The following is a 103374-nucleotide window of genomic DNA, read 5'->3' as shown; positions in this document are numbered from 1 at the left end:
AACCCTTACTTACTCCTTTGATTATAATCATTGACAGCTCCCAGTTTAATCCCAGGGTTGACACTGGACATGCCTGATCTCATTTACTTCTTCCTGCAAACGTATGAAAAAAGCTACTATATTGTACCCATTTTACAAATGAGGAAACTGAGGCTCAGGTAGCTAGGGTCACTTTCTCAAGGTCATGCTGCACATAAATAGCAGAGCTGGGGTTAGAACCCAGGCGTGGAAGACTCTAAAATCTAGGCTCTCCCTACCCTCTGGTGCCTAGAAGGGGGTCTGTCCCTGGCAGGAGCTCTGACCCTCTGTGTGCCCTGCTGCACCTGCCGAGAGAGGCCTCTTGCAGTGCCCTAGCCTTCCCTCCGGGCAGCCACAAAACAAACAAGGTGGAGACCAATCTTTATTTGTTTTTCTGCTAATGTGTGGGGATGGAGAGATATAGAAAAGAGGGCTTTCCAGACGTTTTCCTGCAGCCCGGGTGGGATGGTAGGAGTTCCAGGAAACTTGCCCTTGGTGTCTAGCCCTCCCAGTGGCGTGCTGCAGAGGGCAGGGGGCTGACAGCCAGCAGGGCCTTGTCCCTCCCTTGCCCTTCTCCTGGCTAAAAGTTGGGCCTGGGAGCCAGAGAGAACTGGGTTGAAGTCCAACTCTTCTTACAAGCTATGTGACTTCCCCTCTTTTTATTTATTTATTTATTTTTTGCTATACGCGGGCCTCTCACTGCTGTGGCCTCTCCCGTTGCGGAGCACAGGCTCCGGACGCGCAGGCCCAGCGGCCATGGCTCACGGGCCCAGCCGCTCCGCGGCATGTGGGATCCTCCCGGACCAGGGCACGAACCCACGTCCCCTGCATCGGCAGGCGGACTCCCAACCACTGTGCCACCAGGGAAGCCCATGACTTCCCCCTCTTAAAGCTCCATTTTCCTCATCTGACAAATGGGAACAAATAATACCTTTGTCATCAGGTCGTTTGTCCATGTGGCACCCTTCTAGGTGTCAGGGACACAGGAGTGAACGAAACAGAGGCATTCCCTATCTTCTGGTGCTCACAGCTCAGGAATTAACGAATCTCATGAACAAATGGTCAGGGAGGGCTTCCCAGAGGAATGGACATGAGCTGGGATCGCAGGTGGGCAGGAGTTAACCAGGCAAAGAGGGGAGGGAAGGGGTCAGCGCTTGGCACCGGGGAGCAGCGTTTGTGCACTGTGGGCAGTTAACTAAATTCTCGGAACCTGGGTTTCCTGTTCTGTGAAATGGGGTCATAATGACGGTGCTGGGAAATTGAGGGCCACTGACTCCCACAGTGGGTTCGTGAGTGTTTCTGAGCACCTAGTGTCCCTGAAGCATAGATGTGGTGGTTGTTTTAGTAGGTGCTTACGGTGTGGCAGGCGCGGCACTGGCCGCTGGAACACGTGCTCTCTGCTTCAGCATCCCCATTTCACAGGCGAGGAAACCGAGGCTGTGAACCATCCGCTTTCGTGTCACGCGGTTGCTAAATGTGGAGCTTGGAACTTGAACCCTGCTCTGGGGGCCCCGAAGCTGGCTTGGTTGGCCAGGAGTAGGCCCCAGGCTCCAGATCTGGGGACCCAGTGTGACTCTGATGCCCTTTCTCCTCCAGCTAACATCCAGGGTAGCTGGACCTGAGGCAGACTCATGTTTCCAGGTCCCTGAAAGAGGCTCTGTTGCAGCTCTTGCCGGGGGCTGGCGGCCAACCACATCTGGGAGTGGCCACCCTGAACCCCTGTCATTACAACGGTGGCTTTGAAGAAGCTGGCAGCAGTGCTGTTTGCCCACGTGGGAGGGGGCTTCCTGGAGCCGGCCTGACTCCCCTCCTGTTCCCTTACAGGCAGAGCAGTGCAGACAGGTCCAGGGGCAGCATGGCGGATCCCAGCGAAGGCCCCCGCGCGGGGCCTGGGGAGGTAGCTGAGCCCCCCGGGGATGAGAGTGGCATCCCCGGTGGGGAGGCCTTCCCCCTCTCTTCGCTGGCCAACCTGTTCGAGGGGGAGGACGGCTCCCCGTCGCCCTCTCCGGCTGACAGTGGTCGCCCCGCCGGCCCAGGCGATGGGCGACCAAACCTGCGCATGAAGTTCCAGGGCGCCTTCCGCAAGGGGGTGCCCAACCCCATCGACCTGCTGGAGTCCACCTTGTATGAGTCCTCAGTGGTGCCTGGGCCCAAGAAGGCGCCCATGGACTCGCTCTTTGACTATGGCACCTATCGCCAGCACCCCAGTGACAAGCGGTGGAGGAGGAAGGTCATAGAGTGAGTATTGCTGGCTGCCTGGCCGAGGGTCTCCGCCTCTGTATTGAATCCATCCATCCATCCATCCATCCATCCATCCATCCATCCATTCACCCATCCATCCATCCTTCTATCCATTCATTCATTTGTCTACCTATTCACTCATCCATCCATCCACCTATCTGTCCACCTTTCTGTATACTTGTCTATTCATTCATCTGTCTGTCCACTTATCCATCCATCTGTATATCCATCCATCTGTGTATCCATCCATTATCTACTCATTCATTCATCCAGCTACCTATCTTTCCACCTAGCCATCCACTTGTCCAGTCCGTCCATCCATCCATCATCTACTCATTCGAATATCTATCTACCCATCTATCCATCTGTCCCATCTTATCTGGCCAGTCATCCACTCATACAACAAACCTTCCATTTATCCACCATATACTTAGCCAAAATCCATCCATTCTCCCACCTACTCACTGTTTCTGTTCATCCAGCCAGTCAGCTATCAAACTATTCATCATTCATTCATTCATTTCATTTCCATGTCTTTCTTTTGTTCTCTCTTTCTCTGTCATCAGCTACCCACCCTTCCATCTGCCCATCCACTTGTCCAGTCCGTCCATCCATCCATCATCACTCATTCAAATATCTATCGACCCATCTATTCATCTGCTGTCTCTCTGCCCAGCCATCCGCCCATGAAAACCTCTCTCAGGCCTGTGTGTGTGTCTGGAGGAGAGTCTTGAAGTCTGCAGATGCTCTGTTGTCACCTGGTCCTCCTCTGTTCCCCCTTGATGATCACAGACTCATTTATGCCCTTGGATGAAGCCCACTCACCTCCTCAGCCCTTGCTTTGTTTCCTTTATTTATTCACTGAGCCACCAATTTGTTCGGTGACCGTTTCTGGAGCACCCGCCACATGCCAGGTAGGGCGGTTGGCCCCGGGGCTCCAGGGGTGAGTCAGAACAGACGTTACTCCTATCAGCTCAGACACTGAGTAGCTGTCACTGGTACCTTCAGTTTGGAGGACAAGACAGGTAATAAGCAAGTGATTAGACAATTCACTTTTGGGGAGGTGCTGAGGTGGGAGAGGGGAGCTGATACAGAAAAGGTAGTCCAGGAGGGCTTCCTGGAGCAGCTGACATTTAAGCCCAACGCTAAGGGGTGAAAAAGGGCAGCCACACAGCGGGGGTGGTGGGAGGAAGGTGTTCCAGGTGGAGGGAAGTGCATGTACAGGGGCCCAAGGCTAGAGGGGCTCAATGTGTCCAAGAAATGGGGCCTCGCAGTCCACATGCTGTACTGGACAAATTGCATAACCTCCACTCAGAGGTGGACACAGGCCCAGGGCAGCAAAGTGCCCTGGTGTCCCATCCCTCCAAGGTCCCATTGGAAGCTGGTGGACTCCCTGTCTCCCTTTCCCCTCCCTCAGATCCCCTCCTTCAAGCCCTCATCCCCACCATTACCCCAGACAGCCAGGACTAACGGCTTTGCGGGGGCCGCAGAGGAGTTGGGACGTGGCTAAGCGGCTGAGGTCTTCAGAGACCCCGAAGGCTGCCTCGGTGAAGACTGAGGGCGAGGGTGTTACTTCATCTCATTTTTTGGCTCAAAGGTCACAGTTCAGGAGCAGATAAAATGGGGGCTGCCCTAGCCTGTGTGCCCCCGTCGTCAGGAAGCACCTCTTTCCCCTTCCCTGGCCCCCCATCACTGGAGGCCCTGCCCTGGGGTGTAAGATCTGGGGCCCGGGCAGAGGAAGGAGGGAGAGCGGCTGTCCACTCCCCCTGGTGAGCCGCTGGCCTTCTCTGCCCTGAAGCCCCTGCCTCAGTGTCCCTTCCCCCTCTGGCCCTGCCACCTCTGTCGTGGTTCACTCTCTGCTCCCCTACACCCCCTCTTCTCCCTCCCCATCTCCACCTCTTTCTCTTCTCCATCCTGTCTTCATTTCACAGATTGTTCTTCGCCCTTGTATGTTCCGGGCACTGGGTGCGTGAGGACATGACACAGGGCTTCCCTGCCCTCATGGTGCCCCTGGGCTGCTGCTGCTCCAGCTCTTTGGCTCTCAAAACCTAGCACACAGTAGGTGCCCAATGAGTGTTTATTGAATGACTGAATGAATGTGTTTTTTCCCCTTTTTTCTTTCTCCATCGCTTCCTCTCCCCCAGCCCTCTCCATCTTGTTCTGTCTCCACCTGCCTCTGTAGCTCGGCATTTCTCCCACACATACAGACTCTGGACACACAGTAGGCGCTAAATAATAACAGGAATATCAGCTAACATTTATTGGGTGTTTACTTTGGTGGGGCCTGGACTAAGCACCTATGTGCGTGGCCTCAGTTGTCTCAAATGTTTGTTGAATGAATAAATCAAGGAGCGAATGATTGAATAAAAGATAGAGTTGCTTTATCTTTTAGTCTGGTGTTCCTCCTTTATTTTCTTACTATCTTTGTCTCTTCCAATCTCTGGATTCTTAAGTACTTAGTAAATGACAAATGGATGGATGGTGGGTGGGTGGATGGGTGGGTGTGTGGATGGGTGGATGGATGGATGGAAGAGTGGATGGGTGGATGGGTGTGTGTGTGCGTGGATGGATGGATAGATAGATGGATGGATGGATGGATGGATGGATAGGTAGACGGATGGATGAGTGGATTGATGGGTGAATGGATGGGTGGGTGGATGGATGGATGGATGGATGGATGGATGGGTGGGTGGGTGGGTGGATGGATGGATGGATGGATGGATGGGTGGGTGGGTGGATGGGTGGGCTGTGTGTTCTTTGTCTGTCTCCAGCCAACACACAGGTACCAGGTAGAGTCTATTGGGATAAAACATTCCTTTGTGTCTCCCGATGTCTTTCTCCTCTCAGTCTGGTCCCTCCCTAGGGCTCCAGCTGCCCCTACCCCCCAATCCCTGGGCCCCTAAGGCTAGAGACTGTGGGATGGGCAGAGGATGAGCCCTCCTATCACCCGGCTTCCTCCCCCTTCAGGAAGCAGCCACAGAGCTCCAAAGCTCCCCCGCCCCAGCCGCCTCCCATACTCAAAGTCTTCAACCGGCCTATCCTCTTTGACATCGTGTCTCGGGGCTCCACCGCTGACCTGGACGGGTTGCTCCCCTTCTTGCTGACCCACAAGAAGCGGCTGACTGACGAGGAGTTCCGGGGTAAGCCACCCAGGAATAGCAGGTGGGCCAGCTGGGGGTTGGGGGAGGCCTGGCATTGGGGGCCCCCTTTCCCCTCAGCATTTTCCCTTGGGTTAGTGGGCTGCGCTAGCCGGGAAGAGCACTGGACAGGGAGTCTGGTCCTGTGTGTCCTTTACCATATTACTTAACCTCTCTGGGCCTTTGCTGCCTTTCTTTGTTCATTCATTCAGCCTTCATTTATGAAAAGATTAGTGTCATAGGTGAGCAGAGTTTACCCACCTGGATTCAAATCCCACCATTACCACTTAAGGGACGTGTGGCCTCTCTGGGTCTCAGTTTCCTCGTCTGTACCCTGGGGAATAATAATAGCGTAGTCCTGGCCTCTGAGGACAGAGAATTCCACAGTGCCAAGCACAAGGCAGCTGGGGTCCCAGGAGCTCCTGCCCCCTCTGAGGGGAGCTCTGGAGTGGGGAGCAGGGCATTCCTGCTTCTGCTTCTGAGGCTCTGGCCCCCTCCCCGCCCAGCTTTCTGGCTCCCCGCTATAGGCTGGAGCCCATGGAGTCATGTCACCATTGCCCTGGGACTTACTCAGCCCAGACAGCTCACTCTCCAGCCTCGTCCAGGCTCAGAACACCCACCTCGGGGCACTAGCTCCCTCCGCTACCCCAGGGCTTCCCTGCAAATTGGGGAAGGTGGCCTGTGAGCCTCTCCACCCAAGTCAGCCACCTGCTAAGTGCCGGGTGCCAGGTGAGCTGTAATTAACTGGCCGAGTGACCCCACAAATCCATATAAAATGTCGAGAATTGTGGCAGCTCGGGTCTGACGAAGCTTCAGGGAGATCAGGGGCCATTTTTGGAGACTTTAGGTACTTCAAGTAAATTAGGTGTGAAAGTAGGCTGACCGGGTCTGCAGTATATTTTTCACATATACCTTTATCAACCAGATTCTTTGAACACCAAAACGTTACGATGCTGTATTATTGTGTCCATCAGAAGAGAATTACCGGACTTATAAAAAATATTCATTCATGGTACCCAGCCAGGTGCTGTGGCCTCGTTTGGGGCACGAGCTTAGAGTTGTGGAGAGGGTCTCCGTGATGGTGTGAATCTCATTTGGCGATAACCCACATTTAAGCCCCGACCAAATGGCCCCACCTGGCCCCCCAAGTTCACCAGGCAAAAGTGGGGAGCTTTGGTGTGGAGTGAACCCCCGTGAGATGGGGATCATGGTGCCTGTGCTTCGGCGGTCAGAGCAGTGTCAGGCTGGGCTTGCCAAGCCTTCTGGCTTCTGAGTTCAGGACTGAGCTGAAAGGGGGCGCTAAGCCTAGGCTGGGAACCCCCAGACCAGTGTGTCTGCATGAGGGTGGGTGGGGGACCCTAAGATAGGCTGGGAGAGGGCCCTGAAATTGTACAGAGTAATGCCCCTCTACAGGCCCATTAATTAGGCTTCAGGCCCCTTGCTTGCTCTGGCCCCTTGTAGCCCTGGACCTAATCTGGAACTTGTAATTGTGTGTTCGCTTTCATTAACAGGATCCCCAAATTGTGTAAGTCTCAGGCTCCCCAAAACCTGGATTTGCCCCTGCGTGTTTTTCTAGCCAGAGGCTCGTGAGCCAGAGGCTCATTGATTCTTAGGGGAGTCAGTGACCGGCCCGCCCCTCCGCCCACACACAACCTCCAACTTGGCAGTTAACTTAGGGCCCTTAGCTCCAGCCTCCCCTCATCCCCTCATGGGCAGAGCTACTTCGCCACCTGCTGGTGGAGTCCGTAACTGCAACCCCTCCCCATTTCTGGGTAGCCGCCGTTCTTCGTGTCTTACACCAGGACCCAGGCTGGCAGCCCCGGACCCTGCTACAGCCTGGGCCTGGGAGTGTGGAAGTCCAAATCCAGGGTCTAGTTCCACATCCCACACAAACCACTTGAGCTCCTGTGGTTTGGAATTCCCTGCAGTGCCCAGCTTGCCCCTTCGCTGAATGTGTATTAATTCAACAAGTGGTTATTGGGCACCTACCAAGTGTCAGGCTCTGTGCTGGTGTGGGGCGGAAGTGGTGAGTGAAGCAGACATGACCCTGTCCTCAAGTTGCTTTCAGTCTCGAGGGTGAGACCAACTTGATCAAGCAATCACAGAAATAAATACACAATTACAAACTGTAATTTGTGTCCACAAGAGGCTGTATTGGACAATTTGACCTAATCAGGAAGATCTGGGAGAATTTCTGGGAGGAGGTGACACTTGAGCTAAGTCTGAATGAATTGCAGTTAGCCAGGTAAAAAGAGGTGGAGGAAGGATTAGAGAGGAGGTGAAAGAACAGCATGTGCAAAGGCCCTGTGGCTAAACATGACCAGAGTTGGACTCAGTTGCTATGTGGAAAGTGGATTAAAGGACGTCCAGAGAGGCTGGTGGAAACCAGGCATGTGAGAGAGATGGTGGCTGGGCCAGGTTGGTGGCAGTGGAGATGGAGCGTGGTGGAGGGGTTGGAGAAATAGGTAAAATCTGTGGGACTTGCTGGATGTGGGGAGAAGGGAGGACAAAGATAAGAGTGACACACAAGTTTTGGCTGGCTGGGGACACCATCATCTACGGAGGGGACACATGCAGACCGGGTTGGGCTTTGGGGAGGGAAAGATGATGAGGTCAGCGTGGAGAATCATGAGTTGCCTGACAATTAGAAAACGGACTGATTGAGGTTCCCCTGAGTGCGGGTGTGTCTGGACAGAATCCCCAGGGGCCTCGGCCAGCATTTGGGGTCCCCTCCACCTTATGAAGATGGGGAACTGGAGTCCATTATCATTCGGTACATAGTTACCTGGTGTTGACTCTGGGCTGGGCGCCAGGGGTGTAGCAAAAAGTAAACAGAACAAGGCTTGTCCGAGCAACCTCACTCCTAGGAGCGTGGGACAGAAATTCAGGTCTCTGCGTTTTCACCACTTCCCAGCACCTAAGGAGAGGCTCTAAAGCATTTCTCGTGGCGTAATAAAGGCAGCAGTATTACTTATTGAAGACTCCTATCTGCCTGGCTCTGGGCTCATCAACAAATACCTATTAGCTCATGATTTCCCTTTTATATATATATGTTTATTTATTTATGGCTGCGTTGGGTCTTTGTTGCCGTGCGCGGGCTTTCTCTAGTTGCGGCGAGCAGGGGCTATTCTTTGTTGTGGTGCGCAGGCTTCTCATTGCGGTGGCTTCTCTTGTTGCAGAGCACGGGCTCTAGGCGCGTGGACTTAAGTAGTTGTGGCTCGTGGGCTCAACAGTTGTGGCTCACCTGCTCTAGAGCGCAGGATCAGTAGTTGTGGCGCACGGGCTTAGTTGCTCCGTGACATGTGGGATCTTCCTGGACCAGGAATCGAACCCATGTCCCCAGCATTGGCAAGCAGATTCTTAACCACTGTGCCACCAGGGAAGTCCCACAATTTCCCTTTGTAGCCTCAATTTAGCTAGACAAGAAACTGAAGCAGAAAAGGTCACACAGAAATCAGGAGCAAAGCCCAATTTGAGCCCCCAAAGACCTGGCTCCAGAGCGGGCCCCTCAGCCCACACCTGCCTTTCGCATTCCTCATCCCTTTCCTGATCCCCTTCCTGCATCTGGCCATTTTGCCCTCTGCCTGATTCACAGGTAAGTTCTCTTTTCATTGACTCGCTCTTTTAAAGATATAAATCAACTCCTGTCACCATAAAAATTAATACAAGGGAAAGAAAATTGCAAAGGGACAGTAAGCGTTAGTGGGAGATGTTAAGGACCCATTAGGACAAAACAAAGACTGACTTCACAGGAGGGATTTGTCAAGCGGATGAAACCTTGCACACTCGGGTTTTTAATGTTATTATTGCTGCATCTGCAGAAGCCCCCAAATCCTCGAAGGTAATTTCACGTTCGCTATGGCTCACAGCCTCCACTTTGGGGAATGCTGCACTCCCTCTGCTCCCCTCTAGGGGCACTAGTGTAATCGCTTCATGGGAAAAGGATCTATGTGCAAATAGGCAGGCAAAGACTGCCTCCTGGGTCTGCTTTTAGAGGTTCACAGTCCTCATTAACAGATTAAAGGTTCTGAGAAGTCCTGTAGTGAAGAAATACGGTTGGCTTTGTTTAACCCAGCGTTCCCCCTTTTTATTTGATTTTTTAAAATTCTCTCCAGATATGCTTTGGTAAACACCAACCTCTCTACAGGCTGCAGCTTCCCACATTTTAAGAAACTTCTGCTCCTGGGCTTCCCTGGTGGCGCAGTGGTTGAGAGTCCGCCTGCCGATGCAGGGGACATGGGTTCGTGCCCCGGTCCGGGAAGATCCCACATGCCGCGGAGCGGCTGGGCCCGTGAGCCATGGCCGCTGAGCCTGCGCGTCCGGAGCCTGTGCTCCGCAACGGGAGAGGCCACAACAGTGAGAGGCCTGCGTACGCAAAACAAACAAACAAAACTTCTGCTCCTCTGAGTTTATTTGACCTTCTCAGTACCATGGGGCGCAGATAGGGAACAGGCTCGGAGAGGAGGACCGACACGGCCAGGACCTCTGGCTCCCTGCCCAGTGCCCTGTCCACAGCTGCCCAGCAGTTTGGGCCACGGGCCGAGCGCCCCTTCTCCCGCACGTCTCTACTCACAGAGCCATCCACGGGGAAGACCTGCCTGCCCAAAGCCCTGCTGAATCTGAGCAACGGCCGCAACGACACAATCCCTGTGCTTCTGGACATCGCTGAGCGCACGGGCAACATGCGCGAATTCATCAACTCGCCCTTCCGGGACATCTACTACCGAGGTGAGGCCCTGGGCTGGGCGGGAGGGGGGCACCGTCTTCACTTGTCCAACCATCCCCCCAGCTGAGAGCTTCAGTCTGGGCCCCAAGTGCCAGCACGTCCCCAGGAACCAGTTGTTGAATGAATGAATGAACGGACGAAAGGACAATAACTACCCCTTCCAACTTGGATATTCTGAGTTTCACAATCAAAGGTTCCAAGGTTCCCAGATGCAGTGAGGCAAAGGGGCCGTGAACCTGGAAATCTGGACCCAAGATGCTCTGGTTCTGGATACTCTGAGGCTTTGTTGCAATAGTTCTATGAGCCACCAGCTCAGAGAGGCACAGGTGTCACCGGGGCCAGCTCCCTGGGTCTAAATTCTGAGATCTGTGAATCCAACTTGACCTTCCAGATTCCTGGATATGCAGATTCAAAGGCTGTGAATTTTATATCCCAAATTCTGTGAGACCATGATGCCGTTGTTTCCTGTAGGATGAAAGCCTCTTATGAGTCTGAAAAGTTCCCACATTTGGGACCCTCCAAGTTGGATATCCCTTGAGCCTAGGATTCTGCTTGCGTGACGCAGCAGATCTGGGACCTCGGGTGTCAGAGACTCCGCGTCTGGGAATGTCTGAAGGTCTATTTGCTGCCCTCGGGTGGATTTCTCCCTTTTGCACCCCAGCGCCTCCCACGACTGGTCGGGTCTCTGCCCCCGGTGACTGTCCCCCACCCCATCCCAGGCCAGACCGCCCTGCACATCGCCATCGAGCGCCGCTGCAAACACTACGTGGAGCTTCTGGTGGCCCAAGGTGCCGATGTTCACGCCCAGGCCCGGGGCCGCTTCTTCCAGCCCAAGGATGAGGGAGGCTACTTCTACTTTGGTGAGGAGGGGCCCGGTGGGGCCTGGGGCCCACGGGGGAGAGGCTGGGGGCTGGGGGCCTATGGTGGTGCTGGCAGCCCTGACCCCTCCCCAAACAGCCAGGGCTGCGCTGGCCACGGGCCCAGACAGCACCCGGTACACGGGCCACCTTACTGGTCTTGGTCACTGAGGTCTTGTCTTTGAGGAGTAGAGCATCACCACACTGCCCTGAGCCTCAGTTTCCCCGTCTCTACGGTGGGGATCGTGATGGGATCAGAGGGTTGTGATGGGGTGTCCCTGCCCCTTAACACTCGCATCCTCCAGTCTGACTTAAGCTGGGACTGATGGTCGGGTTGCAGGGCCCAAATTCCATCACCGCCATGTCCCAGTTGGACCCATGAAAGATTTTAAATTTCACCCCTGCTCAAAGTCACATGTTATTTGGGGTTCAGGCACAAAGTCCCTTAAAGAATCCCTCACAGCCTCCAAGTCACATGACGCTCCCCCCACCCCCCGGCCCCTGTCTACCCGGGGGCATCGCCTCCAGACACGTGCAGTCAGCCGGGGCTCGTCCACGTTGACCGTGGGCACTGCGTCCATTGTCACGGTGTCTGCCCCTGAGTGTCCGCCCCCGGGGCCCCGTCACTGACCACCCCCTCACCTACAGGTGAGCTGCCCCTGTCGCTGGCGGCCTGCACCAACCAGCCCCACATCGTCAACTACCTGACAGAGAACCCGCACAAGAAGGCGGACATGCGGCGCCAGGACTCCCGTGGCAACACAGTGCTGCACGCACTGGTGGCCATCGCTGACAACACTCGCGAGAACACCAAGTTCGTCACCAAGATGTACGACCTGCTGCTGCTCAAGTGTGCCCGCCTCTTCCCCGACAGCAACCTGGAGGCCGTGCTCAACAACGACGGCCTCTCGCCCCTCATGATGGCCGCCAAGACGGGCAAGATTGGGGTGAGTGCAGGGCCGGGGGCACACACCCATTCTTGCCCCTCCATACACACGCACACACACACACACACAGGGGAGGGACTGCTGCTGGCATGCATTATTATTAATGTGCACACCCACCTCCCATCCTGCCAACCCCAGTGTGCAGATGTCCCAGCTCAAGAACCTGCTGTGGCTCCCTATTGTCCAGCCAAGCTATTCAACCTCATCCCAGAGCCTCTCTGCTCTTCCCACCCCATTGGATGCTCACTGCCCCATTCCCACCAGCCAGGGCAAGCCACTGATAGAGAACTGAGTCCCAGAGCTGCAGCCCTGCAGTACTCCCCTCTACTCCATGGCAGGGGTCCTGGCTCAGCCTCTAACCTGCTGAGTGGCTGTGTGCCAGTTGCTTCCCTCTCTGGCCTCACAGCACAGGGCCTAGAGCAGGATTTCTCAGCTTGGGCACTAGTGCCATTTGGGTCTGGATGTTCTGGGGTGTGGGGCTGCTCTGTGTCATTGTGGGATGTTTAGCTGCATCCCTGGCCTCGACCCACTAGGTGCCAGTAGTACCCCCCACCGATTGTGACAACCCCAAATGTCTCCAGACATTGCCAAATTGTCCCCTGGGTGGGGCACCCATCGACCTGATTGAGAACCAAATCTGGGGTTCTCTAGAGTCAGGAGCACCTGGGTCCAAGGCCAGGCTCTGCCACTTCCCAGCATGTCACCTCAGGCATCTCACCGCTCTGTGCCTCAGTTTCCTCATCTGTAAAATGGGGATAACAATAGTGCCCTGTGGTATGGTGTTCTGACAACTCAATGAGGTGATCCACTTAAAGCTCTTAATAAAGATCCTGGGATGGGTAATAAGTGCTCAATAATCGGTAAGAGTTATTATTCCTCTATTAAAAACATAGCAAAAAATTACTAAGATCACAATTATGCCAGAGTCCTGAGACGGTAGAAAAGGCCTGGGTTTAAAATCTGGCTTTGCCTATTGAACTCTGTGGCCTGGGGGGACTCCCACCTGGATCTGTTGCCCAGTTCCCCTGTGTGTAAGCCAGAGATAGTGGTAGTAGCAATAAGAAGGACCGAATAGGATAATTGTTACTAGATTTAACTGATCAGTAAGATTGATTAATTGCTGTTTTAATTATGTAAGGAAGATACTCATGACAACTCAGATTTTTAAGGCTGACCTGGGTTCAGTCTGGATTCAGTGGGCTGTGTGGCCTCAGGGAACATCCTTCTTTTCTCTGAGCCTCTGTTTGCTCATCTGTCAACCAGGATGGTAAGGGTAGGAAATAAACAAGATGATGTGAGGAAAGGGTCCGGCATACAGCAGGTGCTCAGTAAATATTTTACCCTTCCCTCCATCCTGCTCTCTGGGAAGGTGCTATCTGATGGGCTGACCAAGCTCCCAGGGTCCCTCCAATGTGTGTGGCCCAGCAGCAATGCTCCCCGCCCCCCAGAGGACCCCCTGACCCTCCCTCCTCCCATGCAGATCTTTCAGCACATCATCCGTCGGGAGGTGACAGACGAGGACACCAGGCATCTGTCCCGCAAGTTCAAGGACTGGGCCTATGGGCCAGTGTATTCCTCACTCTATGACCTCTCCTCCCTGGACACGTGTGGGGAAGAGGCCTCTGTGCTGGAGATCCTGGTGTACAACAGCAAGATCGAGGTAGGCATCAGGGCAGGAGATGGGGCCCAGTGAAGGAGGGGCCCAAAGTGGTGGGTCTGTGAACTGGATGCAGAAGAAGAGGCCAACTAAGTGCCCAGAACAGCATCTGGCACTGGGGGGAAATGAGAGGTTGTAAGGGTCGGCCTTCAGGGGCAAGCAGGACTGGTTCAGAATCCTGGCTCTGTAACTTACGTGCTGTATGACTCAGGACAAACTACCCAACCTCTCTGAGTTGCAGCTTCCTCTTTTGTACCATGTGGATAAAGATAGAGCATTTCTCATTGGGTTGCTGGGAGGACCAAATGAACAGCCTGGCGCAGGGTAAACATTATGTGTCAGCTATTATCATTAGCATTTGTTATATGAAGTTTTTAAAAGCTCTTTTTTTTTTAACTTAGGAGTATTTTATGAACATCGTTCTGCACCATTAAATATTCTTCTGCAATATCATTGCTGTGTGGAAATGTACCACATTCTAATGAACCATTCCTCTATTCTTGGTCATTTGGGTTTGTTTCTGCACTTAACTATCAGGAATAACACTGCAGTGGCATCTTCGTGACTACATAATTGCACAAATCCTTGATGATAAAGAAACTCAAGTCGTTAAAGGGACAGGATGCTGTACAAATGGGGCAGAAAGTGCTGGGTCCTGGGTGCAGAAGGTCTCCCTTCTAGCCCTGGCTCTGTGAGCTTGGACAGATGCCTTTCCCCTACCAGAGCTCACTTCCCTCATCTTTGAAATTAGTGACCAACTTGATTTAGATTGGGGATGGTGGGAAGTTTAGCATCTCTGCTGCAAACTCTGATTGATTGGTAGTGTCTGCCCAGGGAACTGTGTAGAGAACTATTTTGTGGAACTCAATTATTGATGTCTGTCCTGGGTTCAGAGTTGGAAAATTGTGGTGAGTCAAGTATTTATTACCCTTGGGCTAAATTTCCAAGTCCCACTTCCTATCAGAATTTGTGAGGTTGAAACCCAGGGATTTATATTTTTAACAAGCTCCATAGGTGATTTTGCTGCCAGTGGCTTGGCACCATTCACAGATTGGAGTTTGGGGACCACAAGAATAGATATTCTTTAGGATCTTTCTAGCTCTGGGTTCTATGAGTCTAGAACAGGCTGGAAAGGTAAGTTGGGGCAGAATTGGGCAGAGCCTCGAATGCTGAGCCCAGAAGTTTGGGTGTCGTTGAAGAATAAATTAGGAGGAAAAAGTGCTCCCAGGGCAGAGGGTGGGGGAAGGTGTACTGGAGTCAGCCTGTCTAGCCCCCTGACCACCCCGCCTTCCACAGAATCGCCACGAGATGCTGGCCGTGGAACCCATCAATGAACTACTTCGGGACAAGTGGCGAAAGTTTGGGGCCGTTTCCTTCTACATCAACGTGGCCTCCTATCTGTGCGCCATGGTCATCTTTACCCTCACCGCCTACTACCAGCCGCTGGAGGGCACTGTGAGTGACCGCGAACCAGGCAGAAGCTGGGGCACAGCGGGTTCCCCCGTGGGAGGGACTGGAGAAGGCTTAGGGATGGATAGGGAGAATTCCCTGGTGGTCCCGTGGTTAAGACTCCGTGCTCTCACTGCTGAGGGCCTGGGTTCAGTAAATCCCTGGTCGGGGGAACTAAGATCCCACAAGCTGTGTGGTGCAGCCAAAAAAAAAAAAAAAAAAAGAAATGGATGGGGAGGTGCCTACCCCACACACAGAGGGAAGAGGGTGAGGGAGGAGGCTCCACAGGACATAGATGTTCGGGGCATTGGGGAACATATGGATCTGGGACCCAATGTTGGTGGGGCTGGAGGAGGACTTGCATGCCCCTTGCCCCCCAGCCGCCATACCCTTACCTCACCACGGTGGACTACCTGAGGCTGGCCGGCGAGATCATCACGCTCTTCACCGGGGTCCTGTTCTTTTTCACCAACGTGAGTGCTTGGCCTCCCCCCTCATCCCCCCGCCCACCCTGCCCGTCCCCCTCCTCTCCCTCCACCTCTTTTAGCTCCGTTCTCCTCCCCTCCACACTTCTGTTGGCTCCACCTCTCTCACACGTCCCCTCCCGTCCTCCAGATCAAAGACTTGTTCATGAAGAAATGCCCTGGAGTGAATTCTCTCTTCATCGATGGCTCCTTCCAACTACTCTAGTGAGTAGAGGTCCCTGGGGTGGCAGCTTCTGGGTGAGGAAGGTGGGGTTGGGAGGGACATCATCCAGGTTTGGTGGTGGGATAGGGGCTGACTCTGTTAGGAGTGAATTCACCCAGCCTGATCAGGACAAGGCCAGTGTCAAGCAAAAGGGTCTTCTGGTTAAAGCAAGATTCTGGTTGCTAAAGAGTTATCACCATATACACCATGGATAGAAATAATTTAACCTCTTATGCTTGTGATTAATTGCTAAAGTCTGCCAGGAGTGCCCATGTTAAGAATCTTGAGGCTGTGTCTGTGTTTAGTGGGAAAGAGAGCTGGGATTGATTAATGATGTCTGCCTAGGGCACAGGATGTGTTGTTACGTGTGTGTTACTGCTTTTCCCTTTTCCTTAGAGTTAGAGAACAATGAATATTCACTTAGCCACAAAATCGCCACTGAACACCACTGAATCTTTCTCTACCAGTTCCAAAGGACATCACTTTGGGTTCTGGTAGGGCCTCAGGGCCATTACACACACGTATCAGTTGCCAATTAATTGAGCGTTCTGGTTAACAGGATGCTGGGGAACCCAGTGAATCCACATGGTTTCTCTTCTGGGTGTCATTGGACTGACCTACTACCTAGAGGGCTTGAGGGCATGCCTCCCCCTCCAGGGCCTCATTCTCCCCTCTCCCCTCTGGCCCCTCTTGTGATCTCTGCTGCCCTGTAGCTTCATCTACTCTGTGCTGGTGATTGTCTCGGCGGCCCTCTACCTGGCAGGGATTGAGGCCTACCTGGCCGTCATGGTCTTTGCCTTGGTCCTGGGCTGGATGAACGCCCTTTACTTCACCCGTGGGCTGAAGCTGACGGGGACCTATAGCATCATGATCCAGAAGGTATGGGGTCGGGGGGTTCCCTCTGGACTTGTGTGTCCTTGGAGGAAGCCACACACACCACATATGTACAGACAGTGCTGGCGGCCTTGAGGCTGTGGGGTGCTGTGGGGGCAGTGGGCAGGGTCTGGACATCGGAGAGGGACAGGGTGGAGCTGGAGAGAAGATTCGGGATGAGGTGTTGGGAAAGCGAGAAACCACGTGTCTCATCTTTGCCTCCATATTCCCGCCGGGGTCTTTAGATCCTCTTCAAAGATCTTTTCCGCTTCCTGCTGGTCTACTTGCTCTTCATGATTGGCTACGCTTCAGGTGAGCTCCGGGTGCCCAGGTGGGCCTGGCGGGGGTGGTACTGGGACTGGAACGGCCACCACAATGTGTGGAGGAAAATAACCAGCGTTTGTAGAGTTCTCATTGTGTGCCTGGCACTGGGCTAAGTCCTTTCCCATTCCTGCCTCATTTAATCCTCCCAACAAGTCTGTAAGGGAAGTGCCTTTCTTATCACCTTTTACAGATAAGGAAACCGAGGCTTAGAAAGGTTAAATAATGTGCCCAAGTTCAAAAGCTAGGGAATGGTAAGACTGGTGTCTTAGCTATTGTTGCAAAAGAAGCCACCCAAAACTTAGTGGCTTAAAACAACCACCACTGATGATTACATTCAAGTCTGTGGCCCAGCTGGGTGGTTGTGCCGACCTGGGCCAGGTTTGGCTAATCTTGATGGGCTCCTGTGTCTGTGCTCAGCTGGTGGGTTGGCTGCCAGCTGACTGGTGTAGCTAGGGGGTGGCCTCAGTTGGGGGTGACTTCGCTGTCTTCCCTGGGGTCACTCATCTCCAGCCGGCTAGCTTGGACTTGGTCACATGGTGGTCTGAGGGTTCCCAGAATGTGAGCGGAAGTGTTCAAGGTCACTGCCTGGCACAGCATCACTTCTGCTTCACCCTATTGACCAAAGCAAGTCTTAAAGCCAGCCTTGATTCAAGGAGTGGGAAATAGACTCTACCCTCTTGGGTAGAGTCTCTACCCCACATTGAAGGGGTTTGGTTACAGGGGAGGGTGCATTTTAATCATTCGTCTACCAGCCCAGGTCTTTCTTTTTTTTATATATAAATTTATTTATTTTATTTTTTGGCTGCGTTGGGTCTTCGTTGCTGCATGTGGGCTTTCTCTAGTTGCAGCGAGCGCGGGCCGCTCTTCGCTGTGGTGCGCGGGCTTCTCATTGTGGTGGCCTCTCTTGTTGCGGAGCATGGTCTCTAGGTGTGCAGGCTTCAGTAGTTGTGGCGTGTGGGCTTAGTTGCTCCGCGGCATGTGGGATCCTCCCAGACCAGGGCTCGAACCCGTGTCCCCTGCATTGGCAGGCAGATTCTTAACCACTGCGCCACCAGGGAAGCCCCAGCCCAGGTCTTTCTTAAGGCTCAGCACTGGCTCCCTCTAATAGGCTTTCTCCTTGATGACCTGATGCTGTGGGACTTCAGTGGCACAGACCATGGGGGAAGGACCAGGGATGGGGAAACTAATCAAGCTGTTGGGCTGGTTCCCAAGGGGTGGGTGATCTGCCATCCAATGCCCAGTATCCAAACGGGAGTGGCCAACTCAGGCTTCACCAGGCCACATTCACATCTGAGGAGGTTGGTCTAGGAACCAGCACTGGCAGCAGGAAATCTGATGATGGTGATATTTTAACCCAGATGGTGCCAAGGCTCTGTGTGGATTATTTTGGAGAAGGAGAACTGTGGCCTTAGCTTAGCTGGGGAGAGAGGGACAGGGGCCAACTGCCCCTACCAGGAGTAGGACTGGAAAGAACTAGACAGATTGTCAAGGGTTCTCCAATGGTTTGAAAGTCATATCAAGAGTCCAGCCGTACCACAGTCCTAAATATAGAAACTGAGGCAGAAACCTAGGGGTTAAAGTAGCAACTTAGTGGTCAGCTTGGTCCCAGGGCTTCTCCTGCTAGGGAACACTAGATCTTCATTCTGAGGCTAACATATCCCAAACATGGTACATGTGCTGCTGTTTTCCACTATTGTGCCCATGACAGACATTGCTAATGGATCACAGAATCCTTCTCAACATGTATTTCAGCAGTCGCTACAGAATTGAATAGCATTAGTATATGAGTTGGAACCTGCTTACTGTAATCCCAGGTTGAAGGCATGGTGACAGTCTATGCCCCACTGACTGAAGGGGCTCAGCCCCCTCACGCTCCCTGCTGTGAATGGTGTAGGAGCAGATGCACGTTGGTGCTAAACTGTGTTGAGAAGGACTCTGAAGCTTATTCTGGGTTTAGTGGGAAGGGATGAGCACCACGATCAGTTTGAGATGTCTGGAGGGGGTGAGGGTCTTAGTGAGAACAGCTTCTTCCACCCTTCCTCTCTGGGCTGCTGTGAGCTGGGAAACAGGAGCATGCGAGAGAGTCTGCCCCCAGAATGCTGGCATTTCAGGCTCCCAAGATGTCTAAGAACAATAGGCACGATGAGGTTTTTCTTAGCCTTGGCACTGCTGACATTTGGGATCAGATAATTCTCTGTGGTGGGAACTGCCCAGTGCATGGTGGGACGTTGAGCAGCATTGCCGGTCTTTTTTTTTTTTTAATTTTTTTGGCCATGCCGCATGGCATGCGGGATCTTAGTTCCCTGACCAGGGATTGAACCCACGCCCCCTGCAGTGGATGTGCGGAGTCTTAACCACTGGACCACCAGGGAAGTCCCAGCATCCCTAATCTTTACCCACTAGGTGCCAGTAGTGCTCCCTCCTCCAGTTGTGACAACCAAAAATGTCTCTAGACCTACCAGAGGTGCCCTGGGGGAAAAATTACTCCTGGTTGAGAACCACTGGACTAGGTCCTGGGAACCTCTTCCTTGTTAACAAGAGTTTGTGGACAGAGCAAAGGCTTTGCATGCAGGAGGGCCCAGATGTGACTGCTGGCGTGGCTTCCTCGCTTAGTAACCTTGGGCCAGCGCTATCCCCTAACCGGGCCTCAGCGTTCCCCTCCATCAAATGGGAAGGGTCCTCCCCACTCCTCAGCCGGCGTCCTCACCCTCGGTGAACATCACCGCCGTCCCTCCCACAGCCCTGGTCTCCCTCCTGAACCCGTGTGCCAATGTGAAGATGTGCAGCGAGGACCACACCAACTGCACCGTGCCCACGTACCCCTCGTGCCGTGACAGCGAGACCTTCAGCACCTTCCTCCTGGACCTCTTCAAGCTGACCATCGGCATGGGCGACCTGGAGATGCTGAGCAGCACCAAATACCCTGCGGTCTTCATCACCCTGCTCGTCACCTACATCATCCTCACGTTTGTGCTGCTCCTCAACATGCTCATTGCCCTCATGGGGGAGACGGTGGGCCAGGTGTCCAAGGAGAGCAAGCACATCTGGAAGCTGCAGGTGAGGCCCCAGGACTCCCAGCCCCACCCTGCCGGCCACTCTTCTCCTTCTAAGATGGGCCCACCTGACCCGCCTCAAGCCCTCGGCCTCATGCTCTGGGCGAGCCGCACCATCTCATTCTGCCTCCACTGCCCTGTCTGTAAAGTGGGCACCGAGGACTGCCGTCTGTTTCCCAGAGCCGCCTAACACACTTCCAGGTGGCTTCTTGCCTGACCACCAACAGTGGGCTCAGATTCCCTTGTGGTCCAGTGTGTGGTATACAGTCAGCTTCGCCCGGCTCCACTGGGCGAGCTCTGTCGGCGAGCGAGCTCGGTCGGCACAGGCAATGCTCAAAGAGCATCACATTTCAGTGAGGGTTCTGCAGTGAGCACGGCGGAGGGGGGCAGCTTCCGTGCCCCACCCTGGCCCAAGAGACAAGGCTGGCATGCGTACAGGCCACCCCAGAACCAGGAAGTGTCGGCATTCTCATCAGAGGGGCTTCTCCCAGCCCAGGGGTAGCTTCCAGGTTCCCCACCTGCCCCCCGCCAAGCAGATGTGGTTGGATGTAGATGCAGGCCTCGTGGGTGCTGGGGAGCTGCTGCCTTTGCTTCCCACAGGTTGCTGTGCAGTCCTAGACAGCAGAGGCCCTGGGGGTGGGGGTCACAGCCCGCCTGGGTGCATGCAGTTCAATAACTGGGGTTCCCAATAAATTCACTGTCGCTGTAAGGCCCGGGAACCAGCATCCACATTTACCATCGCTTGGTGCATTTCCAGGAAAAGGCGCAGTGAGAAAAAACTTCAAGGTCCTCCTCGCAGGTCTGGGTCTCAGGGAACCATCTGGACTTGCTCTTAACCTTTATCCATACCGCTTACTTCCCTGGGCCTCAGTTTCCCCACTGGGTATAACTCATAAGATGCCACTGGCAGCCTATGGACTGGATTTGACCAGCCCAGATTTATTTTTTTCCTGCATCACCATATTTTCTTTAAATTAATGCAAAACTTTTAAATTAAGAGATTTCGTAGAAAAATCCAGATTTCTGGCCTTTCTTGAAAGGTTGGAAGGCTGGCAAGGTGAGCTCACATTCCTGCCTGGTGGCGCTCAGATAGATGAGAGGTGGCTGCCCCCTTTACGTGGGGTGGGGGACCTGCACCCCCTGGTCTGCCCCAGTCCCCACCCCTCCCTGGGGATGCCCAGCACCGAGGGGACACAGGGTGTCCTGGGGCACAGGCTGCTGATCCTTCTTCATTCATTTTCTTCTGCCAGGCCCCTGTGGGTGTTTGAGTTTTTAATCCAGAGGCAGTGGGAGCAGGGAAGCCTAGTTCTTTGCCCAGACTGGCCCACTGAATCATTCCTGCCTTGAGAGCAGTTAGGCGAGGCTGGGGGCGGCACACCCACGCCTGCCCGCCCTCCCTCCCTCCCCGCAGTGGGCCACCACCATTCTGGACATTGAGCGCTCCTTCCCTGTGTTCCTGAGGAAGGCCTTCCGCTCCGGCGAGATGGTGACCGTGGGCAAGAGCTCAGACGGCACTCCAGACCGCAGGTGGTGCTTCAGGTGAGGCCGGGTTAGTGGGCAGGACAGGACCGTCGGGCCTCCTTACATTTTCTACCTATTGCCACTTCCCGAGCCACTGAGGCCCCCGTGGGCCCAACCAGAACTCAGTTCCACCGGCTGATCTTGGGCCAGTTGGTTTAGTTCTCAGCCTTGGTTTCTTCATCTGTGAAGTGGGGACAATGATAGCATCACTCCCTCGGCCATCTGTGTGGATTAGACGGGTTGGCACGTGAGATGTGCATGGCCAGCACCTGATGCACGTTGGGACAGACCCCCCCCCCCCGCCCCCATGGCAACAGGTGTTACTGCTCTGTCCTTTGGTGGAGGAAGCGGACTCAGAGGCGGCTTCTCATCACAGGGCACTGCCCTCTGTGGGCGAACCAATGGGGTGGGTTTCAGGTCTCCGGCTGAAAGGGGGAATCTGAGCTATCTGCAGCTTCCAGGGCTTGGGACGTTACCCAGATGCACAGGGACTGCCAGCTTCTTAGGGGAACCCCTGGGTGAGTCTTTTCTTTTACGGGGACTCAGTCTTTGTAATGTGGTTGCCGGCACAGAGCAAAAACATCATGTTTGGAGTCAGGCAAAGTCAGTTTCTGCTACGGTAGCCCCCACCTCACAGGCCAGCGAGTCAGTCCTGTTCAATGTGAATTTGAAGTTCAAGCCCCGACTGTGATTTATCAGCTCTGTAACCTTGGATGAATAGTTCAAGCCTCAGTTTCCTCATCTGTAAAATGGCAACAGAGAACGTATCTTCCTTGCTGGGTCCTGACCCACAGGAAAAAATGCTCAAAAAATGGAAACTGAATGAAAATAACTTAAAAATAATTTTAGAAAGGAAAAATGATCTTGAGCCCATTTGGGCCCCAAAGGGTATAACCTGACTTTAGGAGGGCGTCTCAATAATAAGAGTGAGAATATCAAGAAGGAGGGTGGGGTGGGATAGGGAGGGTGGGAGGGAGGGAGACGCAACAGGGAAGACATATGGGAACATATGTTTATGTATGACTGATTCGCTTTGTTATAAAGCAGAAGCTAACACACCATTGTAAAGCAATTATACCCCAATAAAGATGTTAAAAAAAAAAAAAAAAAGAAGGAGGGTGTCCATCTACAGGTGAATGGATATATAGCCGTACAAATAAGGTCTTTCCACACAATGGAATATTATTCAGCCATGAAAAGGAATGCAGTACGGATCCAGGCTACATTGTGGATAAAACTTGAAAACATGATGCTAAGTGAAAGCAGCCAGACACAAAGGCCACGTGCTGAATGATTCTACTTCCATGAAATGTCCGGAATAGTTAAATTCATAGAGAAAGAAAGTAGAACAGAGGTTGCCAGGGGCTGGTGGGAAGGGGAATGGGGAGTTATTGCTTAATGGGGACAGAATTTCTGTTTGGGGTGATGAAAATGTTTTGGAAATAGATAGGGGTGATGGTTGCACAATCTTAGGAATGTATTTAATGCCATTGAATTGTACACTCAAAAGTGGTTGAGGGGGAGTTCCCCGGCGGCCCAGTGGATAAGACTCCATGCTTTTACCGCCAGGACAGACACCTGGCAGGGAAACTAAAATTCTGCAAGCTGCGTGGTGCAGCCAAAAAAAAAAAGTGGTTAAAATGGCAAATTTTATGTTATATATATTTTATCAGAATAAAAAAAAGTAGGAGGGTATGCTGGGAGGCTGGAACAGGGATGCTGCCTGGGGGTGGGGAAGGGGTGCTATCTCTGGGGAGCTCCCCTTGACCCTCCCTCTGCTGTGGCCCCACCAGGGTGGATGAGGTAAACTGGTCTCACTGGAACCAGAACTTGGGCATCATTAACGAGGACCCCGGCAAGAACGAGAACTACCAGTATTACGGCTTCTCGCACACCGTGGGCCGCCTCCGAAGGGGTGAGTAGAGGGTGGAGTGGAGGGGTGGGGGACATTCAGGGGTGCAGAGGGGGAGCCCTGGTCCTGCTCCTCACTGATTTGTTTTGAGCAGTCCTGTCCCTTTTCTGGGACTCAGTGTTCTCATCTGTAGAATGGAAGGGTCTGATGGGCTGGCCACTGAGCTTCCTCCGCTGCTTGTGAAGGCCTGGGGCCCCTCCGTTCCACTCAGCTGAGTGCATGACATGCAGTGGAGAGGTCCTGGGCACTCAGGCGTCCTGACCCAGGCTTGAATTCTTATTCTTTCATTTACTCCTGTGTGTTCCTGGGCGGACTCTGTGACCTCTCTGAGCCCCACTTTCCACCTCTATAAAACAGGGATAATATACCTCCCCCTTTAGAGCACTGTGGAGTGCCAGGTACACAGAAGGTGCTCAATATATGCATGTGCACTCTCCGCCAACCCTCACCCTTCCCTCCGCCACGCTCACTACAGATCGCTGGTCCTCGGTGGTGCCCCGCGTGGTGGAGCTGAACAAGAACTCGAACCCGGACGAGGTGGTGGTGCCTCTGGACAACGTGGGTAACCCCAGCTGTGACGGCCACCAGCAGAGTTATCCCCCCAGGTGGAGGACTGACGACGCCCCCCTCTAGGGGCTGCAGGCAGGAGTAGGGTCCCTTCCACCGCCCATTTCTAGTCCACCCGCATTTCAGCGGCGCCTCCTGGGGTGTCCCCCGCACCCTTGTTCGACCCCCAGAGGTGAGGGCCAGGTGGAGATGCCGGGGAGGTCCCAGGACCCTCTGGTCCCCAGGCTCCTGCCTCCAGCCCCACCTCCCCACCCGGGCACGAGGCTCCTGGCCGCCTGTCTCACTCCCATGGAGTCACATAAGCAACACCAGTTTCTCCGCCCACCAGGGCTCAGACCCTGGCCTCTCCATTATTTATTTGCTCTGTTCTCAGGAAAGTGGCACAACCTCCACCCCCAACCGGAGCCTGGCAGAGGCCTCAGGCCGCCGTCCCAGGTGCACTGCCGCCGGCTAAGCCCCCGGCCCCGCCCCACGCTGTGGCCCCACAGGCCACCCTGGGCTGAAGTAGGTGGCTTTGCTGAACGGCCGGGCACTCGGGGTGGGGCTGCGCCTTCTGTGTGTTCTGTAGGGGATTGTTGGTGCTCAATAAATGTTCACTGATGGTGGAGACGGTGGGGAAGATGGTAATAGGCACGGGGGTGACAGCACAGAGATGGACGAGCTAAGAGATGCCTGTGTCGGGGGATGGGGCGGTGGGGATGAGAACAGAACGAGGGTTAGTAGTAACGACCAAGGTGACGTTTAGGGTGATGGTTGGTGGGGGCTGGATGAGGGGTGGTGGCCTGAGAGATGGAGGTGAGAGTGGAGTGTGATGGGAAGGTAGAGACAAAGGGAGTGAGGAGAGGAGGAGTGCTGGCGGAGGGCTAGTGATGCTGGGGGGAGATAGTAAATCTGTCGAAATGCTGGGAGCGCGTAATGACACTGGTGGGGGAGAGTAATGCCAGTGGGGAGATCGTAAAGCCCATCGTGGGATAGTGATGCTGGTGGGGGGACAGTGATGTGCTGGTGGGTAGGAAGGCTGCTGGGAGAGGGCAGAGCAGAGGCGGAGTTGACAGGCACAGAGATGGGTGAGCCATCCGGTGTCAGCAGCGGGGTGATGTTGAGGATGATGGCCTTAGTAAGGACAGCGGTGGTGACTGGAGCCGTGAGAGTGCTTGTGGACGGGACCGCCTGCCGTCGGGGCTGTGAATGTGAGCTGGAGTTGAAGGCCGACCTGCTTCCCTGCTGAGGGCAGCCATTCTTCCCAGGGTCCCACCCCGCTGCTGATCAAGCCTCTGGGCATGAGGAGAGGCCCCCAAAATACCCCATCCTGCTGCACCACCTTGAAGTGGAGGAATCTGCAGCCAGCTGGTTTCCCTCCGACCTCCCAGGTTCCTGGTCCCGGCTTGGACTAGGCCTTACTTCCTCTCTGAAGCTTCAGTTGAGAAGAGCTTGGGTCTCTGAGGACCTGGCCAAGGGCAGCTGCAGTGGGAGACGCACAGGGCGTGGGGTCTGAGACCCGAGTTCACACCCTCTGCCCAAACTGTGGCAATGGGTCCCTTTACTCTGGGCCTCCATGTCCCCGTCGGTCAGAAGGATGGCGTATAGTCTGTTCAGCTATATGAGAATGAAGGGGAGACTCATTGTATTACCGCTGAGGGTGGCTGAGGGGCGCCAACCTTCCCACAGACGCATTCTTTCCATCTCCCTCTATGTTGCTGATGGGCAGGGGCTGACGGGCTGTCCTCGTGATCCAGGGATGACCCCGCTTCTCCCAGGGCTACTTGCTTCCTCATTCCACCATTCTCAATGGAGGTCCGAAGAGCCATTCTGATTGGGCGGACTCGGGTCACATGTCATGCCTGAGCCAATCCTGTGCTGGGGGCTGGGATGCCCTCCCTGGCTGAGCCAAGCCTTCTGGGTAACCGTGGGTGGGGCCTAAACTCTGATTCTCAGTGTCCTCAACTGTAAAATGGGGCACAGCTTTTGTGAAGGTCAGATGATTCCCTGGGCCTGTCAAAGAAGAGAGGATTGTGGTTGTGGTGTTCCAACAGTTATGTGTTTGGGGCAGCAAGTCAGAAAACTTACACTGGCTTGAAGAAAAGAATATTTATTGTCTCGGCAGGAAGTCCCAAGTTAGGAAGGGCAGTAAGGCTGGTTCATTCAGTCTCTGTGATTCATTAAGGGTTCTGCCAGCTCGTTTATCCCTTCAAACATTTATCAGGCACTGTGCTAGGCACTGCCCAGCAGATGTGCTGGCTTTTTCCTCACACAGGCCTCCATCAAAGAAACAAGACGGCGCCACTGTTTCAGGAATCACATCCAGGTTCGGCAGCATCCAGAAGAAGGAGGAGAAATAGTTCTTCCTGTGTCTCTTTTTATGAGGGAGGAAACCTTTCCCTGAAGTCCCCCAGCCAACCTCTCCTCTTGTATTATTGGCCAGAATTGTGTCATGTGTCCCATGCTTCAGCCAATCAGCAGGCTGGAAGCAGCAGTTGTCTCAAAGCAGCAGAAGGCAATATGGAGAAAGGTAGTTTCCCCAGCCAGGTCTCGGTTCTGTGGGAAAGGAGGATGGGGAAACCAATGTTGCCTAGGCAGCCAGTAACATCTGCGACCAGCCTTCTCCCAGATGCCCACCCTCTACCCAATCTGGGCAACATTGTCATGGAAAACGGCTATGACTTATTCTGGGGCTATAAAGAGGTCATTTCTCTAGGGGGTTTTATGATGGGCTGGCCCACAAAATCAAAACACCCTCTCAGCTCAAAGAGACTCCATAAATTAGTGAGGTGAATGTTTAATTCATTCATTTTTAAAAAAATAACGAAAGAATTGTAGGCTATGAATTTTCCTCTGAGAACATTTTCAGCTAAATACATAGTAACTTTTTCAACTGTGATTTTCTAAATATTTGGTGGTTTGGGTGTTGATATTCTATAACTCAAAAGCTGTTTAGGGGGAACTTAAAATATTTTCAGGCCATTGAGATTTTGTTTGTTCCTGTAAGATCTGAAAGATGACCTTTCCCAATGTCCTTCAAAATATAGGGCAGGTACTGGCGGTATGTCAAAATATTTTCAGGGGACACATTAGACATAGAATCACTTAGAGGAAAACGTCCCTCCTGATTAGGACATGGTCTCAGTTTGATGTTTCTGGGCTTTTGATGACCTCCCTGACACTCACTAATCTCTCTTTAATGGAGAAAAACCTGAGGATCAGGATCTCTGAAAGGTAGAGCTAGCACCAGGGGTGATGTTAACTTCTCCCGGACTACAGGGACTGAGCGTGGGGAGGGGAAGTTCCCGAGGAAAGGTGGAGTGTTGATACCTGTGCTAGACTGCTTCAGTGGCCCTGACTCTTCCCTTTAGCCATTCCTTTGCAGTACAACTTTGTCTTTCGACTGTGGGCAAAGCATAAGTTTGCATCCCTGGGTTTAACCATGTGACTTGTTTTAACCAGTGGGATGTTAGCAGACATGCTGGCGCCAGCACCCGGGAGGAGGGTGAGAGAACGTGGAATAGAGCTATGTCATCCCAGGCAAGCCTCGCAGAGATCAGAGGGACCCCACAGATGCAGGACCAAAAACATTTTTTTTTGTATGTCATTGAGTTTTGTGATTTTTTTCAAGTGCAGGCATCAATTTTGTGGCAATAGCTAATGAATACGGACAATAGAAGAAAGAGTAACTAGAATCTGGTGAGGCCAAAAAGAAACAAAAAACAAAACCCAAAAAACTGAATGTCCACTGCACTCCATGTTATAAATGGGGAAACGGAGGATCAGAGAGGGGAAGACACTTGCCCAGGGCAGCTGGCTGGTAAGTGGTGGAGGTGGGATTTGAACCCAGGCATTCTGCCCTCAGACCCCATCTTGGAGAGAAAACACTCTGACCCCTGAGGGGTGAGAGGTGGTGAGGCCAGATCGCTTCTGCAGTGGGGTAAGACCCTGGCTGTTGCCTGCCACTTCCGCTGAACCCTGGAGACTGTCAGTTTGAACATACGCTTAACTTTATTCCAACAAGGATTTCTTATTATGTGCGTGTATGTGTATTTAATAATGTTAAAGCACTTGTATGTCATGTGTGACAGCAGGGTTTTTTTCATCCCAACTTTAAAGCGCTACTGGGAAATAATTAGTGCTACCAGAGTCAAAAACAACGGGACCCCATCAGAAAAGACAGTCTCGGAAACTCTTGGATCTTAATTGAACAATTACCTCTTATGCCTGTGAATAGTTCATTATTACATGCACTGTTATTATTGGCTGTTATTATTGTTTTAGATGAATGCTGGGGATTTTTTTTTTTTAATCAAAAGTCATTTTCAACCATACTGTTCATCTCCTCCCGGCGTTCGCACGCTTCTGACATTTCCGAATGTAATAATGTAGTTGGCAGTCAGTCTCCACACCTTGCCCGGATAACGGTGTATTCTGATCACTCTGGTTGCTTGGACGGGGTGGTTAAATACTCCAGCCCTCTGTTTATACTGTTATTAATTTTTGACTCCCTGGCAAAAGCATTTGCATGAGAATCGAGCACGTCCCGACTTTTATTTTTTAGGAATCTGAAGTCATGGGGGACAATGGGGAGATCCTTGTTCATCCCAAGCTTTTGAGACAGAAACAAAAGGAGGTGGTGGTGATGGAACCAGAGGACAGGGTAGAAGGGGCATTGGGCAGTGGAGACCCCAGCCCGAGGGATGGAGGGCGGGAGACTGGGTCAGGAGAGGCCAGGCTGGGAGTCTTGTGTTTTTGGAGGGAAGCCCAAAAAGGAGAGAACAAATGAACACACATAAGGCACCTGCCATGTGTTAGGCGCTGTGCTCAGTGCTTGGCATTCATATTTCAGGAACCATGTGTGGGACCTCATGGACTGGTGTGGATGCCTCTCCAAAAGTCATGACTCTCTTCCTTATTCACAGCACCTCATTTTGTTCAGAGTTCTCCACTCTGCTCTACAGTCATGGGCTTTCGCCGAGCCAACCACTGTGACTCTATCTTCCTTACTAGGTATTGGTATAGGAATAGCCATGTGAACCGGTTCTGGACCATGAGACAGAAGGGAAAGTCTGCCAAAGGAGGAAGAATTCTGGGGGGAAAAAGAGAAATGTAAAAAACACTGTCTTCTCTTTTGCTGGGCACTGTCAGGTCTGGATGTGATGCCCAGAACTGCAGCAGCCATTTTGTGACCATGAAAGGGCTTGGTGGGACAGACAGATGAAAAGGACATGGGTCCTTGATGACACCATTGTGCTATTGAATTAACGAACCCTGGAGCTACCCTACCATAGGGTTTCTTATGATTGTTTGAGATAATCAGTTTTTTTCCCTCATTTATACCAATGAGTCAGGATTTCCTATTACCCTGCCAAAATCATGAAGATATAAGAACAAACTTTTCTGCCTGTTTTGCAGATGAAGAAAGTGAGACCCACAGGCTGTGTGTGCTTAAGTAAAGGCATTTGCTTAAGCACACACAGCCTGGATGTGGTGGACTCAGGATTTGAATCCTCTGGCTTAGAAGGAGACCCCTGCTGGGGGGTGGCAGGATTTTTTTTCCTTCTTTCTTTCTTTCTTTCTTTTTTTTTTTTTTTTAGCGATTTGGCATTTCCACAGCACGGGGGCATTCTGCTTTTCTATAGCAACAGGCTGTGATGGCTTCTAACAGGTGAAGATGGGACAGGTTGGGTGGAGATGGGACTCAAACCCAGATCCCCATATCCCAGCTCAGAGTCTTCTCAGCGTCATCAGAGACTCCCCCCTCAGTTTGGGATATACCCACTGGATCCCACAGATCTGCCTTTGGCCACTACAGGGTGGGGTGGCTGGTCGTGGAGACTGGCCACCAGGGGCTGCTGTAATCACACCCGGGAGTCTCCTCGGAGGAGGCCTTAGGGAAACTTGGAACCTGGGGACGTGGTCGGGAGCCCCTAGAGTGAGCTCCCCATTAAGTGAGGCTGACGTTACAAGACTGGGGAAACCCTGCCACTGCCACTCCCACAAGGAGAAAAAGGAGTCTATATCTGCCTCTGGAAAGTCTAGGACCTAGTTGCTGTGTGCTCTCAGGCAAGTTGCCTCCCTTCTCTGAACCTTTTTTCATTTTCAAAATGGAGGATCATCCCCAGTTCTCAAGTGAGGGCTTCCTTTCTCTCCCTGGTGGTCTTTCCCTTCTTTGGGGCCTAGCTCTACACAGTGGACAAAGGCCAATTAGGATGTGAGGCCCAACAACTCAGGTCAGGGTTGGATTCCAGTTCTGGCTCTGCAGCAAACTCATTAGGAGTCTTTGTGTTGCAATTGGGGAAACTGAGGCCCAGTGAGGAGAAAGGACTTAGTTTCCCCAATTGCAACACAAGAGTAAGGACTCAGTATTTCCTTAAGTCCCGTTTGTTCCTTGGGATGCTAACAGATAGGAACAAAAACTTAGGTGATCGGAAAAAGTTAGGGAAATGCTGGGTTAAAGCTGGAAGGGTATCTTGCCTGCAGGACTTTTCAGAGCCTTTAATATGCTAATGTGATTTGTGCATCTCCAAGGTGGTGGGGGGAGGGGGACATAGGCATCTATTTCTCAAACTCTTTTAACCTAGAAACCCACTTTCCAAGGTGAAAATCAGCCAGACTAGGTGAAGACAGAAATAATACATCTACAGAACAGGATCTGTGCTGCCTCGTGGATCTGACTACCTGTCTCCTCTGTTCAACACCACATGGTACGTGCATTGTAATATTAGTTTCACTTTACATTTGAGACATAGGTGGCTCAAAGAGGGGCAGTCACTTGCCAAAGGCCACATGCTGGTGGGCGGTAGCCTCAGGACTGGAACCTTTGGGCCCCACTGCTCTGGGGGTGGGTCCCACTCACAGGACTAATTTGCCCTGTCATCCTGATCACACATCACCTGATGCCATCCCAGTCCTTCAAATGCCTCCACTCCCTTTGACAGAGGCTCAGAGAACTGGAACCAAGGCTCAGAGAGGCCATACAAGTCACCCAGGGTCACACATGGAGTCTATGAGGACACTGAGGCCAGTTTTTCCTGACTTCTCCCCTCCTCCTGCCACTCTTTAGTGAGCTGGTGATGGTGATGATTTAAACACAAAACCTTTTGTCCACCGGGTTTGCCCGCCCCCCTGGCTGGGCCCCCTTCCAATGGCCAGCGAAGGGGGCCCTGTGGCGGCCGTGTGGGCCCTTTAAGAGCACCCGGGACGCGCAGGCGCAATACAGCGCAGGGGGAATCCCAGGCGCACGTGGAGTCTCAGATGCAGCTCAGAGCTGAGCGGTGCGGGTTCGAATTCGCTGCTTGGAGGCAAGGCAGGGCTCGAAATGGGAGCGGGATCTAAAGGATGGGATGAGTCAGGAAAACACGGAGCCACCCTGAAAAGGTGAGTGTTCCCCACGTGGATTCCCTCCACTCAAATGTTTGTCGAAGCCCTCCCTCCAGTCTGATGCCTCTGGAAGATGGGGTGATGTTCTAATTGCTGTTATGACCTGAAGTGGTAGTAATAGACGCGGTTCTGGGCCAGCCACACGCGGTTACCGTATTGGACAGCTCAGCTCTAACTGGGGGTGAACCCAAGACAGCTACACGGAGAAGAGGCTCCTAGCGTCCTTGTGAAGAGACAGGCTTGCACCTCGGGTGGGGGGAGGGGCTGGATCGGCTGGCCGCGGCTCCCCTCTCCCTCGTTCACCCAACATGAAGTCCCAGCGGCGCGGGGTGTGGCAACTGAGGCCGGACCTGCGTTCTGGAGCCAAGCAGGCCATATTTGGGGGTCGGTGGTAGTTTTAGTCACCGCATAGCACAACAGTTAAGAGCTTAGACTGAATCAGAGGGCTGGTGTTCTACCCGAGCTGCTTCGCTGATCTCCATCCTCAGCTGTGTGACTTTAGGCAAAGTGATTGCTCTTCTCTGGGCCCATATCACGCGCACCTGAACAGTTGTGAGGACTAAATACCATCTAGTGCTGAGCCTGGTAGCCAGTCTGCCTACAGTAACTGGGCTGTCTGTAATTGTAGTAACGATAACATCGTTATCACCTGCGCTGCTCCTCCAATGTGGTATAAAGGGCAGGGGTGCCTCGTGCCAGAATGACGAGGCTGGAGGGCCCTTTGAGATCAGCTAGCTCAGCTCCCAGGGAGAAGAAAACTGGCCAAGGCACCCAGGAAGCCAGTGCTAGGCCAGAGCTAGAACCCCAGCTGGGTCCTGGGGCCATGCCCCGACTGGCTGTGCTCCGTGCCTGCACCTGCCCTGCTTGCAGACCTGCCCTGCAGAGGGTAAGATTCTTCCCAGGATAGGGGGTGGGTCCTCACCCCCGGTGTGAGGGACCTGACCTGGAGGGTGGCTCCCATCTCTGTGCTCTCTCCTGATGCCCCAGTGTGGTCGGGCCTGGTGGTGGGCCCAGGACGTGGGGGCCTGGGCTACCTGGAATTGGTGCTGGTAGCCCCTTAGGACAGCTGAGCCACAGGCTGCCGAGCAGCCGTAAACCTGGCTGTAGACCCTGCTGCTCTGTCCCTCTCCCAAGTACCCGCCCTGTGCTGTGGTCTCCTTGAATCCCATCTCTGGTTCTGGTGCTGCCCCCTTTGGGGATGGACCTGTTCCGGGTCACTCAAAGTACCATTGGTAGGATTTGCACCCCGGGCTAGCTCACTCCAGGGGCTGGGTTGCCCTGGGAGTTGCGATGCCCCCAGGCGTACTTCACTGATGGATGAGGGTGGAGCGTCGAGGCAGCCTGGCCCAGGGTGTGGGGCTTGATGCCGGAACCTGGCTCCCTCTTACCATCCTTGTGGCCGTTTCTCAGATTCTCTGCGTCCTCATCTGTAAAGTGGGGATGCTTTTATTACATACCTGAGAAGGCTGTCATGAGACTCAATTATGTGTGGTCAGAAAAGCACTGTGTCAGCTGCCGTTTACATCCTATTTGTGATAACTCCCAGGGGCCTTTCACGCAGCGCTGACTTCCCTAGCTTGTCACCCAGCAGGACCCCTGCTCCTGCTCTCCAGGGCCTGGGTGGTGTGTTTGGTTCATTGACCCAGCTCAGAAGGGCCCGGGTCCCGCCCTGGACACAGCCTCTTCCTCTCGGAGCCTCCGTGTGCTGCCAGGCTCAGGGGTCTGGCCTTAGGGAGGTGGGTGTCTGCACTGCAAGGTCACATCCACGGTGTCCCCTCTGTCCCTCTTCTGCCCTGAACCTACCATGCCAGGCATCCAGACAGGGCTCCATGCATGAGAGGGGAGGCCTGAATCAGACTGGGGACTCCCCCTGTTCAGACATTGGGCCAACAAGCCAGGGGAGAAGGTGGGGACAGGACGTGAGGAAGAGTCTGTGCTTTGCTGCTTGAACTACAACTTTCCACAGACTTGCTGTGTGACCTCAGGCAGGTCGCTTCACATCTCTGAGCCGCTTCTTCCTCTAGAACACCCCGTACCTTGCAAGCAGTGGTGAGGCTCCAAAGAGCTTCCGTGTATAGGAAAATGGGCAGCACACAGTAAGTGCCTGATAAATGCTGAGCATCCTGGAGCAGGGATGGTCTCCTGGACATCCCCAGGCACCAGGGCACGGGGTGGGTGTGTGCTGGGGCTGGCCAGGGAGATGGCCACTGCTCAGCCACTTTGGCCTGTCCCCAGCCACTCTGCCTCCAGGGAAGCAGGGATGGTGCCAGGCACAGAGGAAGAGCTGGGAAGGAATTTAGTGATGCAGGGGAACACCAGCCCCAGACCACCTCTGTACCCCTCAGGGAATGAGCCAGAGCGGCCCGGGCTCAGTTCTGTCTCGGCTGCTCTAGGACCGATCACTGACCCAACTGAGTGGCTGACACGTAAACAGGGTAAATGACAGTGTCCACTTCGAAAGAGCTGGAGAAGTAAATGAAACATTGCATACGAAGTGGCCCAGCAGAGGAGGGGCCAGGAGGCTCCTGGCCTGCTTCCGAGGGCTCCAAGCCCAGTCAGCAGGGGAGGAGACAGCCCCTTTTACTCCTAAGGGGAGGAAGGAAGAACGAACAAAAACAAGAGCTGCAAAACATCCCACAGCTGAGACACCATCTGTGTTTTCCTTTTTTTTTTTCTTTCTCTTCGTTTTTAAAACAATATAGTGCAGACCGCACTTCTCACAGTAGAATATAATGGTCAATTTTAGTATAAAAAAAAAACATTCTCAGAGATTTGTAAATGCACTTAGTGCTTGAACAGGCCTTGGAGAGAGATACAGTACCGCTTCTGGAGTGCCAGAGGGGCCGGGACTTGGGGAAATCGGGCCTTGGAGACTTAATGGGGGGACCCCCTGCCTGCCTTATCCCCCGGAATGGTGTGGGGCAGGCCTTGGAGGGTGGCTTGCAGGAAAAGAGTTGGATTGGATCTCCCAATTAAAACCAGCAGGTTGCCCCCAGAACTGGCTCCTAGGAGAACCCCTGAAGGAGGCGGGGTCTGGTCCCTCTGACATTGTTAGCCCCTATGGCGCCTTTGTGCACATGGGTGAATGGTGCCCCTTCCTCAAGATTCAGGAAATTGCCGTAATAAATATACAAGTCTAGGATGCAAATGGTGTCTCCTCAGATGAGTTGCCTTGTGCAGTACACAGCCTGCACAACTGTGCCCAGAAGCCCTGTAAGATGTACTGAAGGGAAGGGAGAAGGTGGTAGTCCAGGGTTTGGAGAATGGAGATGGGATTCTGTGTTGGGAAGGAATGGTGAGGAGGGGAAGAGAGTCTAGAAGAGGAGGAGCAGGGGGACCTGTAGTCCCCGGAGCCTGTATTCGAGTGGTCTTCGCCTGGAGAGGGCAGTGAGGGCGCTGTGGGCTCGATGACTTCCTCTAGGCCCCCTCTGCTCTTTTTCCAGGAGACTGGGGAGCTTGTGGAGGGAAGAACTGTCTAAGCCCCGGGGGCCGCTCTGATCCCACCCCGACTCTAGACCCTAACATTTCCTTCTGCATCCCACTGTGGTCTGACCCCCTCCCCCGGAGAGCCGGAAAGAACCGCTTCTGTTTTAAGTGGTTTCTCTCTCCCTGCCTCTGCCAGCTTGGATGGAGGAAGGTATGGATGTCGGCAGCTGCCCCCCCCCAACCCCCGGCCGTCCGCGTGTCCTGGGGCAGCTGATGGTGGGGAGGGGCCTTGGCGAGTGAGGTCACCTTGCCACTCCATGTCAGCAGCAGCCGGCAGCAGCCGGCCTGGCTTCCCTGTGGGTATAAATGGGCACTCGGACACAGGGTGGGGCTGGCGCCCCCGCTCCGCGTGCTGCCCACCCTGTTCTGCGGCCTGCCTCCCCCCTGGGCGCCCTGTCCGTCTGTGCATCTGCCAGGCAGGCCTTATCTGTAGACGGGCAAGCGGATGTGGGCGTGCTGGTGGTCGAGCAGCCGGGGCACAGCCACCGTCTCGTAGCCCTTGCCCAGCATCTGCTCCTTGATGCACGGGGGCCGGATGTCGTTGATGAGATACTCCAGTGACTGCAGGCTGCTGCTCAGCACGGCCGTGTTGCACACGCTCTTGCTGGGCAGGCCTGAGAGGGTCTCCGCCGGGGGCCCCGCCAGCTCCCGGGCCGCCCCCGGCCCCAGCTCGGTCACGGCCACTGCCGCGGCTGCCGGATTGTAGCAGTCGCTGGTGGGGGTCACCAGCACGCTGTTCCAGGGGGCGGCGAAGTACTGGCCCACGGTGAAGCTGGTGGGCAGCCCCACGCCGCAGTTGACGGGCGACCCGCCGGCCCGCTCGTATACCCGCCCCCCACAGGCCTCGGGGGACTTGCTGGCCACCGTGCCGCCGCTGTAGGCCCGCAGCGGCTGGGGCGGGGGTGGCGGCGGCGGCTTCTGCGGCCACAGCAGGTAATCCAGGCCTCCGTCTGCGTACCCTGTGGGCTTGGTGGCCCCAGCCAACGTCAAGGCCGGCGTGCTTCCCTGGCCCAGCTCGGCGCCCTTCCGGCAGTCGGGTGGGCCGGCAGTGGCCGGGTAGGCCAGGCTGGGGAAGCTGGGCACCGGGCCGTGCTTGGCTGGGCTGGGGTGGGGAACGGCCACGGCCTGGCAGGCGGCGGGCGCAGTGCCTGGGGCCTGGCACTGCTGGTTGAGCTGGTAGAGGATGCTGTGGATGGAGGGCAGGTTGGAAGGCGGCAGGGGCAGGCCGCGGCCGGGCAGGGGGATGACGGAGGCGGCGGTGGCCGCGGCCGCGGGCAGGCCAGGTGGCGGGGCGGGAGCCTCGGGCGGCTTGGGGTAGGCCAGGGACCCCAGAGTGCTGGGCGCCGGGTAGGGCGCGATGCCCACCTGCACGGCGGCCGGCGACAGCTTGGTCCGCTTGCCCTCGGCGCTCTTGAGCACGCTTTTGGTGAGCCCGGGGGGCGCAGCCACGCCGGAGGAGGTGACGGCGGCCTTGACGACGGCGAGCAGGCCCTGGTAGCCGGCCGTATGCGGCGGGTAGGGGCTGTAGCGCTGGCCACTGGTGTCGTAGCCGTTGACGGTGCGGCTGAGGTGCTTGTGCTGGGGCACGCGGATGTTGCTGGGGAAGATCTTGATGGAGAGCGGGCTGTTGGCCACCTTCTCGGCGTAGGCGTCCAGCTCGGCCGGGCTCGGGTAGCGGGAGGAATGCATGGAGCTGGCCACCGTCTCGCCTGTGGGGACACAGGAGGGGAGGAAGCACAGGTGAGAGCCGACCCTGCGACCCGGCGAGGCCCGGAGGCCGCACCCCGCCACTGTCCGCGGAAGGACTCGCCAGCCACCCCTCCCTCGCTTTTTCCGTCCAGTCACTTGCTCCTTCATTCCTTCTTTCTAAATCGTTAAGCTTCGGATCAAAGTGTAAAGTGCGTTAAAGGAAACTGCATACATCACAAGCTGGCTGCACTTTCACAAACAGCACACACTCGTGTGACACCTAGGTCAAGGGAGAGGCCTGTGCCAGTCCCCAGAGGGCCCCTGCGCCCCCTCCTAGTCAGTACCCACACCAAGGGAACGGCTCTCCTGGCTCCTGACGGCGCGGACTCACGGTGCCTGGGCCTGGCACAGGTGAGCTGGGATCCTGCAGTGCATGCTCGTTTGCACTGTCGGGTCTCCGCCACTTAAGGTTATGTTTCGAGGTTCATCCGGGTGGCCGTGGGCGTGGCGGTCTGTTCATTCTCATGGTCGTGTGATGTTTGAGTGTGACTACCTCACAGTTTACTCATCCTTCCCACTGCTGATGGCATTTGGGTCATTTCTGGTTTGGAGCTGATACAAATAGTGTGACAGCCCCTGGGGCACGTATTCAGTGAGTCCTGCTGGGAATAGGCCCAGGAGCAGAACTGCTGGGACAAAGGAGAGACGAGAATGTCCAGCTTCAGGAAAGAATGCCCAACAGCTTGCCGAAGAGACTGTGCCGGCTACGCTCCCCGCACACCGCCGCCCCAGCACGGGAGTTACGGGGGCTCTAAACCCTCCACTCCACCTGTCTGGTACCGTCGTCCATTGTATTAGGTTGGCCAAAAAGTTCGTTCAGGTTTCCCGTGCCATCTTATGGAAAACCGGAACGAACTTTTTGGCCAACGCCAACACCACCACTCTGGTGGGTGTTCATTCCGCCCCTTTACTTGTCCTCTCGGCGCCTCATCTGTAGAATGGGGTGATGATGGCCCATGGATGGCTCAGTGAGTTGCTACATGGCCTGGCGTGGGGCAAGTTGCTGCAGGTGGCTTTCATCCTGGTGCTCACCGACCCTCGTTCAACCAACAGGCAGCCGGGAAGGAGGGGTTTTGCCCCCGCTGGCTGCCCCTCCCCTCCCCTCCCCAGGTCTGCCTGTCACCTGCAAGACCTGTGTGGTGGCCACTGCCTTTTTTGTGAGCTGTCAGCACGTCAGCTGAAGGGTGTACTTTATTTATTTATTTTTTGGGCCACGCCGCACAGCTTGTGACATCTTAGTTCCCTGACCAGGGATTGAACCTGGGCCCTCGGCAGTGAAAGCGTGGAGTCCTAACCACTGGACCGCCGAGAAACTCCCTGAAGGGTGTACTCTGTGTGACAGGCTGACTGTCCCCACCATCTGTGGGCACAACTGGGCCCTGCTGTGGGGGAGGCGGGTTGCCGGTGGGTAGACCCCCTTCTCCCATCCAAAGCCCCTCCCTGGTCCTAAGACATTCCTCAGTGCCGCCCAGGACCCCCTCTGGGGTGGGGAGTGGAGCAGGAGGCCTGCGTGAGGCAGATGGAGAGACCCTGGGCTTTGGAGCTGGCTGTCTAGGTGGAGTCCTGTCTGGTTGCAGGGCTGTGTGGCCCTGGGCAAGTTGTTGGCGGGGCCGAGCCTCAGTTTTCCCACCTATGGAATGGGGATAAGGACTGTGGCAGATCTGCAGGGCGGCCTCAAGGAATGTCTGTGCCAAGGGGCCGAGCAGGGGGTGAGACAAACAGTAGGTGATGGGAGATCGTGACCTGCCTGGGCCCTTGGGTGAGGAGGACCCTACAAGGTCTCACAGTGCACTGGCCTCCTCTCGGCCCTGTGGGCACCCCTGGGACCCAACAGTGACTCCTGCAGGGGTGTGGGGGGTGTTCACCACTCCGAGCCTCAGTTTCCTCATCTAAAATGGGGTTACACCGCTGCTAACACTGCCTCCCAGGAGGGCTGTGAGGCTTTCATGAGTCGTGCGGGGGAGCGTTAGCAGAAGTGGGTCTCTCTAAGTGTGCTAAGTGTGCTAAGTGGGTCTCTTAGTGTGCTAAGTGGGTCTCTCTGCTAACACTGCCTCCCACCTGCCTGGCACAGGGGTCTTCCTGGGAGAGGAAGGGGTAGGGCTTGTGCATGGCTGGGCCTGGCACTGTGGCTAGGACATAGTGCAGACCCCACCGCCTTCCTTAGGCCTTCCCACCACATCCCCTCCTTCCCAAGCCTCACCCGACTCCCTTGTGGACTTAGAGCCAGTCTGAGCAAAATGCATGCCGTGATGGGGGAGCCTCACCCCCAGGGCTTCAGAGGTAGCTTTCTGGAAGAAAGGGCATCCCTGCTAAAGGCAATGGCAAAAAGAGCGAGGAGGGAGGAGAGAAACATATTCCAGCAGAAGAAACTGCACAGGCAAAGGTCCAGAGGTGAGGAAGCCTGTCCCAGTGGGAACTATAAACCAGAATAAAAGCAGAAGCCCAGAGCAGGCATGCAGGGGAGGAAAGACCACGACAGGCAGCTCAGGAGGGTGTCGGGCCAGAGCAGGGCCTCTTCGCTGTGGGGCAGTGTTCTCAATGGTTCTGTCCCCAGGGCACACTGTTGACATCCGCAGACGAGTTCGGTTGTCATAGCTTGCAGAGAGGGTTCTATGGCAGCTAGCGGGTACGGGTCAGGGATGCTGCTAAACGCCCTGCGATGCGCAGGACAAAGACCTGTCAGGCCCCTGGTGTCTGCACTGCTGTGCTGGGAGCCCTCGCCCAAGGCATCGGCAGCTGTGGAAGGTTCTAAGCAGGTGAGGGGCAGGGCAGGCCTGCGTTAGGAAGACCGTTCTTCTCTGCCCTGAGGCGCAGGGATGTGGTCTGACCTGGGCAGGACAGTGGGGAGGGAAGAGGGTGGCGGCACCGAGTACCCCAAGGAGACTGGGGCAGTGCCCCTCCATCCGTGTGGCCTAACCTGGGCCAGGTGGGTGGAGCTGACCCCAGGCCCCCCATCCTGACCCTGCCTGGGGCAGCCCCCACTCCTAAGTGGCCTAAAATAAACTCGGTGTGGAGAATGGAAATGTCACTTTGGCCAACGGGGGAATCTTTCTCCGAGATTGGATTTAAACTACATTATACAAGCAATTTCATGGGCACTTAGCGCCGCTCGGAGAGTCCCGCAAAAAAGGGACCAGCTCTTCATTTACCAGCCATAAATCAGCAGTTGCTATAATGAGCACAAAAATGTCACTTTTATGCAATTTTACAGATGAACAAAACTGGTGAAATTAACTGTGGTAACCTACTATAGTCAGCAAAAGCGGCTGCCGGGGGAAAAAAATTATATCTGTATGTATTTTTGTTCCTCTTAAACTCTCTTCCCAAGCAAGTTTCTGCCATTGTGGTGTGAAAACTCATTTGTCCTCGCCCGTATACTTTCATTTGGAGTTTATCTTGAGTAGCCAATGAGCCACCAACTGTGAAAATGATTAAATCTACAAAATCCATCTAATGGATGGAATAAATTAGGTGCTTAAAACCTTAAGAAGAAGAAGAAGAAAAAAGAGCAATGCCTGTTACTAGTTTCCATTCATTGAAAGAAGGGGCCCATCTGGCCCCTCTGCTGGTCACCAGGGCTCGGCCAGGGTGGGTTGGTCCCTCCACTTTGTTGGAGCCGACCGTGGTGCCGTGACACAGAGGCCGTCCTTTGGTGAGCGCTTAGCATATGTGAGGCCCCCTGCCTACAGCTTTTCTCCATGCCTCTTGTTTGGAGCACCTGACAGCTCCGAGAGGTGGGAGGTGGTCCCATTTTACAGATAAGGAAGCAGACAAGTTGTGGCACTTGGCAGGCAGCCTCCAAGATCTGTCCCCGACCCCAGTGTTTCTCACCTCCTGGTATTCACGCCCTTCCACTCCACATGGGGCTGACCTGTGTGACCTGTAAGATACCCTGGAAGTGAAGGAGTGTGACTTCCAGGGCAGGGTCGCGGAAGGCTCTGTGGCCTCCTCCCCTCGTGGATCACCTGCTCTGGGGAAGCGGCCGCCTGTGAGGATGCCGGAGCAGCCGAGGGGGAGGCCCCCATAGAGGGCCACGTGCGCCTTCTCGGGGGCAGGTCTTCCAGCCCTGGCCAAGCCTCCAGAGGACTGCAGCCTCACGAGAGACACGGAGCGGAGCCACTGGCTAGGTGGCCCCTGACCTCCTGACCCACGGAAACCGTGAGAGATGGTACGTGATCACTGATGCTCTAAGCCACTGAGTTCGGGAGCAACTTGCTACCCAGCAGTAGCTAACTAATCCAGGCCCCCATCTTACAGAGGAGGAGACGGAAGCTTCCCGAGAACACAGCCGGGGAGGGGCTGAGCTGCGATTTGCCTTCCATGTCATCATCCCCTCACCTGCACCCCAAGGCAGGCCCCAGCTGAAGCCAGGAGACTCAGGAGGCTCCCCCTCTTCCTCCTTAGAATTAGGAGGCGGACAGTCCTGAGGAGGGACTATAGAGTCAGCCCGGAGGCTCAGAGAGGCAGGAAGTGACCCATCAGAGGGCACACGGCCGGGCAGCTCTCATGGCTGCGCTCGGCTCCCGGAGACTGCCGGCCGGCGGCCCTCGGCAGGCCTCCCCTGGACGTGCTTGTCTCTGGGTGGGCGTGTACCAGGGTCGCCCTGTTCCAAACCTGGCTCGATCGCTGCACCCCTGTGAGTCTTTGCATCTGCGGCCTCTACTGTCTCCCTTGTTCCTGAAGGGCTTTCTGCTGAGCCACCCAGGGGGCCTCAACCCCAGCCTTGTCCACCAGCATACAGTAGCCCTGGCTTGGGCGGGGGGGGTCCTCTGGCCACCCGGGCCAGGCTGGGCCCCCGAGTCCCGCTGGGCGAAGGCTCCTGACCCTCCCCCGGAGGTGGGCGCCACCACCAGTGTTCAGTGCAATTGCACAGCCCCATTTTGGCAAACGTCATGACACAAAAAAGGCCTCACGTGAAGGAAGCAGCCAGCCAGCTGTCTGTGGCAGGCTTCTATGCAGTGGCAAGGGTGGGGGGCAGCGCTCACGGGGTTAATGGGCAAAGGAGGGGACCCATGGCCCTGTGGGCCCCCTGGGGAGCCCCAGGGCCCACCTTGCCTGGTTCCCCGAGTTGGCCAGGGCGCCCCAGCGAAGGTTCCATCGGCGCCTGGTGCATCGCCACAGGCACCACGGCAGATTCTGACTGCCCTGGGCTTGTCCTGCTGCCCCAGCAGACTGGGCTCCCTGAGCTGGCTTGTTCAGTGCTGTCCCCACTGCCCACAGGACATGGAGTAGGAACTCAGGAATGTTGCGTTGAAGGAATGACGAGGCTGTGGCTAAAAGGACCCGTGCAGTCTGGGAGCCCCTGTTCACCGCCAGTCACGACACTTGGGAGAGTTGGTCCTGGGAGGAACTAAACCAGAGACAGCCCCATGGAGAGACGCCTCCCCCCAAGCCCACATCCCCTGGGTGTCTCCTGAGCCCTCCCATGTGCAGGCACTGTCCTGGGCTTGGAGACGAGCAGCGGTCAAAGCAAACCAAAGTCCCCGCCCTCTCCGAGTTGACATCTAGTCGGGGGAGACAGACAATAACGTGTAATGCGTCCGGCAGCGATAGGCCCCGCGAACAAGGAGAGAGCAGGTGTCGTAGTTTATGTCCACAATTCTTTGGCGTTCCTCCCACAAACAGCGGAGGCTAATTTTCCTTTAAACATGAACTAACTAAGCGACTCGATTCTACTGAATAGAACGCGTGGTGACTGGTGACTATCGTGGCTCAGTGGCGCTGAGTGACTATCATGGTTATCACTAAGTGGCACTGGTGACTGTCGTGGCTCAGTCCTGAGGGCGTATGGCTGCCTCCCGGAGCTCCAGGTGGATCTGTCTCTCAGGAGATCCATCCCTGGAGTCATGTCCATCCCCACCATCATGTTCTGGGAAGCCCAGGCCACGTGGAGAGGCCATGTGTGGGTGTTTCAGCCGACGGCCGGCACCCACCACCCGATGTGTGAGGGAGCAGGCCTTCGGAAGATTCCAGCCCCAGCCCGGGTCTTCCCGCAAGGCCCCCTACCCCAGCCCCGTTCCCAGCGACATCACGGAGCAGAGACACCAACCCCATGGTGCCCTGTCCATAGTCCTGAGCTTACGACAGAGCTGTGTGAGGCCGCTGAGCTTTGGGGTGATTTGTTACGCAGCCGTAGTCATCGGGACAGCAGGGCGTGGGGGACGGAGAGGGATGGGATGGAAGGGCGCCTCGTTCGGACACGGCAGTCAGCGCAGAGGCTTCTCTGATAAAGCAGCTCTTCAGGACCGCGGAAGGAGGTTGCGGTGTGGGAGTGAGCCGCGTGGACGTCTGATGGGAGAGTGATCCTGGCAGCAGAGGCTGAGGGGAGTGGATGGGTGCGCCGGGCACAGCGGGGCCGGTGGGGGAAGGTCACAGGAGATGGACCGGAGAGGCAGGGGGCGCACAGAGCAAACAGGCTGGGCCTTGGGGCCATTGAGAGGACCTGGGCTTTGCTCCACAGGGGAGGGTTGGGAGCAGAGGAGGGACATGACCTGATGTGGGTTTTAATGGGACCCCTAAGGCTACTGGGTGGGAAACAGGAAGAAATCATCCCGGGAGCAGCCTGACTGTCCCTATGAGACAGAGCACCCAGGAGGCCCCTGGCAGAAACACACCTCGCTGGGCACTAACGCTTAGGGTGTTGGAAGGCTCTGATGATGCCGGGAAGCGGATACAGTACAGGGATGCGGGAAGAGGTCACAAAGGGGGCTGTGTCTTCCTCCTTCCCTCTCGAACTAACACTTGAAGGAAAAAAGCTCTGGATGCCAACAGGGGCTGGCCTGGGAAGGAGGCATATTTTCTTTCTTCTCTGTGCTTTTCTGTAATTGCCGGTGGCCAGCTACACCTGAGTATTGCTTTAGGGTGGGGGACAGGCACAGGCTCCCATTCCTCCCAGGGTGCTGCCTTTGATGTCTGCTTCAAAGCATCCTCCACTGCCCTTGGCCTTGAGCAGCCTGAGGCTCCCCGGCTCCCCATGTCATAGGGCAGCGTCTGCTCCTGGGCAGAGCACAGAGGGTGGTCGGCAGCCTTTTGAGAAGGAATCACGGTCAAATCCCAGCTCTGCCACACACTGGCTGTGTGGCCCTAGGCAGGCTGCTGCCCTCTCTGAGCCTCGGTTTTCTCTTGTGTAAAATGGGGATGATACTGCTGTTGCTGACGTTCGAGAGTTTTTGTGAGCACTGGAGAGGGTGCCTGCCTTCAGTGGGTGCCAAGGTTGTTGGTGATGAATTCACTGAAGCCCCTTCACTGCCTCCAGGCCCCCAGCTGCCTTGCTTTTCTCTGTAAAACCCTCCCGTGAGCCCCCCATTTGCATGAAGTCTTAGCTGCTCAGGGTGGCATTCAGGCCACCTGGCCTTGACCTCCCTCTGCAGCGCCCCCCCACAGGCCCCTGGATGCCTGCACGGTGTCCCCGGGCCTCCTGTACACGCTGACCGCCCCCCTCTGTTGAGTGCCACCTCTGGGTCCGGCATCGCCCCAAACACCCGGGCCTCGCCCCTCTGCCAGCCCCGTGGAGGCCCTGGGAGGTGGGCCCTGGGTTCCAGAAGAGAAGGATAGGCATTCAAGGGACAGGACATCGGTGAGGGTTGCAGACGCAAATCCCTGCGTGGTCTGCTGACTGCTGGCAGACAGATGGGTTGCCAAGGAGCCAGAGCCCAGGTGGGGCAAGGACGGAGGTGGGCGGGGAAGGCGTGCCCTGCCCTGAGGTGTTCTCTTTTGGTTTTTTGTTTTATATTTTTTGGCTGCGCGGCATGTGGGATCTTACTTCCCTGACCAGGGACTGAACCGGCGCCCCCTCTGCATTAGAAGCACAAAGTCTTAACCACTGGACCCCCAGGGAAGTCCCCAGAGGTGTTCTCTTTTGAAACAGTGTTCAGACACCAGCAGGACACACCACACACCTGGTGGGCAGGCTGTGGCTCGTGGGCTGCCAGTTTGGGACCTCTGGTGGCAGAGAAACAATCTGTGAGCCAGGATGTGAGCCCCGGGCATCTGTGCCCCGGGACCCTGCTCTCAATCACTGGGCACCGTGGACACCATGGCTGGACCGGTTCTCTCAGGTTGATGCCGATGGCCTGGACACCCTGCTCGTCTAGTCTGTGTCCGTCTGTCTCCCCCGCCCCACACCCCGAGGAGAACTGCCCCATCTCTGGGTCCCCTCCAGTACCTGATCTGGAAGGGTGAACCTGGGGAGGGGTGGAATTGTCCATGCAGTGCCCAGCACGCAGTAGGTGCCTGAATTATGTGCCGAGAGGATGAAGAAGAGGTGTTGCCTACACCCCCTGGTCTCAGCTGAGACATGGCCCCGGCCCCCATCCAGGCAGCCTTCCCTGCCTGCCCCCCAGCACTCCCCTGCTGTAGCTGTTGGCTTGTCTCCTGGGCTGGATTTGGAATTGTCTGAGGGCAGGCCTTGCTCCTTCTCAGCACCCTGATGCCTAAGAGAATGTGTGGAACCGTGGCAGGTGCCCGGGAGCGTTGCGTGAATGATGGTGCGGGGTCTAGCGAATCTCCCCCCATGAACTGGGCTGCCCCTGCCTCCCCCCCCCCCCCCCCCCGCCATGGCCCCTGTGAAAGCCTTGTCGGGAAATGCGAAAGACTGCCTGGCTGGCTGGCGGTGCAGGCGAGCCATCGCTGTCGTTAAGTTAATGTTATGGGCCTTTTACAGGTGTGTTAAATAGACGCAGTTATTAACAAGTACATTAAGCCAATTAAAAGCAGCCCTTTGAGTGGGATTTAATGTTGCTACAGGGAGACAGAAGAGTGGGCCTCAGTGGCACCCTGCCTTCCGGAAGCTGGAGGGGTGAGACTGGGGAGAGGTGAGCAGCTCGGATTCCGACTGGAGGCAGGCCATGGCCTTTTGACGCCCAGCTCAGCCACTTGCTGGGGGTGACCTGGGGCAGCCGCTGGACGTGAGCCTCAGTTTCTCGTCTGTAAGGGGCTGAAGGGGCGGGCGCATCAGGGGTTGCCGAAGTCAGCGTGATACTCTGTACGGGCAGGCACGTGGTACCTGCCCATCAGGGGGCAGGTGGAGGTGGGAGGGGTGGCCAGGGCAGGACCCCAGCCCAGGATTCCTGCTCCCACGCTCCGGGCTTCTCTGTGCTGCCCCGGTGGCAGCCCCAGGTGCCCCCAGGCACCTACCAGCCAGACGCCAGTCCCTGTGCGGCTGAGTGCGGCTTCCTGCTGAGCCACTGCACATCCCCACCACCCTGCCCCCGGCGAAGTTGTTCCCTTGGTGGACCTCAGACCTTCTGACTGTAAAATGGGGCCATTGATAACTGTAGCTTTCCTAGAGGAGGGGTGGGAGAATGAAAGGTGTGCCAGGCACCGGAGCACAGCAGGCGTTTGGTGAGGTTTTTTTCCTTGTTATGTTGCCACAGATTTTGCCTATCACCTCCTCCCTAAGGCTCAGGAACTGGACATGATCTGTGTTGAAACGGGGCTGGGGTGGGGTGTCCAGGACAGGAGGGGTCCCTGGGCCTGGGGCCTGGCCCCAGCCCCCCGGGAGGAGCAGCCCGTATCCGCATTCCCCTTTGCTGCCGACATTGCCCTTGGAGGTGGCAGCCTTCTGAATGCTCAATTAACGTGACACTAATCAGCTGGCGGCACCAGCAGACTCCCTAATGAGGCTGTCCCGGAGGGGGGCAGGGGAAGGCGCTGGGCCGGGCAGACGCAGCTGTTCTCTGGCCTCTGCTGGGAGGGAGGCAGGGAGGGGAAGGGCGGCGGCCAGCCACCCTGACCTGCCTCCAGCCCGCTGCCCCGGTGGCAGCCCCAGGGCCTTGGAGGTCAGGCCCGGGTGTCACTCCAGGTGCCCCAGCTACCAGCTGGGGGTAGGGGAGTGGCCCCAGCTCCCTGGCCGCCACTTCTCCTAAGGGGACGGAGTGAGGATTAAACGAGGACGCGTGTCAGAAGGCCTGGTACCTAGTGGTGCTCAGAGAAGGCTGGCTGCCTGCCTTCTAGCTCTTTCTGTGCCACAGCAGGCAGTACAAGGTAGTGGTGGTCATTGGGCGCCGCACAAAGGGTCCTCTCATTCTCTAGGCATGTGTGTGTACACATGTCCAAGCTCACACACATGCTCAGATGCCTAGGGTCACACGTGTGAGCCACGTGTGCCCAGATATTCAGGGACATCCTGTACATGCAGAGACCGGCAGGTGTTCGCAGGCACACGTACCCGTGTCTACATCCTCCTTCCCCACTGGAGCCCCAGCTAGAGCCCTGCGGCGGCCAAGGTGTCCCTCCCCGTCGGCAGGTCTGGGAGTACTTCAGTCCCTCCCCAGTCTGACTTTCCTGCACCTCGGTTTCCCTGGCCTTCTCCCTGACTGGGCTCCGTCTCTGGGAGCCCACCCCTCACTCTCTCCCAGGACCCAGCAATGTCCATCCCTCGCCCTGGGCTTTGCCTGTGTTCCCATCTCACCCTGCTGCATTGGCCATGATGCATGTGGGATCTTAGTTCCCCGACCAGGGATTGAACCTGCGCCCCCTGCTGTGGAAGCTCGGAGTCTTAACCACCGGACCACCAGGGAAGTCCCTGTCCCTCTGTCTTCGTGGCAGCTGTCTTTGCCCTTTGGAACTGCTGCCTCATCTCTCCCTCCTTTTGGCCATTTTCCTACTCCTGTCTGTCTCCGTCCACATCCATGCTGGTCTGACCCCCCCATCCCTTCCCTCCCCCCTCCAGTCTCTGTCTCCAGTCCTTAGTCTCACCCCCTCCCACCCACCACTGGCTCCCTGCCCCTCCCCGTTGCTGTCTTTGTGCCACCACATCGTGGCTCTCTATTTAGGATACTGGTCTGTTTTAAGTGCTGAAGACATCCTCTCTCAGTTTGGGGGCTCATCTTGACTTTTTCCTAGAATTCCTGTTGATGTATGGTGTTGGGTAAGGCTCCAATGTCATTTACTCCATATGTATAACCAGTTGTCCCAGCACTGCATATTCATCCCCAGTGATCTGCAAGACCCAATTCATCCTAGATGGAGCTGGTAGTGTGTGGATCTATTTCTAGATGCTCTGCTCCATCCCCTGGTCCCCTCTTTCCCTTTGTTAGTCCCATGGTTTCAGCCTTAAGCCATGGCAGTACTGGCCCTTATACTTCTTTTTTTTTTTTAAATTATTATTTATTTGGCTGAGTTGGGTCTTAGTTGCGGCACATGGGATCTTTCGTTGCAGCACGTGGGCTCAGTGGTTGTGGTGTGTGGGCTTAGCCGTCCGGCGGCACGTGGGATCTTAGTTGCCCGACCAGGGATCGTCCCCTGCATTGGAAGGCAGATTCTTAGCCACTGGACCACCAGAGAAGTCCCTGGTCCTTATACTTTTTCGTCAAAAGCACCTTGGCCATTCTTGGCCCTTTGTTCTTCCCTTATCAACTTCCACACCAGGTTTTCAAGTTATACACAGGATGGCCAGGATGTAGGGATTGGATTGATTTTTTTCCATATTGAATCTCTGTCCATGCACAGGACATATGTCTAAGTTTGTTCTGGTCTTTAAAAACTGTCATTATATAAACTTAAATTTTTCTCCATAGAGGTCATTTACCTCTTTTATCAATTTATTTTAGGTCCCTTAATAAATTGTAATAGTATCATAACTTAGATAAAATGGACAATTCCTACATAGACACAAACTACCAAAACTGACTTAAGAAGAAATAGAAAATCTGAATAGACCTATAACAAATAAAGATATTAAATTAGTGATCAAAACATTTACCCACAAAGAAAAGCCCAGGCCTAGAAGCCTTCACTGTTGAATTCTATAGAACATTTAAAGAAGAATTAATGCCAATTATTCCACAAACTCTTCTAAAAAAGAGACTAGGAGGGAACACTTGCAAACTAATTCTGTGAGACCAGTATTACCCTAATGTCAAAACCAGACAAAGACACCACAAAATAACTATAGACTAATATCACTTATGAATATGTACTTGGTCCTCCGTATCCACAGGTTCTGCATCCATGGATTCAACCGAGGACCAAAAATTCCAAAAAGCAAAACTTGAATTTGCTGTGCACCAGCAACTATTTTCACAGCATTTACATCATATTTACAACTATCTACATATCATTTACATTATATTTACAAGTATTTACATAGTATTTACATTGTACTAGGTAAGTAATCTAGAGATGATCTAAAGTATATTCAGGGGAATTCCCTGGTGGTCCAGTGGTTAGAACCCCACGCTTTCACTGCTGAGGGCCGGGGTTCAGTCCCTGGTCGGGGAGCTAAGATCCCACAGGCTACGCGGTGTGGCCAAAATAAGAAAAAACGATATGCATAGATTATACACAAATACTATGCCATTTTATGTATCAATATAAGAGATTTGAATATCTGTGGATTTTTGTATCCATCGCCGGGGGGCAGGGGGGAGTCTTGGAGCCAATCTCCCATGGATACCATGACTGTACATGCAAAAATCAACAAAATACTAGCAAACTTAATCCAGTAATATATAAAAAGCATTATACACCATGACCAAGTGGGACTTATCCCAGGAATATAAAGTTGACTTAACATCCAAAACTCAATGAAATACACCATATAGATAGAATAAAGGACAACTACCACATGGTCATCTCAGTGGATGCAAAAAAGCATCTGATGTAACCTAAGGTACCTTCATGATAAAACATTCAACAAACTAGGATAGAAGGGACCTTCCTCAACTTGAGAAAGAGTATTTAGGAAAAATCCACAGATTATGTCACATTTAATGGTAAAAGACCAAATGCTTTCCCTCAAAAATTAGGAATAAGATTGCCACTTCTATTCAACATTGTACTAGAGATTCTAGCCAGGGTGATTAGACAAGAAAAAGTCATTCACATTAAAAAGCAAGAAATAAAACTGTCTCTTTTCATAGATGACATAATCTTGCACATAGAAAATCATATGAGGGCTTCCCTGATGGCTCAGTGGTTAAGAATCCGCCTGCCAATGCAGGGGAAACGGGTTCAAGCCCTGGTCCAGGAAGATCCCACATGCTGCGGAGCAACTAAGCCTGTGTGCCACAACTACTGAGCCTGCGCACTAGAGCCTGCAAGCCACAACTACGGAGCCCACGTGCCAACTACTGAGCCCATGTGGCACAACTACTGAAGCCCGCGTGCCTACAGTCTGTGCTCCTCAGCAAGAGAAGTCACTGCAACGAGAAGCCCGTGCACCGCAATGAAGACCCAATGCAGCCAAAAGTAAATAAATAAATTAGCTTACAAAAAAAAAAGAAAATCCTATGAAATTCAGTAAAAAAACTATTAGAATAAACAAGTTCAGCAAGTTTGCAGGATCAGTGTAAGAAATCAACTGTATTTCTATACATGCACAATGAACGGTCCAAAACAAAATTAAGAAAATGATTGCATATACAAGAGCATCAAAAAGTAAAACTTAGAAGTAAATTTAACAAAAGAGCAAAAGTTACAATCTGAAAAAAATTTTTTTCAAAGAAATTAAAGAAGATTTAAATAAATGGAAAGACATCAGACATTCATGGATTAGAAGACTTAATATCAAGATGATAATATTCCCTACACTGCTGTACAGATCCAACACAGTCCCTATCAAAATCCCAGATGGCTTCTTTGCAGAAATTCACAAGCTGATCCTAAAATTCACGGGACCCAGAAGACCCAATACAATCTCGAAAAACAACAAAGTTGGAGGATTCACAATTTCTGATTTCCTGACTTACTACAAAGCTACAGTAATCATGACAGTGTGGCACTGGGATAAGGAAAAACATGTAGATCCAAAGAATTGAGAATCCAGAAATAAGCCCTCACGTTTATGGTAAACTGATTTTTGCCGAGGGAGCCAAACAATTCAATAGGGAAAGATTGGTTTCTTCAACAAATGGTGCTGGAATAAGCCACACGCGAAAGAATGAAGCTGGACCTTTCTTCACACCATACACAAAAGTTAACTCAAAATGGATCACAGACCTAAAAGTAAGAGCTAAAATTAGAAAACTCTTAGGCAAAAACAGGAGTAAATTTTCTTCCTTAATGTAGGGTTAGCAAAGCCTTTTTAGATACAACACCGAAAGCACAAGTGAAAAAAAATTTTTTTTTTTTTGGAAAAAGAAATTTTTACTTCATCAAAGTTAAAACCTTTTGTACTTCAAAGGACACCATGAAGAAAGTGATAAAGGCAACCCTAGAATGGGAGAAAATATTTGTGAATCATGAATCTGATAAGGAACTTGTATCTAGAATATATAAAGAACATTTACAACTTAGTAAAAAGACAGCCCAATTTAAAAATGGGCAAAAGAGCAGAATAGACATTTCTTCAAAGAAGATATACAAAGGCCTATGTGCACATAAAAAAATGCTCAACATCCTTAGCCATTAGGGAAATGCAAATCAAAACTACAGTGGTACCACTTCATCTGCACTAGGATGGCTGGAATCAAAAAGATGACAAGTTTTGGTAAGATGTGGAGACACTGGAACCCTCATACACTGCTGGTGGGAATGTCAAATGGCGCAGCTGCTTTGGAAACCAATTTGGCAGGTCCTCAAAAACGTAAGCAAACAATTACCATGTGACCCAGCAATTCCACTCCTAGGTGCATATGCAAGAGAAATGCAAACATACGCCCACACTGAAAATTATATACAAATGTTCATAGCATTATTCATAATTGCCAAAAATGTGGAGATGACCCAAATGTCCATCAGTTGATACGTAGGTAAACAAAACGTGGCATGTCCATACAATGGGATATTATTCGGCACTAATAAGGATGAAGTACTGATGCATGCTACAACACGAACCTTGAAAACATTAAGTTAAAAAAGCCATACATAAAAGCCCACGTATGACATGATTTCATTTATATGAAATATCCAAAGTCGGTAAATCTAGAGAGACAAAGTAGTTTAGTGGTTGCCTAGGGCTGTGAGGGGGCTGAGGGGTAGCTGGGCAGTGACTGCTATTGGCTATGGGGTTTCTTTTGGGGGTGAGGAGAACATGGTCTGGAAGTTCATAATTGGTGATGGTTAGACAACTGTGAATTTATGCTAAAAAGAATTCACTAGTATACTTTTAATGGGTGAGTTGTATAGTCCCTGTTACCATACATGTAAAACTGTCCCCACCCCCAAGTGAAATAGTATCTTTTTGTAATACACATTTTCCAACTCTTTGTTATAGATACAGAGCTGGCAGACTACCATCTGCAGGCCAAATGTGGTGTGCAACCTGCTTTTGTAAATAAAATTTTATTGGAACCCAGCCATGCACACTCATTTCTGTGCGTCTGTGGCAGTTTTCGCACCATGATGCCGCAGAGCTGAGTAGTTACAATAGACACTGTGTGGCCTGCGAGGCCGAATATCGGCTCTTTACAGAAGTTTGCCCACTTCTGCTGTAGAGGAAGGAAACTGCACTTGTATGTTGATATTCTTTTTTTTTAAATTTTTTTCTATTATTCCACTTTTATTTTTTAAAAACTTTGTTGAAATGTAGTTGATTTACAATGTTGGGTTAGTTTCAGGTGTACAGCAAAGTGATTCAGTTATGCGTGTGTGTACATATATACATATATATTCTCTTTTAGATTCTTTTCTATCATAGGTTATTACAAGATATTGAGTATAGTTCCCTGTGCTGTACAGTAGCTCCTTGTTGGTTATCTACTTCATGTATTGTGTGTTGATGTTCTGTCTGCAAATCTTGCTGAATTCTTGTTCTCTTGAGGTTTCTATGCAGACAGTCTGACTTCTTTCTAATCCTTAAAACTTGTTATTTATTATCCCCTGTCTTACTGAGATGGCCAGGACCTCTGTACAGTGTGGGAAGGCAGTGATTTGGGTCTCTGTCCTCCTCTGATTTTATCAACCCTTGGGTTGGATTGTGGTGGACTGTGGTTGTATCCTCCGTAATAGAAGAAGGAAGTTGCCTGTCGTCCTAGTTTGCTAAGAGCTTATTTTTATTCATTCAATCGTAAAAGGAGGCTAACTCCATCCGGGCCTGTCCTGGCTGTCACCTCTGAGCGTCTCTCCTCTCCTGGGCTCGGTTCCGAGGCGGGGGTGGCCCTGGACCATCCCTCCATCCCCGGGGCTGTGCTCAGCAACAGCTCTGTAATTGAATCTGCGGTGCGGCCAGCAGTGGGTTTTTAATTTTATTGGAATTTTAAATTGCTTTGTTTCTTCCTTATTTTATTAGTGTTAGTGGAAGCAGCTGCACCTGCAGGAATGCTTGTGGGGCTACGGCCCACAGGGGCAATGGCGCCAGCCTTTGGGGTTGGGGGCGTTGCGCAGGAGTCAGGTGAGGAGGGGTGGGCGTTGGGGAGAAGCTTCATCTGTGAAGATGCGAGGGATGGGCTGGGGAACCTCTTATCCCTTTGTGGGTATGGGTGTGGGGAAAGGGGTCCTGCCCTCTGGGGGAGATGGGGGCAGGTAAAGGGTTTGAGTCTGCTGCCAGGCCCTGGGGATTCTCTCCTTTTCTTCTTATTCCCACATCACAGCGGAGGAAACTAAGGCCTAGAGAGGGCCAGTTCGTCATTTGCCCAAGACCACACATACATCCCATTCAGGGCACAGCCAGGATTTGACCCCCAGGCCATCTGGTCTCAAAGCCTGTGTCCTGGGGGCTCCTGGGGAAGAGAGCAGGACAGTCACTCAATCCTCATCTTCAGAGGACCAGCCTGAGGCACAGAGAGGCTGCGTCCCTCACCCAGGGTCCGGCAGAGCGAGGCTGGACGCTCACACCAGTCTCCTAGGGTAGCTGCCACGTCCCCTCCCTCCCTGGATGACAGGTCCCTGAGTCTACCCCTGCACCAGCCAAGCCCCCATGGTGCCTCTCTGCCTGGCCCATACTTTTAGCGGCGTGTGACTCAAAGTTTGTGTATCAAAACCATGATGAGAAAGTCAAATATTTATTAGGGGCATGGTCCTGAGCAGCTGAGAACAGGCTTCTGTCCCAGGGATGGGTGGGTCCTGTTTGGGACCCAGGGACTCTACCCAGCTGGGAGTAGCCCAAGATCTTAGGCCTGAGGTAGGGAAGGGGGATGGACTTTGCCTCCCGCCATCTTTTTCCCTTTCTTTTTCTCCAGGTCACTTTCTCCGGTTAGCTGGAACAGGCTACAACAGCCAGCCACCTGGGCTCCTGGACACGTGGCTGCCCGTGCCCCCGGCTCGGCCACCTGCCTGACCTCAGGTCCTAGAGAGGTAAACAGCCATTTCTGGTTCACTGACTATGTTCTGGGCGCTTGTGGAGGTCAGTCCTCGTGCAGCCCAGTGTAGTCAGGCAGCTCTGATCCCATTTCACAGGAAGAAGAGGGAGGGGGGGCTCAGACCAGGCCACGTCTTCTCCCCACCGGTTTTTTGACATTATTATCACAGATGGTCAGAGCTGGATGGCTTCTTAAGTCCATCTGATCTGACCCCTTGCTTTACAGAAGGGAGAATGCAGGCCCCAGGAGGCCAACTGACTCATCCAAGGTCACGCTACATGTGGCCCAGTCGAGACCTTTCTCCCTTAGTGAGAAACAGCATAGCCCCAGGTCTGGTCACAAAGCTCAGGGCCAGCCCTTCCTGTCTCGGTTCTGCCTGGGGGCCACAGGGACAAGAGGGTCAGCCTAGGCCTGAATGCCCGGGAGTCTTTCCAGGCCTTGACCAGGCAGCAGGGCACCCAATTCAATTTGCTTATCTCCCTTCTTGCCGCCCTCTCTCCTGTGCTCTTCAGTTACAGGCAGAGTCAGTGTCTTTTCCAATAAGTGCAAAGATGTCAAAGGGTCTGAGTGGGCAGGGGAAGCAGGACATCCTTGGTGGCCCTCCACATTCTCTAGTTCCGGCCTTGAGGCAGGAAGGAAGGACTGGCCCAGGTCATTGTGCCCAGCCCTTATCTCCAGCCAGTTGGCAGCAGAGGGCAAGGCAGGAAACACTGGCACCTGGACAGTGGCAATCAGAGGTTAAAATGCACAGATCCTTTAAGCCAGCAAGCCCATCCTGGAAGAATTTTTTGCACAGATATACGTACGTGTACGAAGTTGATGTTCATTACAGCACCATTCAGAATAGCAGGAGACTAGAAACAACCTAAATGTCCATCAACAGGGAGATGGTTAAAATGTTATATTCATCTGTACAGTGGAATACGAGGGTACTCTGTCAGGTGAGGAATAATCTCCAAGACACATCGGTAAGAAAAAAGGCAAGGATCTGAGAAGTATGTCGGGGTGCAAATGTTTACATGAAAGGTATTCACTGCCCCTCCTACGTGCATGCATTTTTCAGGAGGGTATTTAAGAAACTGCTAATGCTGGTTTCCTCTGGGAAGGAGAGTTATTTTTCACTGTAAATTCTCATGCCTTCTGAATTATGTGCCACGGACAATCTATTCAGTGAAGTATCTAATTTTATAAAAGAGAACGTGTTCTCCCTGGAGGCCATGTAAAGGAGGGAAGGGGGCTGTGCATGAAAAACATTTTTCCTTGGAACCGAAGGCCCTTCCAGATTATCTGTCATTGTTCTATTTTTGATGAGGCAGACATGTATTCTGTAAACCCCTATCTCTGAAAGAACACCCTCAGAGGACCTTCAGTTCTGAGGATGTTGATATAACATCTTAGGTCCCCCTTGTCTTTCTGGAAATACCCTCCAGAGGCAAGTAATCAAAATTGAACCAGCACAGGACCTAATCGAAATATATAAGAAAAGGGAAGGAAAGGCAATTATAAGTAATGGTTGGCAAATAAACACTTCCCATCAGAAAAATGTGGCCACAGACGAGATGAAGATTATGGCCAAATATTTCATTGTGAAGGAAACAATGTAGTAAAAGCAACTGTTTCCATAACGCAGAAATGCAAAGAGTAGGAGGAAAAAACTTACTATAAAAGGAGAAATGGAATGAGCACAGGGAGAAAAAAAGTCATAGAAAACAGGATGAAAAGTGATCAAAATGAAAGGGAAATAGGGAGTCAGAGAGGCGTAATTAGAAGAGGGTACATAGGGAAGATGGGCAAAAGACAGCCAATCTGTGCTTAACTAGAGTCCCCAAAAGAAGGAAAGTGAAATAATACAAGCCTTGGAACTGCCTGTCGAAAGGCACAGACTGTTCCAGGAGAAACAGACTCTGAAGGGTCAATCTCAAGACACAGGCTAGTAAAGCAATGGCATGAAAGATGTGGAAAGATCAAAATGAAATATAAAGGAGGAGGGCTCAGGCTTCAACTTCTCCGTGGCAACATTCAACATAAGAAAAGAACAGAACAAGGTCTACAAAAATCCTCAAGGAAACAAAGTGACCCAGGAATTATTTTTTTGCTCATTCAAGTAGAAAGTCGACAGACCATTCTGAATGTGCGGGAATTCCAGGAGTGTTGTTCACAGGAGGCCTTAAGCCATAGATTAAAGGGCAACTTCAGATGGTGGAAAAATAAGGCAAAAGAACTGGTGATGAGCATGGACCCTGTTTATCTAGGAGACTGAGATGGATAGAACTGTGGGAGTGTGGTGATGTAACCAGATGTTAACATCACAAGCCCTAGGAGTAAAGTAATGGTATCACTAAGAAGAGAGGGCATGGGGAAAGAGGGGAACAGTAGTATAAGTACACAGGTGTCCTCATTTTTAATAGCTGGGATCAAAAGATATTTAAAGCTGATGTCAGTTAATAGAGGTTTAAAAGGGTGAAGTGAATGCCGAGAAAGTGCTGTAGGGAGAAAAAGGAAATACACTAATTTCATCATTTTGTTCATTTTAGGGTAGATGGAATAGATGCTGTTACAAAGAGATAAAAAAATTAGGGGATTATTTAATGCTACACCACTAGAACAAGAACACCAGCCTTCCCTATGAGTAGTAGGTACACAAAGCAGAGAACTTAGATCACACAGGGAAAGACTTTTCAAAGCAATTAAAACAAAGCACAGCATGACTGAACTAATACCAGACATCTGTTATATCAATAAATGTAAATGGCCTAAACGCTATTAAAAATTTTTTAAAAGGCATTCAGATTGGATCACAAAGCTTAATTCAACTCTATATTATATGAGTCACATCTAAACAAAGTAATTCAGAAAGGTTGAAATAAAAGGACTGGCAAAGGTTTCAAGAAAAATGTGAATTAGAAAAGCATCTTAATAGGCAGTTACCATCTTAATAGATAAGATTGAATCCAGGCCAAAAAGTATTAAATACAGCCAAGAAGGATGCAGTTCACTATGGAGATTTAAGGTACTAATACCTGTGCATTAAATTCCATTGCATCTTGGATACACAAGACCTAACTAATGTAATTAACAGGGTAGATATAACTGGTTAACACCAAACTCTGAATCCCGGAAACAAAGCCACATCTTTTCAAATTCCCATAAAAAGTCACAAAAATCACCGGAGATTATATCACAAAGAAAACTTCACTAAAGTCCAAAAAAGTATAAATCATTCTCTGATTATAATGCAACAGAACGGGAAATAACAAAATACAAAGGCACCTACTACCTGGGTGGACAGATGGAACTCAAATGAGCCTGAAGCCAAAGAAGAAGAAATCAAAGCCAAAGTTGTAAAGTTATCTAGAAAATACTGATAATAAAAATACATGCTAGAACCTACAGGATACAGCTAAAGCAGTGCTGAGAGAATTCACAGCCTTTATTTTCCTTTTTTTCTTGTTTAGCAGTATAAAGACTTAAGCCTCTCAAGACATTTTTTAAAAAGGAAAGCAGGAAGAAGATTTTAATAAAGATAAATGCATAAATTAATGCATTAGGAACCAGAAAAGGGTAATTACTAATAAATGGATCCTAAAGATGGTTCTTTGGGAAAGGGGGGTAGATAACCTCATTAGCTAACTAACCTAATCAAGAAAATGCGGAGGGGAGCACACACAAAATATACAATATAAGAAAGAAGGGTGAAGTAATCACTTAAAAGAATTTATTTTGTGCAACCTCATGCAAATAAATTCAAAATGGGTACTTTTCTAGAGAAACATCATTTATCAAACTCATTCAAGAACAATTAGATCGATCATTACAGAAGAAATAGAGAACATTATCTCAGAGTTACCCAGCCCTCCATCTCCCAAATAAATACACTAACCCAGACTGCTTCATGAAGGATCAAACAATCTTTAAAGAACAGATAATCCATTTCTACTTAAGCTGTTATAAAGCACAGAGGAAGAAGGAAAGCTTCCATCGTCTTTATGAAGCAAATGTAACACTGATAGCAAAACCCAACAAAAACTGTTCCAAAAAAAGAAAACTAAAGACTATTCTCACTGATGAAATTGAGGCAAAACTCCTAAACAAAATATAAAATCCAATTCTATGGTATGTTATAATGTAATATTTATCGTGACCACGTGGGAACCAACCAGGAATGCAAGGATGGTTCAATATAAAGAAATCTGTATCATTATTCATATTAACAGAACAAAGAAAAAACCCATATGATCAGTTTCACAGACATTGAAAAGTCATTTGGTAAAGTTCAGACTCCATTCTTGATTTTTAAAGTTCTCAATAAAATAGGAATAGATGGACACTTACTTAACCTGATAAAATATCTGCCCCTAAACCAGCATTCTGTGTAATGAGGAAATCCTAGAAGCTTCTCAAGGGCAAAGACAAAGCAAGAATGTCTACTGTCACCACTATTATTTTTCACTGTGCCAGGGATAGTAGACAACACTAATAAATAAGACAAAGAAATCAAGGTATAAAACTTGCAAGGGGGGCTTCCCTGGTGGCGCAGTGGTTGAGAGTCCGCTTGCCAATGCAGGGGACACGGGTTTGTGCCCCGGTCCGGGAGGATCCCACATGCCGCGGAGCGGCTGGGCCCGTGAGCCATGGCCGCTGAGCCTGCGCATCCGGAGCCTGTGCTCCGCAATGGGAGAGGCCACAACAGTGAGAGGCCCGCGTACCGCAAAAAAAAAAAAAAAAAAAAAAAAAACTTGCAAGGGGCTTCCCTCGTGGTGCAGTGGTTAAGAATCTGCCTGCCAATGTAGGGGACACAGGTTCGAGCCCTGGTCCAGGAAGATCCCACATGCCGCGGAGCAACTAAGCCCGTGCGCCACAACTACTGAGCCTGCACTCTAGAGCCCGTGAGCCACAACTGCTGAGCCCGTGTGCCACAACTACTGAAGCTCGTGCGCCTAGAGCCCGTGCTCCACAATGGGAGAAGCCATCGCAATGGGAAGCCCGCGTACCGTAATGAAGAGTAGCCCCTGCTCGCCGCAACTAGAGAGAGCCCACGTGCAGCAACGAAGACCCAAGGCAGCCAAAAATAAAAATAAATAAATTTATCAACAACAAAAAAAATTAACTTTCCAGAGGAAGGAAACTTTAAAAATGTGTAAGATCTAAATGAAGAAAATACTAAAACATTCCTGAGGGACATAAAAGAAAGTCTGAACAAACAGAAAGGTATAGATCATGTTATTGGAGGGAAAGACATCATAAAAATGTCATTTCTTCCTAATTTATAAATTGCATGCAATCCCAGTAAAAACCCAAACAGGATTTTGTTCTTACCTAGATAAGTTGATTCTACAGTCCAGACAGAAAACTAATGGAACAGCCAAGGAATTTCTGCATAAGAGGATGGTGAATAAGAAGCACCAGCAAATATTAAAATGTTTTATACACATGCTTACAGCATGGATGAACCTTGGAACACTATGCAGAGAGAAAGAAGCCAGTCACAAAAGGCCACATACTGTATGAGTCCCTTCCTAGCAAAGTCCGAAACAGGGGAATCTATAGAGAAGGGAGGAGCCAGGGGGATGAGGGAGTGGGTAAGGGATTTCTTCTGAGGTGATTAAAATGCTCTAAAATGAACTGTGGTGATGGATGCAAAGTTCTGTAAATACACTAAAACCACTGAACGGTACACTTCAAATGGGTGGATTGTATGGTACGTGAATAATATCTCAATAAAGCCATTAAAAATGTTTAAATGTGTTATAATGCTACAACAATGAAAACAGTATTGCACTGATATTTGAATACACTTGCATCCATACCCCACACTTTGCACCAGATAAATTATCAAATAATCAAAGATCGTATATTTTAAAAATTAAACCAGAGAAGAACTAGAAGAATCCCTGGGGACACCTTTTTTTTTATTTTTAAAAATAATCTCAGCATGAGAAAGGACATTCTAAGTATGACACAAAATCCAAAGGCCATACTTCAAAAAACTCGTCCATGGCAGAATCAAAGACAAATGACAATTTGGGGGAAACATCTGCAATTCATATGGCAGACAGAAGTCTAATTCCATCATATACAAAGAGCTCCTATAAATTAATAAGGACAAAACCCAATGAGAAAAATAGATCAAGAAGATGAAGAGATAAGTCAGTCAAACCACATCCATCAAAATTACAAAAGCACATACCTTCGACCCAGTATTTCTTCTTGTAGAAATTTATGCTGTAGTTTTATTCACACCTTTGTGACATACCCAGTGACAGAGTTTGTTGCTGCATTGCTTGTAATGGCAACAGGTTGGGTATGTTCTTCTTAGGGGACTGGTCAAATAAATTATGGATCATCCGTGCTATGAAAAACTATATGGCAAAAGAATGAGGAAGCTCTTTAGAGGCTGACATATAGGATATACTGCTAAGTGAAAAAGTGAGGGGTAGGACAGTGGATAAAATATGTATATACACACATTTGCTCGGATGTGCATAAAACGTCTTCTGAGAGGACACACAACAGCGGGGAGAGGAGGAGTTTTATCTCTACACCCCTTTATTCCTTTTGAATACTGGACCACGTGAGTATATTACCATGTCTGAAGATAAAATACATATTAAAAAAGCAAAAAGCAACAACGTAAACACTGTAAATGGCAACCACTCCTGCACTATAGGACAGAGGCAATAGGAAAGGGTGGGGACTGTGGTGAACTGGAGATGGGTGTCCCCTTTAAAGAGGCAATAGTTACATTCTAACCAATAGCTACAGGACAGGAACACAGGCTTATGTTACCAGATCCTCTGATTTGTGTTCGAGACACACTACATCCAGATTTTTATACAAACCTCTCCGTTTTTAAATGTGTCTAAATACTTGGGGAAAAAAAACAAACAAACAACCTATGGTGGTTAAAAATAATCAGATCAGAGGGTTTGGGAGCCCTGTCCTGGATGGTAAAGGAGGACAGACCCTTGGAGGTTACCAAGTCCAGCTCCCTAATGGCCCAGAGAGGGAAAAGACATGCCCAAGATCACCCAGCAATTCAGGCCGCAAGCTGGGATCCCATTCAGGACTACAGTGAACTTTTGAACAACGTGGTGGTTAATTCAGGCATAACTTACAGTTGGCCCCCGCATATCCTCGATTCCTCCATATCTGCGGATTCAACCAACCACGGACCCTGTAGTACTGTACTATTTACTACTGAAAGAGATCCACCTGTAAGTGGACCTGCACAGTTCAAACCTACATTGTTCGAGGGCTGGCTGTGTTTGCTTCCCCGTCATCCTCTCTGCTGATGCAGAGGGAGACAGGACACACAGTCAGGTCGCAGAAGAAGTGCTGGGGTCGGGGCCATGGTGCTGGTAGTGGTCAGAGAAGGCTCCTGGGGAGGAGGTCACACCCAGTGGGAGTCAGCCAGACCAAGGGAGTGGGGAGGGGCCCCAGGGAGGCAGCACAGCCTGGGCAAAGGCCTGGGAGAACACGGACGGTCCAAAGCAGGGTGGTGGCGGGCAGATGTGCCGGAGCGTGGACGGCTTTCCCCGCCTGGGAGCTGCCCTGCGAGGGCCCGAGGTGGGGAAAGCTTGGTGTGTCCAGGAGAGAGGCAGCCCCGTGGACTGCGGGGTGGGCAGAGGAAGGGGTGGGGCTAGGGCCATAAGGAGGGCGTGTCACTCACACTTGCGCAGCTCCAGGCTCTTTGTCGGGCAGGCCAGGTGTTGGCCGGGGGCGTTCTGGGTCCTCTGCAGGCAGGCCAGCATGGCTGAGCTGGGGGCCCGCGGCGGGGGGGACGCGCTCTGCGGCAGGGGCCCTGTGAGGAGGGAGAGGAGGCGCTGGTCACCGGGGCTGCTCTGTGCCCACCTCCCCACTCCCCGCCCAGCCCTGCTCACTGTGTGGGCCACCTCCTCCAGGGGGCTTCCCGACGCCCCCAGGCCTGCTCAGACCCTCTCCCCCTTCGTGTTCCCCCAGCAGGCCATCCTTCCAAGAGTGGTGGCCTCCAGCTCTCTTGTAACCGCCTGCCAGCAAATCCGTACCAACCTCCCCGCCCCCAACCTTCAGCCTTGAGCTCATCAAGGGCAAAGACCCCATCTGGTCATTTTGGGAACCAACATGGAAGGGTGCCCGGGAATGGCCAGTGGGCGAATGGGTGTCCCCACTTATTCAGGTGATGGTCTGCCCTCATCCCCGGCCTGGAGACTTCTCACAGCGCCCCTGGAGGGGAGATGCCCGGGATGGTGTCCCCGGGAGAACCAGAGGTGACCTGTGCTGAGCCCTGAGCCCAGGCCCCGAGGGCCATCAGGGCCCCCTGACCGAGTGCCCTACTCCGAACGGAAAGGGCAGGGCCACCCAGGGCAGCTCTGCCAGGCTGGGGCGAGGTCCCCCATGGGCAGCAGCTCAGATGTGGCTCCACACAGGTCCACCTGTGCTCATTCACCCAGATTCACACAGAAACGAGCATCTTTATCTTCACAGAACCCACTTTTCCGAGAACCCAGAGCCCCCGAGGGGCAGGGTGACACAGCCTGCCCTGGATGGATGGGGAGAGGGTGGGAGGTCTCCTGCCAGGGTCAGGGTAAGGAGAAGGCGGGCTCAACCCTGGACACTACTGATGTCCACCCAGCCTGGGCGCCCCATGCCCACCCTGTCCTGCTCCCACACCACCACCACTGCCAAGGCCTGAGCCACCAAGCTGGGCTGGGTTGAAAAAAGAAGAAAGCGGAGGGGAGGGTGTGTTGAAGGGGAAGAAAGAGAAGTTATTTAATACTAAACAGGTGTCTGGAGCCCTAAATTCTGCCGCTTTCTTCTAATAATGAAGTATTCATGAGGAAAAGCCCTTTTTCACTACTTTCTTAAGATACTAATTTCACAACAAGCTCCTTGTTACGGCGCAATTATTCCAATCTTGTATTTCCCCGAGACGGGTGCAGCCTCCTGTCTGTCCTGGACTCCCGGTAAATGAAAGACAATCACGTACCCACCTTTCATTATGCTCTATTTTACTTTCAGCAAAGGTAGCCTGAAAGAAATGATTTACTCTGAAAGGGACTTTTATTCAGTTTCAAAACCAATTTTCTCCTATTACTGTCTCAGAAAAAAAAAAAAAAGAGAGAGAAAGTGGGGGTGGATGGGGGAGGGTCGGTGGTTCTCACGCGCCACGCGCCCAGTCGCCAGCCTTAATGCAGCGATGCAATGAAAGATCTGGTATCCACTTCCTGGCTTTGATTTCTGGTAATTTTAAAATATGCCATTACAATCAGGCAGAAATTATACAGTTTAAAAAGGGAATGAAGTAGGGCTATTGCAGGGATGAAAGCCCTTGACTGCGGGAACGAGGCGCCGCTCCCTGGGGACGCGGACAGCGGGAGCGGGCCATGCTGGGGCCCTTTGGGACACACCCGTACACGTGGGGGCAGCTGGCCCCCCTGGACACCTGGGGACACGTGGACATGCATCCCGGACATGCTCGCTGCGTGCGTTTTCCTGAAGGTGGGCACACCGTCATACCCTCGCCCACCCCGAATGACACGCTCCTCTGGCACCTCTCAGCATACGCGGGAAGCGCACGGACACGCACAATCATGTGCCCACCTGGAAGGTAAGAGGCCTGTGCTGACCCTGGCAGCCCGGCCCCTCCCCCTGCTCCAGCCCAGAGCAGCAGCCACTCTCCCTCCACAGATGGGGAAACCCAGGCCGGAGGGAGGCAGCACCCTCCCCGGGGCCACCCAGCAGACAGTGACAGGGTGAACCTGCCCCCTCTCCACTGGGCTACACTGCTCCCCACAGGCTGGGGCAGCGCTGGGCCAGGAAGGAGGGAGGCCAGCCACCTGGCACACCGAGGAAACCTGGGCTGGAAGCCTGGGACCTCCCCCGCCCCAGTGCCTGCTGTGTGACCCCAGGGGAGCTACTGCCCCTCTCTGGCCTTGTAATGGCGCTTCCATGATCCTTCCCAGGTCATTTTTCTCCAGGGTCCTGGCCAAGCCCAGCCCCACTTTGGGAGGTCCTCCCCACCTCTGGCCTTTCACCAGGTGCTGGGGGCCCAGAAGCCCAGCCCCTCTCCAGCGCCCCCCCTCCCCAGGGGCCACGCACCCCAGCATGCTTTTCAGCTGAAAAGGGCAGGCTGGGACTGCAGTGCTAATCGGGTGAGGGGTAGGCTGCCTGTTCTGGGGCCTCTCTAGACCCCATCAGCTGCCCTCCCAGCAGGGCTCTGGTTTCCGAGTGCTCGGATGGTGGACGACCGGGCAGCTCTGGGAGCTGAGCGGCCACGTGGCCCAGCCCAGGGGACCACAGAGGATCCCCCAGAGGAGACGGTATCCACGTGAAGGCCTCAGCTCAGCTTTTCTGGTGCAGCCACCTGGATCATTTCATCCCTCGCCACTGGAGGATCAGCAGCCTCAGAGGCTGTCTTCACTTGGAGAGGAGCGATTTCTCTCTCTACACCCCCAATCCCCCCAACCCACTGCCCATCCTCCCAGGAGCCCTGCGCCTGCTGCTGGGGCAGGTGGGCGGCTCCAGCGTGGGACGTGGGCAGGGGCCAGTTCGGTATCATCCACATCATCTACAAACGAGACAAACAAAACAGAGCCCTGTTTTTGGCCATAAAAATTCTCTCTGGTCCCAGAGTAGAGCCTAACCTCCTTTACCTGGCCCTCAAGGCCGCTATGACCTGTCCTCCCCGCCTCCCACCCCCATCTCTCCTAGCTCCCTCCTAGCGCTCCCTCCAGCCTGGCAGCCTCCCACCTCCAAACCTTTGCCTGTGCTGGTCACTCTGCCTACAGCACCGCCACATGATCCATTTTAACTCAGACTCTGGCTCCCCTCCTCTGGGCATCCCCCCTCACAGCCCTAATCACACAGAGTTGTAATTGCCAATTTTCATGTCTGTCTTTCTCCACTGGACTGTGAGTTTCTCAGGGGCAAGGACCATGTCTTATTTGTCTCTTTCTCCCCAGTGCCTGGCAAAGAGTAATCACTTTATAAATAGGTGTTGAATGAATGGCTAAATTAATGAATCAGTTATTGTCAGATGAAGTGATGGAGGCCCAGAGAAGCCAAGCGTCCTGCACAAGGTCACACAGCAAGCTTGGAGACAGGACTGGAGCAGGTGCCTAAAACACTCATGATCTTCCCATGACCCACCCCCCGCCCCCCGCTTGGCATCATCCCATCTGCAGAAAGCCGGCCCCTCAGAGCCCCCGCCCCAGCTCATTACTCCCCCAGCCAGGGACCATCCTGGGAGCGCTGCTCATTCTGAAACCCTATCAGTAAATCGGGCTGTTTATAAGCCCAAGGTCTTTTGTGACTTTAATAATAAAAAAGGGGGGAGGGGGGAAATGTCGCAAGCCTCAATGATTAGAATGCTTCGGCACCGTCCCTGACGTGGGGGCTGATAAGACGCCTTATCTCGGAAGCACCCCTAGGAAAAGGTCCCCTCCACCAGATAACGCCCCCAGCTGTCGATATGCCCTTTCATAGCTGAGGCTTTAGATAAAGAAAATGTGACAGGGGAGGGGAAAGAAAGGAAGGAACTTTCCAAGTCCGAGGAGGAACTGAGTCTGTGCTGCTCGCCTTGGCAGAACAATGCATAGCAGAAGGATGTCTAAAGGCTGTCTTTATTTTTATTAAGAGAACAGGGAATTGGGGCCTTTGGCCCTGCCCGCCTTTTGTCGTCTCTCCCAGCCTGTCCGGCTGCAGAGGGTGTTGGGGAGCCACCCCCCACGCTGCCAGTGGGAACAGGGAGCTTGAAAATTACAATACGCATGTTACTGCTAATAGTAGCAGTGCACATTGATTGAATGCTTCCTCTGTGCCACGCCCCGTGTGCATCCTGTCTGTTGTATCTCACAGCATCCTCCTAGCAGCTGCTGTGGTGGGTTCTGTTTTTAGCCCCATTTCACAGATTAGGAAATGGTCACAGAGAGCAGAAGTAATCTGCCCAAGGTCACACAGCTTTTGGCTGGCAGAGCCCGGGGGTGTCAACACGGCTCCACACTGTACGGCCTCCAGCCCTGGCTCCAGAAGCAAAGTCCTGCTTCTCCCCGGTGCGCAAGTCTTTGGTTCTACTCCAGGAGGGGCTGGGGTCACAGAGAGGGAGAAGAGAGCGGGGAGAGGAGGAAGAGGGACTCTCAGGAATCCACCTACTCATCCCATAAACACTCATGGAGGACAACGCGAGAGGCTTGCGTGAGCAGAACAGTACAGAGGTGGCGAAAGCAAGGCCCTGCCTCCAGGAGGGAACTGTTTCAAGGCAGCTGTCATTTACCCAGCCATTCATTCACTCATTCATTCATTCAGGCAGCAAACACTCCCTGAGCATCTTTTGGGGGCCAGCCCCATGCCATACGCTGGGAGTATGGAAATCGGTGAGAACATCCTGCCAAAACAGAATATCCAACCGGAAGTGACTGCCTACTCCCAAGGCCAGCCTGTTCAAAGTGGACTTCCCTGGCCTCTCCCTCCGGCCTCCAATATTGCTCTGAAGTGGCAGGTGGGCAGGACTTTCCCCCATGTATCCTGCAGGTCAGCAGTCTGCCCCTCACCAGAGTGGGCTGGCCCTGGAGCACGTGGAATGCAGGGACGTACTTGGGCTGCACAGCAGGAGGAGGCTGTGACCCTGTGAAGGCCATGAGCGGTGCCGCTGCCAGCCCCCGTCCTTCCCTCCTCCCTGGAGCTCCCTACTCTGGCCTCTGTGGCTCCACTCAAGGCCAAAGACCCGCTGTGGCTTGGAGGAGAAGGTCATGTGAGGCCTTCCCTGCATCCAACGGGACTAGAAGTTCACAGTAGAGGGCCAGCCCCGGAGGCCTTAGGGTCGCACCTGCCGGGCAGGGGACAAGCACCGGGGTTCTGATTGGCTGAGTGACCTTTAGGAAGCGACAGCCCTTCTCTGAGTCTCAGTTTCCCTTGCTGAAACCTGACGGGCAGTGGCCCAGCCGATCGTAGGAGGGCCTTTGAGGGGATGTTACCATGTGGTTTTCAAACACAATCCAGTGCACTACCTGTATGCAAGACACAGGGCTGAGTCCACATAGGGTGGGTTCTAGATGTAGTCTGCTCTTGAGGGATTTGGAATGTTGAGTCAGGAAGCTGGTTAAGTGCTGAGTGGACAGTCGGGACTCTGAGTTCCCTAAAAACAGGCGAAGGAGAAGCGTGCTATTCCCAGGGCCTCACAACCTTCACGGGGAGGGGGCAGGAGTTCCCCCCCCCCGCCCCCCAGTTCTCACCTCCATCCCCAGGGCTGCACTTGAAGCCTTGCTCTCCTTCACCCTGTCCTGGCCCCAGAGCCTGCCCCCAAATGCAGGGAAGAATTTGAAGTAGAGGCAGAAGGCCGAGGGCCTGGGGAGGGGAATGAGCATTGGATTGAGAGCCTGGAAGAGCTGGGTCGGATCCTGGCTGTGTGGCCCTGAGTACCAGCATCCTTCTCTGGATGGGTCCCCACCACCATGAGCCAGGCCAGCACAAATACTCAGAAAGCTCAGGGCCCCCTAAACCACAAGGGGCAGGGTTTGCCTGCCCTTGGCCAGGAGAGGAGGGTGGAGGGGCCCTTGCCCGAGAGTGCCATAGGGAACCTGGGTGCCCAACCCTTCCCCCACGATGGGTGGATCCACTGTCTGTCCTTCACTCCTGTCTCTGTGGCTGTCGCTCACTCCATCTGCCTTCCTATCCTGACGCTTCCCTTCTTCCTCCCTGCTGTCTCCTTTCTCACTCCCTTCCTGACCCCACTCTCCCCTACCCCTTCCCCCTCCAACCCGCCCCAACTCTCTCCGCAAGGCAGCCAGAGTAGAAGCCCTCCCCCACCCCCTCCTGCTGCTCCCTCCCCCATTCCTGTTCCAAGCCCGAGCCCCAGGCCTTCCAGGGGACCCTGTTAATAATTAAATGTTAATCTAAAAAGCAATTTGAGCTGCGGCTAGGCAGATCCGGTTAGAGATTGCATTAGCATGGAGGAGGCAGGGTAATTTTCTTTAACCCCTCTCCTGATCTCTCTAGCCCGGGAACCTCCAGGTCACACTGGCACTGCTGATTAAACTGGCTTGGCTGTGGATAAAGGGGCCTGTGAAAAGTGATTATTTCCCACTGCCATGTGGGCTGCAGCACCAGAAAGGGGAGTTTCACTTTCTTTTTTTTAAGGTTGGGGGAGGGGGAGGGCACTGGCCCCTTCCAGAGGAGGCCTCATCTACTGCCAAGTATTACCACTGCATCGATCCCCACCCCCAGAGGCCCGAGGTCTCTCTAAAATGCGAATCTGGCCACTGAGCAAAACCTGGCTCCCTCTGTTCCTAGGACAGAGATGCCAGCCTCCTGCCTGGGGGACAGCACCCCTCCATTTAATCCTCACTCATAGTTTCTAGCACCTTGTCTGGGCCCTACCCTGGGCAGACCACTGGAGCCACAGATGCTGGTGGCTCTGGGCTGCAGGGGAGGCCAAAGAGTGAACCACCAGCCATGAGTTCTGGATGGCGGGCAGCAGAGTCCAGAGGCAGGCATCCCTCAAGACATGCCTCTCACCTGCACACTTGCAGGCCTTTGCCCATGCAGCCCCTTCTGCGTGAAGCCCTTGAAATTCTACTCAGCGTTCACGTGAAGCCCAGGTTCCTCAAAGGCTTCTTGGAGACACACGAGATGCCCGATAAATGTTTGATGAATAACTGGAGTGCCCCGAGCGGCTCTCCCCGATCCCTTCTCCATGGGTTCACGGTGCCATGACCAGTGCTTGTGAACAGTAGGCCCTCAGGAAACCCTCTCATGAAGGGAGGATGAGCGAGAGGCTGGCCCAGGGAGCTAGGGCAAGGCGGGGCTCAGGACGTATCCGACTGGGACACAGGGCTGCGGGCTGGGGTGGGAGGCGGTCCCCAGGCCGTTCAGCACCATGGCCAGCTCCCAGCTCAGGCACCCTGGAAAAAGGGGCGGGGCGGAGCCTGGGAGCCTAGCTGTCGGTCGCCATGGGAACTACCTTGACGTGATCTGCCCCGGGCAGCACTCCAACCTACAGAGATGACCACGGGACAAATTAAGCACCTACTATGTGCCAGGTCCTGTGCTAGATGCTGAGGCAGATGCCAGGAGAGGGGTGTGCGCGTCAGAGGGGCGATTACAAGGCAGGGTGACAAGTGTACCCTTGATGGAGCCGTCCTACCTAGCTTGGGGGCTGTCAAGACAAAGGGGCAGCCCCACTGCCTCATAAGGAGGGTGACAGTATTGTGTCCCAGGCTTCAGAGCCAGATGCCTGAGCTTTGTCTCTTAACTAAATCCCAGCTTTATCCATTAAGTCTGGCCTTGGGCAAATGCCTCCATCTCTCTGAGCCTCAGTTTCCTCGTCTGAAAAAGGAGTTAATTCCTTACCACAGCTTAGTACGAAGAAAGTGCCAGGGTCACAGCAGTAACTCCCTAAGTGGTAGCCATTACTAGTATCATTTATGATGATTATCAACAGGTAAGTAGGAAACAGCCAAGTGAACAAGGCAAGGGGGAGGGGGTCCCAAGCAGAGAGCTACACAGACAAGCTTTTGGAGACCTGAAAGAAATCAGTGAGTATGGAGAACCTGAAGCAGCTCTGGGTTGCTGGAGAAGACCAAGAGCATCCTGTCCTGGCCTGGCAGGGTCACCAGGACAGAGGGGACAGCGGCAGGGTCCCCCAAACCTCGAGGTGGGGAGAGCCGCTTTCCGTGGACACGTGCTGGGTCAGGGCAAGGAGAGGCTAAGAGCAGGTGCTGGGTGCATGGGTAGGTGGGGGGCTCACAAAGGCTCAAAAGCCGCCCCATCAGTGATGGGGTGAGATGGGCAGTCACTGCCACCAGCAGCAGGCCTGGCTGGCTCTATCCCAGAGGCCCCCACCACAGTACCTAGGGAGTGAATGTGGGGCTCGTTCGCATGAAAATGAACCTTCGGGAAGCCCTGGCTGGAGAGCAAAGCCCCCAAGTCTCAGAACCCCCGGCCAGTTTCCCTGAGAGCCTTCTTCTCTGAGAGCCAGCTCCCAAGGGGGGAAGTCTGGGGCGGGGTCCCATCCTACAAGTCATGTGTTCCTCTCCTGGTTCTGGCCTTGGCTCTTCAATGACAAAGTGGCAGTCACCTTCCAGCAAAGGGGTGGGGCGGGGGTGGGGGCGGGGCGTGCGGTGAAGCCGTAATCAATACCAGACGTCATCAGCGCTGTGATGCTGCTACAATGGGGGCCGGGGGGGGGGGGGGAACCCAGCAGAAAGGCCCAACCCAGTATTTTTGGAGGAGGGCATGGACCCTTCCAAGAGGAGCAACACGTTACCCGATGACTCTAGGGATAAGGGGTCTGGAAGAAGAAACATTGTGTGCAAAGGGCACAGGTAAGGTCCACTGTAGAGCCAGGAAGGGCTGGATGCGCCCAGCCATCCTCCCACCTATCCAGGTCCCTACATCCACAGTTCAGGGTTAACCCAGCAACGGAGAAGGAGAAAATCTAATACTCAGAGCAATAATGGGAGCTCGTTTTTATTTTTAGTGTTCCCCATGGGCTCAGCACTTTACAGACATCACCTCATTTAACCCACCCCAGGCCTGGGAGAAGGAGAGAGATGATTACCATGGTGTGTGTACCCGTGAGGAAACAGAGGCCTCAGGAGGGGGAGGGGCTGGTAGAGGTGGGCCTGGGCCAGACGGGCATGAGGTTTAGACCCTGGGGGGAGGGGAAGAACGATGGAAGATTGGGCCCTGGCAGGAACGGCCAGGAGTGCTTAGGAGAGAAAAGCCTAGGTGGGGGCGGCCGATGAGGGCTAGTTTTTAAATCAAGGATCAACAGATGCTTCTGGGGGTCAGGCTGGGGCAGAAATCAGTAGAGCCTTCCAGGCAGGGGTGGGGGAACAGGGCAGGGCACTTGGGACCAATAAGAGCACGAACATAAAAGTATTAACCCCTGAGAGGCAAACCCCACTTCTGTGTGGGCCAGGTCTCCCCATTCTGCCCTTGCTATGAGCGAGGCTGGGGATGCAGTGTCCCTAAGCCCTTCTCTGGTAGGGGAGCTCCCTCCGTGTCATCTGGCCACAGGGCGCCATGATTTTAGTGCTGGGGTGCAGGGGCCAGACCACCTGGGTTCAAACCCCAGCTGGGCCAGAGCCTCCCCTGCCTCTGGGGAGGTTGATTTTTCCTCTTTGTGCTTCTCTGCATTTATAATTTTTCTATGGTAAATGTCATCATTTCTGTTTTCTTAAAAATAACTTTTCGGAAGGGATTTCAACCACTGACCCCCTGGACACAAAGCTGGGGTGCTGTAAATTCACTGACTTGACAGGGAGACAGCGGCCAAGGAGGGTAGAGGTGGGTGGGGAGAGAGACAGGAGGAGGGGAAGGCATCGAAATCCAGGAGTGGAGAGACAGACAGATGGAAGCATATCGGGTCTAGCCCAGCTTCCAGCAGGTCCTGTGGACCACTCTTCTACAACAGGCCCCTGGTGCCACCATGCGCCCCATCACCTACAGGCCTCCACTCGGGCCCCTTCACTCCACACTCCACCCTGCAGGGGCCAGGCTGAGCTTTCCTATATGGAACTCACTGCCTTCCCCACTCAAAACTCCCCCGCTGGCCTCCAAGGCATTTCGAGCAATATCCTCTGCGGCCCTGCACGTACCCCTTCCTCACTCCTTGCCCACTCTGTCACTCTCCCCTGGTGCACCTGGTCCTCTCACAGGCCGACCCTGGTCTCACCCCAGGGCTTCTGCAATTACAGTTTTGTCTCTACCTAAATACTCTAGATCCAGTGCTCTCCTATAGAAATATAATGTCATTATAAATTTTCTAGTACCCACAGGGGGAATTATGTTGCATAATATAGTTTATTTAATCCCATATATCCAGAATAGTATTACTTCAACATGGAAGCAGTATTCAAAAATTACTAATGCGGTATTTTATGACCTTCTTTCCATAGTAAGTTTTTGAAATCTGGGGTGGATTTCACACGTAGAAGACATCTCAGTTCAGATGGGGCGGCACTCTCTGTGCCAGCTCCGTCCCCTCGTTCACACCTCAACTCAAACATCACCTCCGCCAAGAGGCCCTCCTTGATCACTCTGTCTAAGCTGGCAACCCTCTGCCCCGGCCACTATCCTGTCACCACTGTAGCTCCTTCACTGTCATTACCACTCTGAAATGATCTTATTGAGGAATGGTTTAGCATCTACCTCCTGTACGGGAGCACAGACTCTGCTGTGTTTGCACACTGGGGCACACAGTAGGTACTCAGGGTGAGCAGGTGGTAGGGGGTGGAGGTGGCAGCCTGGGGCCCTCGTCTGCCTGCCTCATTCCAAATTCTACTCTCAGTGACGAGAGGCAGAGGCCTGTGTGTGTGTGTGCGCGCACATGTGGGGGGGACGTGCACACACACACGCACACATAAAGGCCCCCCCCCCGCTTCTGAAAAGCGGGCCCAGAAGATGGGCCTCCTTTCAAAATCAGCCCGGCGCAGAAAAACGGCTGTGACAGCACAAAGCCGAGATTGAATCAGCGACGGGGCCGATCGCCTGGTGACGGTTACAAATGATCTGATGTGGAAAAGACGGGATCAGATGTGTGCAGAACAACGTCTGCTCCGGCCCCTACACGCCAGACAATGGGCTGCCGGGTGGGCAGGCGAGCGGGCAGGTGGCCCCAGAGCCCAGGCCGGAACGTGCCGATCGGGGCGGGGCCCAGGCGAGCCTTGGCCGTGTCCCTGCACCGACTCACGTGAGGTCTGATTGACCAGGACGGCCGTTCATGCCACGCAAGACCAGACCCTCCCCAGGTACCCTACACCTGGGAAGGATGGCCCCAGCGTGAGACCAAGTCCCCAGCTCTGGGCAGCTGGATAATGGCCAAATTTTTCTTGATCAGACTTGTCATTTCCAAACACTAAAAGAGAAATATTACTTTTGTCATAGGGGAGGAAAAAGAACTTTCTCCCTGCTTCTTGTACCCCACCGGCCCCCAGCTTCTGCTCTCAGAGCCAGGGGCCATGCCCCCTCCACACACAGCCACCGAAGCGGCTCCCACCTACCCCCAAGGGGTGGGGCAGGGCAGGGGTTTGAACCTCTGAGGGTGGAACTCCCTGGCTCTCAACCACCTCGTACTGAATGTCGTCCCACCTTGACCCTCTCCACAGCCCCCTGGCAGGAGGCTGGGTCCAGAGAGACTGCCTGGCTTGCCCAGGGGTGCACAGCCGGGAGGCGGCCGAGCCTGGGGCCTCACAGACCCAGCTCTAGTCTTCCCACTCTGAGGCCAGGCACAAAGCAGATGCTCAATAAATCCGCACTGAACAGAGGATACACTGGGGCCTTTCTTTCCCGAACACTCCCTGCATGCCCGGGGCTCACAGCTCTCCTCTCTGGTCATCTGCCCTGGCCCCTGGGGTCTCTCCCCTCCTTGTTTCACTGCACAGTTTACCATTTCAATCCAACACACCCCTCTGCACGTCTGGAACACCCGGGACCCCAGAGAACCGAGTGAGTGTTTGTCAACGCAGGTGGGTGAGCGGCACGTTGGATGGGAGGCCACGCAAGCCCCATCCCAAGCTGTGTCCTGGAGGCGCAAGGGCTGGGAATCCTCTGGAAGAGGGGTAGGGCTGCTTCCTCACAGGTCTGAGCAAGGGGCTGCTTCAGCCGGCAGCGACCACATGCTGAAGCCACGTCCCAAGCTTGAGCCCATCCTGAGAGGTGCGGGCACAGCCATGCCTCCCACGCCCCCGGGGGACACAGGACAAGGGTTTGTCTGAGGCCAGCTGGTGGGGTGGGGGCATGAAGCTGCGTCTGCTGGACCCTCAGGCCTGTGGCAGGGCCATGCCAAGGGAGGGCTGGGATTCCAAGTGGGCACCCAATGTCCCACCAGCCACCCCTGGGGGGGGGCACTGGGTCACCGCCCTCAGGGGGCCACCACCCTCAGGGGGCCACCATGGCCCTGAGTGGTGGGCGTGACTGTAGGCCGAGGCTGATGCCACATAACCTGAGGCCAATGAAGTTAACCCTCCACCACCACCACCAGGACGGCGGCCTGCTGGTCCTCACTGTCCAGACCTGCCAGACACTGCCCCCTGCACCCCGGACCGGTGGCATCCAGGAAGGGCCAAACAGCACCGCGGCTAAAGCGCAAACCCAGGACTGCTGTGTTTGTACCCCAGCCCTGCCACTTACCAGTGGGACTCTCTTGAGTCTGAGTTCCTTGGGGCCTCAGTTTCTCCATCTGAAAAACGGGGCTAGAAACCTCCCCTCCCTCACCCAGTCGTGGTGAGGACTAAGCCGGGTGATCAAGTACTGTCACTCGATCGGGGGCAGAGGCTACTCTGTTGCCCTCTTAGCAACTTCAAATCCACTGCCCACTAGGTGCCCACCGTGCTGGCGATGTCCACCCTCAGCTTTCACCATCATGGACCAGAGATGAACGGAAGGGGCTTGCGGAGGTGAAGGGATTTGTCTGGGGTCCTGCAGGGCAGGGGGAGGGGGCTGGGGAGGCGTCCGCAGCCCTGGCCTGGGGACCCTTGAGCCCCAAGATCTTAAGCCCCAAGTCCTTCCAGCACAGTTTCTCCTTCAACTCCCAGGGCCAAGCCCCAGAGATGACCAGGTGGGGGTGGGAGCGAGGGGATGGCTCCAGTCACAGAGCCTTGCCTGAGCACCAGCTGTGCGCCAGGCTGCGAGGACCTGAAGAAGAATCAGACACAGCAGGGAGGATCAGGCGCACGCCCTGCAATCCCAACCCTGGGTCAGACGGAGCTTTGAGGGAGCCCGCAGGAGAGGGCTCATTCCCAGGACGAGCAGCTTCCCAGCAGGGAGGGCCCCTGAGCCCCTTGACTGTGTGTTCCGGGGGCAAGGGCAGCGCCTGGCTCGGAGCCCAAAGGCCCCCAACAGGGGCTCCTCTGACAAGCCAGGCCTTGGAGGGCCAACTGAACGGTGTGGGGCTGGGAAGGACCCCACCCCGTGGGCAGGTGCCAGAGGTAGTACTTTGCAGTCATTCACCTACCGAATCTCCTAACCTCCCTGAGGAAGGGACCATTATTATCCCAGTCTTCCAGGAGGGGAAACTGAGGCACAGAGAGGGCCAAGTCACTTGCCCAAAGCCATCCAGTGAGGGACTGACGGATCAGGGATCTGAACTCATCTCCACGTGGCTCTGCGATCCTGACCACCACACCCACACAGCCCTCGGAACGAGACAGCGCGCCGGGCAGGGGTGGGCAAGGACTCCAGGGCTGATCCCTCTAGGTTCAAACCCCAGCTCTTCCTCTCCAGCTGTGCAGCCTTGGGCAGGTCAACTAACCTCCACGTGCTTCAGCTTCCCCATCTGAGGAAAGGGGTTCAGATCAGTGAGGCTGAATTTTGGCATACGATGCATTTCATGCCTTTATTAAATTGGAAAAGAAAACAAAAAAGTGAAGAACGTGAAAGCCAGTGGACTTAAGACAGTGCCCAGCCAGGTGTGGGGACAGTCAGGTCGCTGGGCCTAGGGCACATTTTGGCCCCGGGCCGTGGGCTCAGCCTGGCCCGGCCCAGCCCTGCCAGGTGGGTGCCAGGCCTGGGGAGGGGTGGCAGTGGTGTCTCCCAGCCTCGCCGGGGCATGCGCCAGCACGTGCGTGTGCGTGGCTGTGTGTGTTGCTGCAGCGGTTTCTATGCAAACATGTTAATTTGTTTTCATTTTGTGGTTTTTTTTCTCTCGCAGGATAATTGGGTGAGTTTGAAGTCTTGGCGAGGCGCTGATTATAGCTGTTTGGATGGTGCCCTCGTGGGGCTCGGGCCCTGCCTCCTGCCTCCGGCAGTGAAGGCGGTGGCGGGGGGTGCCTTCAGGGATGCGTGGAGCTGCCACTGGGTTCTGGGGACTCTTGTTGGCCGGGGATGGGGAAGGCAAGACATCCTGGGAGCCCCATCATTCCCGCCACCCAGACAACACCACATCAGTGAAGGGTACAAATCCTGCCCACAAACATCTTTTCTGTGCTCTGTTTGTTGAAGTAAAAAGAAATTGTGACATGGTTGCCAGTATTGAAAAGGAAAGAACTAAAATTCCATCTAAAATTCTCATTGTCTGGTTTCTCTTGAAAACAAACTAGAGCTGGCAGCTCTGGAGCCCACGTCCCCACGAGGCCCAGTGGCAGCTGCTTTGTTCACTGTGTCACCTGGTTGGCCAACGTGGGTACCTGAGTTTTCCACCCGGGAGCAGGGCACGGGCTTTGGGATCGGATGGTCCAAGCCTCCAACAGAGGCTCCGCCCACAGAAGCTGTGTGACCTCAGCCGGCATCTGTCTTCCTGAGCCTCCTGTCTCATCCGTAAACCCCTGCCTCGCCCTGGGAGGATTAAACCGAGATGGCCGAGCTTTCAGGAGCATAGTAAGGGCTTGGAAGTGTTGGCTCCCTTGGGTAGAGGAGGGAGAGCTGGGGTGGGACCTGCCTGCTCCTCGGATGTCCTGCACTTGACCCCATCCCCAGACATGCAGCCTCGTCACTGATCTGTTTGTATCTGTTTCTTCCACTAGGCTAGGCAGGGACCTGGTCCTGATGGCCAGGGCTGCATCTTTGTTTAGACTTCACTGAAGGCCTACTACATGCCACACTGTGGACGAAGAGTTTGGAGAAAGAGGCTTGGGGCTGTGGCATTGGTGAGCAGGGTACAGGCCCAGAGGAGGGACTTGGAGCCCTTTAGGGAAGAGGAGAGTTGGAGTCACCCCTGAAGAGAAGGCAGGAGTGTGCCCGCATGAGCGTGGGGTGGGGAAGGCGCTCCCGGTGGGAGCCCCGGCCTGAGCAAAGGCACAGAGCAGGGAATGACCTGGTGGATGCAAGCTGGTCCCAGGTTGCTGGACTACGCCGTGGGAAGCCAAGTGGCCTTTGGGGGCTTCTTGTGGGTGGTTCTGGGCCTCCCACAGGGCTGGTATCACAGACGGGACTTGGTCAGTGGCTGCAGGCCAGGTGGGGGTCAGAAAAACACTAAGAGCTGGGCTTTCTGGGAAGCTACCTTCCCTGTGTTCCTGGGCTCCTTAGGGCCCTGGGACCCTGGACAAGCCACTTCAGCTATCTGAGCCTCAGTCTGCTTACCTGCAAAATGGGGCTACGGCAGGGACACAGTGAGCCAATCCCTGCCATGTGCTTGTGCTCCTAAGAGTTACCCTCACATCCCTGCCACCCACCCACTGCCTTGTCCTCTCACCTCTCCCAGGAGGTGGTAGGGGTGCCGGGAAACCCCAGGCCACGTTTGTGCAGCCTGAGTACGTGCAGGCACTGAGCTTGGCACATTACCTGCCCCCTGGCCCAGCAACCCTGATGCTCCCAGGGGTGGATTCTATTTCATTCTCATTTTTAAGCCAAGGGGATCAAAGCTCAGAGAAGGTTTAATGGGTAGGGCAGCCCTCAACAGGTCCCGAGCTTGGTCTCCACTAAAGCTGCAGCTGCTAGCCCAGAGCCTGGCCAGGATGGGGATGGAATGGACGCCTGGTACCCTGTTGCCCAGGCAACAGAGACAGCCAGCAGCCTTCCTCAGGCCACCCCGGCAACTGAGGCGGCACCTCAAATTGCAGCTCTGGGTCTAGGCCCAAAAGGCAACTCCATGGGAAGAAAAGGCTTTGAAGTCGGCCAAATCCTGGCCCCAGGACCAGCTGTGTGACTATGACAAGTGGCCTGTCCTGAGCCTCAGTGTCTTCACCTGTAAGTGGGACTATTGCCCTTGACCTGCAGGGATGGTGGAGTGTCTGGCCCAGTGCTGGCGCACAGTAGGCCCACGGCAAACCAGGTTAATGGCTGCCCTTGGCTCCTCTAGCAGCCGGGGCCCCCAGAAAACAAGAGGCAGGCAAATAATGGTGGAAGGAGGTGGCAGGGAGAAGATGACAGGCTCCCTGGCCAGTCCCTTGGGGATGGCGGCAGGCCTCTGTGGAGGATTCAGGCCTCCCCGGTCACACAGGGTGGCAGCTGGCAGCACCCCCTCCCCCACTGAGCACCACACAAAGGAGCCTCTATTCCTGCTCTGAGCATTTGTCCCTGGCCGGCTGGGCTGCACCGCCTCTCCCCACTCCACTGGCTGCCCCGCCTGGCCCAAGCCTACACAAAGGCCGGTGTGTCCCTGCTGAGCCAGCCTGGCCTCAGAAGACCCCATCCACAGAGAGCTAGAGAGCTCAAAAGGGTCCTGGGGAGGGTTCGTAGAGTTGGCCAGGCCTCACATCCAGGCTGGAAAGGCATGAGAAGGGCTTTGGAGTGGCTAAACCTGAATCTGGCTCCAGCTTCCCCACCTCCTAGCTCTGCAGCCCTAGATCAGTTTGGACCTCAGTTTTCTCATCTGTACAATGGAGGCAATGATGACAACCTGCCCAGCTTTCTGGGCAGTGGAGGGTTTGGTTAGGTATACAGGCCTGGCATGCAGTTAGCACCCAGCACCTCCGAGGCAGGTCAGAGGCAACTGCGGGAGGGGGCGGCAGGCAGCATCCCCCTATAGACCACTCCCCTCACTACCTCCATCCAGCAAGGTCTACGTCTTTTGGTGCTGTCCCTCAGGCCTGGGCCTGAGCCCCTTACTACCCCTGGCCCATCTGCAGGCAGTGGGATGACAGCAGCTACTGTTTATGAAAACACCTACTGTGTGCTGGGACTTTTAGCTCCATCATCTCCTTCTGACACTACAGTTACCCTGGGAGGGCACAGCAGGGTGGGCTCTGGAGTCCAGCAATCCTGGCTCCACCACTTCTGGCTGTGAGACTCCGGGCCTCACACTCCCTGTTGCTAAGAAGAGCAGCCCGCCCTCAAAGGGTCCATGTAACAACTAAATGAGAAAAAGCCTATTTCATGCCTGCAGCCCAGAGCTTGGCCCCAGCCAGCCTGAAATCCTGACCTACTGGGCTATGACCCCCAACTCACAGGTGGGGAAACTGAGACCCGGCTGGCAAGTGGCACAGGGCCTGGCATGCAGGGGGAGGGCAATAAACCTGATGGATCATTCTAGGAGATGGGATTCAAAGCCAAAGTCTGGTGAACACCGAGCCCCTCTTTTCTCCTTGAGGATTTTGCAGACTTATTTTAGGCGTTTTTTTTTTTTTTTTTTTTTTTTTCTTGCTTCACAGTCATCCTCAGCCTGTGAAGGGTACGGCTGGAGACCCGGGCCGGGCGCCTGACCCATCTCCCTGGCTGACCCCCAGGAGCCCGCATCCTGCCAACACAAAGTCCCCCTTTCTCCCTTCCATGGGCGCGGGGCGGCCAAGTGAACAGCAGAATCCCAAGTAATTAAGCCGGCGTGCACCATCCGGGCGCCCGGGAACACTGTGGAGTTTCCCTTTTATGTTTATAGCAATTGTATGAAAATGTGCAACACGGAGCGGCACCAGCTGACAAATGAGATGAAACAGACAGGATTCCGGGCCGGCTTTTTTCCGGCCCTGATTGGCATTAATTGTGAGCGTTTACAAAGCACAACTCGGCGCCTGACATTTGCTTCAAGCGAACGTTTCCTTCTAATAGTTCTAATGATTACAACAGGAGCTGGTGATCACTGCCAGGTGGGGAATGGGCTGCCTGGTGTCTGCCCTGGGCTCCTGCCAGGGGCCTGGCTGGCCTGTGCTTGCTCGGGTCCCAGGGGTCCCCTTTTCCCCGCTACCTGTTGCAGGAGGGCTGCCCCAAGTACCGGGCCTCAGGCACCAGGACCCCAGCATGCGGCCTGGAGCTGCCAGTTGGTGAAGTTGATGGGGAAACCCACTGGCACAGGGATCCTGGTGCAGACCTGGGGGAGCTGGAGGGCAGGGGAGGAGGGAGGAGCAGCACACTTGGCTGGCCTGGCTCTGAGGCTGGAGGGGCTGTTTCCTCAGTTTACAAGGGACTAGGAAGGACCCCACAAACGCGGCCTGCTGTTTCCTTGCCGTGTGACCTTGGCTGAATCCCTTCCCCACTCTGGGCCTAACCTTCCTCACCTACAATGTGAGGGCGAGGAACATGGTCAGATCAGAGTTCCGGTCCCAACTCGGGCCTCTTTCCAGCTGCATGACCTTGGGAGAGGCCCTGGCTCTCTCTGGGCCTCAGTTTTCCCCATCAGTAGAATGGAACTCATAATCCCCACAGTTTGCAGAGTGGTTTCTAGACTCCAATAGAAAGGGTGTAAAAACCCTGAGTTTCTGGCTGGCCTGGAGCCTGTGTCTCATTCCCTCCCCAGAGAGTCCTCCGAATACTTCACTCACTCATGCATGCATTCATTCACTCGCTGACTTATTCATTCAATGAACATCGAGTATCCTGATTAGGAACCTGGGAAGACATCAGTGAACAAAGACCTTCACTTGGGGAAGAGATATGACAGACAGATAACAGAAGCTTTTCACATGCAGTATCGCATCTAGTTCTTATCCCCATTTTACAGAGGAAAAAACTGAGGCATGGAGGGGAAAAAAACAACAGTCTGACATCCCCCAGCTGGGATGAGGTGGTGCGGCAAGAGAACCCTAGCAGGCTGCCCCAGAGGTGAGTGCTCTCAGATGACCAGCCCACTCAGCCCTTCCTGAGGTCCCAAGGAGCGCTGACCCCATGGACAGGGCTCATCTGCCCAGCCGGGCTGGGCACCATGCCAGGTGGCCAGGACCAATGGGAAGAGCGGAGTCTGTGAGGCCTGGGCAGCCTGGGGGAAAAGAATTCCTGGGGCTGCATTTCCTGGGCTAGAAACGGAAGAAGAGGCGCCTCGTTCCAGGAGCCCCACTCGTGCCCACATTTGCATCGATACTGCGCAATGCCCATTCCATGCCAAGAAAGAACAGCAGATACTTGGACAGCTCCACGGCATGTGCAAAGGCCCGGAGCCCAGAGAAAACCCAGTGGGTTCAGGAACTTCTGGCAGTTTGCTGAGGCCAAAAAAGCCTCGTCTCAGCAGTCAGGCCCCACGGGGCCTGCTCAACCCCGCCCCGCCTAGCCCCCTGACTTTGCCGGGCCCACACTACAGGAAGCCCCCAGGGTGGATCCCAGCTCCATGCTTGGCTCCAGCCAGAAAAACCCTGGCAAATGTTTCTTTTGGAGTCAGTCTGGGGGGATGGGGCAGGGAGAGACGTTTTTTCTTTTTTATGGGAATTTTTTTTTTCCCTTTTGCATATGGTGGCACAGATGGGCCCATGATCCATAAAAACTGTTTGCAATTAAACTCCCACTTTGCATGGCTGGATTTGTCAGTTGTGTGAGCCACAAGCGCGGGGCTCCACGCTGACGGGGAGACGGGACTTGGGGCAGGGCGGGGCCGCATTCTGCAGGACGGTTGCAGGCCCACGAACCTGCTCTGGGCTTGTGGCCCAAGATGATGGTGTGTTGAGACAGCCATGCCAGCTCCCTCTCTGGGCATCCCCCAGCCCTCGCCAGGAGTCGGAGTATGGCCAGGCAGCTGGGGTGGGGCTTGGCAGGACTCCCCTACCCAGCGGAGACTTGGCCAGTGCTGGGTGCCCCGGCTGTGTGGGTAATGAGGGGGGAGGGAGGGAGGTAATCACCACTCAGCCCCTGCCAGAGACTGGGGCTGGGACCCAGGACAGGCAGGAGTGTGGTCGGGCAGCACGAGCCATAATGGGGGTCCAGCGGGCAGAGTGCAATGCCAGGTTCAAGGCTGAGGAGCCAGAACCTCTGGCCCAGTTGGCAGAAAGGATATCAGGTGGTGCCAGGAAGAGCTGCCGCGGGCCAGAACTGGCTCCTTCCTCATCCCCAGGGGAACTGGCAAAGCCTCTTTGTACCTCTTCGAAGCAGGTAGGGAAATCGAGGCAGTCACTAAGAATATCTCAAGGGCCTGGGCTTCCCCTTGCCACACCAAGGGACCCTCTGCATTTGGAGCCATTTCCAAGGGTTTCCAAAGTGGAGGTGAGGGGCCTGCACCCCTTCCACTAGTCCTGGCCTCAAAATGCCACCCCAGCTGCCACGCTGGCATGCCTGCTTAATTTGGGTTAATAAATGCATCATTTGGCTTTGGGAAATCCCGCGTTCACTAATAATTGTTCCCCGATGAAAAGAAATAAGGCCCCGATACCCCCTTTCCCCTCACCCCCTCCAAGCTGGGAAAGAAAAGTCATAAAAATAGCTTGTTATCTCACCTATTGAGGCCCCGACTGGATGTTACTGCTAATTGGGTATAACATCCTTGTCTTGTTCTCTTAGAAGCTAAATCAAGAAAGCGCCACTGCTGTGAACTAATTATATCTCCGGCCTGCAGCCTGCAGCTTGTCTCTCCCTTTATTGAGTTAAAAAATGGTCACGAACCTTCATCTTTTATCCCCACCAAGCGCTGGGTCCAGGCTGCCTGCCACGCCTGGTGGTGAGGAGGGCGGACAGCCCTGTGGAAAGGTCTAGGAGGGCTTTGGGGACACGCAGCAGGGTTGGGGAAGGCGGGAAGTCCCTGCCCCAGGTACCTGCCTGGTTCCCTCCCCCAGCCCTCACCCCCAGGCCTGGTGTTCAACTTTTCCTGGAGAGAGAGACTGGCCTCTCTCCTCCTTGCAGCTGGGCCCACAGGGACACCAGGAGCGTTTCAACCCGGTAAGCATTTTCATTCATTGATTCATTCAACAAACATTTCTTGGATGCCTACCTACTATGTGCCAGGCAAGGTTCTAGGCTAAAGCCTCCAGTAGACCAGAGGTAGCCCCAAGCACCAGCTGACCTCACCCTGGGTTCATGGAGGCGCTGAATAAATACACTTAGACAAGACTGGATCATTCCTGTGCTCCAAGATCTGCCATAGTTCCCTACTACGGGAGGGCAAAGTCTAAATGCCAAGACCACCACAGTCTCCTCCACAGCCCCGTCCCCCACAACATTCCAGCCACATCCAGCCATACACTAGTCCCTCAACCTAAACACTCTTGCCTGTGGCCTCTGAGCTGCTTCTCATGCTGTTCCCTTCACCTAAAAGGACCCCCTTCCCTTTCCCAGAAGGCCCAGCTCCGCCTGTCAGAAGTCCACCAGCCTTTAAGGCCTTGGCCTTTAATGACACCTCCTCCAGGAAGGCTGCCCGGTCTGTCCCAGGCTGTGGACTTCAAGACCTGGATTTGAATGCCAGCTCAGCCACTGAGTAAGTATGTAACCCTGCTCTGCTTAATGGCTCTTAGCCTCAGTTTCCACATCTCTAAAATGGGTTAAGACTTCTTCCTAGGAGTGCTGAGAGGCACACTGCAGGTGCTCTGGGGAATGATGAATGAGAGGGTGCCCAGGAAGGACCTGGCTCTCAGGAAGAGCTCAGTAAATGCTATTATTATTATCCAGACTGAAAGCATCTGCAATCTGCTTACAGCACTCCATGCTGAGCATCTGATGGGCTGTGCAACTCTGGGAGTTGGAGGAAGGTAACAGACTCTCACACCTCAACAGTCTTCATGGCTGAAGAACAACCCATATCCTCAGAGAAGATTCCCCAGAAATCCCTCGCTCTGGTACCCTGGTCCTCTGAACCGTACAAAGATGGGCTAAAGGGACCCCTGAGCTTATTGAGGCCAGGCAGGCAAGCAGGCTTCAGCACGTAGGCCCCACTGACTGACTGGTGCCACCTGCCCAGAGCCCTCCCTGGCAAGAACCCAAGGTCAGGGGAAGAACTCAGCAGGGGAAGAGGGCAGCAACTGACTGGCAATGTCTGCCAAGGGCACAGCAGTGTAAAGCAAGCCAGACCTGCCACGGATCTGCTATCCTTGACATCTTACAAAGGACATGGCTGAGGCCAGGCTAGAGTGGAGGGTGAATTGCTCAAGGTCGTGAGCTCATGAAAGCAACAGCTGGCCCAGAACTGGTCCCCTTAGCTCCTGCCCAAGGATCCTCCTGTGACAGCCCCACCCAGCCCAGCACCCTCACAGGCAGAGGACAGGCAAAAGCTTGTGTGGATAACGAAGGGGATTCTGCTGACCTGCCATGTGGCCCTGGGCTGAGCCTCAGTTTCACCATTTACACAACAGGGACAAAACCTTGCTGAGTCTCAGTTTCTCCATTTACAAACAGGGACAAAAACACCCTTCCCAGAACCACATGAGGATGTGGTTGCCGAAGCGGAAAGCTCTGTCTGGTACACAGCAGACACCAGCCGTGTCCTGTGATTCCCATAATAGGTGATGGTGTTTAGACAGAAGCCCCCAAAGCTAGCAATAGAAAGTGCCTCCTCCTCCAGGGAGCCCTCCCTGAATACTACAGCTCGAAGTAGTCATTTCCACCTCTGATTTCCCAGCATGCTTTTGAAAGACTGGGGGCCCCAGAGGGAAGGGGCCATATCTGGCTTGTTCATTGCTGTCACCCCGCCTCTGGCACAGCACCTGCACACTGAATTCCTATACTGTGGCGACCTACCCACTATACTGTGATGGTGTGTCTAAAGCCTCACCACCTCTCAAGGCAACTGGGCTTGTTCATCTTTGCATCCCCAGCTTCTGGCAGGGAGCCTAGCACAGAGCGGTGAATCTCCCGGAATGAACGGATGAATAAAGAGCAAAAATAGCAGTTCCTGTTTATTGCCCGCTTGCTGTTGGTTCCTGCCAAACCTCACAGCTGCCCTCCAAAGTGGACCTCTGGCCCATCTGACAGATGAGGAGACTGAGGTCACGCAGATGCTGAGGGGCAAAGCCGAGCCCCCAGTTCAGGCCTGGGGACCGCAGGCCAGGAGGCTCTGCCACCTCTGCCTCTCCCAGTGCCAAGCTCAGGCCTGGACCCTGCGGGGCAGCTGCCCCTGCCTTGGCAGCGAACCCTGGAGCAGACAGCTGGTGGCTGGACCTCCCTCCTCCTCCCCCTCCTCGGCCCCCTGCCCCACAGACTCTAGGTCAGTAAGTTCTGAGTCATTAAGTCCCCATCCTCAGGAACCTGTTCACAGCCAGCCTCGGCCTTACCCCCTGACCTCCCAGGCCTTTGTCCCCTGTGCCCTCTGCACAATGGCAGGGGCTCCCAGGGCCCCAAACAGCTGCTGTGGCCGGGATGCTGGTTTGTTGTGAGGCCAGGATGACTGGCTGGGTCCTGGGCCTGAGCCCACCTAGCTCTGAAAGGCTCAGTCAAGCTCCCCCAAGCACTCCGCACACTCAAGCTCATCCCACCCACAAGCCTGTGAGAAAACTGCTATTACGCCCTTGAACAGATGAGGCAAGTGAGGCCCAGAGAGGCAAAGTGACTTGTCTGAGGACACACAGCCAGCGAGAATGGAGCCAAGGTTCATCCCAGTCTGCAACGCCCAAGCCCCTACAGAGGCTGCCAGACTGGCCTACGGGCACCCAGATCGTATTGCACCCCTCCCTGCCAGACACCTTCACTGGCTTCTGGCTGCTCTTCCCCTGGACAGGTCAGGTACTTAGCGCAACACTCCTAGCTTAACTGCACATCCTCCTAGCTTAACTCCCTTTTACCTCCGCCCTCTTATAAGCTCCCCCTGCCCCTTTGGTCATGCCCCTGGGTTCTCAAACTCCCTCCTAGTGACATCCCCATTCACTCCATACTGGGCAGATCCACCCAGTCCTCAGGGCCCAGAGCAAAAGCCTCCTCTGCAGGAAGCCCTCCACGACCAGCCTCCTTCCCCTCCTCAGTGTCTCTCCTCCAGCCCTGCTCTGGCTCTGTCTATAATTCGAGTCAGTTGCAGACTCATCTTACTCCCCATGGAGGCTGCAGGCCATCTGATTCCTTAGAGCTTTGCCACCCAGACAGTGGCCAGCAGGGTGCCCTCAACCCAGGCTGATGCCCATTGTTTACCAAATGGAAACACAAAGGGGTGAGGGAGAGGGGAGCTGGAACCCATGCCTGCCCTTTCACCCTTCTCACTGCCCACGCTGCACCCCTATTTCTGGCCATCAACAGATCTCACACTTCTGCCCCTCCCTGGCTGTGTGACCTTGGGTAGTAATGTAATCTCTCTGTGCCCCTGTTTCCTCCCTGGTCAAATGGGGGTAGTAATAGCATTTGCATTTCTTAGGGCTATGACATAAACCCTGGGAGGTATCAGACAGGAATGATTACTATTATTATGTCTGTCTACACTCCACTCCAGTGGCCAGCGCGTGAATTTAGGGTCAGAGAGACTTAGGTCCCGACTGACCACTTATTGGGTGTATAATTCTGGGCAGGTGGCTCATCCCCTGGACCTCTATTTTTCCCATCTCTAAAATGGTACTAACTCCGCCCCTAGGAATGCAACCCGCCCACCCCCCCCCCCCCCCCGCCTTTTGTTCCAGGCACGCAGTAGGCATTCAGATATTTCTCAACTAACAAACCAACCAACGGCCCAGGTGGAAGGAATCCCTCCCCCTTCCAGCCTCCTCCCTCACCCCACCCCTCCAGCCTCCAGAATCCCCCTCCCCACCCCCAGCCCGTGCAGACTAAAATAGTCATTAGGCAGATTTCAAAAGATGTCAGTAGCTTATAATTACAGTCGACATCCTTCTGAGATAAAAGTGATTACCTTGGATGCAAATCACTTAGCAACCAATCAGGGCGGTGGGCGGCGCCCGCAGAGGTGACCGGCCGGCGCGCAGCCCTCCTCCCGCAGCCCGCCCCCCACAGGCAGAGAAAGCGCACAATAGCTCTTGACACGCAAATGGGTTAACACAATAAAGGCGGCTCCGGCCGCTGCTGGGGGAGAGCAGCAATCCCCGGCCCGCGGGAGGTAATAAGGCGGCCCTTTTGTGTGCGCCTCCCCGTTCTCACCCCCGCCCCGGAGCCCAGAGGAATCTCCGCCGCCCGATTGAATTACGGTCCTTGAATATGAGCTGCTCCGCTAGCTTCCTCCGGTTTGTGAGGGACTGGAAGGCGGAGAGGGCAGAAGGGAGATTGGGCAGGGGGGGCCCCTGGCCAGGCCCCAGGCCCCCAAGGGCTCACATGGGAGCCACGTGTGCTCACCACGTGGGGTGCTCTGGGAAGGTGGGTGGGAGACACAGCACAGGCAGCTGGAAGGGTGGGGGTCCCTGACCTGCCCTAGGGTCTTTGATCTTTGGCTCCAAGAGGGACTGGGAGAGCCATTCAAGGCCCTGTTCTGAGGATAAGGCTACCAGTGGCCATGAGAATGTGCATTTATGGAGTGCTTATGGTATGCCATCGTCTGTGCTCAGCCCTCACTGAATCCCTAACACGAGGCTGGGCAGTGGGTGCTATTATCTGCTTCTTCTCACAGATGAGGAAACTGAGGCTCAGAGAGGCAAAGCTACTCACCCAAGGTCACACAGCCAACAAGGTGGACCCACTCCACAGCCTGGCTCTTAATCACGAGCCACTGGGCATTAAGAAACCCAGCCCAGTGCAGCCCCGGTCCAGAGCAACTGTGAAGCTCAGAAGGGATAGGGGGTGGGTGAGCTTATATGGAATTAGACCTGTGATAAGGATTACTGCGGGTGGAAGGTAGGGAGCTAACCTTGAGAGAGGAGACTGCTCAGAGAGTTGAGAAGGTTTCCACACACCCCCCTCCACCTGCCCCGGACTGGAAGGGATGTCCAGGGTCTCCGTCACTGTCAAGGGAGCCCTCACTGGATCCTCTCCCTGCTTAAATCTCTCCCATCACCTCAGCCTCCAGGACACACCCACCCCAGGGCCACCTCTTCCCCTCAGCAGCACACTCCAGCATTCAGGCTTGCTACACGGCCACTCCTAATGCCCAGAACACCTTTCCACTCCCCTGCCTGGCAGGTCTCTATGTGTCCTTTCTGAGACTCACATGGTACCATGTTATAGGGCCCTTCCTGACCCTCAGGCTGGGTTGGGAGCCAAAGTTGTCATTGCCCCATCAACATCCTTGACTTCCCCACCAGCTGAGGGCCAACCAAGAGGGTGCCCAGAATGGCTGAGGGCGGACTCACACCCCTCCCCGAGGTAAGCCCAGAGGGGCAGGTGACAAGGAGCCTAGGGCTGGCTCTCTTGACCCTTCCTGGAAGGCAGGTTTCATGCCATACCTTTCTTACCCCAGTATTGGAGAAAGGGGTGCTGGGGGTGAGGGGAACAGGCTGCTCACACGGCCAGGACACAAGTTGCTACTCTGCTCAACACTGTCCTGTAGGTAATGGGGAAGCAGGATTCAAACCCGGGTTTCAGTGTGGGAAGGCATCACAGTGCCTCCATAGCAGATGGCCCCTGAGTCTTACAGGGACCCTTGTCCAACAAGTGGGGGTGCCTCCCTCCACCCATGGAAGGGGGCGGGAAGACCTGGGGACTCAGGAGCCAAGGCAGTTCAGAGCTGAGCCTCTGCAGCTGCCTGGCTGAGCACCTGTAGCCTGTTGCTTCCTCTGTTTGAGCCTCAATTTCCTCATCTGTAAAATGGGCCACAGCACATAAGCTACTCCAAAGAGTAACTGAGATCCTGTAAAATGCCAGGCACGTAGGAGACGCCGGGTAAGCTGGCACTCCCTCCTGCTTGTTGCCTGGTGCTATTGCCAAGCCCAGGGAAGGGAACAGAAGGAATTGCCCAATTCTGACAGCCTCTCCCTCCGCCTTGGCTGTGGAAGTGTAAATACTCCACGGAGGACCTCCGACTGCCTGTGTTTGTGGATCTCTGGCGCGCACTCCGAGTTTGTTTCTAAACTGGGAAGCTTCTAGAGGCAGCGCAAACAGCCCTTCTGCCCACCTCTCCCGCTTCTACCCCCATCTGCCGTTGCTCTGTCCTTGGAAGCCTGTGTGTTTAACGACACCATTTCAGCTGGAAATATCATCTCCCTGCCAAGCCCCCCAAAGCAGCTCCACTGATACTTATCGACCTGTTAAATCTAGCTAGATAGCCTGGTAGGAGAACGGGGCGGGGGAGAAAAAGCTCACTACGTAGAGACTGGGGCCTGGCTTCTCATAATGACCCCCACACACTCCCCTCTGCTGTCACTCCACCCCGCACCGCTTAAGCAATGACACAGTTCTCTAACCTTTTCCTAGAAATGTGATCACAGCAGTTTCACCCACATCCGACACCGGCAGCAACTGCTGGAAGGAACTTAGAAGAGGAATCAAAGAGCCAGCAGCAGAATGCTGCTCTGGGCCTTCACAAGGAACAGGGCCAGGGCTGGGGTGTGGCGGGGAAGAGAGGACTGCTGCCTGACCCCCATCAAAGCTGGCCCCTGGCAGGGGCACGCTTATTCAGACCTTGGCACTGATGGGCCTGACTTATCCTCCATTCACTTAATGAGCACCACACTGTGCTTGTCAAATCATCTTAAACACCAAGAGGAGAGTGGGGCAGTCGGGAGTTCAGGCTTGGCCAAGGCCCTGCCATCTTGGGGTCGAGCAGCAGGGGGAACCCCTGGACTGGAGGGGCAGCAAGCAGCAGCTCCTCTGCACCTTCCCTGGCTGGGGGTGGGTCACCCCTGTTTCCCTGAGCAGAAGTAGCCTGCTTTAAGGCTGGGGGCCCACATCACTCTGGGGACCCTGGGAACTTCAGCCTGCTGGTTGGGGTTCAGGGAGCTCTCCTCTGTAGCATCCCCTTTTGAAAGCAGAAAGTTGCTCTGCTTGGGAGTCCTGCGCCCCCAGGCACTGCCAGGCTATATGGGCAAAGCTAAACACCTGTCTTTGGGGGGAGGAGCATCAGCAGGGACAGCTGGCACTGCCTCCCTCCCCCACCCCATTGGGGCGCTGGGGATTTAGGTCAGAGGACTGCAGTTGGAGGTGGGGGAAGTCTGCTTTCACCCCTCCACTACTCAAAGGCATCCAGCCTCGCTCCAGGTTACCGCGACCCCGCCCCCTCCGGCCTTGGGTCAGGACAAGTCGCGTCGCCACGGCAACCGCAGCGACGTCAGAGGTCTGGCAGTGACGTCACGCCGTGACCCCACTGGGGAAACCATCGTCCCTGCGAGCTCTTTGTAGGAACGCGGCGGTAAGGTGAACCCTGCTACAGTGCAGCCTCAGAGGGCACAATCCTCGACGCAGCCACCTGCATGGGCGGGACACCATGTCCCCCTCTGAGCTAATGTCCCTTGAAGATTTCAGAGGCTACTCGGGAGAAGCCCAAGGTGTCCCATCCTGGGTGCTCCCCCAACCACTCTAAGACGCGAGAACTCCCGGGGAATTTTCGGATGACTGAGCTGCTACCTTTGTCTGTTGGCTTTAGGGGTGGGGTGACCTTTCCTCTCCGGCAGACGCCCCACCCAGGGCTCTGCCGGAGTCCTCACAACGAGCCCCCCGTGTCCACTCTGGCCGACAGGCCGGTCTAGACAAGTTGTGCGCGGGGGGCAAGGGGCAGACAAGGGCCACTGCTGCTTCAGGATCGCCAACAGCCCAGGGCCTCTTTATTTCCAATCTGGCTGCCCCGACGCCAGAGGGTGCCCCCAGCTTCATCCCGGAACCCCGCCCCGCGGAACTCACCTAATCAGCCAGGCCGTCGAAGGGCACCAGGTCTCAGCGGCTACGACTCTCCGCTCGCCGGGTCGCAGCCATGCAGAGGTGGCAGAGGCGGCAGCGGCTGCCTGAGGAAGCCCCCTTTGGGGGCCGATGCCTCTCTCCGGGTGGGAAGAGACGCTGTCGGTGTGGTCTATCCAGGCGCCGGCCCACGCCGTCCGAAGTCGGGGGTTGGGGTTCTCTCGGCTCAGCGGGGGTCGTGCCCGCCCGGGATCCGGGCCGCGCGGGCGCTCAGGCGGCGCATCCTCGCCGGAGGCCTGTGCTCACAGCGTCCGGCGGGCGGCGCTGCGCCTCCCCTCGGGGTCCCGCTCGGGGCTGCAGCTCCCCTGGGCGCCCTCTCTGCCCGCGCCAGGAGCCCGGGGACCACGGCTCCTCTCGCCGGCCCCAGCTGCAGCCTGTCTTTGTTGCTTCCTCTCGCTCGACCGCCCGCCCGTGGCTTGCAGCCCCCCGGTTCGCCCGAGGGTGGGGGGGTCGCCTCCTCCGAGGCTGCACGCACCTGCAGCGGCCCGGCTCCTCGCTGGGCATGCACCGGCCCCCGCAGGTTGCAAAGAGAGGCGGCGAGAATGCACCGGCCCCTCCTCCTCCTGCTCGGAGCCCCGGGTGTGGGGGGAGGGGAAGCCGGAGAGCAGCGGCAGCCGCGGCGGCGGCAGCGGGCGGTGGAGGCTCGGGTGCAGCCCCGGGGGCCTCGGCGCCGAGAAATAACCGGTCCGGGTGGCGCTGGGCGGATGTGAGGACGGCCCGGAGGATGGTGCACTGGGCGTTCGAGCTCTTGAGCTGCAGCAGGGGCGGCGCGCGCCGGGCTCTCACGCGCCCATGGCCCCGGGCGGCGCGTGGGGGCTCCCGGGGCCTCAGCCTCAAGCCGCCTGGCGCGCGCCGGCGCCTCGCCTCGCCTCGGGCCCGGGTGCCGCGCGCCGCGCCCCACAGGCGGCGTGCCCGGCTCTTCGCCTCCCCCGGGTGCCGCGCGCAGCCTCTCGGCGGAACCGTCAGCCCTGCAGCCCTGCCCGCTGCTTCGCTCCGGTCCGACTGACAGGCGCTAGCGCCCGCAGCCGCAGCCGCGTCTCGCCCCCCGCCCGTCCCCTGCGGTCTGGCCCAATCAGCGGCGGCCGAGAGGCGGTTACCAGGGTGACGCGGCGCCGCGTCCTGCGGGGGGCGGAGCCGGGGGCCGCCACGCGCGCTTTTCGCGGCAAAATTCAAAGGCCGGCAGGGCGGCTCTCCAACCTCCTCCCCCAAGCTGGGGCGAGGCGGAGCCTGCCTCGCGAGGACTGCAACTCCCGGCATGCAGCGCGCCAGAGCCGGTCGTAGGGGCCCCAACTGGGGGCGCAGGGCATGCTGGCACTTGTAGTCCCTTTGTCGGGAGCGAGGAGTGGAAAAATCGGTATCATTTTATTGAGCAAGTATTTGGTAGCACAAGCTAGGTGCATTGTCTGCATTGTTTCACTTAATTTTGGAAACACCCCAATGAGGAGTTTGTTAAAAATAATAAAATTAATAAAAGAAGCTAACAGGGCTTCCCTGATGGCGCAGTGGTTGAGGGTCTGCCTGCTAGTGCAGGGGACACGGGTTCGAGCCCTGGTCTGGGAGGATCCCACATGCCGCGGAGCAACTAGGCCCGTGAGCCACAACTACTGAGCCTGCGCGTCTGGAGCCTGTGCTCCGCAACAAGAGAGGCCGCGATGGTGAGAGGCCCGCGCACCGCAATGAAGAGATGGTGAGAGGCCCACTTGCCACAACTAGAGAAAGCCCTCGCACAGAAGCGAAGACCCAACACAGCAAAAATAAATTAATTAATTAATAAACTCCTACCCCCAACATAAAAAAAGAAAAAAAAAGAAGCTAACACATGTAACCAAGTATTGATACTTTACCTAAACCTCACAGACAACCCTGTGAGATAGGTATTATCACCCTCAGTTTACACATGAGAAAACTGATATAGCAGGTACTATCATTATACTCCCAACTTATAGAGAAAATTGAGGCTAAGAGATGTGAAGTGACACTCCAGAATGTTTTGCCTCAATTCATATTGTTGGCAGTGATTGATTTTGGCATCACAGCTGAGATCTGTGGAGCACTAACTATAAAACCAGGCCCCATGCTCATTGTAAGTTTCACCTCACCAGATCCTCACCACACATGTGGGAGGTAGGAGCTGGTACCCACTGCCCCAACTTAACGGATGGAGAAAATGAGGCACAGTATCACCTGGGGTTTTTGTTTTTGTTGTTTTATTTTGTTTTGTTTGATACTTCATTGGAAGTTTATTTGCCCTGCTTTTTTCTTTGGGGTCCAAATTTTGACTCCATCAAACTATACGCACCTTGCCTTTTACTTTCTAAGCAGCTTAATAGGTTCTCATTTGTTCTGTCTGATAGCCCGCGGGTTGGCCCATTTAGCAGTCCCATTTTACAGCTGGAGAAATTGAGCCCTGGGAGGGACATTTCCCTCAGTTGCCATGTGTGCATCACACAGCAAGTTGGGGAGGCAGCTTTCCAGGAAAGATCTCAGGATCCCTAAAGAAATGCAAAGCAGCAGTCAGAACTCCTCCCACCACACTCAGGCTATGTCTGTGTGACCCTCACCCCCATCCCACCCCACACCCCCCAGTCCCACAAAACCTGGGCAGGATTCTAGCCCTGGCCTTGTGGCCTTGACATTTATCTTCATGGCTCTGTGCCTCAGTTTCTTGTCTGTGTATCATAATTCCTACCTTACAGGTTGGTGTGAGGGCAGAGTGAGTTATTGCCTGGAAAGGACTCAGAACACAGTAAGTGCTCAATAAATGCCAGCTGTGGTCATTCAGATGTGGGGAGCTCTGGAGACCCTGGTGAATGTACCCAGTGGGAGGAGCTGATTATAGCTGGGCCCTAGCCTACTTCCAGGAGCCAACCCACAGCTACCCAGAGCCTGGGAGAGGCACCGGCAGGGAAGCTCCAGCGCCGGCCCAAGTAGGCCACGCACTGCCTTATCTAGGACAGAAGCTGGCCCTGTTTCAGGCTGCCCGCCACGCTCCCCGTTCCCAGCATCTCCCTGTCTCCGTGCCCCACTCTATTTCTCCCCGCTGCCCCACCCAAACCCCCCGGAGAGGGGGGCTGTGGTGGGGGAGGGGATTCACCTGGAAACGTGATCCAGCCACCAGCTGCTTCAGCTCCTGGGCCAGCCGCCAGAGCTGCCAGTGACGTCTGGGTGGGTTGCCCAGGCGACCTGCTGTGTGGACCTGGGCGTGAACAGGTGGGGAGAATGCTTGGTGGACCCAGGCCAGGTGCAAGGCGAGGGACAGCGACAATCAAAACCCTGGGAAGAAAGAGAGAGCAGGAAGGGAAGATGGCGGCAGGGGGCCACACCAGAGCCTTTGCAAAGTTTGGGATTTCTTCTGTCGTAGGTTACCATGACTTGACACCTACTATGTGCCAAAGCGCATGCTCAGTGCTATTTATATCACATATTTCTACCTCCTTTTACCCTCACAGCAACTCTGTGAGGTCTATTCCATTATTATCCACATCTCACAGCCAAGGAAGGCCATGCGACTTGCACAAGGTCACACGATGACAGATTGGGGTCCCAACCCGAGCCCCTGACCTTGATTTATTGTGCTGTGTGCCAGCCTCTCATTGACTGGGTGTGACCTTGAGGGCAAGTTCCTTCTCCTCTCTGGACCTCGGTTTCCTCTGCTATAAAATGGAGGTTGGGGCTTATAACCCAGCCCTGCCAATCAGACCCTGGAGCTGGCAACCTGTCTCTGCCTCCGTAGTTTCCAAAGGTCCCCACATTATTCCAAAGTGCAGCCCAGGGGTTAGATGATCTCAAAAGGCCCCTCCATCTCTGAAGGTATGTGAGTCCATGATGTGCTAAATGGTGGCATTTCAGGCAGCACCAGGCTCGAAGGTAGCTACATAGGGAACTCATCTTCCAGGTGCCCCTCTACCCTTCTAGGCAGGTGGATGTCCTCACAGATGCTCAGCCTTGGACCTTCACTTATGCCCCATACACAAGCTCAGTGCTACTGCCCCATACCATTTCCCACAGCCCACATCCCTGAGGTCAGACCCTTGTACCATTGCCCCCTGGCCCCCCAACTCTCAGCCTTGACCCAGCCTTTCCTTGCTTTTGGTCATGTCCAATAACTCTGCATTATGTGAATGGAGACAATGTCAAGATGGATTTGCCACGGTCCGTAGAACCAACAGGCAGGTCGGCCCCTGAACATTGTGTTGGCTCCAGCCAGGGGTCCAAGAGGCTCCAAGGGGGAAAGGGGACTGAGAGCATCTCATTCCTCATGTGCCCTGTATGCCCCTTACACTTCAGCCTTGTTAAAATACCTGTACATCCTCCCAGATGTCTTTCTGGCCTCCAGGCCTTTGCCCAGGTTGTCCACTCCATCTAAAATGTCCTCTTTTCCAGGTAGGTAGTTGATGCTTGCTCCGCCTTCAGATTTCAGTTAGGCTGCCACCTCCTCCAGGAAGCCTTCCGTGACTACTGCTCTCCAGGCTGGAGTGCTTCCCCTTTCATAGATGCACCCAGTCTGTGTTATAATGGCCCACTCTTTTGTCAGTCTTCCCCACCAACCTGAGGGCTCTGTGAGGTCAGGGGCTGCATTCAAACTGCTTTATCCCCAACATGGGCCTGACATACGGTCAATGCTCAATAAAGGTTTGTTGAATTAATCTCTGAATCAATAGATGAATGTGGCCCAGGTTTCTGTTTTGTTTTCTTGTAGAGGGGGAGCAGGGAGAGGAAGAGGGAGGGCAATCAGACAGGCTGGATTTGAATCCTAACTCTTCAGGTGACTAGCCATGTGACTCATCTGCTCTGTGCCTCACTTTCCCATCGGTGAAATGGGGTTAATTGACACAGCGGCACTGCTCAAGAGGCCTGGAGCCTAGAATTTTTGCTTCCACTCTCCCACGTATGTAAGGTTAGTCATGCCTCTCTCACTGAGGCCTGATCATTCCCCCTTTAACCCTACTCATTCATTCATCATTTCCTAAGGACCTGCCCTGTGCAAGCCACTGAGGATTCAGCAGTAACCCAGACACAGTCCCTGGCCTTGTGGAAATCAAGTTTCATGGGGGACAGACAAGGCGACTAGCAGTTATCACCTAGGGTAACAGGGAAGGGAAAAGCACAGAGCAGGCACCTGACCCAGCTGGTGGGCTAGTGGTGGTGGAAAGAATGATCAGCTGTCCTGGGAAAAATGAGTAGGAGGTAGCCAAGGGGAGAGGTGAGGGAAGAGTGCTCCTGGCAAAGGGAATTGTCAATGCAAAGGCCCAGTGTCCCAGGTGAATGTCCCCAGAGTGGTGGTGGCTCAGAGGCTGAGCTGGGGCTGGGCAGGGAGGCGAGGAGGTGGAGACTGAGCCTTTATCCTGGCAGGGGGAGCAGGCCTGGCCCAGCCTCCCTCCCCATCCCCCAGGTGCCTCACCTGCCCTCATTGCTGTAATCTAGGCCAGAGCCTGGAGGGAGCCGAGCCCCCATTGGTGCACGCCATGTAGGTTTTTCAGAGATAATTTAATCAGAGCTATTAATAAGCAGAAAAGAAAGAGCTCTTTATGCTTCTTCTGGAGAAAAGGAGAAAGAAGAAGCACGTGTAACCTTGTTACTCACCCGGCCCTGCCCCCCATCCCCAGAACCTGGAGCCTCTCTCTGGGCCAAGCTTTGGGCGGGGATGGGGCAAGGAGGCCAACAGAGGGGCGCTGAGGAGGCCCAGGTAGTCGCAGGGACTGGCACCCACAAGCTCCCCGACCACACCCCACCCTCACATCCCACTAGCCACCTTGGCCTCCTCTTGGTTGCTTGAAGGTGCCAAACTGCTTCCCACCTCGAAGCCTTTGCATGAGCTGTTCCCTCTGCCCAGACCACTCTTCCTCTGCTCTTCACCCGGCTGGCTCGTTAGCTTAAATGTCACCTCCTCGGAGAAGCCTTCCCTGACTACCCCCGTCTGAAGTTCTTCTCCCCAGAGCACCTCCCTTTTGCTTTTCCCTTCCCCAAACTTATCACTGTTGGCAACTCTCTGAGCACTGTGGGTTGACTTGTTTGTTTCCTGTCTCCCTGTCTAGACTGTCAGTTCTGTAGGGGTGGGACTCAATGTCACCATCTTCACTGCTGTGTCCCCAGCACCTTGTGTAATCACAGACACATACCAGCTTCTCTGTCAATATTTGTAGATGGAGTTTGGGGAGGGTTCGAGGGGCCTGGGTTGTTGGGATGGGAAACAGGAGGTGGTGGGGGTCCCTTCCACTTGGGAGACCCCCCGGAAAAATCCAGGAACCATGAAATGCCCCCCATCCTTTGTTTTGCTACTGGGGATCAGGAAACCCCGGGGAAGGCATTCACCCAAAGTTGTACAGTACATTTGGGCCAGAGGTGGGACTTGAACCTGGAGCCGTTTTGGGAGCACAGAGTTCCATATGAGTCTCATCTCAAATACCAGCTCTGTGTTGAGGAGGATTCTGAGGCCTCACTCAGGATTAGAATGGAAAGAACACTGTGCTACCATTGATTAGTGATGTCTGCCAGAGTCAGGGTTGGCTATTCCTGTGCATGGAGTTTGAAAGAGCACTGGACTGGGAGTCAGGAGGCTTTGTTCCTTCAATCAGCACCACCATCTTATCACATGACCCCCTAGACAAGCCAGCCAATTTCCCTGGGCCTCAGTTTCCTCATTTGAAAATTGGGAATAGCCCTGCCTAACTCAAGGACTATGATGAGAAAATATGTATAACATTTTCAAAAGCCTAATGGGCTCTTTAAAAGCATAATCAATGATTATTATTGTAAAATATAGCAACAATAATAGTAATAACATCCACCTTCTGAGGCCTTGCTATGGACCAGGCACTACCCCAGGTGCTTCTCATACGTGATCTGTAAACCTTGCAACAAGCCATGAAGAGGACCCACTGGCCTGTGTTACAGGTGTGGACCCTGAGGTGGGGTCAGTGGCCTTGATCAGGGTGGCACAGAGCTCTTGAGTGGGTGGAACTAGGATCTGAGCCCTGGTGGGTGTCTTTGCACGAAGGCCTGCTGACTTCGCTGGAGGCCTTAACAAACCAGAAACGGTTGGAGATGGGCGTAGTCCTGGCAACCCCCCCCTCAAAGGTGACCCCCCCCCCCCAACAAGGTCATCTCTGCTCTCTGGCCAGCTGGGCCTGGTTCTCCTGGGCTCTGAGTGACAGTGAGATTTCCAGGGGATTAAACCCAGCCCGCCCCACCTCCCCTCTGGCCTGGAAAGGCCAGCAGGCCCTCCCCAGCCCGCCTGGCAGATCTCCTTTTGTACAAAAAGTTATTGACTTATCAAGGTTAAAATACACTCAGCGCAGGCCAATAAAACAGGGATACCGCCGCATCCCGGCTGTCATGTGCAGCCTGGTTTTCATGGCAACAGGCCCTCTTCTGAACATGAAACGGTTCAGTTGTGCAAAGTTCAGGCGTTACATAAACAGGGAGTTAACAACAGCGGCAGAAATCAATGTCTGGCCAGGCATGGCCTGGGGAGATAGCATTGATTGGGCCCTTGTTGTCGATGGGCTGGGTCCCTGCTTCCTGCCCAGTCGCCTTGGGCTCCCTCCCGCAGCCCCAGCCCCTGGCTCAGACCCAGAGAGCTCCAGGAAGGTGCCTCCTCCCTTGCCCCAGAGCCCCCTTCTGGCTGGGATCCAGCAGGGAGGGGATCTGCTAAGCTGTCTGCAGCTGTTTTGTAAACCATTGTTGCTCAGAGACACCATTCCATTCCTTAAAATATGTTCACGCCATCGTTAATGGAGAAAGCATCCCTTTGCCTTTTAAGCCATTCTGGTAACAAGGAACAGTCCCACTGCCTCTATGTTTAGCCACAAAAACCACCCATACATCAAGATGTGACCTAATGGGGTCAAACAGACCAGGATATGAAATTAAACTGGCTGTGCAGCCTTGGGTAAGTCAGTTCACCTCTCTGAGCCTCGGCTCTCTACCTTCTAAAATGACAAGAATAACAGCCCCAACTTCATGGGTGTAGGGATTTAGAAATCAGGGGACATGTGTGAAGCCCCTAGCTTAGGGCTAGGGAAGCTAATGTCAGGAAGCTAATGCTCTGTGTCTCTCTTCTATCACAGATTCCAGAAGACACCCTGGTGGAGCAGAAAAGGGCAGAGAACTAGAAAGTGATATTTGGGTTCAAATCCCCTCTCCACGGCTAGCTGTGTGACCTTAGGCAAGTCCTTCACCACTCTGAGCCTGGGCAACCATTCCCTTCTATGAAATGGAGAAAGTGCCTTTGCCAGAGTGAAAGAAAAATGAGCTCACCCACGTGAATGTTCTGGGCACACAAAATGTGCCTAGTAAAGATCTATCGCATCTGATCCTTCCTCTAGTGTTCCAACGTCACATATACCCTCCCTCCTAAGTGGAAAATCTCACGGGCTTTCTCTCAGGAAAGGGAGGGTTCGAGGGGAAAGAGTTGTCTGTTTCATTTACTGGAAGGTGCTGAAGGACAGGGGGCTGGTCTTGTTCATCTTTGTATGGTCAAGGGTTGGCGCAGAGCCCAGGTATACAGTAAGAGCTCAATACGTGTTTATTGAGCAAAGTTAAACTCCTCTGGAGAGCTGGCTGGGCATGGGATAGCATGGAGACAGGGGATAGTTAGGATGACTTAGGGTGGCCGGTGGGGCTTCCAGCCATGCTGGGTATGGCAAAGATAGCCAACCCCCTGCTGAAATTCATAGCCCGTTCCATGGGTGAAATGACGCCGAGAAGCAGAGCCCAGGGAGAATATGTAGCTGGGGATGACACTTCCAGGCATGGCTGAATGAGTAGCTTTGGCCAACGAAATGCGAGCGTGATGTGAGAAGTGAATGTGCCTTTTCTCTATAAGCTTTCTCTTCTGCCCTAAGGCAGGTGATCGACCCTTCTAGGTCAAGGCAGGACCAAAGATGGATGAAGCCTGGGTCCCTAAATCACTTGAGGAAAGTTGCCCACCTGTTGACCAACAACACAGGCTCTGAACTGTTAGGTGAGAAACGAACCTCTGTTGAGATACGCCACTAAGATGCTGGGGTCTATTTGTTACAGCAGCTGGTGTTGCCATCATGAATTCGCAGGGCTTCCCAGGAAGGACTCAGAACCACCCTTGCCCCCAGCACAGTCCTCTCTGAGTCATGGCATTTTGCAGAGCTTCGAGGGTGCCCTTATTTGATAAAGGAAGTACAGTAAAATATTGATGGTAGAATCTAGATGGTGGATATTTGAGTGTTCATGGTAAATGTCTTCCGACTTTGCTGTAGGTTTGAAATGTTTCATAATAAAATGATTGAAAAAATATCTATTCCTATATTTTCAAAGTCTTTCTAGGAACCTTAGAGTTTTAGAAAGATGCCTCAGGGACCACTAGTAAGTGGTGGGAGTGGGCAAATGGAGCTGGAAAAGTTAGAGCTCGGAGGTCCACACTCTACCCCTCACCCCGCCAACTTCAACCAGAGAACATTCAATTTCATCTCTTTTTCCTCTCAGAGCTCAGCACGTGATTTAATTTGAAAAAAGCTCTCCACTGTTCCAACAATAAAAGGTTTGAAAACCACTGAGTTCAATCCTCTCATGTTGCAGATGGGGAAAGTGAGGTCTAGAGAAGGGGAGGGACTTGCTCCAGATTACACAGTGAGCCAGTGGCTGAGCAGGAATTCAAACCCGGGTCTTCTGGTCCCCAGGACAGAGTTTTTCTCCATGGCTTTCTGGAGGGTCTCTGGGGTCTCCACCCTGGGGGCTGCTGGGAGGCAAAAAGGGAGGGTTGAGTACTAGGCAGGTGCCTTCACACCCTGTACCCTCCAGCTACAGCCCTCTGCCTTTAGTGTCATATATTAGGTTCCAAGGTATTTGACCAAATGGTTCTGCAGGTGGGGAGAGGGTGTCTGGGAGGTGATGGGAGGACACTGGACAGTGTTTCCTGGAGCAGTACCTTCCCCTTCCCTCTATCTGTGGTGGGAAGATGGATGGGGGGAGCCAGGGCTGGGACAGACCATGCAGGAGTGATGGATTTGGTCCCCAACCAGAAGCCTCCAGGGTCATCTGGGGTCATGAGCAGAGGTGAGAGATCACCCAGCTGGGGCAGGTGGGTGAGCAAGGGACAGGGACAAGGAGTCAGCTTAGAGGTCCAAGGGCTGGTAATGGAAGGGGTGCTGTGTACCCTAAGCCTGGAACTCCTCTAGTACTAGTATCATTCATTCATTCCATGACCCCAGGGTGCCCGGTCCTGGGCAGGGCACTGGAGGTGCCAGGATAAACGGGCATCATTCCTGCAGGTGGGGGCCAGTGGAAAATAGAGAACAGTGCCATCTCACCCCACCCCTAGCAAACGACCAGCCATATGACTTTGGGCAGGTCCCATCACCCCTCTGAGCTTCAGTTTCCCCATCCAGAATATAAGGATAATTGTAGTTCCAAACTGAGAATGTGTGTGACACATTCGGCACAGAGCTTGGCCGGGAGAAATGGTGGTTCTCTTCCCTAGGCTTTCAATTAAAAGAGAAGAGAAGGTCTCCCTTACCCCATCTGGCCTGTTTCCGGCAAGACAGGTGCATGGGTTTGAATCTTGATCCCACTTATTCGCTGTGTGATCGTGGGCTAATCACTTCCCCTTTCTGAGCCTTGGTCTTAAAATGAACATAATAATAATAGGAATGGTTTATCTAATGGTTATTAGATCTAATGGTTATTAGATTAGATTAATATGTGAAAGCATTTAGACCAGTGCCTGGTCCAGAGCTAACACTCGGGGAATGCTAACCTTTGCTATTAGTGCTGTGATGGATTCTGAGTCTATCAAACCAGTGATAATGGTACTGGTGAATATTGACCTAGTGCTAGTGGAGGACTTGCAGACCCTCTAAACCCAGTCTGTGCCTGTATGCCAACTCTGGCTCATCCAGGGGAAATGCCTCGAGCATTGGCTTGGATTAGTTTTGCTACCTCATCCTGGTTCAATGAAAACAGTACTGCGGTTGATTAGCAATGCCTGCCATGGGCATGGGAGGGGAGAGTGACAGGAGGCATGCCATCTATTAGCCATTCCTGGCCCAAGCCTTCCCCTTGCACAGATGGGAAATGAAGGCTCAGAGAGGGAAACAAGACTTACTTAAGGCCACACAGGCAGTGACAGACAGGGCTCTTGCTCCTGCCTCCCCGATTCCTTCCTGAGCCCTGGTCTATGTCATTTCATCCTGTGGAGAAAAGTCATTATTTCTCCATTACATTTCCCAGCCTGTTTTCTGGAAGGGAGTTAATTGATTTAAACTTTTCCGGGATGATTCTCCCTCCTCCTCCACTCCCCTGGGCCCCCGATTCTATTACTACTCTACCTCTCAGAAGTCAGTAGGTGGCATCTGCTAGGCCAGGCACAGAAGTCTCTAGGTGGGGGCCTCCGAGCAGGTGTGGAGAATGTGGACCTTGCCTGGGGCTGGGTCTTCTGGGGACCTCCACTTCAGTGACAATAACATGTGTGGTGTCGCTTATCCTCAAAGCGGCTACCGTTTGTGCTAAGTGCCAGGCGCATCTCAGAGTACCCACTGGCTCTTTGCATCTACCCAACATACAAAAGGGGAAACTGAGGCACTGGGATGGTCCCAGAGCTGAGATTCAAACTCATGACCACCTGGGCCCCAATTATTTATTCTTTACTATTAATATCACTCCTCCTTGGCTCTGTGAAACCTGGTCACCCCAAATGCCCTTTCAGATTCTAACTCCAGAATTTTGAACTTGGCTGAAGGGTAATCACTGATACCCATTTGATGGATGAGGAAACTGAGACCAAGAGTGGGGAGAGAGGCTGATCCTGAGTCACACAGCAAGAGAGGCCAAGGCTCTGTCCTTTGTCTGCCCCTACGGGGAAGAAGCAGGACAACAGAGGCACAGAGCGGGGCTGGCCACCGCGGTCCTCCAGGCCGATTCATCTTTCAAGCTGAAATATTTATTTACGCACCCCATTTAATCAGGATATGCCATAATTAGAGGCAGATTTGTGCCTCCTGCCTGTGGTATTATTTATTTCAGGTTCTGGGCAGCCACTTCCCTGAGCCGTGTGTGCACTGGGCCTGGATTTCAATCAGATGGGGCCCAGCAGAGCTGTCCCCAGGGACCTCACGGCAGCGATGCCCCCCTTGGAATGATAAATGAGCCCACAGACAGCAGAAATGCTGCCCAGCTGCTCTGGGGGGCTGGCATGCATTGGGGTGGCGAAGGGGGTGTTGTCACCAATCCCAGGATCCTGTTGCCGAGGAGCTCCCCCTCCCCCAGTGCCAGACAATAGCCTGGCATTCTCCAGCCCCAGGAAGAAACATACAAGCAAGATGGCATCATGTGGGCCCACTGCCGTCCTGCTTCTAGAATCCTAAGGCCAGAAGGAACTTGGAAGGGCTGTCTGCCCCCTGCCCCTATTGCTGTCTCGTGAAAGTTTTTATCTCAGCATCTCTCAGCCTTGACTCTGGCGAACACACTCTTTTGCTCACAGCTCCCGTGGCTGGGAAGTTCCTTCTGCTGTCTCACTTTCATCAAGGTAAAAGCATTTGCAACTTTGTCCCCTAGGTGATCCCACAAATGACACACTTTGTCACTGTTCAGAAGGAGGTGGAAGAGATGGGAAGGGTGGAGAGTGTGGGGAGCAGTTCTTTGGATACTGAAGGGAGTGGAACAGAAAAAAGAAAGCTAACCTTTATTGAGGCCTCCTGTGTTAAGACCTTTATCTGAGTTTGGGTGAGGTTTTTTTTTTTTGGCTGCATCGGGTCTTCGTTTCTGCACACGGGCTTTCTTTAGTTGCGGTGCGCGGGCTTCTCATTGCAGTGGCTTCTTTTGTTGCTGAGCACGGGCTCTAGGCATGCAGGCTCAGTAGTTGTGGCACATGGGCTTAGTTGCTCTGCTGCATGTGGGATCTTCCCAGACCTGGGATCGAACCTGTGTCCCCTGCATTGGCAGGTGGATTCTTAACCACTGCGCCATTAGGGAAGTCCTGGGTGAGTTTTTTTAAACTCTCGGTGCCTCTGTTTGCTCAACTGTAGGATGGGAATGATACCAGGAGCTACCTCCAGAGATGGCTATGAGAATTAAAAGAGTTAATACCTGCAGAGATCCTAAAAAGTACCCGACACACAGTAGGTGCTCAATAGTTGTGCACTATTGTTATTATTTGGTGATTAATCCTTCGGGAACCTGGCAAGTCAGATTCCCACCATTTTACAGATGAGGAGACTTAGGCCATCCCTTGCCCAAAGAGGGGCCTCATCATCATTTTCTAGATGAGAGAACCGAGGCTTGGGAAGCCGGGGAGCCCTCAAGGGCTGCCCCCAGCATGGCTAGGGCTCTGTGGGTGGTGCCCCAACCCTGAATCTTCCTCTGGAAAGTGGAGACACAGGTACTGACCTCCCTGGGTGCTTTGGGAATCAAGTGATGGCATCTATTGGAGG

The 103374-nt window shown here is 54.0% G+C and overlaps 2 protein-coding genes across 2 annotated transcripts; one reads left to right on the top strand and one right to left on the bottom strand.

Annotated features, from left to right (window-relative positions):
* Nucleotides 1-1873: 1873 nt before the first annotated feature.
* On the top strand, nucleotides 1874-59354 carry TRPV4 (transient receptor potential cation channel subfamily V member 4). The gene is made up of 17 exons (XM_060170545.1): nucleotides 1874-2256; nucleotides 5227-5399; nucleotides 9972-10124; nucleotides 10842-10982; nucleotides 11628-11926; nucleotides 13407-13586; nucleotides 14880-15038; nucleotides 15413-15505; nucleotides 15648-15721; nucleotides 16433-16598; nucleotides 16838-16904; nucleotides 19657-19973; nucleotides 21381-21508; nucleotides 23284-23405; nucleotides 23878-24473; nucleotides 53630-53744; nucleotides 59070-59354. Exons 1-15 carry the CDS (start codon nucleotides 1874-1876, stop codon nucleotides 24033-24035), a joined length of 2613 nt encoding a protein of 870 aa, XP_060026528.1. The 3' UTR covers nucleotides 24036-24473; nucleotides 53630-53744; nucleotides 59070-59354.
* FAM222A (family with sequence similarity 222 member A) lies at nucleotides 34042-90745 on the bottom strand. The gene is made up of 3 exons (XM_060170546.1): nucleotides 89918-90745; nucleotides 61419-61550; nucleotides 34042-36529 (listed from the first exon to the last, which is right to left on the bottom strand). The coding sequence occupies exons 2-3, from the start codon at nucleotides 61498-61500 to the stop codon at nucleotides 35244-35246; spliced, it is 1368 nt and encodes a 455-aa protein (XP_060026529.1). The 5' UTR covers nucleotides 61501-61550; nucleotides 89918-90745; the 3' UTR covers nucleotides 34042-35243.
* Between the last annotated feature and the right edge of the window lie 12629 nt (nucleotides 90746-103374).

Source organism: Lagenorhynchus albirostris, chromosome 14 (assembly GCF_949774975.1).
Source record: "Lagenorhynchus albirostris chromosome 14, mLagAlb1.1, whole genome shotgun sequence".
Classification (NCBI taxonomy): Eukaryota; Metazoa; Chordata; class Mammalia; order Artiodactyla; family Delphinidae; genus Lagenorhynchus; species Lagenorhynchus albirostris.
Note: the sequence above shows the minus strand (reverse complement) of the source record. Positions and strands in the feature narration are given on the sequence as shown.

Coding starts and splice junctions, on each gene's coding strand:
- TRPV4 (XM_060170545.1), top strand. CDS start 1,874: ATGGCGGATCCCAGCGAAGGCCCCCGCGCGGGGCCTGGGGAGGTAGCT. Junction 5,400..9,971: donor GACTGACGAGGAGTTCCGGG/GTAAGCCACCCA, acceptor CTCTACTCACAG/AGCCATCCACGGGGAAGACC. Junction 16,905..19,656: donor CATGATTGGCTACGCTTCAG/GTGAGCTCCGGG, acceptor TCCCTCCCACAG/CCCTGGTCTCCCTCCTGAAC.
- FAM222A (XM_060170546.1), bottom strand. CDS start 61,500: ATGCTGGCCTGCCTGCAGAGGACCCAGAACGCCCCCGGCCAACACCTG. Junction 36,530..61,418: donor GAGCCTGGAGCTGCGCAAGT/GTGAGTGACACG, acceptor GTGTCCCCACAG/GCGAGACGGTGGCCAGCTCC.